General features: G+C 37.9%; 2 protein-coding genes across 6 annotated transcripts in view; both read right to left on the reverse strand.

The window, feature by feature from the left end:
• The window catches only part of LOC122047461 (5'-nucleotidase domain-containing protein 4-like), a 19,012-nt gene extending 5,781 nt beyond the window's left edge, over nt 1-13,231 (reverse strand). The window contains exons 1-11 of one of the 3 annotated variants that reach the window (XM_042608787.1): nt 12,969-13,231; nt 12,533-12,858; nt 9,663-9,740; nt 8,398-8,618; nt 6,975-7,067; nt 6,687-6,770; nt 857-973; nt 659-764; nt 525-587; nt 325-378; nt 1-55 (exon numbers count right to left, since the gene is read on the reverse strand). The exon at nt 1-55 is cut by the window's left edge and continues 3 nt beyond it. In XM_042608787.1, coding sequence (XP_042464721.1) covers nt 1-55; nt 325-378; nt 525-587; nt 659-764; nt 857-973; nt 6,687-6,770; nt 6,975-7,067; nt 8,398-8,618; nt 9,663-9,740; nt 12,533-12,858; nt 12,969-13,074 — 1,303 coding nt within the window. In that variant the 5' untranslated portion in view covers nt 13,075-13,231. Of the gene's footprint in view, nt 56-324; nt 379-524; nt 588-658; nt 765-856; nt 974-6,686; nt 6,771-6,974; nt 7,068-8,397; nt 8,619-9,662; nt 9,741-12,532; nt 12,887-12,968 lie in introns of all 3 variants that reach the window. The other 2 variants (XM_042608786.1, XM_042608785.1) reach the window with 2 other exon arrangements.
• Nucleotides 13,232-24,672: 11,441 nt separating this feature from the next.
• On the reverse strand, nt 24,673-67,873 carry LOC122047462 (homeobox protein knotted-1-like 12). Of its 3 annotated transcripts, none has more exons than XM_042608790.1 (5): nt 67,383-67,873; nt 67,183-67,305; nt 66,974-67,112; nt 25,247-25,485; nt 24,673-25,161 (listed from the first exon to the last, which is right to left on the reverse strand). In XM_042608790.1, exons 1-5 carry the CDS (start codon nt 67,662-67,664, stop codon nt 24,931-24,933), a joined length of 1,014 nt encoding a protein of 337 aa, XP_042464724.1. In that variant the 5' UTR covers nt 67,665-67,873; the 3' UTR covers nt 24,673-24,930. The 3 variants fall into 3 exon arrangements, with proteins under 3 accessions (XP_042464724.1, XP_042464723.1, XP_042464722.1); XM_042608789.1 differs by having other exon boundaries at nt 25,247-25,500; XM_042608788.1 differs by having other exon boundaries at nt 25,247-25,503; nt 67,383-67,872.
• Nucleotides 67,874-144,179: the final 76,306 nt, after the last annotated feature.

A 144,179-nucleotide genomic window follows, 5' to 3' on the forward strand; every position in this document is an offset into this window, starting at 1 on the left:
GAACTTTCTTGCTGCGTAAAATATCTCCATAGATATGGTCTCCCACATAAAGAACCTATTAATACCAAAAAATATTGTGGTTGTTGAGGAAAGATCATCAGTGCATATGGTTTAGTAAAATTTCACATTCAACAACATAATAGTAGGGAAGCATATGCCATGCAATTAGCTTATTGAATAACCAAAGCCTCAACCAAATTATATTAAATAAAATGGAGTAATGGAAATACTAAAGTAAGTCTCGAGTAGCTTTTAGTTATAGTTCATCAAGAATTCGTCCATGTAACAAAAAATATTATTTCACATTAGTAATGAATTAGGCACCTGTGAACTTGAAGCTATTGAGAGAAGCTTGTGTAGATGTGCAACATTACCTCCCTGAAAATTGAAGTCAAAATAACAATCTCTAAATCAAATTAAATTACCAAGAAATTAGGATAAATATCATAATATTTTAATAAAGCAGCCAAGATATTGGAAAAACTCATCCACTCTCCTAAATCCTATTTAAGAATGAGATTTACCTGAAAAACCCGACAAGTTCTATTCAAGTGTGTAGGTGGTAGTCGTGGAGAAGTATTCCCTACCTGTACAGGTACAAATTTAAATATAAAAATATATACAAATATGAAAAAGGAGGGAAAGGCATGTTACTAGCCTGAGGAACTAGAATCCCATTATCAGTATTAAGCAGCATTCCAGACTCCGGTTCAACTTCAAAAAGATTTACACGATTTTCTTCGTGAAAGAAGCCTGGCTTTGAGCTAAGTAATTCAACAACCAGTACATTATGCTACAGCTAGATTGCAAAAATCCACATAATCTATCATTAAATTATATCAATATGTATTCCTACCTGCCAGTAATAACCACATCAAAGTTTACAAGCCAGCTGTAGTTTCCATCATGGTCATCATCCAATTTATAATTCCCACAAAGGAAATTCATAACCACATTTGTGTAATCCCACAAGCTGCAATTCAGTAATCATGTAGTTAACGTTCATTAGAACTAGCAAGAACTGATCTTGTTTGTGGCAATTAATGGATTCTCAAAAGACTCCTTATGCAATGAGAAAAACCTCAAATGTCAATGAATGAGATATCCAAATTAAAAGGAATGAATAAAACCATCAGCATTTCAAAGGCCTTGTTATCCAACTTAATAAAAAAATCCATTTATATTCTAGAAAACCAAATGGTGTAGGAGGGTCCATATAGCCGACCCCACTTAGTGGGATAAAAAATTGGTTGTTGTTTTTGTTGTCGTTGTATTCTAGAAAACCAAATAAGAAAAGTCTAACAACTACACTAACTTTTATCATCCCAGATACATTATGCCTCTTATCTCATCCTCTCCTAGTCAGCAATATCAGTGAAATATCTAAACTAATCTTTTAACTACAGTCCTACTCATGTTTTTAAGATGATTGCAAGTCAATTGACACAGGCAAAACTTATCAATTTGTCCGCCAAGTATCTTGCAGAATGTCTAAATGCCACCATCCTCAAATTAAAAAAGTCTAACAACTACACTAACTTTTATAATCCCAGATATGTATCATAATCATTATACCTCTTATCCCAACCTCTGCTAGTTGGCAATATCAATAAAATATCTAAACTAATCTTTTACCTACAGTCCTACTCATGGTTTAAAGATGATTCCAAGTCGATTGACATATGTAAAACTTATCATTTTGCCCACCAAGCATCATGCAAAATGGATTGATGCCACCATCCTCATATTCCGTGTAATTCATCTTGTAGTGTCTGAAACCACTTATTTAATTAAGGGGATTTATTGAGTTAAATTGCAATTTAATTAGAATTCGGATGTATTTAGTTAAAGAGATTTATTGGATTAATTGCAATTTAATTAGAATTCAAAATTATTTAATTGAGGAGATTTATTTGATTTAATTAAGAATTTATTAATTTAAATAGATGGAGTTAGTTATATTTAATTAATTAAGTTAGCTTACATTTATGAAATTTGAATTGATCAATTAAGAAGACGGGTGAATACAAATATATATAAAATTTAATTAAAAACCAAATGTGTATATAAAAATTTATATAACCCATGTATATACATTTTTATATAAATTTATATGACTTAGTAAATATATAAAAATTTATATAACCTATGTGAATAATTTTTTATGTAAATTTATAGGACTTAATATGCATATAAAAATTTATATAACCATGCATATAAATTTTTATTATGAATAAAAATTTATAAAGACTTAGTGTGTATATAAAAATTTATATAACGTAGAAATATAAATTTTTATATAAAAAAATTATACAAGACTTAGCATTATAAAAGTTATAAGACTTAGTATGTAGATAAAAGCATGAATATAAATTTTTATATAAAAAAAATATATGACTTAGTATGATAAAATTTAGATGTTTTCTTAAATTTGTTATGTGATAATTTTAATAGGACTAGGTTCAATGTTTCTTGTAGAAGAAGGAAAAGAGAGACCAAGTCCTAAGCTTCTAACCGCTTTAAAAACCCCTACCTCCAAAAGCTCCATCTCCTTATGTTTTCCGCCGGCTCTAAGAAGCTCCCCTCCCCATTGTTCTCCACCGGTTCTAGAGCTCCAAGGGAAGACAAAGAAGAAAGAGTTCGTAGCTAAAGATTGAAGGCATGTTCCCTGCTTTGTTAATGCTTTAATTAGTTTCTATGTCTTGTGGAATTCGGATCCTGTAGTTCTTGGGTGCTGTATGTAGATTTCGGGTTCTAGGTTTTTGATAAGTTTCGGATTAAGCTTAGGAATGTGTATGTGTCCTCTTACTTCTTATCTTAATAATGTTATAAGTAATATGTGTGAATTTTGGATTCTAGGTTAATGTTTATGTTTCTTTTTAATTCTTATCATAATAACTTTATACATTTATTAATGTCAGTTAGGGTTTTAACATGTTATGAAAGTAATCATGTTTGATAATCGGGTAGGTACATGTTAAATTAGGATTTTTAATGGTTGATTGATTAATCGACTAAATATTGATTAAGTTAGGGAAATCAATTTAATGATTAAATAATGGGATTGATTCATGAATAGATTGAATGATTGGTAGAATATTTGGTGGAATTAATTGAAAGCAAATTAATTATGCCATTGATTGATTAATTATTAGATTATCTTGTTAATGATATTAATTAATTGGGTTAAATAATTTATTAGTTAGTTAATTGATTTACTGACTAATAAGTTTAGAGAATGAATAATTGTTTGATTTAATTGATTAACTATGTTAATTAAAATTTGATTATTGTGATTAAATAATCCATTAATTAATCAATAAAGTAAAGGATTAATAGATTATTAATTTCATTAGTGATTAGCTATTAATTAATTGAATAAATTCATCCGTATATTATACGATAATTAATTCTTTAATAGGTTGAATGATTGGATTAAATCAAAAGATTGATTAATGAGTTAATTGATGGACCAATTAATATATTAATTAATCCATTAATAATTTGACTGATTAACTGATTTAATTGATTTAAGGGGGTGTTTAGTTCTTTCCTAGGAATAGGAATCGGAATGGGAATCATTGTATTGTGGAATGAGAATGGATATGAACATGGATATCACTCTTAAAAGCAATGTTTGGTTAGTTGCATATTTTCTAACGGAATAAATCAAAATTTCCTTTTTTACCCTTCAAGGAAAAATAAGACAAAAAATTATATGTGAGAGAAAGATGAATGTGAGAAAAAAATATGATGAAAGGAGAGAGAAAGTATGATGAGAGAGAAAGTGTGATGAGAAAGAATGAAGAGAGAGAAAGTGTGATGGGAAAGAATGAAAAGAGAAAAAGTGTAATGAGAGAAAATGAGAAAAAAGAGTGTGATAGGAGAGAGCATGATGAGAGAAGATGAAAGAGAAAATATGATGTGAGAGAAAGTATGATGGGAGAGGATGAAGAGAGAAAAAATGTAATGAGAAAAAATGAGGAGAGAGATTGTGATGAGGGAGATTGAGGAGAGAGAAAGTATAATGAGAGAGAAAGTGTGATGAAAAAAAAAGAACAGTGAGTATGATGGGAGAGATTGAGGAGAGAGAAAGTATGATGAGGGAGAAAGTATGATGAGAGAGAAATTGTGTTGAGGAAAAAAAAAGAGGAAATGGGACAAGAAAGATTGAGAAGAGAGAAAGTGTGATGAGAAAAAAAGAGAAAAGAGAGTGTGATGAGAGAGAGTGAAGAGAGAGAAAGTGTGATGAAATCGAAAGAGTGATGAGAAAAAAAGAGAAAAGAGAGTGTGATGAGAGAGATTGAGGAGAGAGAAAGTATGATGAGAAAAAAAGAAGGAAGAGAGTGCGATGGAAGAGATTGAGGAGAGAGAAAGTATGATGAGAGAGAAAGTGTAATGAGAAAAAAGAGGAAAGAGAGTGTAATAGGAGATTAAGGAGAGAGAAAATAAGGTAATGGCTCATTGAAGGGGAGGTACATGGGAATGAGTTATTACCCAATTTCAAGGATTCATTGCCTTATTTGTATTCCTATTCCTATAATCCAAACATTAACAATGACAATCAATGATTCTCATTCCCCACTCCTATTCCCCTAAACCAAACACCCCCTAAGTAGATTGATTAGAGTGTAAATGAATTAGTTGATAGGTAGATTAATTAATTCCCATATTGATTAATTGTTTAATATTCAGTAATTTATAAGTCAAATAGGATTTAATCTATTAACTTTAGTAAATTAATCAAGGATTGGTGGATTAATTAAATGATACTTAATTGATTAAAGGTAATTAAGAATAACTACAAGGTTAGTTGCATGAACGAGTAATTATTGATAAGTTTAATGAATAACGTTTAATTCGATTAATGAGTTGATTAACCTAATTATTGATTAAATTGTTAATTTATTTAATAACAAGTTGATCAACTAAATTGGTTAACCCATGATTTCTACATAGAGATTTAATAGAACATGTTGACTTTGTTTGAGGAAAGGTGGTTAAGAAGTTGATAAGGTATTAATTTGCTATTAGACGTAAATTGAATTGTGTGAAATCAAAAGAAGGATGGTGCAAATTGATTGTAGCGAGCGAGTAAGGAATTCATCTTAAGAAGGGTCCGGAATTCTTACCAAAATGAAGGGAATGGGTAAGGAATTTGGCTTAAGAAGAGTCTGATGAACCTTACCAAAATAAAATAGGTCTGGAAATCCGGCTTAAGAAGGGTCCGGTGAACCTTATCAAAATAAAAGATGTTTGGGAATCCGACTTAAGGGTCCGGTGAACCTTACAAAAACAAAAGATGTTTGGGAAGCCGGCTTAAGAAGGGTCCGGTGAACCTTACCCAAACAAAAGAGTTCTGGGAATCTGGCTTAAGAAGGGTCCGGTGAACATTACCAAAACAAAAGATGTTTAGGAATCCGACTTAAGAAGGGTCGGGTGAATCTTACCAAAAGGTCCAAAACAAAAGAGGTTTGGGAATCCGGCTTAAGAAGGGTCCGATGAACCTTGTCAAAACAAAAGAGGTTTGGGAATCCGACTTAAGAAGGGTCCAATGAACCTTACCAAAGCAGAGGGGTTTGAGAATCCAACTTAAGAAGAATCCAAGAAGGTTACCTAAGAAATCAGTTAACTTCATGTATAAGACAATGGTATGATCCAGGGGCACACATCCGGGGAGCACGCTAAATCATGAAGGCTTATGGTCATGCTTATGTTCATGTGAATGCTTATATCTATGCTTATATACATGATTATGATTATGTTTATGATTATGATTGTGCCTATGTTCGAGTTATGCTCATGATAGGTGTATATATGATCATGTTTATGCTCATCCCTAATATGTATGTCTATGTCATGCAAGTATGTTTATGTCTATGCTATATACAAGCTTATGATAATGTTTATTCTCATGCTTAAGCCTATTTATATGTTTATGCTTATGTTTACGTTCTTCTGCTTATGTCGATGCTTATGCTTATGCCAACAGTCAAGTCCTAAGTTACCTAGCATGTGTTCCTTAGTACACTAGATTATAGGCGCTAACTATTGTATAACACAATTTTAAATATGCTGAGTCTCTCGACTCATAGATTTTAACTTTTTCAAATAATGGGACGAATGAGACTAGTGAGCCAGCTCGAGACAATGGCAGTACAATCCGAAGATCTACCAATTTAGTTTTCGTATTTGTTAGGTATTTTCTTTGAAGAATAAATTCTAAACTGTATGACCAGTACCAAAGGTTGCTAGTAATTTATGTTTTAAGAGCTATCTATGTATCTTAGTTGAATTGAGAACCCATTATGGAAGTATGTGCAAGTGATATGCGCAATTATATATATATATTATGTAGATGTCTCTTTTTGAAGTTAGGAATTTCTTTTGCAATTGTTAGGGTTTAGGGCTCTACATAGGGTTTGGCACAAGGCTCAGCACAACTAGCATAGCATTGACATCTTTTTTTGCTGAGGACTGATACCCCAATAGGAAGAACATTTAAGCATTTGTCCTACTTATACTAACGGTTTGCTAGAGCTAACTTATCTCATCTTATGTTTGTCCTGGCATTTCATGTCAATTGAGCTTATGCTTGAAGTTAAAGACATGTACAAATGATTTGAATCTGAAAACTACCAAGGACAATTATTTACACTCATCTCCACTTTTGCAATTGAGGATACCTGTTTGTGACCAGAAAAGTAGAACGGCCCGAGTCTCGAAGCATTTTGAGCAGAGGAACAATCAGTCTATCTTCATTAATGTACCTAAGAATCCAAAACATTAAGTTTTGATGTCATATATGATGAGGGAATAATCTTAGAGCACAATCTAAGATGCTAAGGATAACCAAAGTCAACACATGATATAGGAAGGTGTGGTGCACTACATCAGTAACATCTCTCAATTTCATAAGTAACGAGTAATGGTAAAACAACAAACTAAAATTGAATTATTAAAATATCAGCTACCTTCCAGGATCCTTTGCGACCATTTGCTTCAAAGTTCCATCTCGATGGCACAAGTCAACTGCAGCCCTTACATCTTTATACATTCGAATGTAGCTGTTTTAGAATGATATATTATGAATGTCAAACCCAAATATCTAGAACTTACCAAAAGGAAAGACGAGAAACTGAAAAAATGAGCATAAATACACTATATTTTTAGTATCCTAAATAATTGTTAAAAGTAAAATTAGATCCCCAGTGAAGACATCTTTCCATAGAAGATAAAAAGTGCATTTCAAATAACAAATATGTAAAATCTACAAGGCCATTCAGAAGCAGTTAATAAACTTAATGGGCATTATTCCATCATATCAAATAAGAAACTAACAAGCCCTGAGGGCTATAGTGCAGTGGAAGGGCGTCCAATTATCACACAGACAACCACTGCTCGATTCTCAACTAAAGTGCATTTGCAAAAAAATTTCCTCCAAATGGGACGCACAACCAAGGGATACTAGGTTTGTGGGCCGCCGATCGCACAACCACGAGTGCTTCTCGACTTACCCTAGTGGCTTGTGGAAAACTTCCGTGGGACCAAGCCGATCGCCCCAAGTTCGACGATACTTGACTTGGTTAATTGAAAAAAAAAATAAGAAACTAACAAATCTCTCTCTAAAAGGAAAATATTCGTGACTCTCCATGATAGTTGAACTCCTATCTATCCATCCTGATACTCCTATATGAACACTCCAAGTCGACATTAGACACCACTTTTGATCACAGTTTTCGAAATTGGCAAATTCCAATTTAGATTTGGCTGAGATACTATTGGAATTGACTAAAGCAGATCCAATTTTCTCCAAGCTATCAAAGATAGAACAATAAAGTAAATAAATAATCAAATAAATATTTAAAATGAAAAGCCAAAAAAGTGGGCATAAGAGAGAACTTGACCTGGAACAAACAAGGATAAGGCAAGGCCTATGGATATCCATCAATTGGTCTGAGAAATAACCAATGTAATTCATTTGAAGCTTAAAACATGAGGAAAAAAGTAAAAGGAATTAAAAAGAATATAAAAGAGAGACCTAAAGAGATGAAGAGACCTAAGTAGTTAATAGGCTTGTTTGACTAAAAGGCTGCTGTCATTCTGAAGCAAAGTCTCCACCATGGAACAAAAACTTCTGTCTCCTTAATGTTGATTTATTTGAAGTATTTATACTATATCATTATTAAGGCTGGTGCTTTCTCCATATTAATAAATATTATGTGACACATCCAAACATGTATAAGTATATAAATTCTCTTATTTTCAATTAAAACAAGTAAGGAGAAGTTCATCTTTTTCCGCTGGGTTTCTAAAGTGCCAATCAAGAAATAAGACGTGGTAGAAGAAACAACTTTGGAAACAAGAAATAACTACTCAAGGATGGCAGGTACTTACTCCATGCCAAAAGGAAATTTTCCATGGTTCTTATCCATGAAGTCAACAAGCTGGGCAAACAGGTATGCTTCAGCTAGGGAGAAAAGAGTGTCAATCAGAGCATAATCAGGCTCATCAAAAGAATCCCGAGTTAACGTATTTCCATATGTTGAAACTTTTTCTTCTTTAGATAACTCTTTGAAGCCATGGTATGCTACTTTTACATACTTGTGTCGGTCCATCTGATAAAAAAAATAATAATAATTATCACACAAATTGTTTATAGAAGATTAGTGGTGCACAACTAAAATGACATTAACAATTTAATATGAAACTGCCATAATGAATTACTATTGCACATGTCCTCTTCAATGAGGACATATAAATAGGAATTGAAGTATGACAAATTAAGTCTTTTGGTATACTTTAAAGTAGGAGGACATAAGATATGGTTCAAATAGTAGTTTGAGACATGATGTTTTGTCAGGCATCACAAGAGTGCTCTGGTTGCATGAGAAGTTTGATATTAGGTGCCATTCCTTGGTGGGTATCTAACTATTTCTGATCCAAGTTTAGCAACAGGCTCGATTTCATATCATAAACCCTAGGCTATTGCAGTAGAAGCCCTGTAAATTGGGCTAACCTTTATATAAAATTAGAGTCCAAAAGTTCAATACAGTTAAGAATGGCACAGGCAATTCATAGAAAAATCATTGTAACAATACATGGAACAGTATAAAAAAATTTGATCTTTTGCAGTTCTCCAGTGAGCTAGGGTGGCAGGCTTCCCTAGAAAAACTACCACATTCCACAGAGTAGCTCACCAATGTTTCCAATCCTTGCAACAATTCTTCAGCAAACAATTTGAAAATCGAGTTCAACTATGTAGTGTGGTTTTCAGTTGCAGAGGTCCAAGAAAGCTAACATATAAACAACTGTATTCCAATAACAGATGCATAATCTATGAGAAATAATCACATATATTAACAAATCTATTCTTGCTACGAATGCAATTCTCCACATGTTTAACACATTCGCAAAGCCATGCTTGCAGAAACAGCAAGTGTGTATATACTATGAACAGCAGAGATGAAAATGCAAAGCTACAAATTGCAAGTTCAAGATGTACACAGAAAAGCTGTGACAAGGAAGCAAGGATACAACTGCATGCTTAAAAACAGCTCAAAGGATATGCACTCAAATATATGCAAAATGTCAAGAGTAGCATCATCAAATCTAAATCAAAAACTTATTTCTTTTGAAGTCGAAAAAATCTAAAGTACTACCTTCAAGATATTGCCCTTCTTCTTGTCAACGACTAGACCCCTAACCATATATTTCCAGTCAAACGTCCAGTCCAACAACTGCATAATTCAGGGAATAAAACATATTGTTTAATCATACTGAAGATCAAATATTCTCTCACATAAGAACTTTGAACTTTTACAGTAAAGTTATTAAAAAATGAACTGAACTTAAATAGGAAAGAAACTACTTTGTTCCTGTTACAAATTGTAGAAGATTTTAAACATTCCTTAACCCAAAGATGACCAAGTTTAAAGCCAAGAAAGCCACTTATATTGACTAGGGAATCTAGTATTTGAATGGAAATAATTGAGTCGTTAATAAAATCGATGTTATGAAAATAATTTCATTGACAAAACACATAAACTGAGATTTATAATAATGAAAAACATTATATTCCATATTGTTAATAATCAATATCATTACATCATAGAAAATAGAAAAGAGCTATTACAATTAGCTATGAAAAGTTGATCTTCTTGCATCTATATCTGCAAAGTCATCGATCAATCTTTCATAATTAAGTTGTTCAAGAAACTCACTCTCAATCGAAATCATAGCTAATGCATTCAATCTTGTTTGGGTCATGATTGATCTCAAACAAGATTTCAACAACTTCAATTTAAAAAAATTTCTTTCTACAAATGCAATTGCAATGAATGAACCACAGCTCATAAGTTTCGAACCAAAATCAAAGAACAAGCTCGGGTTTTTCTCACCTCACAAAACAGGCTTGGAATTTCACTACCTAAAGGCGGAAATCAACTCAAAACCTCATAAAAGACACAGACCTAGGTTGCACAACGGTCAGCAATAGCAAACGAGGTGGCGTGCACTACGGAGACACACGATGAGGGCAACAAGTTGAGCTTGGAGTCGAGGATTTATGTGCAATTTTGGTACCAAAGTGTAGCCCAAGCCAAGCTCTATCCAAAACCGTGATCAATTTTCAATTTTCAGTGACCGACAACTTAAAGCGACGGTGAGGGTTTGAGAGATTTTGGGGAAATTTTTTTGACTTTCGGGAAAAGTAAATGGTTGTGAGGAAAGAGAAACTCCAACTTGTTTTGTTAGCCTTTACTAAAAAAAAAAATTGGGGCCCGCAAAAGGTGGAGCCCTATGCAACAGCCCCACCTAGAACACCCAAGGCCAGCTCTGCAGACAAGCATCATTAAGATCATGTTGCGCAACCCAAGGCCAGAGAGAAGGAACTAGGAAGGACTCTGAATTGGATGAGCTTCAAACTAGAAATGCAATGCACGAAAGGGAAATGGCTTAATAAAAAAGAAATAGCTCTCTAGTGCTTAATATAATTTAATATTTAAAGTACCATATTACTAATCAACTGTAGTTCTAATTCTTAATTTATGTCAGATTGGATGAAATGTGCAAACCTAAATGGATTGACCTATCAGTGAAAACTATATTTCAGCTACAGAGATGGCCTCAAGTTAAAAAGAAGTCCAAAGTTATTTTGTTTTAGGATTATAGCATCTTAAATTCACTTAATATAGACTACAAAATCATGCCACACATGTCTAATTTAGAATCCTTAATGCTCAAATAAAATTTTCACATCTGATTTAGTACTTCACTACAAAATTCATTTCCTTTTGGAGGGTTAACAATAATGAAATTACTGGTAAGGAGAATGTGACTGTTCATATTTCAAAATATATTGATTTTAGGAAACAGGTGAGGTAAATGTTTATCCTGTTTTAGATAGTTTAATCTACTGCAACAATAAACCTATACTGCAATAGGATCTCGAATAAAGTTATTAAATCATCTTAGCAATATACATAACTGGAAGTATAATCTTCTATTACCACATAATGTTTGCCATCCTCTTGATTTAAGGATCGATATATGCAAAGCCTCTCACTCAATCACTTACTGTTTCCCAAGTAACAAAGAATGTAACAAATGAATGCACGGTTATTCATGTCTTTAAATATCACTAGTACTCTCTTGATTATGCAGAATTGAAAAGGTTACCTACTCAAGTAAAAAACCACACTCATTTTGAAAGTAAAGGATCTAACTTCCTTTATTATTTCCTGACTTTCCCCTGAAGCACAAACTTTTCAGGCTTAACTCTTGTACAAGTACCACTCAGTTAAAATTTTAACTTTTCTACTTCTCTTGTGTTACTCTAGAGATCTTTTCTCACTAGAAAGTTGAAATTGAGAACTGGAAATCCAAAAGCATAAAAAGAGGCTGACTTCCAAGTTTGAGAACTTAAGTGTGATGGATAAATAGAATGAGAATGCAAATTTCAATAAACTAATGATTTATCTATCATCTATTTCAAGAAAAATGGTCTGATTGTAAACCAAGAAACTTACCATAAGTTAGTTTGGAAAGGAAACAAAAAATATAGTTGTTAGCATCAGCGTGCAACTCACAACCATACATGAAATAAAAGAGTTAATCTAAGGAATTAGATTGAGAAAAAAATGCCACAAGTAAGAAAACAGACTTTCCAAGCTAGTAAATAAGAAATCTACTACTGCAACCAAAAGGAATGTTTTTTACCCACTGATTTATAAGCTCTTAATTTCAGACCCTCCCTCGAGTCCCTACGTCTTGGATCCCTAACTCATGCCTAGACATGAATATATCATACAAAAGTGGATTGACAGATTTTCATTTTCATTTGTAGAAATAGTACAATTCCCTCTAGAACCAGTAAGATTTTAATTCAGGAACTAGTCGTCATCTTTTTAAAAGAACAAGGCATTGCAGCAAAATTACCCAAATTCCATAATGCAACGGTAGAATTTCACCAATAATCTTGATAAAGCACATAGAATAAAGGAAATAAAAAGCTAGATTTTAGAAGCACAACCTCACTAGGATAGCCCAGATTATGGACCAGCTTCTTGATAGTCCCATCGTAGGCCATCGACTCGAACGTCTCCGGCTTGTACTGCGCCAGCGTGTAGTCCATATCGAAGCCGACCGCAACGATGTTCTTCATATTCAGCGACCGGTTGCAGAAGATCTGCTTCCCGATGGTAATCTTCCGTCCCCACTCCCGCGACGACCAAATCCGGCGGTTCCCAACGCGTCCGTCGCCCGCCCCATCACAAGGCCCCAAATCAAGCGCCGAGGCCTCCCTCTCCTCGACTCCGACCCCGTCCATCGGCTCGTTGGACACCGACCGGCTGTACCCTAATCCGAGTATTAGGAACTACCATGACTAGTCAAATCCAAGCCATTTCTAATCAAACTTCCAAAGGAAAAGAAGAAGAAGAAGAAAAACAAAAGGAGCGATTGCCGACCTATTCCGGGAAGATAGGAAGCAGTAGGGCGAAAAGGAAGTACGGAGGAGGCGGAATAAGAAGAAGAACGAAGAACGGCGGCGAGGGGCCTCTTCGGAATCCGCATCGTCCTCCGGGGGATTAAATAGGCATGAGAAAGTTGGATGAGATAAGGGGAATCGGGTGCGCCACCCCCACCACCACCACCATCACTTCCCCCCTCCTCCACCGACCTCGCCCCCCAATGCAGAAGCAGCAGGCAGGCAGGCAGGCGGCAGCAGCGAGTAGTGTATTACTTGGGAAGTAATAAAATCGATGCTCGTCGGGGAGAAGAGGAGGAGACACCCCCAGTACGATGCTCCGCCGGAACAAAATCGAGGCCCTTTCCAACGCCTGAACGCACACGCGTCGCTCTTTGATTTGCTGGAGCTCACAGGTCAAATGTGTGCCACAGACCGCTTCGTCCTGGTAACGCCAACTGATTAACGGATAGCGCTCGCTCGAGTGTTGCTACCGTGTTTTTATTATATATATATATTTATTTATTTATTTATTAGATGAATACTGGTAAGTGGACACGTGCTGCGTATGGAAAAGGAACTGAAGGATTAAAATTGTTGAAAGTTGGTGTTAATAATCATAGTCTACTATCAAGTCGTAGTCATGTCTTCTTTTAAATTACGTAAAAATTATAATTAATGACTTCTTTGCAAAAGAAAATGTGGAATATGAATCTGGTCATTTAATATCTTATTTAATAAAAAAAAAACCCGACTATTTTGTTGTATGCTGACGAACGACTCACGTCGTCATGTAGAATAAATGTGAATTCAATAGTGTAGATGGCATTTCCACTTTACTTTACATTAAAATATTAATAATTTTTTTATTATATTTTAAAAATTATAGAAAAATATACTAGTTTAGAGATCTTTATTATTTAAAAAGTATCTATTTATTTTTATTTAAAAAGTTTAAAGAAGAATAAATGATGTCAATATAATCTATAAAAGAGATTAGGATGCTAAGTATTAATATTAATGATTTAAGAGTTGAAACAATTTATGATATTAGCTAAGTTGTTTTTCCTAAACCATAAATCATTTCTCCTTAAATTCTAAATCTCAGACCTCATTTACCGATTCAACTTATACTCGATCGTCTCTTATGCATCATTGCATCCGCCTCCTAGCATCGTATCTCACTCAAAATCCTAAATAAATTTTTTTGTTGTTAAACCCTAGATCAAGATTGCTATTGTCTTGACAAGAATCGTGTTTATTATAACTCAAAGTCGCTTGTCCACCATGCCAACTAACATCACCTCTAATCATCTCATCTTCCTCAGCACCTGCATTGGAAACTCACTGAGACAAGATCATTCGCCATCAAACATCTATTACTATTTCATTAACAATAACGAAAGTAAGGAAAAGTTGTTGGATATTATTATCCTTTTTTAGTGGATTTAATTATAAGTTGTGAATATGAATATGAACTGAATCTGTTTAAATGATCTAATTTGATATTATTGAATTTTGGATCAATTAGATGTAAGTTTAATATGTAAAATCTTTTAGTCCAATCCATTATCATCTATGAGCTGATAACAAATTGAAGTGCTTGTGTAAAGGAGAGGTTCCCAAGGGGTTAGGATATCTTGACATAACCTTTGTTCTCCATTGACAAAGGTTAAGTGGCGTTGTCAACCCTAATTTTCTTGGAAGACCTTTCTTATTGCTTCCACTTCTTCTTTTCACAGGGACTATTGGATTCTAAGACAATGCTACAAGACAAGGACAATGTCTCTACAATCAAGTTCCTTATCACTTTTGGTTTATGCTTTTACTTTGCTATGTCATGCTTTTATTGAAATAAGATCATGCTCATATGTTGTATTTCCTATTTCAAGTTCTTTTCAGTTAGTAAAATTCATGTGACTTAGGATTTTTAAGTTCTATCAATTGGTATCAGAGTCATGACTCTGTTTCATCATTTTTTATGGCTATACAGTTTATGTTCTTCGTCGATCTTTAGTCTTCCTGCTAGATTAAGATTTAACTAGTATTTGATCGTTGAACTTCTGTTAAGAAAACCTAGGAAAGGTTTAATCTTCTAGGTTTTTTTGTGATTTTCATGAAGAACGGCGGTGAACCGTCACCATCTTCAAGAAGAACCACCGCGTCAATCTATTTTTAAGTTAAATCGCAATGGTGTAATCAATTGCCTTGATCGAGCAATCGACACCAAGCATAAGTTTGAGAACAGAAGTGATTGGAATCAATCAGGTCAATTGATTGAAGCTACCAATCAATTGACAATTTTGCCAATAGATTAGTAGCTTTAAGTCACAATAAAAACTTACTAAGTAATCGATTAAGAATTTTTCCTAATCGATTACAATGTTAAATTGCAACAAAATTGATTGGAATCGATTAGCCTAATTGATTGGTTTCATCAATCGATTAAGAATTTTATTCAATCGATTGCAACCTTAAAATCATGATGAGAAAGGTTTAAATGATCAGCCTGATTGATTGAGGTAACCAATCAATTACAGATTTACATCGATTGATTAGCAATGCTGAAATTGAATACAGAAGGCTTTCAGATTGATCAACCAATCGACTGGACATTATCAATCGATTAGCTCTATCATCAATCGATTACTGGCCCTGAAGTCGCATACAATAGGTTTTCAAATTAACTGAGGTGATCAATTAGGTAATATCAATCAATTATCATAAGGCATCAATAGATTAATAAGTCTAATTTGGAGCTATTAAGTGATTATCTGTTCAATTAAAGTTTCTAAATTTTCTTGGGTCTATCTACACACGTGCTACTAAATTAAATTAATGTGTCGGTCCAAAGAAAGACACATTAGGTAGGTTTAGTGCATCTTATGTCGATAGACGTATATCTATTCTAAAAGTAATTGACCTAAAAGAAAATTACTTTTATGTTAGATATATATTTACGGGTAGCTTATAACTATAAAATAATTTTTTTGTTCAGATAATGTACAAAATATGTTGGCTCAAAGGAAGACATGTTGCGTAGCAGATTAAAGTTGTTGTAAACTATATATCAATTTACAACTAAAATAAAGTGATAAATTATATGCATAATAAGTCGGCCCGGAGAAATACACATTGTGTGACCAATTAATTTTTTAGTTATATTAGAGAGTACTGGTAACAAATTTTGTTTTACTCCACAGAGTATAATATGATATTGTATTTGATATCTCATAAATAGTCCATTTATATGCATTTAAAATTTATTTTTATGCTATGCATAATCTTATAATCTGTACTTCTATATGTTCTTGACTTTAATTAAATCATGAGCTTATATTACTTTCACTCTTTTAATTTCAGTGTAATATGTTACTATCAATATTAATAACATTCTCATACTAATTGGTTCAAATTTTATTGAATAGAAAAAAGTACATGATTGTAGTCTTAGGTTGTATGAACTTAGATTATGCATTGAGACATGATCTCCCCCACACCCCTAACTAGTGCTAGCACGGTAGAGCAAAGTGCATAATTTGAAAAGTGGGAGCGATCGAATTGCATGTATCTAAGTATCATGAGATTTTCCATTCTAGGACTAATTAAAGGCTCAATAACTTAGGGAGAGGATCCTAGGAGTTTCCTTAGTCAATTAGCAGACTATTTCATGGTAAACGAAAAAGTTGAGACTACCACACTTCTTTTGAAGTTGGTAACTATGCGGTATAATGACAAAGGAAGCATAAAGGAGTACATTATAGAGATGTCCAATATCGCCACAAGTCTGAAAGCACTTAAACTCGATGTGCCTAAGTCTATATTAGTACATTTCGTCTTGATGCCTCTACTTGCACCGTTCACTACTTTTAAGATTTCTTAAAGAAAAAGTGGATATCAAATGATATTATAACTCAGTGTGTACAAGAGGAGTAGAGACTGAGATGTAAGACACCTGAAAGTGCTCACTTAACATCTGGTTCTCAGGGGTCGAGTAAGAAGAGAAGGATCAATAAAGTGAAGGGAAAATAAACAGTAGATTTTGGGGGGTTTGGCCATAAGGAGCAAAAGAAATAAGATAAGGAGTCCACTTATTTCTTTTGCAAGAAGAAATGTAATATGAAGAAAGAATACCCCAAATATGCCAACTAGCGTATAAAGAAAGATAACTTCTCAACTTTTTTAGTTTATAAGTCAATTTAGCTATTATACCCACTAATACTTAGTGGATAGATACCAGTGATACTACTCATACAAGTGTCGCTATGCATGATTGTATCAGGAGTCGACTTCCACTTGATAGTGAAAGATACACCTATACAGGGGATGGAAAGAAGGCAAAAGTAGAGTCAATTGTTGTTTTTAGATTTTGTTTAGGGACTAATATCTTTTTGGATTTAGAAATACATTCATTGTATAATCTTTTCGACGAAATTTAATTTCAATTTTATTTTGGACAAATTAGGTTATTCTTGTTTATTTAGAAATAGAATTTTCAATATTTTCTTGAATTCATTGTTGGTTAGTAACTGTTCCTTAGTTGATTAGTTTTATTAATTAAACACATAACTCCTACAGTTGACAATGTGGTTATGCATAGTGTAGATACAAAATGTAAATTAACTAACGAGAATTCATTCATATTGTGGCATAGGCGTTTAGGACATATATTTAGATAAAGCTTAGAAATGTCAATATCATATGGAATTCTCGATTCCCTTGACATGTCAGACTTTAATGTCTGCATTGAGTGTGTTAAGGGGAAGACATCTAACAAAAAGAATAAGGGAGTTGTGAAAACCGGTCAAATTCTCAAATCCATGATTTTAGCTACACCTTAATGAGAAAGTGAAGAATTGATATTTATCTCCACCTTTATGAGAAGATGAAGAGTTGATATTTATCTCAACCTTAATGAGAAGATGAAAAGTTGATATTTATCTCCGCCTTAATGAGAAGGTGAAGAGATGAGAAGGTGAATAGTTGCTCTATGAATACCCATACACCTAAGAGAATGATAAGTATATTTTAAGAAAAAAGGAAGGAAGGAGAAGAGTGGATATTCATCTCTATTTTGGCAAGGAAGGAGAAGTATATTTTAAGAATTCCACAGTTCCTATCTCTTCTTCAATTTCTTAGGATTACTATAAGTGGGCTTATTATTCAAATACTACTAATTCAAAAAAATATTTCTTTCAAATACTATTGTTTGACTACTATTGTTATTGATTGTTTATTACCGATTATTATTCTTATTGAATTTTAAGGCACTAAATTGATTATAAATTAAATGGTAGGAATACTTATTCTAAATATTACTGATTACAAATGTCTCCTCTAGAGGGTTGATATCAATTTAAACCATGAAAAACATGATTTTATCTTAGTGCCTACATCAATTTCTATTTTGAGATTAGCTGAGTGACTTCTAAATCACTCAACTATTATAACCTATTTCAATTAAAGACAAAATGGGCACCGAGAATAAAATCGAGGATAAAAAGCAAGTTGAGTTCTGGGGATGATGAATTCGCTCCAATTGTTGACAGGAAGACTAGGAGCCTGCTGTAATAATGAACTATTAGATTTAAGTTAAATATAATTCAATTAGTTTCAAATTGTGTAAAGATTGTTTTTTTTTTACAATTCCTGTACTACTGAGGCTGGTTGTTCTTAAATTTTATGTTTGAAAACAACATCGATGTTAGTCGTTTGTCGTCGAGGTGTGGCAGGAGCAAGTTATTATAGTAATGTTTTAGAACTAGTACATAGGAACATTTGTGGACCCTAAGCCATCTTGGAATGAACACACGATTATTCTCGATTTAGCTTTTTGTACCTTATTCATGAGAAGCCATAATCTTTGGACAAGTTCAAAATTTTCAAAGTAAAAGTTAAACTTCAATTAGGTAAGAAAATTAAGGCTATCAGATCCGACCATAAAGATGAATATTATGGTCAATATAATGGATCGGGTGAACAACGTTCAAGTCCTTTTGTGAACACCTTGCTGAGTGTGGGATTATGCCTCAATATACCATACTTAGTACTCCTAGTCAGAATGATATAGTTGAGTGATGCAATCATACCCTAAAACTAATGGTAAGAAGTATGATAACTTTCACTTCTTTATTTGAATCTTTGTGGGGTGAAACACTCAAGACTGTAGTTTACCTACATAATAGAGTACCTAGTAAGGCTAGTCCCTATTCGAGATATGAACGGGAAGGAAGTCTATGTTAGATATTTACACGTCTGGGGTTGTCCATTTGAGGTTAGACCTTATAAGCCTAATAAAAAGAAGCTGGACTTAAAAACAGTTAGATGTAATTTTATAGGTTACTCTGAGAAATCAAGGGGGTATAAATTTTATGATCCCTCTAATAATCTTTCTTTAAAATGGGAAACGTCAAATTCATTAACGATAGTGGTAGCACTAAAGTCAGTGAAGTATCTTTTGAGGAAAGTATTAACAATCCTCCTCTAGTCACTACTAATGCAATCAGTAGTGGTATGACTTCCATACCACATATTATGAAAATTATAGATCCAGTGAGAGTAGTGAGTTAAGATATTCTCATATCATTTCTAATGCAATTGGAGGAGTCTACCACTCATATTGAGGTATTACCTCATATTGAGGAGCACATATCTCAACCACCTCAAGTGCAAGTGTCTTTAAGACAATTCACAAGGGAATGAAGAATCACAACTTCTCGTGATTATGTTTATCTCCAAAAGTATGATTTTAAAATAGGGTTGAATGTGATCCTACATCTTTCCAAGATGTCAAATAATGCTCTAACTCTGAAAGATTAATTAACGTCATGAAAGAAGAGTTGAAGTTTATAACAGACAATGATATTTGAGAACTTGTCAAATTATCTGAAGGTTTAAAATCTGTTGGCTATAAATGGATATTTAAAACCAAGCAGAATTTGAAGGGCAATATCAAAAAGTATAAAACTCATCTTGTTGCCAAAGGATTCACTTAGTAGGAAGACATTGATTATCTATGTCGATGAAAGACTCTCTTAGGGTAATCATAACACTTGTAACTCATTATAATTTGGAGTTATACCAAATGAACATAAAGACTACATTCCTTAATAGAGACATTGAGAAGTCTATATAAATGATGCAACTAAAGAACTTTGAGTTCTCAGACTCAAAGCACCTAGTATGTAGATTAAAGAAGTCCATTTATAGTTTGAAACATGCATCCAGTCAGTGGTAATTTATAGTTTGAAACATTTATAGTTTGTCATGTATGTGAATGACGTATTGCTTATGAGTTAAAACAAAATCATTTTTATTCAATATTTTTGAAATAATTGATCTTGGTGAAATATTCTTTGTTTTAGGCATACAGATATATCATGATCGTTCAAGAGACATGACTATATTGAAAATGTGCTTATAAGATATGACATGAAAAACTGTGCACCTAGTGATGATAAATTCAGTCTGCAGCAAATGTCTACGACTTGAAATTGAAATAAAGGAAATGAAAGAATTCCCTTATATATCAGTTGTGGGAAGTCTCATGTATACACATGTTTGTATACGACCAGATATAGTGCTCATAATGAGGATGTTAGGTAGATATGTAAATAGCATAGGACCATCGCACTAGAAAGTAATAAAGAGAGTGATACAGTATTTGTTGAGAACTAAATGACATATGCTCACCTATCAGAGATCAGATCACCTGAAGATGATTGGATATTTGGACTCTGATTTTGTTGGATGCTTGGATAGTAGGAGGTCAACTTCATACTATATTTTCATGCTCACTGGAGGGATTATATCTTGAAAAAATATCAAGTAGATGATAATAGTCACTTCTACTATAGAGGCAGAGTTATTATGAAACATCTAATCATGAAATTTGGCTTGGAACTTCATTACAATGCTACATATCATTGATGGTATTGGCAGCCCATTATGGATCAATTATGATAATAAAGCCGTAAAACTCTATGCCAAGAATAATCATAGTTTGTTGAAGTCCAAGCATATCAACATCATGTTTCTGGCTGTTAAAAAAAGAGCTCAGTGCCATCAAGTCATAATAGAGTACATCAGTACATATTCCATATTGGCAGATCCACTAACAAAGGGTTTGGTGCTTAAGGTGTTTCATATGCATATTGTGGATATGAGAGTCCTTATAGAAGAAGAACTCATCTAGTGAGAGTTTGTATTTTCTTTATTGCTTTATATTTTTATTAATAAAGACAAACACTTTGTTTTACTTACTGTACATACTTAAAGTTTAAAACATTAATGAGAATTTTATTTGTTTATTTGACACTCTAAAATAAAGTATCATGATTTACTACTGTTGTTTAGCATTTGATGTTTGTAAATATGATATAGATTTCATTTAGAATCGCAAGGCTTGGATCATGATTTACTAGTGTAGTTTAGCATAAAGTTTTAGCAAATATTATCAAACCCTTTTGGGTCACTTTAGGACCAGTTGAAAATTGACATGTACTAATCACATTTCTTGTAATTCTACTTTATACATCCACATCTTGATGTATGTCATTATAACATTGGTATTGTAATTACTATTGAGGCTTGTTGTAGTCATATATAGTAGTTAGGTGTTCTTTAGTTCTATACCAATGAAGTTAATGGACCAGATTTTTTATAGAGGTATTATGTACCCATAAAATTTGATATCAACAAAAGTTACACTTGTATTGCATATACAACTCACATGTAACCCAAGTGGAAGATTGTTGGATATTATTATCCCTTTTGGTAGACTTAATTGTAAGTTGTGAATATGAATACGAACCGAACTAGTTTAAGTGATCTAATTTGAGGTTATAGGGTTACTTAATGAGGTTTTAATATGTATAACCATTTAGTCTGATTCGTTATCATCTATGCGCTAATAATATATCAGAGTAGCTATATAAGGGAAATGCCCCCAAGGGGTTAGGGCATCTTGGCATAACCTTTGTTCCCTATTGATGAAGGTTAAGAGGCATCATCAACCCTAATTCCCTTGGAAGGTATTTCCTATTGCTTCCACTTCTTCTTACACAGGGATTATTGGATTCTAATATGACGCTACAAGACCTTGGCTTTACAATCAAGTTCCTTATCGCTTTTGGTTTATACTTTTACTTTGTTATGTCATGCTTTTGTTGAAACAAGATCATACTCATATGTTGCATTTCTTATTTCGAGTTCTTTTCAGTTTTTAGAATTAATGCAACTTAGGATTTACAAGTTCTATCAAAAGTACCCCAAGCTATGGTGTAGTGGTACAATACTTATATAGTCTCCCAAGTACTCACAATTCAATTTTCAGCTATGACGTATTGTAGGATATTTCCTCCAATGGGATAACAAACCTGGGATGTTAGGATGTTGGGTTGTTGAGCCACCCATTGCAAGTACTTTTGGATTTATCTTGATTGTCGATGGTCGATCATCATCCCCAGCCTTAGTCAGTTCAAAAGACTGGATACCTAGTACTAACTAAAAAAAGAAAATAAGGAAAAGTTATAGGAACACAACTAAGTTTTGCTACGATCTTCTACCCATGTATTTTCTCTTTTAGTGTTAAAAAAAGGAGAGTGGAGTGTAGTGGGTGGAGTTTTTCTACTTGTAGGACAAGAGGTTTTATAAATTCACCAAATTTCATCATAGAAATAATTAGAGAAGCGGAATGAAAAAGGCTATTTAATTTTTGATAAATAAATCCATTTAAATTTTTTCTCTCCAATATTTTTGAATGTTGCTCTTGTTGATCTACCTAGAATTGATATTCTCTTCCAATATTTTAAATTGCAAAATCCTACTAAGACAGTTACCATTCAGAGGATATCAGTAAAGGATGAGCTTGATGTAGAGTATTTTTTGGACTGATGTTCTACCTTGTGACCCAAGAAATCCGCCCAAGTGTGAATCTTTGCATGAATTTTAGACAAAAATAAGCATCGCAAATATGTAGATCTGCAGCCATATGCTCCCCCCTCTAATGTAGGATTGAGAAGAAGTTGGAGGGTGGGGAATAAAATCCCTCCCACCTAGAGAAGTTATTTGGTCATCGTGATTTATTCCATTCATCTCACTATAGTGTTGACAGTGAGGGGCACTTGGAGTGAGCAAGTCACCTTTTGTCACATGAGAAGAAGATAGAGGAGGTTGGAGCAGAACCAGCATGGGTTTCCTACACTGGACCTGGACAAAAAAAACTATTAATATACAGCTCAGATAAAAAAAATATTACACAACCCTAATTAAACATAGTCTGCGCACACACCCCACCCTCTTGCCTCCATAGTCCATACTTCGTAGCAAGCTACGTGCTTACTTCCTCCACCCCTCTACAGCAAGCAAGGAAGGAAGCTCAATCAAAGGTAACCCCAATTCCCTAAACCTCTTTCCCCATTGTTCCGCAAAAAAGATGGCGACGTTGGTCTCTTTATTCTTTTGAAATTTACTTTCGAGTTGGACTTAATGGCTAAACTGATTATAAATGTTTGATTTGTGGCTTCGTTGTGATTTATGAACTGGAATCGACCACTGCCTCACTAAGCAATAACATCATGGCTTGCAAAGTGACCATTTTGTTTTTCAATATTGTGTTTGTAAAACTATTTTTAACAATTTTTCTTAGGAAATTGTCAATTTTAGAAATTTATCTAGACAATTTCGTGTAAAATAAAAAAAATAAAAGGTATCATTTTTTGTTTTGAAGAAAAAGAAGAGTGTTGATATCAATAATCAATTACACTTAGTACTTAATGACCGATATAACAAACAAAACTCTACTTGAGAGGGGGTAAATACCCGATTGAACGTCTATAAGCTCAAGTTAATGCAATGAAAAAACAATAATATCATAAAATTATTGGAATTAAATTTAGTAATACAAAACCTTTCTCATTCTTAGTAAAAAATTAAAGGTGGAGAAACTTTTTACACTTGCTCTTTTACAAATATAAAAAAAAGCCAAAATGCACTTTACAATTATAAAGAAAAAGAGATGGGGAGCTTTGAGCACTTAGAAAGAATCATTCAGTAATAAGTCTTTCCCTTAAGGCCTTTCCCAAGTTGCTTTGGCCTCCTTAATTATAGCCAAGCCATTAGCATTCCTCGCTCTCTCCAAGAATAATATTTCTAAGTAAGCAGTTTCATCCCAGTGGCGTGGAATCTAGCACCTGTAACTCTCATTCTAAGCAACAATCACTTATTCTTCTTCTATTTTTTTTTTTCAATTTTTTTATTTTTTTTATAATGATCCAATGTTCAAACTTTGCTTGACTAATTCTGAAAATAAATGATCTTTCCTATTGATTACATAATTTATGAACATTTCATCTCATGATATGATATCACTTTGCCCTTGCACCTGTCATCGCATGAGATGGATGTCTGCACTGCTTGTGGAGCACAGATTCTGTGGAAGACTTTCTTTTGAAGAAGCTTCATGGCTGATTTTGAACAGATCACATAGAAGTTTTGTTCTAAGTTACTACCTAAAATAAACACTCTTATAAGTTCAAGAGGATCCTAAAAACTCATAATTGTTGCAATTTTATACAAAACTTCTATATACCCTTAAATTGCTCTAAATTGACCCTAGATGTAGACTTCAGCAACAAACGTTCGTACATGAAAGTAAACTAAAATATCATAATCATCAGCTTGACCGTTTGAAGTTTTTATGCACATAATCAAAAATTCAACTCCTAGACTAAACCAATCGGGTTATGAGAATAAAGTACTCTGTTCAGCTGATCATTATTGAGAACAGGTCTAGTACAAATCTACAATGCCTTTACACTGATAAATCAAGCCAACATGGAACCTAGAGTTGAAGAAACAGGATCCAAAAATATAGGAGACAAACCATTGGCGAACTGAGACCGAAACTCCGATTTGATTTCATTGTCCTGATGTTTCGATAATGCTTTCAAAGAGCTTTGGAATCATGGCCCAAACCGGTACATGCCTTCAGCACCCATGAATTGTCCATCCACACTGTAGAGACCAGCAGCAGGAGAAGTAGTAGTAGCAGTCTGAGGATGGTAGCCATCCATCACAAACAGCTGCATGTCTTCAGATGGTTTCCAATGCCTTTTCCTTTGGTTTATGAACCAGTTGTTGATTTGTTTCTGATCGAGGCCGGTGGACTCGGCCAATGCAACCTTCTCTGTTTCCTGCATGCCATGTCATGAATCTGTTAAGACGAACTAGTTATCGAATCAAGTATGATCTGAGAGGACTGAGTGAAGTAGGGCATACTGATGGATATGGCCATTTTTGGTGCAGCTCCCACCAGTTGAGGAGCTTCTGCCGGGCATCCTTTGGGAGCTTCCCTTTCTTCTTTTTTTTGGATAGTTCTTGCCTGAGGCCACTCAAGTAGCCACCATACTTTTTTAACAGGCGCTGCTTCAGCTCTTTGTCCTCAGTAGGATCCATGTCTTGAGGATCGGTCTCGCGGCCACTGTTGCCATCCTGGTCCTCATCGGAGGAACCAACCCCTTCACATTTTTCAGCTTCTTTCATTTCCCAATGCATCAACCAAAAATGAGATCACATAGTCATGTTTTTATTGAACAAGGACACTAAGAGAACCAACAAGAAAGAGGAAGATTGCATGCTACTATTTTATTCATCGACAATATTTCTAACGGGTCTATTAAATCTTCACTTTACAGTTTGCATCACTTGTCACTTATTCCTCAAACCGATAATGATTCAATTTTCTATCCACGACAAAACTTTTTGAACTGATTCGGGTGGCATGACATGACGAAAACCTTTTAACAGCTTCAAAAACATGAAAATGCAAATGCAAATTTTGAGTAGACATGCCGAGCTATTCTAGTTTGTTGTCCTATGTTCTTATTTGGGTTTAAGCCATTTTTACTGTTACCGAACTAATCAATAGATTACCCTTTGTAAATCAATTGTACAATCAAAGACATGCATATTCTCATGTTCATGCACATTTGAATATCTGCTTTTATCCTCATTCCATCAAACAAGAAATAACTTCTAAAGAGCTTTCATGTCTGTCTCTCTTGGTTGTGATTAGATACCATATGATCAATCCCCTGGACATCTCTATATCGGCTAGTACAAATTTTGTTCATCACAAAAAAAAAAAAAAAATGCACACCACTGTCACAACTCGATCTACACCTCACGGGTCTCCACTATAAACATCTTCAGTGTCCCGATGATTCAGTAATCCTTCAATACGAACCATCACCCTTTGTGCAACATTATCCTACTAGACCCCACTGACACCTAGACGTCTAGTGTAGGGGTGCAAACGAATCGAATCGAGCCGAATATATAGAAAAATATAAGCTCGAATTCGGCTCGAAATAAGTTAATCGAGTTCGAGCTCGATTCGAAATTCGAAAAATTTAAAATGTTTGGTTCGAATTAGGGCTCGAGTTCGAGTTCGGCTCGAAATATTCGAACATATTCGCGAACTATTCAAATTATTGCTCGAAAATAGGTTCGAAAGGCTCGAAATTTATCTATTTAATATATATTTAACTTATATTAATAAATATTAAGGCTCGCGAGCAGCTCGCGAACGGCTCGAATAATATAATTTGGACTCGAGTTCGGCTCGAATTCGATAAATTCGAATACGAATCGAATATTTTTCGAGCCGGCTCGAAAAACTCTTGAGCCGGCTCGATTCATTTGCAGCCCTAGTCTAGTGTTCGTCTACAAGACTACGATGCATCAGTTTTTTCTACCTTTTCTCACATTTAATTACCACTTTGTTTGGAGTGCTCTAATAACCCTACTTAGAAGAAAGAAATTACCAAAGAAATGAAACCCCAAAGAATTTTGTACCTAGGGACTAGTTGAGCTACCACCACAAAGACAACCCCATATGTAAACGAATCTTTAAAATGGAAAACAAAGTCAAATTGATCCATAGTACATTATAAAGTTTGACTCATAGTTAACACTACAATCAAGAATATAGAGCCAATTAAACAAACTTCGCCTCTATATTAGAATGGCCACTCAAGGTAGATATGAAAAAGGTGTTCCTTTTTGCGGGCCTTGAAAAAGTACATATGTGATCACCCCTTGCAATTGCTCATCACTCGGTTGTAAAACTCAGCCCTGTTATAGCTTCTAATGGTTTACAACACACCGTCATATATCTCAAGTCGCCATACTTCCTATATGATGACCATATGATAATTACCATTGATGACAAAGACTATAGGGTAAAAATTTCACATTATTTGAATAACCTCATTCCATCTATCAAATGTACATCAGATCTAATAAAACATCATAGAAGAACTGAAAATTCCTTCTACAAAATTAGCATCCAATGAAAAGTTGGATAAAAACATAGGAAAGCCTCTTAATGATGCATCCAATAATTGACAACTTGCTACAATCACTTAGACCAAATATTATGCATGTTCTCCGTATGGTATGCGAATTTATGAAAGTCTGTATGACTATTTATTGACCTAATCAAGGTTCAATATCTTGAGTTGTGTTGGAGTTCGTGACTTCAACTAGAATGGTTACTAGTCATAGCTTTGATGTATGGTGCTGATGGAGAATTGGAAAGTAATATGAAAAAGAAGAAAAAATCACAACTAATATACCTAATCTTTGTTGTATTCCATCTAGAATGGTATAGTTTTGACATTGTGATGTACAAACAAAATTTATAAAAAATATTAACATTATTTTAAATAATCTTGGCACACTCTATATAGCATGTCAAAGGGTATCAAATGTCAATATGACACAATACTTATTAACATGATTGATATAACAACACATGATTCACTATCCATGCCTAATAGTATCGTTCGTATCAGAATGATTTATTTCAACTGTCAACTAATGCAGTAAGAGATTTCAAACCATGCAACTAATATTATTTAGAAGGAAATGTCTATTTTGTTTATGTTGCTTTGTTTGACAACACTCTCCCTGAGTAGAAGACAAATGATCACAAATCTATAATTGATTCCTTGCAATATAGGAAAGAAAGAAGCAGACAATTGCATTTTGCAATGGTTTAGAAATAAAAAATGGTGTCCCAACTAACATTGCTACACAAGTTGTGGTTATTAAATTTGCTCTCAGATGAGTTTTAAAATCCATGTTTAATTACTTCCATTAATTGTGAGTGCCCAATTGCTATACAACTTAAAACTAACAATCTTTTCCATCCAAAAACAAAATAGACAGGAATCGAAAACAATTTTATTAGGGGACACCTACATATGGCAAACTTTAACTTCAACCCACTCATACCACACTATATATGATGAATAGGTTATTTGGCAATCGTTTCCTTCATCTAATCAATTCCAAACTCACCCAAGTTAGTCTCTCCCAATTGCAGTTTGTGAAAGGCTGTTAACAATAGGAATTATTCAGTATAGGTGTTTCATCCAAGTAACTTTGGATTTGTCTTTCTTAAAAACAATACAGTTTGTTCTAAACATGCTAAAATCACTCAGGTGTGCTTGTTGGGAGTGTACTATGTAGTATTGTGCTTACGATAATGACAAAGTATGCCGCCTGCCTTCATATTTAGCATCCCTGTAAATCAAGAAAGATATTGTATTTGAATTATCATGGCGATGTATCATCCATGATCGCAGATCATTGTAGTTAATCTATGATTAATCTAGGAAAAAGTAATCATTTTCTCATCTTCATTTCTATTGTTGATCTACTGATGGTTTTGGGTCATGAATGAGAAGACTAACAAATGTGTGTTGAGTCGGACAATTGGTGGTACTTTTACACAAAAGGATGAAAATTTCAAGCTATATCAACAAGCCAATACAGTTTCAATATCATGCTGTGTTAATACGATTTCAATACTTTTCTAAACATAAAATATATTAATTAAAAACATTATCATACTATTTTATTATTATAAATACTTACTATTAGATTAAATTAATATTTTAAAAATTAAAATTGAGTAAAAATTAATTTAGGATTAATTAAAATCAAGATATAATGATTAAGATCAAATAGATTTAAATTTATTTTATTTTATTTTAATTAATTTAAAGAGAAATTTTCATATATTTAAGGAAGAAAGGAATAAAAAAATTAAAAATAAAATTTTTCATGTGTTTAACGATGAAAGGAATAAAAAAATTAAAATACAGGGAGAAAGGAGAAAAATTAAGAGGAAAAAAAGTTAATTAGAAAAAATAATTAAAAAAATTCACAGTTAAAAAGATAAAGAAGAAAAATTTAATGGTAAAAATATTATAAAAAAAAGAAAAAAAATTCAACGTCGTCATACGGCCGTCTTGGTCTTGTACGAGGCCTCCGCTCGGCCTCCGTGTGGTCGTGGGGCTCACGCGAGGCCTCTGTGTGGCCGTGGGGCACGCGCAAGGTCACGGAGCCTCTGTGCGGCCGTAAAGCCTCAAGGGTGTTTTGCTGATTGGCGGACAAAACAGTAAATTTTGCCCATACCATCTGCTATGGTACGAGAATTTAAACGATAACCGAGCCTTTAGGCAAGAAGACAAGTGAGCCTTGGAAGATCACGAGGGAGTATAATCTTCGATGTTTTGAGTCATAATCAATAAAAGAACTTGATCAAGTAAAGTCAAGATCCTAAATAGATTCAGTTGACTAATAAATTAAATGAACTAGATAGTTCGTTGTAAACACCATACATGCAAATAAAAGGGTTTTGTTTCAGGTCGAGTCAACTAAAAGTAAGTTCAATTGATTTAAGTCACTTGAGTCAATTAGGGAATTGATTGTTGAAAACAGATTGTCTTTATTTGAATTGAGTCAACTAAGAGGTCCTGAGTCAACTTGAAAAGTATCTATTAAATGGATAAGTTTGCTAACACAACCAATTGAGTCAACTAGAATAGGTTGAGTCGACTAACATGAATATAAGTCGGTAGAGCCTAACTTAAGTTAATTGGAGATGGTATATGTTCATAGATAAGCTTGCAATCTAGGATAATTTAGTCGACTAAATTTAAGAAGAAAAGTTGTGTTGCGAAATTAATCCATGATTGATTTGAAGACTATTAAATAAGGGCCTTGACAATCAGACTCTTGTAGGATCGGAAAGACGCTGGGGTGAATAACGTTTGTCGAAAAACTCAATTTAAAACTAAGTTATGCAGCGAAAAATGAAAGTAAAAAGACAATGCTAACACAAGTTAGTTTTACTTGGTTCGGAATCTTTGGCAACTCCTACTCCAAGGCTCACACTCGTCGAGTGCTTTTGTTGGTCTATTCACTAAAAGTTCGAATGGTTACAAATTCTGTACAAGAACTATATATACAAGAACTAATAGTTCAAATGGTCTACTCACACTCCGTTGGTTGTCGGAGGAGCTTCACAACGTCACAGGAGCTTTTTCGGAGCACCGAGCAAGAGTGAAAGTCGTAGCAGTTGTTGCTATGAAGCTCCTGGTCGAAGGCCTTTAAATAGGTCCATTCCAGGCGCCTGGACCACGTAGCTCGGCCAATCAACGCGCTCCACATCAGCTTGTGGATATTTTTTCGAGTTCAGGCGCTTGGACCGACTCTAGGCGCCCGAACCGCCCGACGCGGGCACTTGCCTGGGCACGACTGCTCCGAGGGCCCGAACCAGCTCCGGGCGCCCGCGACACCCGCCTGGGTGCGACTGCTCAGGGCACCTGAAGTCCAAGCACTCGGATTCCTTCCGGGCGCCCGGACTCATTTTCTTCAGCAGTTTCCTCCCTACAAGAAAAGGTTAGTCCAGGCAATAAAAAAATATTTACCCTGCAAAGTAGAGTTAGCACAATATAATAAAATATCAGTAGTAATTAGATCATGTCTCCCCAAGACCAAGATCTAGTCAAGGTCTCAATTTAGGTTTTCCAAATGAACCTAAGCTGGACCAACGCCTACGGTTCCCTCAACGAGGAACACGTCCTCCAGTTGCTTACCTTCACTTACCACTTGCAGTGACTTGCCTCTAACCCACCAAGTCTTCCCGCCAGTTGTCAGGTCCACAGACTCAACTGGACTTTGGCTGGTTGTCAAGTCCCGCGGACCCAACCGGACTTCCCGTCAGATACCGAGCCCCGCGAACCTATCTGGACTTCCCACCAGCTATCGGACTCGTAGACCTAGCTAGATTTCAACCTGGTGTCAGATCCTTCAGACCAGTCAACTCCTGCACACTTGGTAGAAAAGTTAGATAATAAAACACTCTAACTTTAATCCCCTTATTATTCATCCAAACATGAGTACAAATTGCACCAACAACTCTTATATCTTACAACACTCATTTCCACTCTTGTTGAAGTTCCCAAGTGCTCTCATCGAACCAAAAAGCTTAAGAACTTATATCTTTATGCTTTTGCGAAGTTTCTTTTCCTTTTTTCTTTTTTTTTTCATATATTTATGTTCATTTATTTATGTAAAAGATATGTACAATTTTGCTGCACATTCTAAAGAGAATCAATTTTTAATCAGATTTCCGAATAGCTCACTTAACTAGTCAACAGGCCATGGAGTAGGATCATGTTAAATACCTAAGTTAGAATTACTAATTAATCATGTTTATATCTTTTATTTTCATTGCATTTCTTTTTGTAATCACTAATTTTATTATAGGATCATGATTTCATAAATTATGAATATGATAGCGTAACTAGTTTCCATAAAAAATTATGTAATTTTTAGAAAAAGTCTTACAATAAGTCGTGTTATCAAAGGGTTTAGGATCTCATGTATTAGAGATGATTAGAGTTAACACAATTTTTAAATTTCTGACACGCATGTATATAAAGTTCTGATATGCAGCACACCCCGATTCTGCACCTGTGGCCGACTGAGTGGGGCACCCGGAATCCCACTGTCACCCACAGATGCATACAATCAAGGTGTGCAGCATATCATATATATATATATATATATATATATATATATAATTGTATTGATTCTTAAATCATTTATCCTAATCCCTTTTATACATTGGCAGCATAAGTTATTCTACTTAATAAACTTTTCTAATCAAACTAACGAAACTTATCTAGATAAAAGTAAACCGACTTTTTCAAAATAATAAAGATCTCTAGCTACTATATTTTCTTACATTTTTAAATATAATAAAATTATTAAATATTTCAACAGTCCCTCTCAAGTTAGTGAATAGAAATTTATCACCCCAGCTTAGATATAGTAATTTGAGAGCGCCATTAGATACTCCTTTATCTGTTTGCTCTATCTAATCTGATTTTGCCTATTTGATTTGTTTCCAGTTTCTTTCTAGTCTTGGATTCTGGTTTCTAGTTGTCTTGGTGGCAAGCAAACATATGGCTTCTAGTTTTCTCCTGCTCACTTTGCTCCCAACATTTCTTCTTGATCTGAAATTCATGTGAAGATTCATACTTGGGCACGCTTGTTGGGTCACAAGGTAGAGGGTCAGTCCAGAAATACTTTGCATCAAGTGCATCCTTTGTCAATATCCTTTGCAATGGATCGAGGGGTTTCAAGGTTAATGGTGGATCTCTTAGCTGGATGATCATTTCTTTGAATATGAAGTCCATTAGAATTTGTTAAATTTGCATTTGTGGCACTTTAGTAATTCCAGTTGACAAAGCAATAATCAAAATATTAGGAAAGAATCTTTAAAATGCATCTATTTATTTAAAATAGCCTTTCTCATTCTTTTTTTCTCTATCTATTTTTGCAATGGATCACCAAGAAATCATAGAACCTCTTGGAAAATCCCCCCATTACAGTAGAACTAGAACTGAAAATACATAGTTAGGCGATGGCAAAAATATTTAGCTTTGTTCCTGCAACTTTTCCTTTGCTTCTTTTCTGCTAGAAAATGTTTGGTGGTGGAGACGGAATGATCCAAGAGATGCTAGTTGCGCGGCTGACAAGTGAGACTCTAAGACGGAGTAGATGCAATTCTTGTGGAAGCAGTGACGGTCGAGATCAAGGGTTTTAGGCTAAAATATTTAATTAATAGCCTAAATAATGTAATTAATAATTAATTAGCACAAATAATATATAAATATCAATTATATATTAAATAATTAAAATTTATATAAAATTATAAATATAACAATTAATGATTTTTATATAATTTTTATTAATTGTTGTTAGTTCAATCAAGCGCTTAGTGATTGGGATCAACCATAGGTTTTAATGTTTGAATAAAGAATTTTAAGTATAGATTTTAATGTTTGGATAATGAGTTCTAAGTTAGGATTTATTATGAATTTGACATGTGCATTTAAGTCATGTAGGACTAGGTAAAATACACAGAGACGACTTAACGCGATCGAGCATAGTGGATACTGCTCGAGGTTGGTGGAGATCAAAGAAGGATGGTATTGGATATCCGAGGGACTACAAGATGAAGAGCATCAAAGTGCAATTGTACCTCAGAGGCAAATTACGTAGGTGGAATGTGAGGGCATTGGAAGCAAGCCAAGTATTCAAGTGCATCGAAAGAATGAGAAGCCTAACAAGAGACAACCTAGTGGTGAGATTTGAGAGACTTATACCCAGCCCCCAGGGCATAATACAGACGGTAGGCGCATGACATCTCTGACATAATAGTTAGGGGTCGATTCTTAGGAACTGACGACCTGGGGTTTACCCCACCATACGCCTGACACCTGTGTACCTGCATGTACCTCCCTCCATATCCGTGGGGCCGACACTAGAGGGTCGTTAATGTAGCGGATCTACATTTGAGAGGCCTATACCCAGGGAAGAATATATATCAATTTATGCAAACTTGGCCATTAGGATGGTTATAGTCAACAAATCAACTAAAGAGTGCCTTTAGTGGACTAGTGGTCGAGTCAATTGAGTAGTCGAGTCGAGAGCATCAACCAATGAACAAAATGGTTCTATTCAAGATTGAACTTAGAATCATTCAACTAATATGGAATCTAATTAAATGATGGTAATTAATGTAGGTCCTTTAAGGTCGGCTATAGGGGGGTGAATAGCCCTGCAATTAAAAAAAAACACTTTCTTTTGCTTTCTATTTAGCAAAGACAAATACGTTAATTAGTTAGTAAATAAAAGCATATAATAAAGAAGAGACCAGAGTATTTTACTTAGTTTGCAACCGGAGAGATTGCTAGTCAAAGGCAATGAAAGCACTAAAGATCTCCTTCTTAAAAGGCGGAGAAGCCTCTTACAAGCGTTGAAAGCTCAGTAAAGAAATTACAGACTAAAAAGATTAAAGCACAAAATTCTTTTACAGGTGTTGTCTTAAACTCCTAGGACCAGGGCTCTATTTATAGCCTACTAGTCGAATTTGTCCGTTGATTGACATGTCAGCTTCGGACGCCTGAAACAGGTCCAGGTGCCTAGAGCAAGTTCGAGCACCCCTAACGGTGCACCTTATCTGCTTCGCAGCGACTTTTCAATGACTTAATGATAATATTTTATCCTCGTCCGGATGCTTGGATCGATTCAGACGCTTAGATTGGTGCTGACATGAACTCCGAGAGTTATCCTCGCCACAACGGTCTAAAGAGGTGCCTGCGTTGAACCAGGCTGGTCTGGGCACTCAGATTGGTCCGGGCGCTCAAACTGGTCCGGACGCCTGGAGTCCGGATCCTAAACAAGTCAACTTCGTGTTGACTTGTTCGGTTGTTCCGGTCGCTTGGGTGATTCTCCGGCCATTTAGAGTTGAGCTCACCCGAACCCAACTGGCCTTCTCAAGTAAACTTCCTCCCTGCTTCTCGTCCCTCGGAAGCGTCGCACACGTCCTTCTTGTCTGTCGGTGTACTCTTCCATAACTACAATTGCCTCAGATGTATTGAGCCCATCAAATCGCTTCCCGTGTCATCCTTCTCGTCCACTGCATCTTTCGCTCGACTTCTTGTGTTTCTAAATCTCTGCACACTTAGACACAAAACATCAAATAACACTGAGCCTAACTTGACTTGGTTGATCATATCAAAACCAATCTGGAGTACTTACAATTAAGTCAGCTATTCAATTCAAATTAATAAGCTAGCAAACAAAATGTTTTCGTTCATGGCTAAGTCATTGATCGAGGCAATTAGTCCTCTGAAGCTGAACCAAAAAAATTGAAGAGATCTGATGAGAAAAGTTGAATGACAAAAATTTGATGGTGTAATGGCTACATAGCAACAACTGACTGATAATGGAATTTGATCGACTAATCAACATCTGCAAAGTAGAATACTGATCAACAACTAAACGTTTTGGAGGACTATTCAAAGGGGTGAAGACACATTTGGAGTTAATGCTTAATGCTACATTGTAATATCTGAGCTCATTGTAATCTCCTCATCTCTTTGATTCTAATGTCTTATATTGTAAGCCTTGAAAGTATACAAAAGATTTCTCTACCTACAAAAGAAGTCCAAGAAGGAGAAAATATAGAGAGGTTTAAGGAGTAATTGACTAAAAGATCAATGGGCAAGGAGTAGAAACCCTAGAAACCAAGGGTTAGCATTAGTATTTGTTTTAATTTTCATTTTTGTTGTATATTTTTATTTTTGTGCTTACATGCTAGGTAGAATCGGTAGCTGCCCTCTATCTTTTGGCTATCTCACACTGCCGGTATATATATATAATCTTGATACCCTATTTACCTTATGGTGCTCACCTTGTGAACACCATGTGTAATTTTTTTTCTATTTTGATTTCTTTAATTTTAATATTATAACTCAAACTCTAAAGACTAAATCCTAAGCTCTAAAAAAATATACTTGGTGCTCACCTTGTGAGCACCATAAGGTAAGTAGATAACATTCTTTTATATATATATATATAGTCATAAATTATAAAATCATAATCTCCACCCCACGATTGTTGCTCCAACCCTATGACTACCACTCATACCGGATTGCTACTTCCACCCAAATAGTTTTCTTATATGAATCTTCCACTCTCCACCTCTATTCTACAATAGTCTACTCTGATGCATCCATGTAATTGCTCTCTACGGTTATGACATCCACTATTCACGGCACGCCACCATTGCCTATTACTCTCCAAACCATGCAAAGTGCTATGGCTTAGTACTTTATATCATAAAGCATATATAACCAGCATCCACTACATTAGCTATGAAAATATACCTAACACCTGACACATTTCTAAAAGTGTTAAGATCATAATCTTGGAATTTGATTATGGCACCTCTTTCTCCATTTAATGAATTGTATTATTCACTATGGATTTGTATCATTTCCTTCTTAATGATGATAAATTCAAAGTTTTCAACCATATGAAATGACGATTTCAAATGGAACCATAACCCAATCATGTTCAAAATTCATATTTAGACGTTTGCTAATGTAATTTTGTTGGAGATATTGTCGGAGATGCACAGAATTTATTGAATTTAAATTATACAGAAATTAAATTCAGACTTATGTGACTTGAATTGATAATCTCAAGCTGCCAAACAAAAAAGGTTGAACTGCCTAGAAGATTGAGCTACTTTGTATGGCCGAGTTGAGTTCTTGAGTGTCGAGTTGGCTGAGTCTGAGCTGGCCGAGTCCGACCTAGATGAGTGTCGAGCTCGCCTATTTGGCCAAGCTATCAAGTTACAACGAGAAATGCAATTTTTAAAAATAAATTCATCCCCTCCGAGAATGCTTCGAGGCCACGGTAAACGTCTGTTTCTCCAGATACAACGGGACGATCATGTTCACAACCAAGCACATAATTTGAGGCGAACTGAGCAAATAACCGAATGTTATCACCAAAAGAGTCATCGAGCAAAGTGCACGAAAGAAAGAAAGAAAGAGGGGAACAAAAGTGGAAGAGTTGCTTATGCGCTGCTCTCTTCTGTGTGTCTCTTTTTCTCCCCTAAGGTCACAACCTTTTGATATAGGAGCTCTGTCCTTTCATAGCAGTAAATATCATTTAATGGTTGAATAAAGATCATTTATTGCTTTTACCTGCCTAACTCGAAACGTTAGCCGTCGACTATCAAGTCAGTCATTTCACTTGGGCGATTACAAATTCTCCATTAACATTGACCGTTTTAAATCCGCACATTAATGCATCTGTTATACAGTTGAACAAGTAGCAAATTGAATTCAGATGGCAAAACGTTGATTGATTAGCTTGGGAAAATTTGGCCTCGACCGGTCCAACAATCAACACGTGCAAGTCATACTCGCATACGAGTCAACTTTGATTCAATGCAATCCAGGTCCTCTATTTACACCCCTAATGAGCCCACACTGAGAGTCTCCCCCATATATGTTCACAACTTCAATGGTTGTGATTCAATATAAACCAACCATAAAGTCACTCATTCCCCAACGTGGGACTAAAGACTCTCATTCACAACGGAGTCTCCTCCATTTTTCTCTTTTTCCATTCACATTTTCAATAATTCCGCCCATGAATCAACTGTTGAGTCCAATATTGAACAAGTAAAATTTACCCTTTGAATCTTCCCCATGTTTACTTTACCGGCTAACCAATAGACATGATATCTTTGAAATATTTTGTCGTTCGTGTAAGGATTTGCATATCTCACCCAGGACTCTCCCAAATACAACTTAGTTCTCATAGGTATGTTCGTTCTTGACAATGAACATGTTTGATCTATGAGAAATTCTAAGAATTACACTCATTCTCTTTGAAGTGGTCCCATATCTTTCTCACATATGTGACCTCTCAAGAGTAATCCACATTACTCCACTAGATCATTAAAAGTCATATGCATAATCTCCATCCTTTAAGGATATCACTAATCCATTGGGCAATTCCCTGTCGACTTAGTCGGTAGGTTGCCCCATTGAACCGAATTCTTAGGATTTCAAGTCTGCATAGGTTGGATTTCCTTTGCACCAATATATTCCACATGCATCAAACTTATCCCTCGTGATGAACTTGCAGCTAACTCTCTGTTTAATCCTTTAGTTAGCACATCCATTAGGTTATTAGACTTTACATAGTCAACTGTGATAATTTTTCTATTGAGAATAGTTGTCTAATGGTATTATATCTACAACATATATATCTAGATTTACCATTATATAGATAAATATGTCCGTTCAATTGTTGATTGGCTATAACAATGTATACAAATTGTCGACATAGAATTTAGTCATTTAGGAATATTCTCTAAAAATTATCACAATCATTCAGTCTCTTTACCACATTTATTAAGGACTACAAACTCATTTTATCATGGATCAATTATAATGGTTTGCTTAGAAGACTTCTACAAAATAGTTGCACTTCCCAAAGTGAATAAATATCTACTCGTAAACTTAAAATATTTCATGTCACATATCCAATTCATATGACTGTATCTTTCGATCATAGCAGGATATCTCATATATTGCATTTTATAATCACGAGTATATCTTAAGTACCTCGGTACTCTTGTTATTCCTTTCAAGTGTTCAACACCTAGATTACTCATGCATCTACTTAATTTACTGACTGTGTAAGCTAAGTCTGGTCGTGTAAGTATATCAGACTTCTAAGCAATCTGAAGTACTTTATCTCCTTGATTTTTTGATAAATATTAATGTTAGATCCCGTGGTAGTTTTGATGTGATCAACCAAGTTGGTTAGGTCCTGCTTTATTGGAGGCGCCTTGGACCTTCGAGATCAAATTTCCAGAGGCTCTTTAAAGGCCCCTGGAGCTAGGAATTTAGAAGAACTTCTACATTCAACTCTGTAAGCATTTCCTAGCAGTAGTTCTGAGCCATTAGAATGTAAAAGGCTTATCCGCCTTCAGTAAAGGAGAATTTTCTTAGTGTGCTTTCTTACTGCCATGGATTAACAACCCTCTTGACTGTAACCAGGTTAAATTCGGTTTCTGCTTTTATTTCTGCCTTTATTTTATTTATTATTGCATTAATTGAGTTGAAAGAACGAGGAGGGTAGTTTTATTTTTGTTTACAGCAATTCACCCCCCCTCTTGCCGGCCTCCGCTGCACTAACAATTAACTCATATCTATTGGACTTTGTACCAAGCTAGTAGACCATTGATGAATCTCTCAAAATTTTGTCCACATAATAAGGCTAACTTAGATCAAGTCCATCTGATGTTCTAAGAAATTTAATTCCTAGAAGCACGTCAGCTAAGCTCAAAGCTCAAATCTTTCATGTCAAATCTTTGAGTTCAATATAATTTTAGTATATTTAATCATCTTATCATTGCTTCCAATGATAAGTATGTTATCTAGATAAACACATAAAATAACAGACATTTAGACACACGTGTCACATTCATTGATCTTAATTGTTTCATATCCGCACATTAATATATCTATTATACACTTGAATGGTAACAAGATAAATTCGGGTTGCAAAACGTTGGTTGATTCGCTTTGACAAAGTTTGCCCTTACCGATCCGGCATTTAACATGCATAAATCGTGGTCGCACAAGAGCCAACTTTGATTCAATGCAATCCGAGCCCTAAATTTGCATTCTTCCTGCATACCCACATGTGTGAGAGAGACTGTCCCCGTACATAGTTCACAACTTCAATGATTGTGGTTCAATATAAACCAACCACAAAGCCATTCATTTCCTAATGTAGGAATAAAGGCTCTCATTCACAATGAAGTCTCCTTCCATCCACCTCTTTTTCAATTCACATTTCCAATATCTTTATCATGAAATATTTGTTCCAATCTTGTTTCTCTTTCAAGCTACCTTTATTGATAATACCTTTCCTTTCTTGGGATTCAAAATGATTAAAATGACAAGTTATTTTTATATGACCAAGTTAACAAAAGGGCAAAATCATCTTGTTGTTAGAAAAAAGAACTTTTTGATAACACCTTCATTCTCCTTATTGAACTCCTTGATAAAAAAAAATCCTTCTCCATCATCTCCACAATTTGACAATTTATTCTCTTAAGAAGAAAGAAATTTTGGCTCACTTACATGATTTTACAGCAAATGAATGGATCCAACGAAAAGAATATTCTTATTGAAAACTAGGCATAATAAACCTCTTTATTTGTGCTTCTAATATCAAGGTTTAAACTTTCAAACTCGATAAGAATTTTCAATACTTATTTAATTGAAATATTAATAATATCAATCTAATTTATATATTAATTAGTTGTTTTATTTAATAATTAACTAAATGGTCAATTCTTCTATTTATATTTGTTAATTAATTTAATTATCTCACTAAATACGTTAAATTATATATATTTATTTGTTTATAATTTTTAAGATAATTTAGTCTTTTTCCCTTTTCTATTTAGGGTTTAGGATTTTTAACTTAACAGTATAAAGATTTATATTCTGTATTTCTGACTATGAATTTTGAATTCAATAATATGATTAATTTTTTCCCTTTTCTTATTTTCTACATGGAATCAAAGCGGTTCTCCTTCTCCGGTCTATTTTTTTCTACCCTTCCTATATAAGAATTTATTACTTCCTATTTAGGGTTTAAGGTTTCTTAACATAACTATATAATGATTTATATTCTATATTTCTGACTATGAATTTTGGATTCAATAATATGGCTAGCTTTTTCTTTTTCTTTTCTACATAATATCAGAGCGGCTCTCCTTCTGACCTAATTTTTTTTGTGTCTTCTACTGCTACTATTGTTTTCGGTGCCGATATCCTTTCCTACTAATTTTGGCTCTGACAACTTGTGCTGTCGATTTCGGCGCCGACTTTTTTTTGCCGATTTCGATGTCGACGCTTATGCTGTCAATTCCGACGCCGACGCTCTTTTCTACCGATTTCAGTGCCGACACCTTATGTTGCCGATTTCAACACCAACGTCCTTTTCTGTCTCATATTCTTCGTATGACTACAGGCCATCCTGACACCAATTTTTGTGGATCGTACATATATGTATCCTTTCAATTTGATTATTCTGAGCATTATTCGTTCTGTCATCATGCATGGTCATACAAATGTTTCATGGAAATCTGATTTGTATATGTTAGAGCAGTTTCAACAATTCCTTACTTCACGATCCTCTGTCATATCAGCTTCCTCTTATATAGGCTTGTCATCATCTGGTATTTCAAGTATATCTTCATCCTTGTGGGTTTTAGACTCTGTACCTCTCATCATATGCCATCTAATTTATCATTTTTTTTCTCCCAATTCATCTATATCTATTGTGACTGTTAATGGTACTCCTATGTCATTAGTAGGTGTTGATTCAATGATTACATCTTGTTTATTTCTTACTTATGTTTATTATATTCCAAATCTTACTTTAAATCTTGTTTCTATTAATCAATTATGTGAGTCTGAATACCTAGTCTCTTTTTCTTCATCCAATTGTTATATTCAGGATCAGCAATCTCAAAGGTTGATTGCTATAAGCAAGGACTCTATGTTTTAGATCAACTCAAAGTACCAGAAGTTGTAGCTTCAAGATTGGATTTATCATCTTTTAATCATTCATCTTTTGATTTTTATTTGTAGCACTCTCGTTTAGGTTATATTTCAGCGTCTCGTTTGTAGTTTTTAGCTTCTACAGTAGTATTAGGACTTTTAAAAAGTTCTGATACTTCTTAGTGGTTATAAACTGACTAAATTTTTTACCTTATCATTTTCTAAAAATCTTTCTTTTTCTTTTGCTCCATTTGATCTTATCTATTCTGATGTGTGAGGACCCTCTCCTATTCCTACAAAAGGGGGTCAAGATATTATATTTCGTTTATTGATTATTACACTCGTTACTCTTGGACCTATATTATGAAACACATGTCTGATTATCTTACAATTTTTAACAACTTTAGAGCTCTTGTGAAAACTCAACATTCTAGTGTCATAAAGTGTTTTCGTTGTGATTTGGGAGATGAATACACTTCAAATTATTTTTCATATTTACTTGCTTCTGATAATACTATTGATCAAACCTCGTGTACAAATACTCCTGAACAGAATAATGTGGTTGAACGGAAACATAAGCATCTTGTTGAAATAACACGTTCATTTTTATTGTTTGTCAATGTTCCTAGTGCCTTTTGGAGAAAAACAATCCTTACTACTGCTCACGTAATTAATATAATTTCAACCTTACACAATTCAAGCTTGTCACCTTTTGAAAAATTGTATGGGAATACTCCTGTCTATTCTTTTTTGTGTGTTTTTAGTTATATTTTGGTGGTATTTGCTTCATCCTTCGCCCACGTGTAGAGCGTAATAAATTAACCTCTTAGTCTGCTCTTTGTGTCTTTCTAGGTTATGGTATTAATAAAAAGGATATCATTGCTTTGATCCTGTTAGTAAAAAATTGTATGTCTCTCGTCGTGTTATGTTTCTTGAGCATATTTCATTTTTTCCTATTCCGGCTAGTTCGTCTAATATAAGAAAGTCAAATATGCTTTGCATTGTTCCTTTAAATACCGACACTAAGAAAGCTTCACACACAACTCCTACTGGTAGCTCAACTGAATCTAATACTTTAGTTTCAGAGATATCCACTCTACATGCTCCTACCACTATTCAATCATCTCCTAAGATTATGGATGATCCTTCTCTCCACCATCGTCAATCTATTCATGTTCGTAAATCTACTAAACTATAAGATTTTGCTTACTCTTGTTATTCTCGTTATTTTTCTTCATTTGTTGCATCTGTTCATTGTATTTCTGAGTTTGTAACCCACTTTGGCAGAGTGTTATGATTGAGGAACTAACTATTTTGCATCAGACTCATACATGAGATTTGGTACCGTTGCCACCGGGAAAACACACTATTGGTTCTTGTTGAGTATATAAGATTAAAACTAAATTTGATGGATCTATCAAACTATACAAAGCTCGTCTGGTTGCTAAAGGTTATTTTTAGGAGTATGACATGGATTATGAGGAAACATTTGTTGCCGTTGTAAAAATGACGACTGTTTGTACTCTGATTGTTGTTGCTTCTATTTGTCGATGGATAATATTTCAAATGGATGTCAAGAATGCATTTCTAAATAGTGATGTTCATGAAGAAGTCTATATGGCACCTCCTCCTGGTATTTCACACCAACCTGGTGAAGTTTGCAGGCTTCGTAACGCGTTTTATGGTCTCAAACAAACACCTCGTGCTTGGTTTGAGAAGTTTTTATAGTGATTACTGTTGGATCGAAAAGAATTTAGATATCTCCACAATGACATGATATTGTCCACTTTGGGCCTAAGCCCTCATGGTTTTGCTCTTGGGCTCTCCCCAAAAGGCCTCATATCAATGGAGATATCTTTTCTCTTATAAACCCATGATCTTTCCCATGTGTTTCCAATATGGGACTATGTTTGCAACATTGCAACCCCAACAATCCCCCCCTCAAACAAAGGACCATGGGCTTCCCACGTCCGATCCTCGACCCACCAGGTCTTCCTGCCCCTCGGTCTACCCGACCCACTAGGACTTCCTGCCCCTCGGTCTACCCGACCTACTAGGACTTCCTTGCCTAGCCGCAACTAGGACTTCCTGCCCCTCGGTCCACCCGACCTACTAGGACTTCCTGCCTGGAGTCTGGTCCTCTTGATCCGAACATAGGAGCCCCCATTTTTTTTGTTTGAGGTCAATATTGTACTCACATGATTCAATCAGACCATAGCTCTTGTGCACAGTCGGCGGTTAAACCTTCTGGTAGACTTCGTTCGGAGCCTGTGACGACTCCTACTCGAAGGCCCGTACTCCGTGAGTACTTTCGTTGGGCAATCACTATCAATTCGAATGAAGATTACAAATAAGTACAAGAATTGACAGAAATAAAATACCGACAAGAGAAGAAGAGTTAGACTTTAAGAAAGCGCTTTGTCGGAATAGCCTCGTGGCGTCGTAGGAGCGTAGAGCAGCAGAGCAAGCAGTAAATTCTCAGTGAAGACTTGATTGATACTGAAGCTCCTGCCTGGGGCTTCTTTTATATGCTGTCCCGGGCGCCTGGATCCCTTCCGGGCGCCTGGAACGTGACGTAGCTGCACAAACCATGATCCTGTAAAATAGATTGTTAGCACAGTTAAAGTTCAATAGATGGATAAGAAAGAGTATGACTTAGATTCCGTCTTTCCGAGACCGGAATCTAGTCACGATCTCGACTTAGATATCCGAAATGGATCTAAGCCGGATCGACGCCTAATGTTCCCTTCCTGGGAACGCGTCCTCGCATTCATTTTGATGGAATGACAACTTGGTTAAGTTAGTGAAAGCATATGTACGAAACAACATACATTTGTGTGGTTTTAAAGTTAGTTTGTGTTTTCAAATTGGTTTAGCTAACTTAACCACCTAACCCCTCCTCCCCCTTTGGCATTCATCAAAAAACAAGGGTAACAATCATAGTGTAGAGTTACTGAAAACAATAACACTTAATGTTAAAAAATAACTGAGTTTGGTTCAGAATTCAAGGAAAAAAGTACAATTTTTAAATCCAAGAAAAGATTAAGTTGACTTGGGGGAGTATAAAGTTTTGAAAACTTGTATAAAGCAGTAGCTTTTAGCTTTTAGAAAAATTGCTAAGTTTTAATTTTCAAACATAAGTGTATAAGGTCTAAATTTCAAGATTAAATATTCAAAACAAGTTTCCACTTTGAAACGCTTTTCAAACATAAGTTTTCAAAACCAAAATTCCAAAACTAAGTTTGAACACTAAGTTTTTCAATAGAGGGGACACTAAGTTTGTAAAAGATTCAATTTTCAAAATCAAGGTCTTCCTGCCCCTCGGTCTACCCGACCTACTAGGACTTCCTGCCCCTCGGTCCACCCGACCTACTAGGACTTCCTGCCTGGTGTCTGGTCCTCTTGATCCGAACATAGGAGCCCCCATTTTTTTTGTTCGAGGTCAATATTGTACTCACATGATTCAATCTGACCATAGCTCTTGTGCACAGTCGGCGGTTAAACCTTCTGGCAGTCCGGGCTCTGATACCACTTGTTGGATCGAAAAGAATTTAGATATCTCCACAATGACATGATATTGTCCACTTTGGGCCTAAGCCCTCATGGTTTTGCTCTTGGGCTCTCCCCAAAAGGCCTCGTACCAATGGAGATATCTTTTCTCTTATAAACCAATGATCTTTCCCATGTGTTTCCAATATGGGACTATGTTTGCAACATTGCAACCCCAACAATTACTTCGCTTGATTTTCATCATAGTAATCATGATTCAGCATTGTTGGTCAGACGTACGAGTGCAGATTGAATTCTTTTATAATTATATATTGATGAAATGATTATTATTGGTGATGATTCTGATGGAATTGCTTCCTTCGAGTCTGAGTTGGCTCGTTATTTTGCTATGAAAGACTTGGATATGCTACACTACTTTCTGGGCATTGAGGTCGCTTATTCTCCAAAGGTTATCCATCTGATAATAGAGTCGTTGATACTATATTGAGACTAATACTTGATATTCTCCATTTGATGGCTCACCTTTAGCAGATCCTAGTTTATACAGAACAATTGTTAGAAACTTAATTTATCTCACCGTGACTCCTCCAAATATTCCATATGTTGTTCATGTGGTTAGTCAATTTGTCGCTGTACCAACTACAATTCATTGAGTTGTTATTCTTCGTATTCTCAAGTATCTTCCGAACACTCAATTTCAAAGCCTTTATTTCCTTTTACTTCATCTCTGGAGTTGCGTAAATACTCTGATGTTGATTGGACTGGTGATCCTATGGATCGCAAATCTAGCTTCTACATTTTTCTTGGTGATTCCCTCATTTCTTGGAAGAGTAAGAAACAAGATGTTCTTTCTAGATCTTTCATAAAAATTGAGTATCGTGTCATGACCTCAAGTACTTGTGAGATAGTTTGGTTGCGTTGGTTGCTTGTGGATATGAATATCTCTCTTCATCAAAGTACTCCATTATATTGTGATAATTAAAGTGCTATTCAAATTACACATGATTCAGTTTTTCATGAGTGGATGAAACATATTGAAATTGATTATCGCATTACTCGTCATCATCTTTAAATTGGCACCATCACATTACCTTTTGTTCTTTCAAATCTATAGATTGCCAATATGTTTATCAAGGCACATTCCACTTCATGTTTTCATTTCTTGTCTAACAAACTCTCAATATTTCTAGCTGTAGCATCGTGAGTTTGAGGGAGGATATGAGATTATATATATTTATCTGTTTATAGCTTCTAGGGTAATTTGATCTTTTTTCCTTTTCTATTTAAGGTTTAGGGTTTCTTAACTTAACTATAAAATTATTTATATTCTGTATTTCTGACTATGAATCTTGGATTGAATAATATGGCTAATTTTTTCCTTTTCTTATTTTTTATACAATATACTTGCAAACAATTAAGTTTAAACTTTCAATTTTAAATATTCATAAAAATTTATAGGTAAAACATTAAAATGAACAACGAAAAAATTAGACTTTTCCTAATCCTCCATGATTCAAGGCATGCTTTCATTGTTAATGACGTATTTTGTTTAGTTATGAATTTATGTATTGAGTTAGAAATTTGTTAAGGGTGAGCATTTGATAGTATTTTCATTTCATAAAGATTTATAGGTAAAAAATTAAAATGAAAAACCAAAAAAACAAATGAGACCTTTCCTAATCCTCCGAGGCATGCTTTCAATGTTAATGATGTAATTTGTTTAAATCAGTTTATGTATTTGAGTTAGAAATTTGTTGATGATGAAAACTTGATAATAAATTTAAACATTTAATGTCATTTTGTCTTTGTAATCTTTTTAATAAAAACTAAATAAACTACTTGTATAAAGTGAGATTATTTAAAATTCTATAATTTATTTTTGTTTTGTTTGTTCACAAAACTAGTATTATTAAAGTGGATGAAAAATAAAGAGATATAATTTTAAAAAAAAATCCAAGAAAATTTTATATTTGAGACTTAAACTAAATTTTAAATTTTACAATTAAATTTATTTATTTTCATAAGCATAAAGTTTCTATTAAAAAGGAAATTTGACTTGAACTCAACTCAATCGAATTATGAAAATTTCATGCCAAATTTTTCTAATAAAATTAAATTTAAATTTAAAATTTTTTTATACCTTCAAATTAGAGTTTTTATTAAAAAATAAATTATTTTATTAAAAAATAAATTTATTTAATGCTTATCATATTTTGATCATCATGTATTTTCAATGACATTTAATGAAATAAATTAATAAATAAATTACTTTTTCACTTAACAAATAAATTTTTACATAAAAAAAATCGAGAAATTAATAAAAAAAAATTGTTGACGTTAGATACCAAATTTTATCATATTTCATTTCACATTAATTTTTTTAAATAAATGATTAATTAAGTAAAATTGATTTAATATTTTGAGTACTAAGGTATCCATCAAATATGTTCAGATATATGCAAGTTAGAATGAAATAAATAATTCCAATTTGCATCGCTTGAGAGGTTTGCGTAGCAGAAAACTTGAACACGCAGAACAATCACACACAGAAAATTAACAAAGGTTGTTTTCTTGGTTCACCACCTCCCAAGGCGATTACTCCGAGGCCTAACCTAGACCAAATTTTGAGATGGAGAAACTTCTTGTAGCAATTTTATAGTAATATTAAAAAAATTTAACAAAAAGAAAAAAACAATTTACCAAAGGGCACACTCAGATTCACGAATTGACCAAAAGATGTGTTATAATTTGATATTACCAAAGGACACACTCAATTTACTACTTTTCCCATTTTATCCTTTAATTATTGCTCTTTTCTCTTTCCTCTCACCTATCCATATAATTTCTCTTCTCTTTCTTTTATTATATGCATGAAACCTCTCTTCTCTTTCTTCTCTTTTCGATGAATGCATGAATGCACGTTGGCCTGATATTTTTTTATATCGGACCTAACGTGTACTTGAAATTTTTCCATATCAGGCTCAATGTAGAGTTGATATTTTACATGGCCCACGGGTTAGGATTTAGTTGATTTTTTAATAACATTTTAACATCTCTGAAGAATTCGAAATATTCAATAAACGGCATGTTGGACTCCCACCAGACCTTAAATGGGTCCAATCGAATATGTCTAGGTCCATCAGTGGATTTTAATCAAAACTCACTGATCGACCTAAAGATCTCAGATTATAACCATTAGATCCTATGGATTTTTGAGACTGCAAGGAATCCAACAATGTCTTCTATTGCATATTTCATCCTATGAATTTTTTATACTGTAAGGAGTACAACGGTATATTCCATTACATATTTCCGCTTCTTCGAAGGTGTTAAAATTCTATCGGAAAAATCGGCTAAAGTATAAATTCATTCATTTCAGGTCCAACGTGGGCCTAATATTTTTCCATATCATGCCCACGAGGGTTAAGTTTAGCTAATTTTTATGATAACATTTTAACACCTCCAAAGAAGCCAAATATGCAATGGATGACACCCTTTAGACTCCTTGAAACCTCATAAATTCACAAGTTCTTAAATGGATCCGATTAAACCTATCTAGATCCATCAGTGAATTTTAGTCAAAATCTACTAATCGACCTATTGATATCATATTGCAACCATTTCAAATTTTGTGGATTTCTGAGGTTGTGAGGAGTCCAACAGTGTCGTCCATTGCATATTTCATCTTTTCCGAAGGTGTTAAAATTTTATCAAAAAATCAACTTAAACATTTACATCAAGCCTACGGGAGAGTTTAGTTGATTCTTTGATAAATTTTTAACATATCCAAGAAGCCGAAATATGCAATGGATGACACCTTTGGACTCCTTATAGTCTCAGAAATCCACAATACCTGAAATGAGTCCAATATGAGGTATCTAGGTTGATCAATGGATTTTGACCAAATTAAACCTACTGATGGACCTAGACAAGTCTGATTGGATCCATTTCAGTTCATGTAGTTTTCTGAGGCTCCAAAAAGACCAACGGTGTCGTCCATTGCTATTTCGACTTCTTTAGGTATTAAAATTTTATAAGAAGAATCAGCTAAACCCTAACCCCAGTGGGCAATGTGTTTATGATTTAGCTGATTTTTTTGATAAAATTTTAACACCTCTGAAAAAGTCAAAATATACAATAGATGACACCGTTGGATTCTTTACAACCTCAGAAATCCACAAGACCTAAAATGGTTACAATCTAAAGTCTCTAGGTCAATTAGTGGATTTTGACTCAAATCCACTGATTGACTCATTTCAGGTCCTGTGGATTTATAAGGTAGCAAGGAATCCAACGGTGTCGTCCATTACATATTTCGGCTTCTTTGGAGATGTTAAAATGTTATCAAAAAAATCAGCTAAACCTAACCCCCGTGGGCTTGATATGAATGTGCTTCTAGTTTAGTTAATTTTTCTGATAAAATTTTAATACCTCCGAAAAAGTCAAAATATACAATGGACGACACCGTTGGACTCCTTACAACCTCAGAAATCCACAGGACCTAAAATAGTTACAATCTGAGGACTCCAAGTCGATAAGTAGGTTTTGATCAAAATCCACTGATGGATCTAGACAGGTCCGATTAGACTCATTTAAGGTCTTGTGAATTTATAAGGCTATAAAGAGTTCAATAGTATCGTCCATTGGAAATGTTAAAATGTTATCGAAAAAATCCGCTAAACCTAACCCTCGTGCGCCTTATCTAATATGGAAAAATATTAGGCCCACATTGGATCTGATATGAATCCATATAAAGCCCACATTGGGGCTAATATGGAAAAATATCAGGGCCAACATGGACTTGATATGAATGAATTTATACTTTTGCCGATTTTTTTCGATAAAATTTTAACACCTCCAAATAAGTCAAAATATGGACAATACTCCTTGCAGTCTCAAATCTAGAGGATCTAAAATAATTACCATCTGAGGTCTCTAGGTCGATCAGTGAATTTTGGTCAAAATCCACTGATAGACCTAGATATGTTTGACTGAATCTATTTTAGATTTTGTGGATTTATGAGACTGTAAGGAGTCCAGCAGTATCATCTATTACATATTTCGACTTCTCCAAAGATGTTAAAATGTTATCAGAAAAATCAACTAAACTCTAATCCCATGAACTTGATATGAAAAATATTAGGCCCACGTTGGGTCTAATATGAAAAAATATCAGCCCAACATGCATGCATCTAAAAGAGATAGCAAAGAGAAAAATAAAGAGAATAGAGATTGCATGCATATGAGAGAGGAAAAAGAAGAGAAACCGCATGCATAAAAGAGAGAAAGGAGAAAAGAGCAATGATTGCGGGTTAAAACGGGAAGAGTAGTAAATTGAGTATGTAAATACCAAAGTATAATACATCTTTTGATCAATTCACAAACCTAAGTGCATCCTTTGGTAAATTACCGAAAAGAAAAATGATGAGGGAAAAGACATAACACAAAATCTCTTCCTCTTTTTTCACTTAAAGATTGATGAGATTGAGCGCTTTGAACTTAAGTACCTTTTCGTCGCCGCCAATCAATTGCTATCACCCACCAATCGACTACAATAGAGATATAACAATTGACAAGTTATAATGTTGGTGCAGAAAGCATCCGACGATCGAACCTATGTTTTGATTATGTCAAAAGGTTCAAAATTAAGATCATTTGTGATCTAACATGCTTAAATGAAATTGCAGAAAAGTCCTAAGTGTACTTAGGCAAAAGTCCTAGCTGCGATTAGGTAGGTGGAAAATCCTAAGAGGTGGTAACCCTAGGCGAAAAGTCTTGACGGGTCGAGAGCTTCGGACAAAAGTCCTAGAGTCGAGTACTCTAGGTAGAAAGTCCTGTTGTCGCGAACCAGGTGAAAGACTAGGCGGGTCGTGGAACGGACGCCCAGCGGAAAACCCAAGAGCCTTTAGCGCTGAGCAAAAGTCCAGTCAATCTAGAGCACCGGTCTAGCAACAAGTATATTCTCTTGAGTGGAGTAGATGAGGACGCGTTCCCCGATGAGGAACCAGTAGGCGCCAATTCGACCTAGGGTTTTCGGTTGAGAATCCGAAGTCAGAACAGGACAGTCCGATGATTGTCAAATTCTTTATCTTTTATCTCTATATTATCCTAACTTTGTTTTGCAAGGTATGTTGGACTAACATATCTTGCAAGAAATGAATTGGACGTGTTTGCCTCAGGTAACCTAGAGAAGCAACCTCGCAGCAAGGCACGAGGGCGCCCTCATGGAGCTTAAGGGCGCCCTGGACACTGGCGCAAGGGCGCCCTCATGGAGCTTAAGGGCGCCCTGGACACTGGCGCAAGGGCGCCCTCATGGAGCTTAAGGGCGCCCTGGACACTGGCGCAAGGGCACCCTCATGGAGCTTGAGGGCGACCTGGACACTGGCGCAAGGGCACCCTCATGGAGCTTGAGGGCGACCTGGACACTGGCGCGAGGGCGCCCTCCATGCGGTTGGAGGCGGCCTCGAGCGGATAAGCAACGGAGCGGTTGGAGGCGACCTCCATGCGGTTGACTCGGCGGGTTGGAGGCGCCTTCATGAAGCTTGAGGACGCCCTCCACAGGCTATAAAAGGTAGTCTCGAGCAACAGCTTGGAACAACAACGAAATTACAACCTGTCTTCTCCGTATTGCTCAAAAAACGATCCACTAAAGCTATAGCAAGATCCCGACGACCAGGAGCTTCAAACTTATTATTTTTTGTTATCGGTATAAATTTTACTATTGCTCTTATATTGTACTCAAATTATAAAGAATTTTCATGCTTATAGTGATTGTCCAAAGTAAACGCTCAACGAGCGTGGACTTTGGAGTAGGAGTCGCCCCAGACTCCGAACCAAATAACTCTTTGTGTTCGTGTGTTTGTTTTATTATTCTGCTGTGTTCTATTCTTAAGTCTTCCGAAACGAAAATGAAAGCCGCGAGCATTATTCACCTCCCTCTAGCGCTTTCGATCCAACAACTAACTCCGAATCAGTGGCTAATATCTGTCCTATTTTTCGAATAACACTTGACTGGTAGCCTTCAGTCGAACTGACCAGTTGTATTGGAAGTTCTTTGTTCGCCTACCAATCGATTGTTAGAACCTAGCCAACTAGAATTGCGTAAGCTTGAGGTACCTAAGCAATTTGTTATTGTTGCTACTAGACCCAAAATTTAGATACCAAAATATTTAATTTATCATGTTTGATTGACAAACGCTGAGGGGAGCATCCAATAACATGGTTCATGGATAACGGGTGCTCCAAACAAATGCTTATCAAAATTCTCATCACTTAAGAACAAAAGTAAAGGGACTATTCCTTTTGATAATAGTGGAGAACTTAAGGTTGTAAAGGTATAAGTGATATTGAAATTTTTGAATAATTTAAGATAAAAAATGTTTTACTTATAAAAGACGTGACTTTTAATCTTTTAAGTGTTAACCAAATCTAAGTGTTAACTAATTATGTGATTTAGGATATCGAATTGAGTTCAACTCATCTCAATGTCTAATTAGGCATAATAAACTAAACACTACCGCTCATAGGTCATAGGAAGAAAAATATTTATCAACTTAAACTATAGGATACCACTAATATATTTGCTAAGTGTCTCGTGTCCAAAAAAGAGGAGACGCACTAAAAACTTGCTCACATCAACATGAAGAACATGATTATAAAAAAAAGCTTAGTGCAAGGATTGCCAAATTTAAAGTTTGAAAAGGACAAATTATGTAATGCATGTCATGGGCAAGCAAACCAAAATCGCTCATAAGGTAAAAATGTTGTCAGTGCCATTGCATTAGAGCTTATACATATGAACTTGTTTGATAGTAGTAAATGTAAGTCTTTGAATGGTAGTAGATATTATTTTGTTATAGTTGATGACTATACTAGATATTTTTAGATGTTTTTCTTGAAATATAAGGGTTAGACATACCTTGATTGTATTTTGTAAAATGATAAAAAATGAAAAAAATCACAAAATAAATCATGTATAAGTGATCATGAATTCGTAAAAAAACTAATTTCCTCACCCATTTCCTTTACCGCGTTTGTCGCTTCTCATCTACGGTGCTCTCCAACAAAACCACAACTCAGTAAGCCCTAAGCTCCTTTTCCACTAGATTCCACAATTGTGTCCTCGTGTCTTGACCCCGAGTGGTGTCTCCAACGGGCGTTCCGTCCCTTTTTCAAACATGGGCACCAAGCTAGGATTCCGTCATTCGTTCCCTTCCGACAATCTTTGGCTGCTTTTTGATTTCTTATGAGGCGATGTTGATCCTAGAGCATTAATGACACTAAAGTAAACCCTAATTGCGTCAACTTTCATTTTCCTTCACTAATCAATTATTGTTTGGAACTTCGCCCATGATGAATCAATCATGGTCAGTCCCAAGTCCGGATAAAGGAGGGTTGCATTAGGTCGTCAGTCAACATTAAAACTATGACAAATATTCAATGAATTGATCCATTAAACTATTATATTAATGCTAGGTTATTTTCCGAAAGGAACGCGTTGTAGGATCCAACTATAATATATACAATAAGTTGGATAAGAACAAATATGATAGGGAAACTAATAATTTAAGATTTGAAATATGAAACATAGAACTCTTACTAATAAATCAATGAAAGTGATAGATACAATGATTAGGAGAAGAATTAATATTTTATGTGTACAAGAGACAAAATGGGTAGGCAATAAGGCAAAGATAATAGAGAACTCGACTTTTAAATTATAATACACAGGAAAGAGTAAAGCAAGAAATGGAGTGGTATTATTATAGATAGTTCGTTAAAGGATGAAATGGTAAGACTAGTTAGAAAAGGAAATCGAATTATATCCCTTAGGATAATAGTGGTGAAAAAAATTATGAACATAATTAGCGTATATACACCGCAAGTAGGATTAGATGAAGCTACTAAATCAAAATTTTAGGACGACTTAAATGAAGTTTTATAAAATATTTCACCAAATGAAATGATTTTAATAAGAGGTGATCTAAATAAGCAAGTCAGAGTGAAAAATGAGGAATATGAGAGGAAAAATATATTAGAGTTTATGATAGCATATACATTTTTTTTTAAGAAAAGAGAAAAACACTTAGTCATGTTCAAAGTGGGAATAATAAATCGTAAATTGACTTTCTTATTATTAGAAAGAAGGATAGAAAGATTTATAAAAATTACAAAGTCATCCTTAGAGAAAGCTTAACTACTCAACATAAATTAGTAGTGTTGGATATACAACTCAAACATAATATTAATAAAAGGAAAATATATACGACTTCTAAAATTAAGTGATGAAAATTAAAGATGAAAAACAAAATATATTTAAGAAGAAGGTAGTAGTACAAATATTAGGTGAAATATATAGTTATTCTAATAAGACATGGGATAAGATGATATCAAAGTTAAAAATAGCAACTAAGAGTGTACTCGGTGAGAGCGACATGCGCCATTAAATAAGGAATCTTAATGGTGTAATAAAAAAGTACAAGAGAAAATGAAGGAAAAATGAACAGTTTATAAGGAATTATATATTTGTAAGAACGAGAAAATTTTTAAAAAATATACAATAGCCAAGAAAAAAAACTAAGAAAGTAATGAACGAAGTAAAGAATAAAACTTTTTAACAATTATATCAAAAATTGGATACAAAAGGAGGAAGAAAAGATATTTATAGAATAGCTAAGTGAGATAAAAGAAAATAAAAGATCTTATTCAAATAAAATGTATTAAAGATGCATATAATAGGGTATTAGTAAACGATGAAAAAATAAAAGAGCGATGGAAGAGATATTTTCATCAACTTTTTAATAAAGCTTTAGATGACCATCTTAACTTAGGTAATTTAAACATGCCAAATGAGCATAGAAATTTAAATTTTTATCATAAAATTCAGATTTCAAAAAATAGAACAAGTTTTAAATAGAATGTACAATAGAAAAGTCATTAGATCAGATGATATTCCGATAGAGATATTGAAGTGCATAAGTAAGATATACACATGATATTCATTGACTTAGAAAATACTTATCATATAGTCCAAGAGAAATTATATGAAAAATTCTAGAAAAGAAATATGTTAGCGTAATATATATTAAACTAATTAACAATATATGAGATGTAACGACCAGCGTGAAGACATCAGGCAGATTAACTGAAGTATTTCTAATAAGGATATGGTTACATCAAGGATCAACTCTAAGTCCTTATCTTTTTATACTAATCGTGGATGAACTCTGTATCATATTACATGTTGTTTCCAGATGATATTGTTTTGATAGATAAGAGATGTGAAAGCGTAAATGCTAAACTAGAATCTTGACATGAAACACTAAAAGTGAAAAGTTTTAGGCTTAGTAAAATAAAAATATAATATATGAAATTTAAATTTAGCAATATTAGATGTAATGAGACAATTGTTAAGATAGGAGATGTTGAGTTGCACAAAATCGGGAGCTTTAAATATTTAAAATTATTTTTACAAAACGATGAAGACATCAAGAGAGATATCTTACATAGAATACAAACAATATGGTTGAAATAGAGGAGCGTCGGGTGTTTTATGTGACCATAAGATATCCTTAAAACTTAAAGAAAAATTCTATAAAATCGCAGTTAGACCTGCTATATTATATGGAATTGAATGTTGGATTATGACTCGAGTACATAAACAACCGATGTGACATTATGATAAACATACATATCAAACGAGGAAAAGATAAAAAAAAACTTAATTAATAATAATAAAACAAGATAAATTTATTTAAGTATAGATGATGATATAATAGGAGATAGATCTCAATAACGAAAAGAATCCATATAGTCGATCCCATCTTGTTAGATAATAAAGTTGGGTAGTAGTTGTTGTAATTGATTATTGTTTAGCTTGCATTTATGCATCCTTTTGGCATTCACATTATTGGTGCATCATTCATGGCATGTTTAGGCAAAAATGGAAACAAATTGAGAAGGCTCCTCTGGTCATTAACACTGATCATAGGTTCCCTGGTGCATCTCGTCAAAACTTCTTTCAAACCTGAAAGTTTCAACTCGTTCCAACTCAATCACTAGACGAAATATTTTTTCATGATTATTGTTAAGATGTGATCTAGGTGATCAAGCATTACAAGTTAGAAACTATAGTCTTTTGTGAGCGTAACATAAATGTAGATTTAGTCTACGAATTCTACAACAATCTACGACCTTGCGGTGATGGTCTTCTCAATAGTACCCGCATCGCTCAATGGGACTTGGACTTCACTCCGACCATTCTCTAAGAGTTCTTAGATTGTCGATCATCACTAATGAGTTTGTATTCTATCTTTCTTTCATCAAACCCTTGCATGCACCTTTTGAGCATATTACATTGAGCCTCAAGCACGATCATCTCTACTAAAAACCTCGTCGTGATAACCACAATCTATTTCAGACAAATGAGTTAGCAACCTATGACAACGTCTTTATAACATCATTGTAAATTGTCTTTTGCCCATTGTGACCTGTGGGTTGGCCATAGTTCAACCCCATACTTATTGGTGTTGTATGCAATCAGTCACAATATCAATATTAATGTGGCGTTGAACATGGTTTATCATATAATTCATTTCTCCAAACCAGGTAAAGGTCCACATGCCTTTTGGGCATTTCGTCACCTCGTGGATGATTTTGTGGGAATCAATGTATCTCGAGGTGTTACGCAGCTCATGACGGCAAAGTATAATAAGATCACCTTGAGAACCCTCTCTTTAACAGGGATGACATAGGAAGGCTCGACGATGGTATGAGACGATGACACATGGCAGGTCTAGTACCGATGCTAGAGGATGTTAGAGATGGATGAGTTTCAATTTCACGAGCTTGAGTCTATAGACACGTTTTGAGGAGCTCAGTCGTGAGCATCAACTTATTGGTATGGATCAGTGCTTTCAATTCTCAATTGATCTTCGATTCTCGTAACTACACGAGAGTGTTGAAATAATCTGATAGAACGAGATGTTTGAATTGTTGCGCTCTTAAGTTATAAGGCAGCAACTTCCCCCTCTCCCAACTGATGGAGACAACGACGATTAGATCTTCGTGTTACTCGTAGTTGCTCTCTTTGTTTTGTATTTGCTAATGTCATTTGTGAACCTGATTTGATACTTGTATCTCTTATACTAACTAGATTGTTTAGAAACTATGTATCAACTGTTACATGTTAAATCTCATGATTACTTTTTGATATGTTTTGAGAGTTGCTACATTGTTTCTTGAATGTCGTTGTGGTTGATGTTTTAGTATTGTTGTGGGTGGTTGCTTGATTGTAAGGGAAGCTTTTTTTTATGCTCTCTTTTTTATATTTGGCAAAGGATGAAAAATATGATTCAAGCGCATGATTTAGGTACTCATGTTATTGTTGTTGATATCATAGCATAACTTTGTTGTTCAACACTTGTTGATATCATAACCAGTTAGAAATTAGAATAAACTTAAATAAATTGTCAAACATAAAATAATTTCCGGAGATTGGTTGGTGCAATCATGTCCTGAATGTGAAGTTGCAATATTTGACAAGTACTTAAGTTTAGGTAAAAATGTGGATCTCACTTGTGTGACAAGTGTGCAAGAAAAGTCATCGCAGATTGGACAAGATAAGAGACGTCCAAGAAGGTCGTGAATATTCTTGGCAAGGAGAAATTCTTACAAATTGGAAGACCGGATGCAAGGTATGGGAGTCCAAGGAAGCCGAGAGCCAAATCCTTGGTAGTAGAACAGATGCAAGGGTGGATGAAGACTCGAAGACGAGGAAGGTCCAAGTTCAAAAGTCTAGGGAATAGGAGAATCATCTGGCATGAGGTACTCTTGGGACGAGGGTAGTGCAACTAGGTGTATTTCATCCATTAAGATGGTTGAAAGCTATGTATTCGTCGATTGATAGAGTTTAACAATCGATTAATACAATGTAGATGAAAAAAAGGTTTTGTAATTAAGGGGTTAGCATGCAAAGGATTTAATAGTCGACTATCGGTTCCAATCAATTTCCAACAATTCGACTAATGAACTAAACCCTAAACAAGGAGAGGATTTAGCGTAATAATTGATTGTTGTGGCATAACAATCAACTGCGGAGCTAAACCCCAAATTTAGGGTTTGCATAATAACCCTTGATTGTTTTGTTGTGACAATCGATTGGTAAATCACTTCAAGCAAATAGAATGCTCTCAACTCAATTGGTCAATTCGATTGATAGCTAGTAGTCAATTGTCAGATCTATTTCGAGCGAATAGAACACTCTCAACTCAACTGATCACTGATGGCTACTAGTCGATTGCTAGGTGTAGGACCGTTGCGGCCGGCTAGAAGGGGAGGTTGAATAGCCTTGTGAAATAAAAATAAAAATACCCTTCTCGAGCTTTCAACAAAACACTTGCATAAAATAAATTGAACAGAAACTAAAGAAAGGAAGAGGCAAAAGGATTTACTTGGTTACAACAAAGGAGGTTATTAATCCAAGGAATGTCGCACTAGTATCTCCTTTGGACGGAAAAGCCTCTTACAGCAGTGAAAGCGCAAAACAAAGAAGTTAATCTAAAACTGAAGCGTACAAGCGTTGGAAATGAATTGCTCTCAGTTGTTGAAAAGCTTCTTTGTTTTGCGCTTTCACTGCTGTAAGAGGCTTCTCCGCGCAAAGGAGATACTAGTGCGACATTCCTTGGATTAACAACCTCCTTGGTTGTAACCAAGTAAATCCTTTTGTCTCTTCCTTTCTTTAGTTTTTGTTCAATTTATTTTATGCAAGTGTTTTGTTGAAAGCTCGAAAAGGGTATTTTTATTTTTGTTTCACAGGGCTATTCAACTCCCCCTTCTAGTCGGCCGCAACGGTCCTACAAGTAGTATCAGAACCAAGGCGCTTCAGGAGGACTAACCGTCAATTGAAGCAAAGATAATGACCGGACCAAGTATACACCCGCCGAAATACGAAGGGGATTTCGCAACCTGGAAGAAACTGATGCAGGTATTTTTCACAACAGATTTTGAATTAATTTTAACAATGGAACTTGATTTTGTAGCTCCAGAGGATAAGGAAAAATATCAATGGACGAAAAAGGAGCAGGCTGAGTATGTGGTGAACGGCAAAGCAGAATACCATCTGTTGAGCATTCTTCCGCCACAAGAAGTCAATCGAATCGGAAACTACGACTCGACAAAGGAACTTTGGGAGAAGTTCCTCGAGCTGTACGAAGAAACGTCCGAAGCCAACCTCGCCAGAAGAGATCTACTTCACAATCAACTCACCAGCCTGTGACTTGGGGAAGACGAGACAGTTGCGCACCTGCACTCGAGAATCAAAGAGATCATCACCGGACTGTCGAATCTCAAAGAAAAGGTAAGTAACCGAGATTCACTAAAGTACGCGTTAAATTCATTTCCGAGAAATTCAAAATGGGCATCACTAGTAGATGCCTTTTACATTCAAAAGATTTAGAAAAAATTTCATTAGAAGAATTTTTCTCGACTTTTGAAGTGCACGAATCAAGATGTGCAGGTTCGAAAGAGCCCAAGAACAACGTCGCCCTCAAAGCTTCGAGAGACGAACCTGAGTCGGAATCTTCTCTCGATGACGAGAAAATGGTAATGATGGTAAGAAGATTCAAGAAACTTTATAAATCTAAATCTACTAACCATCCGCAGGGGAAAAAGAAAAGGACGATCCGCTGCTACCACTGCGACGAAGAAGGGCACGTCAAGGATAACTGCCTCAAGCTGAAGAACAAGAACAAGGAGAAGGGTAAGAAGTCTATCCAAAAGCGAAAGGCCCTAAAAGCGACATGGGACGATACGTCGTCGGAGTCGAAAGTCGAGGCATTCTCCGGACTTGCGTTAATGGCAAGTCATCAAGACGACGATTGCGAGTCAAGCTCTTTCGAAATGAGCATCGAGAGCATCGATGAAGGGGGAGCCACGTCGGAAGAAAACAGCAGTTCAGGGAGAGAAACGGACAACGAAATCGACAAGGTAAGTCAAGTACGATCTCTTCCTCCCGACAAAATGTTTAAGTTCGTTAAACTTTTAACAAAAGATTGCTACAAATTAGAAAATAAAAATAAAAATTTAAAAATAATCCTAGCTAAGTCCTGTCCCTTAGAAGACTTAGACAAATCAAAATAAGAAAATGAGAAATTGAAATCAGAAATTAAAGATCTGAAAATTCAAATAGATAATTTGAAAAACCATGCATGCTCATCTAATTTTAGAAAATTTAAAAATTTGAATTGAAATATGTTCCTAAGAAATTTTTAATCAATCCAGTAAGTTGGAACCTATATTAGGTTCCTAAGTCCTGTTTAAATTAAACTATTGATTAGACTTAGAGCCTTTCAATGAGAAAATTAGACATTGAATTTCTTTATAAGGCTTTATCTAAGAAAATGGTTGTTGCTCCAATAACCAAGAAGGCCTAGTGCCTCGCCACGACCTGGAAGCCAAAATATTGAAATAAATGTTTAATTAACTTTCTGTCAAAGCATTAAAAATTAGAATTAATTAATGCTTTTAAAGTTTTTCAAATATTTTTTTAAAATATTTTTTTCTTAGAAAAATTCTCTTTTATACTTAGAAAAAATTTTCAGAAAATAAATTTTGCCTAAGTTAAAAGTTATTCTGAAATTTAAAATTTCTGCTTAAGTTTTTTTTCGAAATTTTTTTTTCAAAGCTGTCTAAGTTAGATTTTTTTTTAATTTCACTTAGAAAAATTTTCTTAAAATTTTCTTTTATAGAGTGTTTATTATTGCAAAATTTTTTAAGGATCTCAAAATTTTCTAAGTTTTTATCCCTAGATTTTTTCTTAGAACCCCATTTTTTATGTGATCAAATGGGGAGAAGGAAAAGTATAAGTCTAGGGAGATGTAGACCAAAATTTAACTTGTTTTATTTTTGCACTTAATTGCAAATTTAGTTAAGTTTATATTATGTCTATTTTTACCCTATCTTAACTTGGGTTGCTTACACCAAAAAGGAGAAGATTGTTGGAATCTCAAGGTTGTTTTGGTGTGATTAACAAGTTAAGTTAGGTCATGTGTGTTTCTAACCTTGTGTCTAAGTGTACAGGACCTTAGGAGCACAGGTATTCGAGTGGAAGACGTAGCTAGCGAGAAGGACGGCACGCGGTGCATCCGAGGGACGAGGCACTGCGGAAGAGTACACCGGCGGACGAGAAGGAAGCATGCGGAGGTTTCGAGGGACGAAAGTCGGAGCGGAAGACTGCTCGAGGAGCAAGAGACGCAGCTAGCGAGAAGGACGGCACGCGATGTGTCCGAGGGACGAAGACTGCGGATGAGTACGTCAACGGACGAGAAGGAAACACGCGGCGATTCTGAGGGACGAGAAGCCGGAGCGGAAGCCCACTCGAGAAGATCGGAAGTTGGGTTCAAGTGAGCCCTTTTCCGGATGGCCGAGATCACCAAAGCTAGCGGATCCGGAGTTGAAGACCCGGACCGAGGCGACCAGAGCCGGAGCAGAGGACCCAGACCGAAAAAGTCAACCAGAGTTTACTTTTGGGTCCGCGGCGTCCGGACCCCTCCGGAGCGGCTGGAACATACCGGGGCGCCCGGAGTTGACTTTTTCCCAGGATCGAGCTTTGACTCGATCTGAACGTTGGGGGATAAAATTTATCCCCCCTAGAGCGCCCAGAACCCTCAGGGCGCCCCGACCAAGGCAATAAATATAGCCTTGATCCATAAGCTTTAAAAATAACTCAGAGCAATTCATTTCCAACGCTTGTACGCTTCAGTTTTAGATTAGCTTCTTTGTTTTGCGCTTTCACTGCTGGCTTCTCCGCCCAAAGGAGATACTAGTGCGACATTCCTTGGATTAACAACCTCCTTGGTTGTAACCAAGTAAATCCTTTTGCCTCTTCCTTTCTTTAGTTTCTGTTCAATTTATTTATGCAAGTATTTTGTTGAAGTTTTGTTGAAAGCTCGAGAAGGATATTTTTATTTTTGTTTCACAGGGATATTCAACCCCCCCTTCTAGCCGGCCGCAACGGTCCTACACTAGGTTCTAGCAATCGACTAGTAGCCTATTTCAAGCAATTATAACGCTCCCAATACAACTGATCAATTCGACCGAAGGCTACCAGAAGGCTACCAATCGACTAGCGATTCCTAGTAGTAGACTCTTATTTAAAAAACAAGATGATATCAGTCGTTGATCCAGAGTTGGTGACCGTTCAACAACCGTGCCAATGGTCAAACCTCTATAACAATGAATTAGTGGGTAATATCAATTAACGGGTGGCAACTAAAAGATGTAGGCAGCAGCCTAAATGAAGGAGGTTTAAAAGAGCTTGCAGCTGTCTTCTACACATACTTCTCGATTGTGATTCTCCCATTTAAGCTGTCTTCTACACATACTTCTCAATTGTGATTCCCCCATTAAACTCAAGTTTAAAGCACTTAATCTTGGCAACCTCTAAAGTGAAAAAAGGAAGGGTTCTTGTGTTCAGGGTGTTATCTATCCTTGTCTCTTCCCTCTCATTGTTTTCCTTTTGTTGAAAATTTGTAATATTGTTATAAGAAGTTTCTCCACCTCCAAATTTAGTCCGAGGAGGAAATCTATTAGTGGTGATAGATCGCTAGGACTAAGTCTTAAAATAGTCACCTTAGAGGGTAGTGTACCAAGTAAACAACATGCTTTAGCATTGTGGGTGTGATTGTTGTCCTCCTTTGCAATTATGATTGATTATAGGAGGAGCCTTTTTTTTGTGTTGCTCTCTTTTTGATATTTAGTAGGGATGTAAATGAACCAAACGGTTCGTAATCTATTCAGAGCTTTATTCTGTAAAAAGCTCGTTCGAGTTCGTTCGTTTATTTTATCTAGCCGAGCTCGAGCTCAAGGGCATTCGGCTTGTGAGCTCGCGAACATATTCGTTTATAGGCTCGCAAGCTCAGCTCGTTTAAAAGGCTCGAGCTCGGCTCGTGTACAGGGCTTGAGAACATATTCGTTTATAGGCTCGTGAACTCGGGCTTGAGCTCGGTTTGATTAAAGGGCTCGCGAACATGTTCAATGATGTGTTGAGTTTGAAAGTTTAATGTAGTAGTTTGGGATGTTCAATGATGTGTTGAATTTATATTATTTTAGTTGTTAGGTTTGTTGAATATTTATTCAAATGAATTTTCAAACTCGCTTAACAACAAGCCTACAAAACGAGCTCTAAAATGAGCCTTAAAACAAGTCAAAAAAATGAGCTATAAAACGAGCCCGAGCTCGCTTAACGAGCTAGGCTCGTTAACTATAATAAACGAGCTAATAACGAGTTAAGCTCGAACTATTCGCGAGCTTGGTAATTCCAAAATGAGCCGAGCTTGAGCCTTGTGATAAAAGTTCGATTCGAGCTCGAACCGAGCTTGAGCCCGAATATAATTTAAACAAGCCGAACTCGAGCCTAATACTGTTTGACTAGGTTCGGCTCATTTACATCCCTAATATTTAGCAAAGGGGGAGATATATAATTTAAGTTTATAGATATGTGCACTCAAGCTATTGTTGATAACATGACATAACTTTGTTGTTGGACACTTGTTGATATCATAATCGATTAGAAATTAGCCTGGACTTAAATAGATTGTAAAACATTGAAACTTCACATGACATTATTGCACCAATAAAATAGGCATGATAATTAAGATAAAGTTCTCCAAATTCGATTTAGATTTATTTTAGCTAGTTTAAAAGAACTTTGTATATATATATATATATATATATATATGATAGTTTGTTCAATCATATTATTTAATTAGATTAATCATAGTAAAAAATTGTTTAATTCTCTTTACTCCAAGTATTTCTTTTCATCTCTCCAATTCCTCTTGTCCACCCTAGTTCCTACCACTCACCCATGTTCCTACCACTCACCCATCTGCCACCCTGCTTTCGGGTATTTCTATCCTTTTACCCTTTCCTCCTTTTGCTCCCCTAGATCCCATTTCTCTCTCTTTCTCTTTCTTGTTGTCTCAAAACATCAAAAGTTAACTTGGCATCGACAGAAAGAAATAATAAAGCAAAACATCTTTATGTACTGATCTCGTCTAGAAGCTGAGTCAAATGAAGAGACCGGTGACAAGAGTAGGAATGTTGACGGAGGGAGGGTCGGGGGCTAGAACTCGAAGATGCGTTGTCGATCTTGGATCTTCACGAAGGGTAGGGAAATATAATCGAAAATGGTACCCACAAGCCTACACACACTATAAAGAGATCACACAGAGTCATTAGCGCGAAAACCAGGAACGAAGTCCCTGACACAGGTTTTCCAATGCTCAAGTCAGAAAAAGAAGTCGAGAAAAAAGTACAAGAAAAAGTAAAACTATAGTAGATGCGTGTGTGCGCGTACCTGGCCAACGGAGAGAACCCCTTTTTATACAACCTTGTAACCTCGATGATAATGAGACGTCGGATAATGTCGGGTGTCAGAGTATGTCAAATGATGAAGGATGTACTATGAACCTCCATTAGGTAGAAGAAGATTTTGTGGCTTGCATGTGGTCGGAATATTCCTTGACGAATAGTCATTATTCTCTGATAAGTGGTTACGATTCCCTGAAAATATTGTCCCCTAGCGATAGCCCGACCAACACTGGGCTGACCGAGAGTAGATCAGAACTGTGCCAATGAAAAGTGATGTGATACCTCAGGAGTCCGGCCGACGCTTAGCTCAACTAGGAGTAGACTGGGAGTTGTGTTCATAAGAAGTGATGAACGAAACCCTGGAACCAACCAGGAGTAGATTGAGAGTCATGCCCAAGAGAAGTGTTGGACGGAGCCCTGTGATTCGATCGGCGCTAGACTAGGAGTCATACCCAGGATTAGTGATGGGCGGAGTCATACCCAGGATTAGCGAACACGCGATTTCTTCGAGGGCCACTGCTATCTATATCATTTGATTGATTGATTTGCTCTTCGCCTAGTCATCGCAGAGGGACTGAGGTCTAACCGAATTCCCGAGCAGACTTGGGCTCCACTCATCCAGTTAGCTGCCATTGTGACAATTGATCGCTATTTGCTCTCTTTGCCGCTAACCGGTCACTCATCTTGTAAGGCTCTCCTCTCCGGTCTATCCGGTCGTCTGTGAAGATTGATTGATATTGGTTCCCCGTCATTCGTATATAAAGCCCAGCCAAGAGTCCATCTTGCCATTACCCGTCATGGGAGAAGAAGGGCATTGGTTCAGCATCGAGTTGGCATTTGCAAGGCTCTGAGTGATCCCAACTGGCCCATCTGATACCTCAGGAGTCCGGCCGACGCTTAGCTCAACTAGGAGTAGACTGGGAGTTGTGTTCATAAGAAGTGATGAACGAAACCCTGGAACCAACCAGGAGTAGATTGAGAGTCATGCCCAAGAGAAGTGTTGGACGGAGCCCTGTGATTCGATCGGCGCTAGACTAGGAGTCATACCCAGGATTAGTGATGGGCGGAGCCCTGGGATCCAACTAGCGCTGGAACTGACCGATAGTAGACTGGGAGTCGTGCCCAGGAGAAGTGATGGCCGAAGCCCTGGGGTTTGATTGATGCTGGAATCGACAGGGAATAGACTGAGAGTCATGCCTAAGAAAAGTGATGAGTGGAGCTCTGGGGTCCGACCAACACCGAGGTCGACTGAGAGTAGACTTGGAATCATGCCCAGGAGAAGTGATGGGCGAAGCCCTAGGATCCGGTTAGCGCTGGGATGGCCGAGAGTAGACTGGGAGCCATGCCCAGAATAAATGATGGGAGGAGGGTCCGGCCGTCACTAGGACCAAGAATAAACTGGGAGTCATGCCGAGGAGAAGTGATGAATGGAGCCCTAGGATCCGGAGCCCTGGGATCCGACCAACGTTGGGGCTGACTGGGAGTACACTGGGAACATACTCAGAAAAAGTGAAGGGAACCAAGTCCTGGAAAAAAGATCTGTTTGGACACATACACCTCAACCTTGACTATCACCTCTTTTTAACTTTTGATTGTCACATCACCTTGACCACTACCCCACATTATCCTTGGGGTCACCCACTATTTGTCACATCATGTACAAAGCCACAACTGATTCACAAGAAGTTTATTCACTTCAGGAATGAAGCTAATTTCATATGCATATATATTAACACAGCACAAGGCACAAACACCTATTACCATCCCTTTCATCCTTGTGCATGATATTTTTCTACATAAATTATATCGGCAGCAAAATTAGATGGCAAAAATATCTAATAGTCCCAATAAATAGTTAAATAATTTAATATATAATACTAGCTAAATGTTCTACAAAAGAAAAAAACATTTTATAACCATATGTTTGCAAACAAATAGCAATTTGAAACCCTAAACAAATTGATTGCACCATCTCATTCCTTTCCCACGTACAATAATGTGATAAATAAATATATATATATATATATATATATATATATATATATATATATATATATATATATATATAGAATGTCTATTTAACATAAAACTACAAACTATAGCCAAAAACATCTTAGTTAATGATGGACGACTGCTGGTGCTTATTTTCACACAATATCATCAAGTACTGACAGACATCGAATTAATTAAGAAAATTATCTACGCCTAAAAATCACTGAAGAAACAATTCCTGTGGTCAAACCATGCCCATTTAGCCATAAAAACAACATCCATTTCCCCATATGCTTCTTACACGTGTGTGATCATGTTGTGGGAGAGCACTTGAAATAAATTTCCAACACAGTTCCTTGTCCATGACCCTACTTCCTGACAGACCTGTACTACATATTTTATGTGGCAGCTGCAACTGTTCTCTGCCACAGAAGGAATGATAAGAATAGCATCCTATGTAGTATCTTTATCTCGTGGATGTATAAGAGCTAGTAGATCGCAGAAGAGAAGTAGTAGTAGTAACTACTAGTAGTAGTAGTAGTGATCGTTAAGTAAGAACCCTAAAAAGCTCATTGCAGCTCGGCCAACGTGTTCTTTTCCACTCATTAAACAAATGTTCTACTGCTCATTTAATTGATCTCCCTGCTCTCATGTAACTTTATAAGTTCCATGGTCGTCTAGAAAGGTAAATTGGTGGTAGTGAGTACCGTAGTTGAACCCTAAGTCAAGAAAAAGTTGTCTGTAGATCTTGAAAGTGAAGCTCATGGAGGATTTTAATGGCGAAAATGCATGATGAGGGGGAGCGTACCGGAGAGGAGGAGTCGTGTGGAAGCATTGGTGAGCAGATCGTTGAACTGGGACTCGATCTCGTGGAGGAAGTCCTTGGCCTCCTGCAATGGCCTGGTGAGCTCTTGCCGGTATTGGGTGAGCGCGTGGCAGTACAAGTCCTGTTGTAGATTTGGATCAGTTTCGAGTACTTTGAGAGTGTTTAATTGTGTGATCCAGCTGCCGAGGTACCATGAACTGGTCCAGCTCCGGGTCGGGGGAAGCGTGGCGGTTGTGGCCGGCGGCGGGGTGGTCCAGAGCGAGCTGATGAAGCATGGCCGACAGCCTTGCCACCACCTCCGGCGGCGCGCCGACCTTGAAAGATGGGAGCTGGACGATCAGCGATTTGGATAATGGATCCGGAGTCGATTAATTGAGTGTATATATAACACCTTTTGGCAGTCCGTGAAAGCTGCGAGGAGGTCGGAGTACTTGGGGTGCGACATGATCCTCGCCTTGATCTCCTCCGTGCCGCCGTGGGAGATTGGAGACGGCCCATGCGGCGGTGGCGGCGGCGGCGGGGCTTGGAGGTGGGACTGAGGAGAGGAGGAGGAAGCGGAGGAGGAGGTGCAGGTGTAGTAGTGGTAGCCTTGAGGCGGCGGAGCAGTGAACGAGGGAAGGTAAAGGAACGGCCTCCGGCTCCCTGTGCTGCTGCCGCCGTACAATTCCTCCATCTCTGCCGTTGCCTTCCTCGTAGGCTTATAGCAACGAACGAAGGAAGGAAATCAAGAAAAAAAAAGGAAAATAAATGGAAAAGATAATCAAGAATAATGATCGTACAACGGGAAGAACAAAAAAAATTTAATTGTAGCTAAATTAATTAGCCAGAGAGGACCGGAAGAAGTGGAGGAAAGATCGGAGAAGAACAGGAACAGCTAGCAAGCCATTTAAGATGGCTAGAGCTGCTTTCTTTTTTCCTGTCAAATCAAATCAAATCAATCAAACAGACGCGATGTGATGTGTGGCTAAGCTCCACAGTTCGACCACCGCTGCCTGCCTCCGGTCTTGATTCAATGGACCGATCGATACAGTCAGGGACGATTGAACTTGCATTGCACTGGGAGAATTGAGCTGCGTCGATCGTGAGGTTGATTTATATATCGAGGGAAATGATCAGGAAAGTTTGTGAGCGACGTAACGTAGGGAGGTCGCCGGAAGACCGGCGAGACATCGCCGTGATTTGTCGTCGGAGAGGACTGGTCCTTCCCTTCTCTTCTCTTCGGTGCATATTGAGATTGTTTTTGTTTTGTGCTGCCTTTAATTTGTTGATTCTTTTGATTATGCCCTGCTCGATATTTAATTTAATATAATGGAAGCAGATGAGGAGGACAAGCACTCGTAAAGGGCTTCGAACTCACAAGATGGTTTCGTTTCCAATATTCGTTGATGTTTTTGAATAATTAGATAAACATGTAAAAGTTCCAAGAGTATTTAATAAGATTTCAATAATAAATTTTTTATTTCAACAGTAAATAGCGACACTTACGGCCTGTTTAGTATTGAGACCCTTTTTCCCCATCCCTGACACCCTCACGGCCTCACCTCCCGGCCCCATCTAATTTTTGACCTTTATACCCCCTTATTTTTATACCCCTTATTAAGTGTCCATTTTATTTTTACAAATTTTTATTTCATTTTAATCAGTTTTTTATCAAATTTTTTTTAACAATTTTATTTTTTAATCAGTTTTTATCAGTTTTATTCTTTTTAAATAATTTTTTATTATATATTTGTAATATTTTATTTATTTTTTAATTATAGATTTTCACATTTCAAACCTTCTCTTCCAGTTCCATCGAATTATTTATCTTTATACTATTTTTTATTCTATTTATTTTTGTTTTCTTTTTATTTTTTTATTAAGTATTTTTTCGGTAAGAATATCATATTATTTTTATATTTGTAATATGAAATCAGATCATATGTCTCCAATTTTCTTTCTCTCCCCGTGTTCCACTCGTCGTCTCCAGCCCACTACCGACGGACTTTGGTCGTCGTCCCGACCAGAACTATACCCTAGAGGAATCATCATCGACACGATCGACATCGAAATTTGACCAAATTTGAGCATGGACTCAAATCGACGGTGAAGGAAAGTCTGTTCAGATCCGATCAAATTTCAGCGCTGATCGCATCGATGCGACCTCACTACGTTCACCTTCCTCCTAGGATATAATTTTAATCGAGGCGGCGACCGAGGCCCACTGATGGTGCCGCCGACGGTAGGCTAAGACAACGAGTGGAAACAGGGGCAGGTGATATTGGAATAGAGGATTAGATCTCTTGTAATCTTTTATTTTTTTAATAGTAAATCTTAGGGGTTATTATTTATAAAAAATTTAAAAGTAAAATATAGATAAAAAAATAAAAAAATTTGATGAAAAAATAATAAACAAAAGTTATTAAAAAAATAAAACTAAAGAAGTAAATAAAATTGAAAAAAAAAATTAAAGAAAAAAAAATTAGAAAAAAAAATAACTTGTTATTTAAAAAAAGAAGGATTAAAAGGTCATTTAATAGGGGTGAGAGAGGGGGGTGAGCTGTAGGGGGGTGGGAAAGTAATTTACTTAGTATTTGACTCATGAGGGCTGCTTTTCACACCCCCTCTGACATGCCCCTCCTTCCGACCCCACTTCTTATTCTAATTTTCTTCCATTTCTACCCTTTTCTTTTATTTGTTTTATTTTTTTTAGTTTTGTTCTTTATTCGTTTTCCTGTTTTTTTTTAAGTTTTGTTTATTTTTTGTTTTTAATCTGTTTTTAAATTTTTTTATCAATTTTATTTTTTAAATAATTTGTTATTATATATTTATAATTTTTGTTTATTTTTAGTTATAGATTTTAAGAGTTATCAACACTTGAAGCTCGAAGGGTGGATAATTTAAGAAGAGAGAAAGTTCTGACATGTGCCAAGCGTTGGAGGGGTAATTTAAAGGGAGAGGAGTATTTTGACATATGTCAAGGATTGGAGGGTGGTAATTTAAAGAGAGTGAAAAGTTCTTACATATGTCAAGAGTTGAAAGTGAAATAATTTAAAGGGATGAAAGATTTTAACATGTGTCAAGGGTTGAAAGTACAGTAATTTAAAAGGATGAAAAATTTTGACATGTGTTAAGAGTTGGAATGGGGTAATTTAAAAGAATTGTGTCAAGAGTTGGAAGGGAGTAATTTAAAGGGATGAGAAATTTTAGCATATATTACAGATAGAAGAGAGGTAATTTAAAGGGATGGAGGTTCTGACATATGTCAAGAGTTGAAGATGCGTAATTTAAAGGAGATGGTATTTTGAAAAAAAATTATAAAAAATAATAAATAAAATTGATTAAAAAATAAAATTAAATAAAATTTTAAAAATAATAATCAAAATTAATTAAAAAATAAAACTAAATAAAATTTAAAAATATATAAGTATGGATGACAAAAAATAATAAACTAAATTAATTTTAAAAAATAAAATTAAATAAAAATTAATGAAAATTACAAAATAATAAACAAAATTAATTAAAAAATAAAACCAAATAAAAATTCAATAAAATTAAAAAATATATAAGTATTATGAAAAAATAATAAATTAAATTAAATAAAATTTAAAAAAATAAAGAAAAAAGAAAGGGTAAAACTGTCATTTGATAGGGAGAGAGAGGATGGGAGAGGGGGTGCGGTGTCAGATGGGAGGGGGGAAAAGCAATTTACTTGACTCATTTTTAAATAACTGCCAATTATGATTATAACATTATATATAAAAGATTACGATAATAAATATTAATTAAATAAAAAAATATTATTTTAAAAAATTATTATATTTTTTTAAAAAAATAAAAGATTTTAAACTTTAAATGAAATCCGTATAACATATTTTAAAATAATAAATAATTAAATTTTTAAAAAAATCTGTTTGAAATATCAATTGAAAGTAGGGGTGTAAATGAACCAAGTCGCTTATGACTTATTCGAACCTCGATTCAATAAAAGTTCGCTTTAGCTCATTTAATGAGGCTCGTTAAAATAAACAAACCAAATTCAAGCTTCACAATATTCGGCTCGTTAGCTCGTGAACATGTTCGTTAAACTCATAAATCAACTTTTAAATAAAAAAAATAATAGTTTTGATATTAAATTTATAGATTTTACACTCTGCTTATGAAACATATGGACAAATATATTGAATTTATTTATTAGAATAAAATTATAAATTTTAATAAGAATATTATAATTTCTCTAAATATAATTTAATTTTTAATAAATATTTAAATTTATAATTTATATTTATTAAGCTCGTTTAGCCTCAATAAAAGCTCGAATAAGTTCGTGAGCTATGAATATATTAGTTAAATAAAGCTCGAGCTCGGCTCGATTATAAACGAGTCAAACTCAAATATTCAAGAGTTCGGCTTGGCTCAGCTCGATTACACTCATAATTGGGAGTTATTGATTTCAATTACCTAAGTTGTAATCAATTAACCTAAGTCTAATATATATAAACCTAAGTTTTCATTTCTTCTCTCATTTCCCCTATTCCCCGATTTTACCCATGCCACTCACTCTCTTCCTCCTTCTCATGTGATCGTTGTCGACTCGCCTTCCGATCACTAACACCGACCACCCGTGAGCTCCAATCCAGCTATTGTCTTTCCCTCTCCTAGCCACAGACCCTTGGAGCTTGCTAGAAGCCGAGCACCCTAGCTTCGTGCCCTAACTTTCGCCTCTCCTTATCGAATTCGAGCTCTCTCCCTTGCTCCTGATCACTGTTGTCACCCCTCTTTGATCTACCTAGTCGGTTCTCCTCCCTAGACAATGATCCTGACCAAAAGTAGTTCATGCACCAGCTGCTCGCAATCCCTCCTTGTTGTGTCATGCCCTAGCATCGCTGCCTCCATGCCATCACCATCGTTCTCATCTTGGATGATCCTCTCCGGCCACGAGAAGATAGCCATGAGCCTCACAGTGCCTCCCCTGCCAGCTATTGTTCCGTCGGATGAGAGTTGTCGTCGTTGATTCATAGTCGCCTGGCTACTAAAAGTTTATCTCTGTTTATCTCTGTTGGAGAAGGAACCTGTCAACCCAGATTTAGAGGGCTAAGGTTACTGAATTCAAGTCTGAAATGGATAACAAGGTTTATTGATCGATCTGTTGAATTGGGTTGTATTATGATTATGTTGGTTAGAATTTAATTATAGATTAAGGGTTGATTTGGGATATTTGCTTGGAGGTCAGCGACTCCACCTAGTTTCGGCCATCATTTTCAACAACAAGCTTCTCCGGGCGTGAGTCAACAGTGGTGCATTCAAATTGGGTAAAATTGGCTCGTCTATCTCTCTATCATGTTTAGTAGTTGATACAATGAATTAGATTAATTGAAGTTAATCAATGATTAGGGTTAATGATCATATCGATTAGAGATCTCCTAATTAGATTTGAGATTTAGTTAGCTAGTTGGTACATGATGAGATTTAACTAAACTATACATCTTATTGCAGAACTCTGATTAGAGATGAGCGTCTCAAACTAGGAGTTATTGAATATGAGCTACATTCGAGGTTAGTAGGTAGATGGCATGTTGTGTCGCTCAGAGGTCTTGGCTACCGGTCCCACGTCACATCAAAAGTTTTTGTTTCTGTTGTTACTCTTACTCATATTTTGTCTTTCCAAACTAGTTCATGTATTATATAACTTGGGTGTGGATTTCTGGACTTATAATGTCCTTTTGTTTATTATGTATTTGTTGAGGTAAGTGATACCGGTACATAGTCTAGTTTTTTATTTTATGTGGTTGTGTTTGTTTTCGGCCGTGTGGCTATAGATGTTATCTTGTATTATCTTATGTCCATATATCCAGGTTTCATATGTTGTCATAAGGGGGAAGTGTTGTTGCTACCCCGTGGTAGTTTTGATGTGATCAACCAAGTCAGGTTAGGTCCTGTTGGTGTTTAACTCTATCTCTAAGTGTGTAGGAGCTTAGGAGTACAGAAAGTCGAGCGGAAGACACGACTAACGAGAAGGACGACACGGGAGGAGCCAACAAGCTTGGTGCGTTCAAGGGACGAGGTGTTGCGGAAGAGTACACCGACGGACGAGAAGGACGCTTGTGGCGGTCCGAGGGACGAGAAGTCAGAGTGGAAGTCTGCTCGAGGAGAAGACCGGAAAAAGGGTTCAGTTCTGGATGACCTCAATCACCCAAGTGATCCTTATAAATACTAAATGAGTATCATTAGTAGATGCTTATTATATTTTTCAACTTTTGAAGTCCATGAAAAAAGATGTGCAGGTCAAAAGAAGAAGCATAATATTGCCTTAAAGGTAAAGGCGGACAAACAAGATTCAGAATCTTCTCTCGATGATAATAAAACAACACTAATAGTATGTAAATCTAAAAGTTATTTAAAAATTAAAAGATTTAATCAAGTACAAGGTAGAAAAAGAAGAATAAGATGCTACCACTACAATGAAGGACATGTGAAAGATAACTGCCCTAAATTGAAAGACAAGGACAAGAGAAAGAACAAGAAGCTGACCCAAGTGAACAAGTACAAGAATATGAAGGCGACGTGGGACGAAACGTCATCCAAATCAGAAATTGAAGCCTTCGTCGGACTTGCGCTAGTAGCAAGTCACCAAGAAGAAGGAGACAAAGCAAACTCATCCGAAATGAGCATTGAAAGAATTGATGAAGGGGGAGCGACATCGGAAGAAAGTAGTAATTCAAGGGGAGCTTCAGATCACGGGATCGACAACGTAAGTCAGGTACGGTCTCTTCTCCTGATAAATTATTTCAGTTTGTAAAATTATTAATAAGGAATTGTTGTAAATTAGAAAAAGAAGTTAAAGAATTAAAGTCAACTCTAGCCAAATCTCTTCGATTAGAAGACTATGATAAAATAAAAAATAAAAATGAAAGCTTGAAAAATGAAATAGAGAATTTGAAAAATCGTGCATGCTCAAATATTTAATATATTATAAAATATAGTGGATTAAATTGGTACCTTAAAAACTATAAGGGTCATATTAGGAAAATTTCACAGAAATACATATCTAAGAAATTTTTAATTAACCTAGTAGGAAGGAACCTATATTGGGTTCAAAAATCATATTTGGATTCAATGCTTTTAAATTATGGCTTTCAAAGTAAATTAAATATTAAATTTCTTTAAGAGACTTTATCTAGAAAGTGGTTGTTATTCCAATATTCAAGAAAGCATAGTGACTCGCCACAGCCTAGAAGCCAATTATTGAAATAAATATTTAATTCACTAACTGTTGAGCATTTAGAAGTTATAAAAATACCTTAATTTTCTGTTAAAAATTAATTAAATATTTTTTTAGTTCTTATCTTTTTAAAATAGTTAGAAATTTTTTAGACTTTTAAATGAACCATATTTTTAATGTGATCAAAAGGAGGAATAGAGAACAAGTCTAGAGGGTTCTTGAAAATTTTTTTCTTGCAAAAAGTTAAAACTTTTTTTGAATAATTCTTTTGTAAAATTTTTTCTAGCAAATTTTACTTAGAAAAATTTTCTTACTTGCATTTTTTTTACTTGCAAAAATGAGAAATTTTTTAAAATTACCCTAACTTAACTTGGGTTTGATCACATCAAAAAGAGAGAGATTGTTGGTACCCCGTGATAGTTTTGATGTGATCAACCACGTCAGGTTAGGTCCTGTTGGTGTTTAACCCTGTCTCTAAGTGTGCAGGAGCTTAGGAGCATACGAAATTGAGAGAAAGACGCGGCTTGCGAGAAGGATGACATGGGAGAGAGTTGATGGACTCGATATGTCCGAGGGACGAGGTGCTACGGAAGAGTACACCGGCAGATGAGAATGATGCTTGTGGCGGTCCGAGGGACGGAAGTTGGAGCAGAAGCCTACTAGAGGAGAAGGCCGAAAAAAAGGTTCGGGTGAGCCCTATTCCTGATGACCGCAATCATCCAGGTGATCGGAGTAGTAGAAGAGCGAAAAGAGGATGGAAACACTACTGGAGGCGCCTTCAAAGGGAATTGAAGGCGCCTCCGCGCCTTCCGCAGTGAGGAAGGCGCCTTCCATGGATGGAAGTGCCTTCGATGAACAGTACGAAGGTGCCTTCCATCCCTATAGAAGGTGCCTTCGACCGGGCTGATTTTAGCCGTATAAAGCTTTATCCTTTGGCGCCTCGCTGGAGGCACCTTCCAGCCCTATGGAAGGCATCTTCAAGCTGCGTATAAGATTCTACAGGGGTTATAAAAAGACCTCTATACCTAGAAAATATGTAACAACTTCAGTATTAATTTTCTAGTTACTTTCTGAGCTTCCAACAAGTGTAAAAGGTCTCTCCGCCTTCAAAAAATGAGATCTTTAGTGCGTTTACTTACCTTGGATTAACAACCTCTCCGGTTGTAACCAAGTAACTCTTTTGACCTCATTTTTTTAGTTGTTCATTTATTCTATGTTTTATTAATTTGAATTAAAAGGACAAGAAAGGTTTTTCTTAACAACTGGTTCACCTCCTCTCCTTGTCGGCCTACATGGGCCAACAGATGCTTTATATATATATATATATATATATATATATATATATATATAATGTTGTTCGGCATCACCCTCATTGTTTGCGCTTGACGATCGGCATTGTCGTTGCTCATGCTCGACGATCGAGCGTTGCTCGCGCTCGACAAACGATTACAGTTGAATTTACGTTAACCCTAAAATCAAAACCTCACTTTTATGAGGGAATCATATTCTGGGTCGCATGTCCTATTTGTTGACATGTCGAGCATACACCATTACACAGGAATAGCTTATTACATAAACCAAATAAAGTTTTTGTCTATAACCTTGAATAACTAAGATTATCCACAATAATCTTTAACCAAATACAACTTTAATTAATATATATATTTTTTAATTTTCATTTTTTTAATCTAAATTCTAAACTCTAAATCTTCAACCCTAAAAAATAATAGTAGGTGTTTATGGATTACTCAGAAATGAGTGTGTTTGTGATATTCACTGTATATATATTATTTTTATTTTGGAGGATATAAATTTGAGTAAAAATAAAAAAGATGTCTTTTATTGGAATTATTGAGGTTATTTTTTATTTATATTAAAAGAATATTCCACCATAGTACATTTTTAATTTTGAAATTACTCATATTTTAGGTATTATTATAGTAGCTGATCCGGCGGTAAGAACAGGGGACCCTCGTTCTGGGGAGTCAACGCCACGTGGAAGTCAAAAGGCCAGGTGGCCGACCGGAGAAGGGTGGCCCGACCGGAAGTCCAAGCAAAGGGTGGATCGATAGGCCGGCCGGAGAAGGGTGGACTGACCATCCGGCCGGTCGACCGGTGTCTGACTGATGACAAAAGGCGCCCCGGCAGGAGTCGGGGTTCCGACGCTCATTGAACAGGATCGCAGGGCCGAGTGGATGTCACGCTCGGCCAAAGACGTAAGGTAACATACTGCTAACAATCTCCACAGAACACGTTATCAAGAATCCCCCAAGTAAACCACTATATATCACCAGCCGGACGTAAGGCGAATGCTGGCCGGTCGGACGCCCGACAAGGAGTAAGGAGAAAAGGACAAGGGACATCTTCTGACAGCGGGCATGCTCTATAATTCGGCCATACTCCAAATCTTACGACCAGGGGTTCCGCTGTCCCATCGAAGACGTGCTTGGACTGTAGCAGTATGGGGTCAGGTAAGCTCACTGACAGGCCTTTACTTGGGTATGGGCTGAGGACACGTATACACCTCGGTATGAGTGCACCCGCTCCTCCACAGCCCTATATAAAGGCTCTCATCCTTCGACGGAGGTACGCATTCTATGATTCTTGTAGCCACTTCCTTGTTGAGCTTTGCTTGACTTGAGCGTCGGAGGGTCGCCGCCGGGAACCCCTTCCCGGCCTGACTTCTGTGCAGGTTCGCCGGAGGACCGTACGACCGGTCGGAGATCCACGTCAGTGACTCGGAGAGCGCCACGTGCCCAGCATTCGTTGGTTCAGCTTTTGGGCAGGATCAGTAACTATAAATTCATAGATATTGTAATATGCACATTTCAATTCTCATCAACACAAATAAATAGTGGTGTAATTGTTATAATTCATAGTTACTATATTATAGATGCTTCAATTTTGATCAACACTCATAAATTATGTTATAATTCATTACTACTATAGTATGTACACTTTATTTTTAATCAGTACACTTGCCAATCAGTGGCGGATCCAAAAAAAAAAAAAAGGAAGAGAGTGCTCAAAGAAGGGAGCTGGAGCTTGTCTTCTTTCTCGCTGTCCCTCGGACTGCAGCATACTAGTGGAATTTTTCAGGAGCAAGGGGTGCTCAAGCACACCCCCGCTCCCCCCTAGATCCGCCATTGCTGCCAATATTATATTATAACACTTTAAGTTTGATCAACATTAATAATATTGTATTGGGACAACTATAATTCATAGCTCTTGTAATATAAACACTTCATTTTTAGTCAATATTAATTAATATTAGTTAATATAGGTCAACATCATATTATAGGAGCTACGAAGCATATCTACCATTACATAAGCTGTTTATTTATTTTTATCAATATTACATTGTAGTAGATATTGAATCATAATTATTATAATTATGTAATTATAGCAGTTATGGAATCCTAACTCCTACAATAATTGTAGGATAAGCATATAATCGTAGCGGCTATAGTTGCATAATAGTTATAATCTTATAGCTACTATTATTATTATAATAATAATAATAATAATAATAATAATAATAATAATAAAAACAGTTAAAAATAAAATAAAATATACAAAGACAAGATATGATATTCTTTTAATAATAAATGTAAATGGAACCACTCTTTGATAATTCCTATAAAAAAATGTCATCCTTTTGACTATAAAGTAATATTATTTACATTTCAAATAAAAAACGGAAAAAGTTGGATTATCAACAAAATTAAGAACGGGAAAATAAATAGAATATACAAAACTCCAATTCAAAATTCAATATATATATATATATATATATATATATATATATATATATATATATATATATATCCAACAAAGTTCACTATGTATTCTATGTTCTTAAGAAGAATAGTTTAATTTAGGAGGTTGCTCGGTACATAATTTATCTCTTTTTATTTCGTTATAGACTCACAATAAAGAAAGTTTAGGATGAGTGAAATCATTTTTTACTTTGTTAAAAGAAATCACTTAAATTTAAATTGAGATATAGTTAAGAAAATATTTAAGGGAAGGATAGTCAATATGTGTAGAAGAAAAAAATTAGAGACATTAAAAAGGACTGTAAGTATGAATAATTAAGAATTTAAATTTGCATAATATTAAAAAATTTACTTAAACGTGGTAGTTGCCTAATGCCTATGGAGGTTGCTATTCCTTTATTGTTTTTAATATATTATCCAATCATTTGTGTAGGATGCATCTATGAATATATGATCATTTCATCCATGTGTTGGCAATTAATTCATATACATTCAATATCAAATTATAGTGATGCATCTAAATTGTAAATGAGCATAAAGGATACTTGTTTACAAAATGAACTCTTCGATATCTTGCTCATTCTCCCTCTCAATGATATCTATAATTCCAAACATATGAACTCATTCATGCCCTTTATTTCAAAGAAAAAAATCTCAATTTGAGGTTCATGGAATGCAAACACAATGATGTCTAAACTTGTAGCTCGACATGAAAACTCATTTGCTAGTTTCCCTAGTGTAAATGAGCTCAACAAAATATCTAACCTCTCCTATGTTAATCTAGCATGCCATTCATGTGAGCCACCACAAAAAAAGTTATTGTGAAATTTCTACATGTTGAAGTCCTATGCAAAGTCATGTGATTCATGAATCATACCAATGCATAATAATGGAGTGGACATATTTGACTGTCAATTACACTCCACTCCTTGATCAGGAAGCTTTTGGTTCTTTTCTCTCGATTCCTTTCTTCTATCAACTAAACAATTGTCTCCTTTCTCTATCGGCATTTACTTCAATAACATCCACTTCATTCACTATCTTGGATAGATTCCCTCCTTTACATATCTCCACTTTCTTTGTCATAATGTATTTCTCGAAGTGGAGAAGCATTGCTGCTATCATTTCGAACATCACATAAAGTTGTTTGGTTCACCGAATCCTATATTTGTTTTATGAAAATCACAATTTTCTAAGTTATCTTGAAATCCAACTTGTTAGCAAATGGTCCTAAAGACGATCACATTTGTTATAATTGCATGATTGTCTAAATAAAACACTCTTTTATCAACTTAAAGCTTGTAATTAGAAGTTCCGAGGATGAAACCGCATTAGTAGGATATATGCACCGAGTCATAGCGACATCGAGATTGGTAGTGGGTTAGTTAGAAAATAGTTGTCGAACATGACCCACAATCAAATCCCATTTAGCTTTTTTCCTTAGTGTCTAGAGATGTCTCACAAAGTGTATGCAAATGGTTTTTAAATTTGAGATTGTCACAATCATATATCATTTACGAATTGGTATGCTTTGATACATGTGGCTTAGACCTTTGAAATGATTGTATATGCATTTGTTATCGGACTTATTGCAAGCTTTACCTAGGCGGGTGCATAACCAACAAAGGACTTATCACTTTGAGCAAGTCCCATTACTCATGGTAAGAAGAAAGTATATCATAGACCTTATGATGGGTGATTTCTCTATCTTCTAAAGAGTGTAATGTCAACATCAAAGAACCATAATGATATTTTTAATTCATCCCTCTTGCCAAATCACTGTCATTATGTGCTTTTGGGCATTGTTTATAAATTTGTATCTTCCTTTGTTAACCACTAATCATTAGGACTTGCACACTAAGCAAGATATGTAAACCTCTAAATAGTCCTCGAGTAGTTTTAAATAACAAACCATTGGCCATGGAGATAACATAAACTAGTGTCGATCACTCTGGTTGATGAAGTGCTTTCACTGAATCCTATTTGTATTTATTAATTAATTTATTTGTTTAATATGATTTCTTTATGGCTTAGAGGCAGGCTTTGTGGCTTGGGGGGAATGAAAGGAACGTGAGGGTTTATTTTTCTATGATTTGCAAGTTGAAGTCTCTGTTCAGTCATTTTAATTATGCTCATGCATGCACTTGGCAATTGAGGCATGTGGGGCTATTAAGTTTAGGGTTCATGTGAGATGATGACCATAACAAAAAAACAAACAAAAAAAGAAGTCATAAGGGCCATCGGCAATTATCCATCTTCCTTTCCTTTGATGATTGAAATTTATAAATCTATTTTGATCATCGAGAATACCAATCCTTTTATCTCAAACATATTGATGCTGTTGAAATCTATTGATATGCTAGGTGCTAAGATAGACAAGGTGGTGTTGTGGGTTGGTGCATAGATTATTAGATAATCGAAATTGGATTTGAATGTTAGCAGACGTTTAAAGTTAAGTCTTATATATTATGATTTAGCAGTTTGATTAAATTTATAGGTAACTCAACCAGTAAGGTCTTAGTATGCCAAGTTAATTAGATACTAGATAAGTGAAAATCCTAATAAGTTAGCTAGACATCATACTAGATAAGAAAGTCTTACCAAATCAAGGGCACCACGCAGCTAAATCTAGATGGATTAGTGGATTAGACATCTAACAAGATGGATTTGATGGATCAGTAAGAACAGAAGATCAAGTCAGAAGAAGTGATCGGATGTTGAGTAGTCGAAGCCTAAATGGGTCTAGAGGACCGGAGTTTTAACCAATGGTAAATTAAGGTAGGTTCATGGAGTAGAGTAATTCTTCCAAAAATAAGAACGAGTGAGGATGAGTTTGTTGGTTCTACAAGCACTAGCTAATTAAATCTGTGTTTTGATATTAGCAAATGTTCAAAGTTAAAGATTATTGTGATCTAACAAGGTTGATTAAATATGTAGGAAAGTTCTATTTGAGGCTAGACAAAGAAGTCCTAGTCAAGTGGAATGGGCAAGGAAGTCATAGTCGAGTTGATTGGGCAGAAGTCTTGTCAAATTGAGGAAGTTAGGCAGAAGTCCTAGGGGTCGAGGATACAAGACATGAAGTCTTGGAGGTTGAGAACACCAGACAAAAGTCTAAGCGGGTCAAAGATCGGATACCTTGCAAGATATTCTGAAGGTCAAGATCGAATGTTGAGCAAAAGCCCAAATAGATTTAGAGGACTAGATGTTTGGCAACAAGTAAACTCTCTTATGAGAAGTATGTGAGGACACATTCTCCGTTGAGAGAACAATAGGTGTTGGTCTGATCTAGGGTTTCACTGGAAATCCAAAAGTCAGGACTGAACAATTCAAAGATTGTGAAAATCATTCTATTTTCATATTATTATGTTTTCTGTGCTAACTCTATGATGTAAAAGTTAAAAAGCCTGGAAGTGCTGATCCAAGCGCCTAGAAGTGTTAATCTAGGCGCTTGGAGGTGAGGATCCAGGTGCCTAGAGGTGCTGATCTAGGTACCTAGAAGGAATCCAGGCACTCTAAGCCGATACAAGCGCCTAAAAGGGATCCAAACACCCTTATCAACTCGGCTCGCGGTAGGATGAGGTTACAATTATAAGTATCCCGGGTTAGTTTTGATGTAGTCAACTAAATAATAGTCATAGTAAATGAGATATTGATAGTCTTCGGACTGTCCGGGGCTGACTTCGGATTTCTAACCGGAAACCCTAGGTTGATCCGACACCTATTGTTCCCTCTGCGGGGAATGCGTCCTCACCTACTCAACTCAGGAGATTTACCTGATGCCAGCACGATCCTCCAGATCGACTGGACTTTTTCTTGGCGCTCGATGCTTCCGGACTTTCTGCTGGACGCCTGCTCCCCGACCCGTCCAGTCTTCCACCTGGTTCGCGACACTAGGACTTCCCACCTAGGGTTACCACCCCTAGGACTTTTACCTGAAGTTCTCGACTCGCCAAGACTTTTCGCATAGGGTTACCACCTTCTATGACCTAGGGTTACCACCCCCTAGGCTTTTCCACCTGTCTAACCGCAGCTAGGACTTTTGCCTAAGTACACTTAGGACTTTCCTGTAAGCTTATTCAATCTGTTAGATCACAAACCAACTTAACTTTGAACCCTTTGCCATTATCAAAACACGGGTTCGATCGTCGGATGCTTCAAACACCAACATAATTCCTTATAAGTTATTTTTTTTCACTTTCTCTTCTACTTTCTCATTCTACCACCAAGATTCCTTACTTAGTGGTGCATGTCCCTTTGACTCACAGATTACTCTCTTAGTTACTATTTTTAACTTTGATATCATTTTATCCTATGTCATATTAGAATCACTGTATATTTCACCTAATACTTGTACTCCTACCTTATCCTTAAACATATTTTGCTTCTCATCCTTTAACTTCCATCAGTTAATTCTAGGTGTCATATGTATTTTATTTCTATTGATACTATGTTTGAGACATATATCTAATACTACTAATCTATATTGGATAGTTAAGATTTCTCTAGGGATGACCTTGCAATCTTTACAAACCTTTCTACCCTTCTTCCTAACTATAAGAAAGTCAATTTGTAATTTATTATTTCCACTTTTGAACGTGACAAAATGTTCTTCTCTTTTCTTAAAAAATATATTAGCTAATATAAGGTCATAAGCTATCATAAAATCTAATACAATTTTCTTTTCCTTATTTCTCGTTTCAAACCCATAACCCCCATCTATCCTCTCATATTCCTCATTTTTTCACTCCGACATATCCATTTAGATCACCTCCTATTAAAATTATTTTATTTGACAAAATATTTTGTAATATTTTATCTTAGTCATCCCAAAACATTAATTTGATAACCTCATCTAATCCTATTTGCGATGTATATATGCTAATTATATTCATAGTTTTTTTCGCCACTATGATCTTACGGGCTATAATTCTATCCCCTTTTCTAACTTCTCCTATAACTTTATCCTTTAATGAACTATCTGTAATAATATATGCTCCAATTCTTATTTTACTCTTTCCTATGTATCATAACTTAAAACCTAAGTTCTCTATCAGTTTTACCTTTTTACCTACCTATTTTGTCTCTTGTACATATAAAATACTAATTGTTCTCCTAATTATTGTTTCCACTATCTCCATTGATTTACTAGTGATGCTTCCTATGCTCCATGTTTCAAATTTTAGATTATTAATGTTCCTATCATATTTATTCTTATCCAACCTATAATGTGAGAACTCTTGCCTATTTAACACTACACATAAGTTCTCATGGACATGTAGTGATCCTAGCTGATATGTTATAGTTGAACTCTGCAATGTGAACTCTTATATATTTAGTACTACACCTGAGTTCTAGAGATGTAACAGTCCTTGCCAAGATGTTATAGTTGAATCCTACAATACGTTCCTTCTGAGGAACAACCTAGCATTAACAAAATAGTTTAATGAATCTATTCATTGAATATTTACCATAGTTTTAATGCTGGTTGGCAACATAACGCAACCCTCCTCATTTATCCAAGTTTGGGATCGTCCATGACTTGTTCATCACGGGAGGAATTTTTTTAAGAAAAATAGATGAATATTTTAAATATTATTTTCCAAAACTAATAATTTTTTTTTCAATCATACTTTTACTATATGGAAATCATTCTTTAATTGCTTGCTTGGATTATAAGGAAATCTTACTTAGCTATTTTTTTTTAAGTTTTTCCATAATAAATTATTGCTTAATCTTATTACTTCAATTAAAATATTTATCTTCTAGAAAGTTTAATATTTTTTTAAAAGTTGCCTTTAATTTCAAAAACAAAAATTTATATGTTAAAGCATTTTTTTGAAAAATCATGAAAATGCCAATTATTTTCCCAAATTTCATTAGGAAAATTGAGTGAACATTTTCAAAAACTAGAGTGAATATTTTTTAACTTGCAACATTTTTAAAACTAGCCTTTCAAACCTTGCATATATTAGATGTTTAGAACAATACTTATGTTCTGATTTCAAAATATTTTTTTTACAAATTTTACTTTCTATTCCTAAGAACCTTTTTTTTGATAAATAACAAAGAGGGCAAGAAAGGTTAAGTTAATCTATTTTTAAAGATAAAGTATATAAATTTTTAAAATAGATTTTAAAAATATGTTTTTAAAATCTTGATGGGTGAGTGTTAAATTAAGAGAGAGAGTCTTTTAAAAACTCCTTACTTTAAAAATTTAAAAGCATTTAACATTTGAAAAGCTTTAACTTCTTACTTTGAAATGTTTTTTTGTGTGTTAAAATTTATCTTAAAAATATTATGTTTTACTTAACTTTGAACTAGATTGTCATAAATTAAAAAGGAGGAGATTATTGGTGCTGAAAACACTATCTATTCAAACTTGTATTCTGATATTGGTAAAGGTTCAAAGTTAAGGGTTACTGTGATCTAACAACGTTGATTAAGTGTACAAGAAAATCCTAGTTGAGGCTAGGTAAAGAAGTCCTGGTCAAGTGGACTTGGCAAGGAAGTTCTGGTTAAGTGGACTAGGTAGAAGTCTTGACAGATTGAGGATGTTGGGCAGAAGTCCTTGGGGTCGAGGATTGTAACGACCCACCTTCTGGGTACTGGCTATAAGGCCGGTCGCTACAATTACTGCTATCTATATGCTGTGCGGAAAGCTGGGCTAATTAAAATTTTGCTAATCTAAGTGCTGGGAAAGCTGAAACTGAATGTTTTACATGTACCTAATAATTGTACACATGCTAGAGAAGGTATTTACCACTGATATCGGACTTCTGATCGGTCCACGGATCGGTCCACTGACACTGGCACGGGGAAGAACCTTTGGATCGGTCGACTGACCGATCCATGATTCACTAGAGTTTCTGTACGCACCTGGATCGGTCTGCCGACCGATCCAGGACCTCACTGATCGGTCGGACTGACCGATCCAGTGGCTCACTGATCGGTCAGCTGACCGATCAGTGGTGTGCTGTTCGCGATCCCACTATCGGAATTCTTTCTGTTCGCGGCTGGATCGATCTGCTGAACGATCCAGCTGCGAACAGAGAGTTAGGACTGCCGAAATCAGCTCCCTGATCGGTCTACCGACCGATCCGAGACCCCCTGATCGATCTGCTGATCGATCAGGGGTTTCTGATTTCGTATCAGAAACTCTGATATCAGCACTAATACGTGCCAAAATCATTATACAACACTATAAGAGCTAAATGAACATTCTACTAGATAATGGCTAACATACTAAACATGATGTGGAATATGATTCATTACTTCATGACAAGTAGCCACGCTAAGTGCAGAAAAACAGCTAACAATGTTCTGATAGTTAATTCTCTAAAGTTGTAAGACAGTAAACTTGCTAAATATTTCAAAACATAAGATAAATTTGCCAGATCCCTCAGATCTTTATTCCAGGTTCCTTCCACACACATCTTGATATGCATTGCCCTCCAGCCTCCACTAGTCCACTTTTCTTTTACCTGTATCTGCAGTATAAGAAAAGTAGCATCTGTAAGCTAAAAAGCTTAGTAAGAAACCATCTACCTCACAAAAACATGCATACGATGCAGATATGGTTTTTAAAACATGCTATTTGAAATATACTGACTAGGCTAAACATGGCATGACATGTGATCATACAAGCATAGCAATCAAGAGCTGAACATAAGCTATCATAATGTATCAACAAGGAAGAGCTAAACTGAAGCTGAAACTGAAACTAAGCTGATCTCACATAACTGATTGTGAATTTGAAAAGCTATACATATAATAAGTGAAAATACTAAACATGCTGCTGAGGGGCCCTGGCAACTGTACTTGCTGTGCGCGCATCCCTATCTAAACCCGGGATTGCAAGTTCCGAATCTAGTAGGGTTTACTAGGTTAGCTAAACCTAGGGACGACTATGGGAGTCCAGCCCAGTGGATATCTAATCCAGTACAGTGCCACTGCTGAAAGTAAAATACTGAATGCTATATACTTATTTTGCTGAATCTAGGTTATCTGAACCTAGAACTAGGTTGTCTGAACCTAGAGGCTACTGTGGGAGCCCACCCATTGGACTGTAGTCCTACATAAGTTGAAATAAAACTAATTTGCTGTTTTAAATGCTTCTAGTGCATTTAATAAGTTAATTAAACTGTCTATGACTGAGCTAGACCTTTAATCGAGTACCTAGGATGCTCTAACTCTTCTCCCTATTAGGGTGACCACCTCTAGGCACCCGACAACGTCTAACCTCCTATCTGAAGAGGGAAAACGTGCCCGGCCCATCTAGAGGTGCTCATCTAAACCCCTAATCTTCGAAGAGAGTTAAATACACCCTAGATATCGATAAAAATCTGCATACATTCTAACTAAAGCACAAAAACTCAAACGGAAGCTATTATACTGCAGGTGAGGGGTTTCTTACCTGGTGTGCTAGATTTCTTACAAATCTAATCGCTAGAAATTCCGGTGGAGACGACTTCTCGACGATTCGCTCGTGTCCACGTGCTCTACTCGCGGAGGGGAACATCCTCATGCTGAAATCGTCTCCGGAAAGTGTCCTTGGGGCCCTAAGGAGAGAACCCTAGGTCTTCTTGGTGTGGCGCCGAGAGAAGGAGGAAGAGAAGAGAGGGGCGGCGTGAAGGTCTCGGTGAAGAGGGAATTGCCGAACCAACACAACCAAATAAACCAAACCAACTTAAGTTCTTAATTTATATTAAGTGGATAACTAGGCCCAACTTAAATATAAATATAAATGTTTCCCTTCTCTTTCAGCACGGCCCTGCTGGGTTCACCGGTTACTAAGGCTAACTAAAGGTTTAACGGACCCGAGAGGTCCCGGGTTCGATTCCCGCTTAAGCCTTTTTATTCTTCTAATTATTTTTGCTACTTCCACTACTCGGAAAATTCCGGAAAAATATCTAAAAATTCCAAAAAAATCATTGAATAATTCTAATGTAAGTTTGAGAATTTTCAGGCATTACAATCCCCCATACCTTATAAAAAGTTCGTCCTCAAACTTAGAACAATTCTGGGTACTTCTGTCTCATGCTGGCTTCTGTCTCCCAAGTTGCCTCTTCTGCTGTGCCAAATAACTTTGACTAATGGTACTTCCTTGTTCCGCAATTTCTTAACTGCTCGGTCTATTATCTGAATAGGCCGACTATCATAGCTGAGGTCTTCGCGGATCTATACCGACTGGGGCTCAATCACCTGGGTGGCATCTGGGGTATGCTTCTTCAGCATAGAGACATGAAATACGTTGTGGACAGCTGACATTTCCTGGGGTAGCTCTAGCTCATATGCTACCTTGCCCACTCTTCTGCTGATAAGGTATGGTCCCACATATCTGGGACTTAGCTTGCCCTTTTTCCCAAAACGCATTACTTCCTTCATGGGAGCCACTCTGAGGAACACAATCCTCGATCGAAAACTCTAAGGGTCTCGCCACAGACAAGATAGCTCTTCCAAGGCTCTGCCTCTCTATCCTCTCGGATCTGGCAGATGGTCAGCTGTGGTATCTGCTACTAGATCCGTCTGAAGCTCTAGTTCTTTCCGCTCACCACTCTCATACCAGCAGATTGAGATCTACACCTCCGCCCGTAGAGAGCCTCGTAAGGTGCCATGCCGATAGTGGCTCGATAGTTGTTGTATGCAAATTCTGCTAACTCAGATATTTGCACCAACTTCCTTGAAGTCTAGGGCACACGCCGAGCATATCTTCGAGTACTTGATTCACTCGCTCCGTCTGACCATCCGTCTGAGGGTGGAATGCTGAACTTTAACTTAGTGCCCAACGCTGACTGTACACACTCCCAGCTCTGTCTGAAATGATGGTTCGTGGGACTCCATGTAGTCCAAACTCCTGGAGATACAACCGAGCTAGCTTCTCCATGGAGTAGGATACCTTGATAGCTAAGAAGTGGGTTATTAGTCAATCTGTCGACTATGACCCAAACCATTCGTGGTTCCGGGCAGCCCCACTATGAAATCCATAGAGATATCCTCCCACTTCCATTCGAATGATAGGCCGCAGAACTCCTCCTCGTCGCCGATGTTCTCGCCTTGACCTCCGATAGGTGAGGCAGATGCAACATATTCTGGCGATGTCTCGCTTCATCCCGGGCCACCAAAATGGTCCTTCGTGTCTTGATACATTTTGGTGGAACTCGGATGCATCCGATAGGGAGTCTTGTGAGCCTCATCTAAAATCTCTCTCCGTAGCTCCCGATCCGGAACACATAGTCTGTCACCAAAGTACAACACCCGCCATCGGACACTCTTACTTTCTGATTCCGCTAGCCCTTGCTTGATTTTCTCAATTCCAGGGTCCTGCTCCCGAGCCGACCGAATATCACCAAGCAAGGTAGACTCTAAGGTCATAGTAGAGAGCTGTCCAACGATGAGTTCGAGACCGAAATCTACGATCTCCTTCCGTAGGGGGTGACATACTGAAGAGATGATAAGGTAGCACCGGATTTTCTGCTACGTGTGCCACCTTATTGGCTTTCCGGATGGTAGAGGATGTCTATATCGTAGTCTTTGACCAGCTCAAGCCATCTGTCCGCATATTTAGATCCTTCGAGTGAAGAAGTACTTGCACTCGATGATCTATATACACTCACCGAGCTCCATATAAGTAATGTCTCCAAATTTTGAGAGCGAACACTACTGCTGCAAGCTCAAGGTCATGAGTAGGGTAGTTCTTCTCATAATCCTTGAGTTGTCTGGAGGCATAGGCGATCACCTTGCCGTTTTGCATCAGTACTGCTCCTAGTCCCAACTTGGAGGCATCACTATAGATGTCAAAGCTGCTGGTGTTGTCTGGTAGAGCCAAAATGGGAGCACTGGTCAATCTCCTTTTTAGCTCGCTGAAGCTATTCTCACAGTCCTCTGTCCACTGAAATTTCCTGTTCTTTCTGGTAAGAGCTTTCAGTGGGGAGGCTATCCTGGAGAAGTCCTCTACAAACTTTCTGTAATAACCTGCTAATCCCAGAAAGCTTCTGATTTCACTGGCGTTCCTCGATCTTTTCCAGTTACTTACTGCTTCTATTTTGCTGGGGTCTACCATGACACCATCCCTTGAGATGATGTGACCTAGGAAAGACACCTGATCAAGCCAGAATTCACATTTCGTGAACTTGACATATAGCTGATTCTGCTGAAGTGTCTGTAGTACTGTCTTCAGGTGCTCTGCATATTCTTCCTGAGTTCCTGAGTAGATAAGAATGTCATCGATAAACACAATAACAAACTTATCTAAATACTCCCTGAATACCCTGTTCATGAGATCCATGAATGTAGCTGGAGCATTGGTCACGCTAAAGGGCATGACTACGAACTCGTAGTGTCCGTATCTGGTTTTGAATGTTGTCTTGGGTATATCACCCTCCTTGACTCTGACTTGGTGATATCCTGATCTGAGGTCAATCTTAGAGAACACCGCTGCTCCCTTTAACTGGTCGAACAGGTCATCTATTCTGGGAAGAGGATACCTGTTCTTGATCGTGACCTGATTCAGTGCTCTGTAGTCTATGCATAGCTGCATGCTTCCATCCTTCTTCTTCACGAACAGTACAGGCGCTCCCCATGGTGAGTGACTAGGGCGTATGAAGCCCTTGTCAAGCAGCTCCTGTAGTGGCTCCTGAAGTTCCTTCAGTTCTGCTAGAGCCATGCGATATGGCGCTTTGGAAATAGGATTGGTGCCGGGGAAAAGCTCTATCTCAAATTCAATCTCCCTGACTGGTGCTAGGCCTGGTAACTCCTCAGGGAAGACTGCTGGGTAGTCACATACAATCCTACTAGCTGTTGGTCATTGTCCTGGCTGGTATTGACTACATGTGCTAGGTACCCCGTACAACCCGAATCCATCAACTTCTGTGCCTTCATAGCTGAGAGAAATTTTCTGGCTTTTCTCTTTGGTTCTCCGATGTACTCGAACTGTGTTTCTGCTTCGGGTTGGAATACGACTTTCACACTCTATGGAAGCACCGTATCCGATCAGGAAGTCCATTCCAAGGATGACGTCGTAGTCGGCCATTTCAGCAGGATCGGATCACAAAAGAGTTCCCTGCCTGCTATAATGACTGGCTGCTCTGAGCCAGTGCGTGGAGGCCATGATCTCTCCTGAAGGTAGTGCAAACCGACCACCGAGTACCTCCGAGGGTATTTCTAATTTTTCGAGAACACCGGCTATATATGAATGGGTTGCCCCAAGATCAAATAGAACAGAGCACTATATCGAAAATGCTAATCGACTGTGACAACTGCCGAGGCATTGACTACGCCTCTCGGTGAGTGAGTAGATACTCGCATTCGCCGTAGCTGGAGGGGCTAATCTGCCCCGGCCGATAAGTGGACCTTCTAGAGCGGCCTGCATCTGATATAACTGGCCGGCCTGCATACTGAATCTGCTGTGGCTGAGGAAGACCGGTCTTGTTCGGCTGCTTGACCATGTGCCCTTCTTGTCCACATTCAAAGCATCCTCGTGTGCCCTTGCGACAAACCCCGGTGAAATTTCCCACAAGTAGCACACTTTGGATAACCGGGTCGCTTGCTAGATGGTCCTCCTTTGGGTCACTCCTTGATGCTTCATTGATTTCCTAGAGTTAGCTGTGGCCTTGCTGCTTTTGAGTGTGAGAGTTTCCTTGGCCTTTGGACTCGAGGAGACTTGCTTCTGCTTTATGCTGTTCTCGTAATGCTCGTGGTCAAGGCACCGCTCACTAACTCCTCCGTGGTTTGTGGCCTATGTATGCCACCACCCACGTTCACCGCTATCTCGGCCTCGGCATCTTGAGCATCAACCCGATTCCTTTTCCGTGCTGACTAGCTCTGGGCATAGACGAGCCAACCTGCTGAATTTCTTCACGGCTTCCTCAACTGAAAGGTTGCCCTGACGAAACTCAGTGAACTCGTCGTAGTGGCGGTTTATGACCCGTATGTGAAAGAACTCCTCGAAGAACTCCTTCTCGAAGTCAGCCCATAACATCTGGTTTACTGGGCGCTTCGTTCTGATTCTTTCCCACCACATGCGTGCGTCTCGGCAGAAGGAGGCACACTTCACCTTCTCGTGTTCTGGCCAGTCCAGAAGCTCCATCGTACTCTCCAGTGTTTTGAACCAGGCTTGTGCATCCCATGGTTCACTAGTGCCTGAGAAGTTCTCTGGCTTGACTCGCTGCCACTGGATCAGATAGGCTTCCTTTCTTGGCTCAACTGCTGGAACTGCTGGTGCTGGCGTTGGCGCTGTAGGCTAAGCTGGTGAACCTCTAAGACTTCTGGAGTCGTCAGATTCGGTTCCGGGGTGACTGTGGGGGTACTCTGCTGATTAGCCTTTAAGGTGGCTATTTCCTGTTGCTGTTCAGCTAGCTGCTGCTGTAACTGAGCCACTAATGCTGTAAGGTCTGGAGGAGGCACTGAACTGCCTGCCTCTTGCTGGGGCTCAGTAGCTAGTGCCCTTCTAGCTGGGCGTCCTCGTGCCATTTCTAAAGACATAGAGAACATAACATAACTAATGTAATCACAGTTATATAACTACTGATATCATGTTTAAAAAGAAACTATCACATACTAACAAGTAGTAGGCATATAAACATGAACTGTAATAACAAAACAAGGAACATAAATTAAGTAGAGGTATTCTTACTTGGAAGCTGCAGGTACAATGCTGATGTGTGTGTAGGAAGTATGGAACACTGCTCTGATACCACTCTGTAACGACCCACCTTCTGGGTACTGGCTGTAAGGCCGATCGCTACAATTACTGCTATCTATATGCTGTGCGGAAAGCTGGGCTAATTAAAATTTTGCTAATCTAAGTGCTGGGAAAGCTGAAACTGAATGTTTTACATGTACCTAATAATTGTACACATGCTATAGAAGGTATTTACCACTGATACCGGACTTCTGATCGGTCCACGGACCGGTCCACTGACACTGGCATGGGGAAGAACCTTTGGATCGGTCGACTGACCGATCCATGATTCACTAGAGTTTCTGTACGCACCTGGATCGGTCTGCCGACCGATCCAGGACCTCACTGATCGGTCGGACTGACCGATCCAGTGGCTCACTGATCGGTCAGCTGACCGATCAGTGGTGTGCTGTTCGCGATCCCACTATCGGAATTCTTTCTATTCGCGGCTGGATCGATCTGCTGAACGATCCAGTTGCGAACAGAGAGTTAGGACTGCCGAAACCAGCTCCCTGATCGGTCTACCGACCGATCCGAGACCCCCTGATCGATCTGCTGACCGATCAGGGGTTTCTGATTTCGTATCAGAAACTCTGATATCAGCACTGATACGTGCCAAAATCATTATACAACACTATAAAAGCTAAATGAACATTCTACTAGATAATGGCTAACATATTAAACATGATGTGGAATATGATTCATTACTTCATGACAAGTAGCCACGCTAAGTGCAGAAAAACAACTAACAATGTTCTGATAGTTAATTCTCTAAAGTTGTAAGACAGTAAACTTGCTAAATATTTCAAAACATAAGATAAATTTGCCAGATCCCTCAGATCTTTATTCCAGGTTCCTTCCACACACATCTTGATCTGCATTGCCCTCCAGCCTCCACTAGTCCACTTTTCTTTTACCTGTATCTGCAGTATAAGAAAAGTAGCATCCGTAAGCTAAAAAGCTTAGTAAGAAACCATCTACCTCACAAAAATATGCATACGATGCAGATATGGTTTTTAAAACATGCTATTTGAAATACACTGACTAGGCTAAACATGGCATGGCATGTGATCATACAAGCATAGCAATCAAGAGCTGAACATAAGCTATCATAATGTATCAACAAGGAAGAGCTAAACTGAAGATGAAACTGAAACTAAGCTGATCTCACATAACTGATTGTGAATTTGAAAGCTATACATATAATAAATGAAAATACTAAACATGCTGCTGAGTGGCCCTGGCAACTGTACTTGCTGTGCGCGCATCCCTATCTAAACCCGGGATTGCAAGTTCCGAATCTAGTAGGGTTTACTAGGTTAGCTAAACCTAGGGACGACTATGGGAGTCCAGCCCAGTGGATATCTAATCCAGTACAGTGCCACTGCTGAAAGTAAAATACTGAATGCTATATACTTATTTTGCTGAATCTAAGTTATCTGAACCTAGAACTAGGTTGTCTGAACCTAGAGGCTACTGTGGGAGCCCACCCATTGGACTGTAGTCCTACATAAGTTGAAATAAAACTAATTTGCTGTTTTAAATGCTTCTAGTGCATTTAATAAGTTAATTAAACTGTCTATGACTGAGCTAGACCTTTAATCGAGTACCTAGGATGCTCTAACTCTTCTCCCTATTAGGGTGACCACCTCTAGGCACCCGACAACGTCTAACCTCCTATCTGAAGAGGGAAAACGTGCCCGGCCCATCTAGAGGTGCTCATCTAAACCCCTAATCTTCGAAGAGAGTTAAATACACCCTAGATATCGATAAAAATCTGCATACATTCTAACTAAAGCACAAAAACTCAAACGGAAGCTATTATACTGCAGGTGAGGGGTTTCTTACCTGGTGTGCTAGATTTCTTACAAATCTAATCGCTAGAAATTCCGGTGGAGACGACTTCTCGACGATTCGCTCGCGTCCACGTGCTCTACTCGCGGAGGGGAACGTCCTCGTGCTGAAATCGTCACCGGAAAGTGTACTTGGGGCCCTAGGGAGAGAACCCTAGGTCTTCTTGGTGTGGCGCCGAGAGAAGGAGGAAGAGAAGAGAGGGGCGGCGTGAAGGTCTCGGTGAAGAGGGAATTGCCGAACCAACACAACCAAATAAACCAAACCAACTTAAGTTCTTAATTTATATTAAGTGGATAACTAGGCTCAACTTAAATATGAATATAAATGTTTCCCTTCTCTTTCAGCACGGCCCTGCTGGGTTCACCGGTTACTAAGGCTAACTAAAGGTTTAGCGGACCCGAGAGGTCCCGGGTTCGATTCCCGCTTAAGCCTTTTTATTCTTCTAATTATTTTTGCTACTTCCGCTACTCGGAAAATTCCGGAAAAATATCTAAAAATTCCATAAAAATCATTGAATAATTCTAATGCAAGTTTGAGAATTTTCGGGCATTACAAGGATACTAGGCATGAAGTCCTACAGGTCAATGACACTAGGTACAAGTATAGGTGGGTTGAGGACCAGACGTCGACGGTCCAGCTGCTCGGCAGTAGTCTAAGCGCCTAGAAGTGAATAAATTAGCGATGAAGGGGATCGAATAGGCCTCTGTGGAGGAGCCTGGAAGGGATCTAGGTGTCTAGAAAGGGCTAAAAAAGAAGGATTTGACCAGCACTTTAGAGACATCATTCTCCACTACTTTTATACTTGTGCGCTGCTCCGAAAACCACTCTACGATGCCAAAATGTTACTCTAACAATAATACCAAAAGTGTTACTCTTTCTTGTCAGTAAAATTATGTTATTTCTAATTCATTTCTTTTTTTCTTTTGTAATAGTTGAGTTTTTAGTGAATTGCCCAATAAAAGTACTTAACGAGTGCGGGTCTTGGACTAGCAATACGAGCTATAGACCAAGTAAAACAAAGTGTGTTAGCATTGTTTCTATTGCTTATTATTTCGTTGCTTTAACTCATGTTTTCAAAAAATATGAAAAATGATGAGCACTATTCACCCCCTAGTGCTTTCTTTCAATCCCATAGAGTCCTCATTATGGGGACAACCTTAGGCGATGATCTGACTAACAGTTCCACTTGGAATTCAAAGTCGAGATCGAACATTTAGGTAACTGTCAAACCTGCATTATGCTTAAATTATCATATTTATGTGCTTATTCAATTTTTGTAGAGATTGGCCCGATCGGTAGACTGAATGGTTCAGTAGATCGAAAGGTTGGTTCAAAAAATCGAATGTTAAGGTGTCATTTAAACTGCCCTTTGTGCTGACATGGCATCTGATGTGGACATGATAAGTCTCAGATTGCTGATGTCACATAGGATAAGGATGATTTTGCTGACATGGCATGAGGATAAGTTTTGACTAGCTGTTGTGGCAGAGGACACAGTCAAGGATAAGGATTGTGGTGCTGATGTGGCAGAAGATCATCATCGAGGAGTTGATGTGGCAAAAGGATATTAGATGAGGACTTGATCGGTAGGTCAATCAATCGAATCTAGATCAGATTTTTCAGGTGGTCAGTATACTGATCAGCCTGATTGATAGACCGATCCGGGTCTATAAAAGAAGGCCTCGAACAAAGCTCATACATCAATTGCTCAAGTGCTCCTACTCTCGCCTCACTCTAAAACACTAATGCTATGATGAATCACTACTCCAACAGCCACATTCAACTCTAAGATATTTCAGTTGTCAGTATACTTAATTTCTGCAAGTTCATGTTTTATCATCTTCATACTTTATTCTTTAAAGGAATGGTAAATGTATTACCATTTGTCAGTTTTTTGTAAAACATGAGTCTCTTTTTCTTTTTAGAAAGAGATAAATAGTGGATTGTCCATCAAAAGTGATCAACGATTATGGACCTTGGAGTAGCTGTCAGAGGTTGTGAACTAAGTAAAAACAAATAGGTCTTTTGTGTGCTTAAGTGTTCTTTGTATACTAATTAAAACAAATGTGTCTTTTGCGTGCTTAAGTGTTCTTTATGTTTTATTTTCATTGCTTACTTTGAAAAAGATAAAAAAAAGTTTTAAATGAGAAAAAGTGGCGCGCGCTATTCATCCCCTCTAGTTCTTCAATGATCCTATAATTGATATCAAAACAGGGGCGCTCTGAATTGGTGTAACCACCAATCGAGAAATTTTTTATTTGCTTAGTATTTTCTCGCACTACTAATCCAAGACTAAGTCTTGATATAGTTTTTTTGTTTTTGTTTGTGCAAGATTTTTTTTGATGGTCCATTAAGAATTCATCATGGCTCGACCATCATTATTTTTCGACGATGACTTTGGCTACTAGAAATCCAAGTTATTTTCGGCGATGACCACTATTATATATCAAGAGAAACATAATAATTATTTTTTCAGTAACCTAACTCGGTCTTAAAAGGGTAACTTATTAGTTTTCACTCACAATAATTATTTTTTTATCCCTTATTCTTTTTTTGCTAAGTGATTACAAAGTCTAGCACTTGAACAAACTCTTTCTCTCTCTCTCTCTCTCTTTTTCTTTTAGGATTCTAACTTTTCCTAATAAGTTGACATGATTCGAGTTTATCCAACAACCAAAATAAAGTTGACAAGTCACCTAGTAAGTAAGAGTACTAGTCAAGTTCTATGAATCATAACTATTTTTAGAAATATCTACTATCAAAGTCAAACATAGTGTGACAAGATCCTAAACTAGGCCAACACTCAAATTTCTATGGTAAAAACAATGCTCACTCCATGCTACTATAGATAGGAAAAAATAAATCGCTAGGCATACTAGCAAACATAATAACAATAACATAAATATCTAGAACTAGTGTGCTAGCATCTTTCTATGAGGAACAAACAAATAGTGACATGATATATGATGCAACTATAAGAAAAATTATTGATCCTGTCCGAATCGCCGAACCAAAGGACGCTGGGCACGTGTCGCTCTCCTAGTCGATGGCGTAGGCCTCCAAAGCTCCGGCGAACCTGCACAGAAGTCGGGCCGAGAAGGGGTTCCCAGCGGCGACCCTCCGACGCTCAAGTCAGGCGAAGCTCAATAGAGAGAAAGGGGCTCCTAAACTAGTCGTGTGCGTACCTCCGGCGAAGTAAGAGGACCTTTATATAGGACAGCGAAGAAGTGGGAGTACACCTACCGAGGAGTACACGTGTCCATGGCCCATACCCCCGTAAGTAGACCCGACCCCGGGCCGGGTCTGGCCCGGACCCGGCCCGGGCCCGTAACCGGGTCAACGGGCCGGTTGCCCGTTGACCCGGTTCACCGGGTCGAACCGGAACCGGCCCGGCAAGTTGCCGGGCCGGTTCCGGTTCATTGGATGTAAAACCGGCGAACCGCCGGTTAACCGGCGGGTTGAACCGGCGGTTCAGCCGCAGAATTTTTTTTTTTTTTTTTTTAAACGGCTTGAACCGCCGGTTAACCGGCGGTTCATAGCCGTTGGAACCGCCGGTTAACCGGCGGTTCGTAGCCGTTGGGAGGTTTTTAGGTATTTTTTCAACGGTTAGGATCATTTGACCGATTTTTGATCAATGGCTATGATTTAGTGTCCGTTACTATCAAAACTCTATAAATAGAGAGCTCATTTCATCATTTTTCACACACATCTTCTCTACTCTTAATCTCATTTTCGTATTCTCTAATCTCTACACGCTTTCGTTTTCAATTTTCAATTACAATGGAAGGAGGCCGCGGAGGTACATCATCTCGAGTTCGGAAGGGAAACTAAATAATGAATCTGCGGGAGGAGGACCCTAACATTCAATCCACCGATGATGAGATCGAGCATCTTCCGAATCCGACACCCGAAACACAAGGAAGTACCGATTCAATTACTTCTAAGGTTCGGGAACTTCCTCCTCTAAAGTCTTCTATTTTTACTAAACATTTTGAGAAGGTCACTCTTCCGTCGGGAGAAATGCGTGCAAAATGTAAGCACTGCAATGCTTCCTACAAATTCCAAGCCGGCGGCGGCTATGGGTCGTTGAAACGACATGTAGAAACGAAGCACCCGACGGAATATGGACTCGACTGTTCTCAAACACAATTATCAAGATTTTCTTCAACTAGCGGTAGTACCGATTCCGGTTTATTTTTATATTCGGATAATAAATTAAGAGAATCATTAGCTAAATTTGTTTCCGTAGAACATCTTTCTTTTAGTTTTGGATCTAAATGCACATTTGAAGATTTTTGTAAAGAATCTCATAATCCATGTGCTAAACGTGTTCCTAGGACTACACTTACTCGTACAATTAAAAAATTAGTAAAACAAGGAAAAAAGAATTTAATTGATAAATTTAGTAAATTAGATAATAAAGTTTCTTTATGTTCCGATATTTGGAGTGATCATTGGCAAACACATTCGTATATGGGTGTGACTTGCCATTGGATCGATAACTCTTGGAATCTCCAAAAAAGATTATTAGCTTATAGAGTTTTTGATGAATCACATAATGCTCATAATATCGCACAATTATTATGTTTAATTTTAGAAGAATATGGTTTAACTCATAAAATATTTTCAATATCATTAGATAATGCTAGTTCTAATACCGCTTGTATAGATGATCTAAAATTTGTTTGTCAACCTATTATTGGAGGTTTATTTTTTCATATTCGTTGTGTATGCCATGTTTTAAATTTATGTGTTCAAGATGGTTTAAAAATTTTAGAAAGTTATATTAAACCAATTAGAATTGCAATTTCTTATTTATGGTCTCATCCATCTATAATGAAACAATGGGGTAGGTTTTGTAAAATTAATGGAATGAGACCTAAAAATTTCCACGTGATGTACCAACACGTTGGAATTCAACATACCAATTATTACAAGATTCATTTCAATATAAAGAATTATTATGTTCATTTTTGCACAAAACACTAATGCTAATATATATTTATTTTCACAACAATGGAATATTTGTAGTAGTATTTGTGAAATTTTAAAAGTATTTAATGATGCAACCGAACAACTTTCCGGTGTTTATTATCCCACTGCTCAATTAGTTTTAGAAAATTTTTCTAATATAGTATTAGTTTTAAATGAACATATTAATAATGAATCTTTATCTCCTTGCATCTTAGCTATGAAAACTAAATGGGAAAAATATTTTTATTTAATTCCTGAAATTTATTTAATTGCATTTGCTTTAGATCCTAGATTTAAATTAGAAGTTTTACAAGAAATGTTAACTTTATATTATGATGCTTTAATTCCAATTAAAGATTCTTCTTCCCCTGATCCAGCTAATATTGTATATAATGTTAGAATTTATTTATATGATATTTATAATCAATATTATGCAAAATATGGAACACAAATTAATATTTCTGAAATTCAACAAACTACTAGTAGTAATTTAAAACTTACAAAAGCACAACTCTTATTAAAAGAACGGACAAAACGTCCATGGGGATCCTCAGGTTCCACACAAGAACTTGAGAATTATTTTACGACTTCTTTTGATTTTAATGAAGCAGATAACGAAAACTTCGATATCTTAAAGTGGTGGTCATAGAAGGCTCAAAGCTTTCCCGTTCTCCCCGTGACCGCAAAAGAAATTGTGGAGCAGACATTCAGTGCCGGCGGCAACATATTAGATGAACGACGATCAACTTTGTCTCCCGACTCATTGGAAGCCCAAGCATTACTGGACGATTGGACCAGAGCGGAGAAAAGAATCCAAGGAATGCAACTTTCAGATGATGAAGTTGAAGATTTTGATACTGAAGGAACAAATACGACAGGAACAGGAAATGGAAGTGAATGAAAATGTAAAAGGATAAAAATGTAAAAGAACTACGTGGGCTTTGATTCCCCTAAAGGGATACGTAGGCAACTTAAATAAGTGCAAGCCCTTTTTTTAATAAATTTTAATTTCTAATTTTTAATGTTTAATGTTTAATTTTTAATTTTTAATTTTTATTAACATATTAATCTTGAACCGTGACGAACCGTGACGAACCGTGAACCGAACCGTGAACCGGCGGTTCTGAACCGTGAACCGTAACCGTCTTGGGCGGTTAAGGTTAAGGGTCGACCTGCCTGGAACCGTCGAACCGGCGGTTCCGAACCGTCGAACCGTCGGTTCCGAACCGTGGTCAGGTCTACCCGTAAGGGCTTGTCAGTGAGCTTCCCTGACCCATACTGCTATAGTCCAAGCATGTCCTCGATGGGACAGCGAAATCTTCTGTCATAAGATTTGGAGCATGGCTTGCGCGTGAAACATACCTGCTGTCAGAAAAAGACGTCCCTTGACCTTTTCCCCTTTGCTCCAGATCTGTCGTCTGGTCGGCCAGCTCCTTCAACATCCGGCCGGACGTATGCGGTGATTTACTTGGGGAGATTCTCCATCACGTGCTTTGTGGAGACCATTAGCAGTATGTTACCTTGTGGCCTTGGCCGAGCGTGCAGTCCGCTCATCCCTGCGATCTTTCCCCCTGAGCGCCAGAACCCTGACTTCCTACAGGGCTCCTTTAACCATTAGCCCGACACCGGCCGGACGGCCGTCCGGTCGGGCCCAGCCCTCTACGGACGTTGACTCCACCGAACGGCCGGTCGACCGTTCGGACCTCCCATATCCGGACGGGCATCCTTCCACTTTGACTCCCACGTGGCGTTGACCTCGCCGAACGGTGTCCCCTGTTCTTACCACCGGATCAATTATTATGTAAAGAGAAATATGACAAAACTAACTAACAACCCCTATATCCAATATTTGCATTCCTCTTCAACTTTGAATCTTAAAAAAGAAAATAAGATAAGGAAAACTAAGTAGGGGGTTAGGGTTAGGAAAAAGGAAAGAAGGAAGATCATGGGAGGCATGCCCCCTGCTTGCTCTTGGTGAAATTTGGCACAGAAGCTTTATTTTTTTTTTTTCAGGCGCCCGATACGGCCTGTGCCGGTTGGCAAGAACTATGCTTGCTCTTGGTGGAATAGGTACTAGATGCTTGAGGGGAGGCTCATACCATAAGAGTAATGGTGGTCTTTTGTTTGAGGGGAGTATTGTTAGGAATACAATCAAAGTTTCATATTAGAAATACATAAAAAAGATCATAAATTTAAAAGATGAAAGATATATAGAATCGTAGAAGTCGAGAGAGGGGGTGAATCTATAAGTTAGCAATGAAATAAGAGTAAAAGCAAAGACATAGAAGCATGATTGATTTTACTTGGTTTGTAGTCCAGCGACTACTACTCCAAGGCCCAGATCACTTCTGATGGGCAATCTAATATAGTTATTCTCTTTGAAAACTTTCGGAGAACAAGCAGATTCATGCAAATATAAGATAAATATTAACAATAATATGCAAGTACAATATATACCAAGAACAATATGATAGAGATGAAGTGTAGGTTGTCGAGAGCCTCCCAATGTTGTAGTAGTTGAAGCTTGCACTAGTAGTAGTAGTAGAGACATGAATGAGCATGGAGTCGATTACCTTTCCATCGATGGAACCTTCTATCCATCGACTGAACTCCGCGCCCTTCCTTGTTTGCTCTGATCCAATCCGTTCGATCTCGTAAATCACATTGTTCGATCAACTAATCCACTTTATCCGTCGACAGAACCTCTGAATTTCCTTTCCTATGCAATACAATCTGATCATTTGTCATTACTTTTTATGGTTCGATCGATTGATCCCTTTGATTTGTCGATGGAACAATCTATTTACCATTTTTGCTTTGTCATGATATAATATTTACCATGATGACTGGATCGATTGACTAAACCCCACATTCAGTCAACTGAACCCTCAGTCAACCTAGAACTTTATTTATCTGTAAAATAAAGTCAGCACAAATAGAATAATAATAGTAGTCTTACAAAATAGAGTTAGATAATAAATAATAAAGATACATGAATATGACAGTTAGGATTATCTTGATCTCTACTTTGAAACTTCTGTTGGTTTCTAAAAATTGGATCAATGCCTAAGGTGTTGGTGCTAGAAGTACCAAATAATTGAATATAGTTTTGATATTAACAAAAGGTTCAAAGTTAAGTTGTGTTGTGATTTAACAAGATTGACTTAGTGTGTAGGAAAGTCTAGTTGAGGCTAGACAAAGAAGTCCTGGTCGAGTGAAATGGACAAAGAAGTCCTGATCAAGTGGACTGGGCAGAAGTCCTAGGGGTTAAGAACACTAGTCGAGAAGACTTAGGGGTCAGAGATACCAAGCAGAAGTCTAGACAGATCGAGGATAGGATGTCAAGTGAGAAGTCCCGAAGGTTAAGATCAGATGTGATGTGTGGGAAAATTCATAAGTGCATGAAAGTGTCATCAAGTAATAAAAGATCAAATTCACATAGACTATGAATTAAGTATTAGTTAAAATGACAAAATAGATTATCTAGAGAATCGAGCATGGTTGAAGTCACGAACAAGCTTAAGAGAAATGAGAGAGCGAGAGAGAGGGAGAGAGAAGAAGGAGTTGAGAAAGGTTTGAGGGAGAGGCCGAGAAGAGAGCTGAGTCAGGGAAGTGAGTGAAGGGTGAAGTGATTCTAGGACTTTGATTTCACCCAAATGATCATAAACACCCTAAACCCTAAAACCCAATTTATGTAGTATATCATTCTATAGTATCCAATGTGAACTTTTGCTTCTGCAATGACATATCAACCTTAATCATTATCTACTTTCGAAAGGATCTTAACTATTATTTGAAATATAGGGGGGACCCTGTCACAAGATCCCTCAACCTTTAATTAACCATGTTTCCTACTGAGTGACAACGAATCATGTTTGATTTATTAAGCTCTATGATGACCTAGGGTTCCTTGCGGTATATTGTGTTACACTTTCATATCTAACTCTCCACGTCTCAGTTTTCTATGGGTCGAATGGTCAAGTGTTCCTTTTGGTTCATCCCCAAACCCTCATGGGATACGAATCTCATACTTTTGGCATTGAAGTTGTGTTAATACAATATATCCAGACAATAAATACATTTTATCAAACAAAAACATGCAACATATAGATTGAATAAAAAGATGTTCACATATCAAAAGGGATACTCCGTACATCCTAGAATCAAGAAAACTACTTCATAACAAAGGAATTGCAAACCAAAGTATGGATCAAATCAGAGAATAGAGATAGAGAAATGCTTAGGGAGAAGATTTTCGATGCCTTCAGAGTGGTTCCCTTACGCTGAAAGTGGATGGATCACTGGAGTGGATGAAGATGAGTGCTCTAAGGTTTCCCCTATAAGAGAAAATCCTCTCCCAAGGAGGAGGATGAAGTGCTCTGGTCCAATATGAGTCAAGCAATTGTTTGCTTGACCCTTTTATACCTCCTTCATATATTCCAGATCTACCCTCATTTGATGGGCTCGACCAAAATCGATTTTTCACCTCTTGGACCAAGTTTTCTTGGGTTGAACTTGAATAAAACTTGTAGAGTTTGAAAATATCTATATTTTAATGGGTTGTTTGACCTTTATCTCCAATCGAGTCAAAAGTTATAACCTTTTGAAGTTTGGTCTACAGTTTGAGTCGAGCAGGACATATATGCTAGATTTACAAGACTCTATTAAAATGGATTTTTCAATCATTAGATCTAGTTTTCTCAGACTGGATTCTAAATCAAAGTTGTAGATCTTGAAGTTATCTACATTTTCATAGGTAATTTAACTTGTAAATCCAACCGAGCCAAAAGTTATGGCCATTTTACTTTTGGTCAGTAGTATAGTCCAGAGGTTGACATGGGTCGTACACTCCAACATGGACACACATGTGAAAATAGCCGATTTGGACACATGCCATGCTTACCGCACGACCTGGCCGTATGGGAAGCCGTTGGTGGCATTTAGCATTACATTGCACCCAATTTCTTCCTTATGAGTATGCTTATGTCATGGGGCATTACCGGAGCGTGTTCCTTGATTAAAACTTTATTTTGATGGTCTTTTGAATCCTTTTTCTTCATGGACACTTCATGTGTTTGGCTTGATAATGAGGTATGGTTAGCCCATGTTGAGTCTTTTTTGGCTCTATTCTTCATCTTTCTAGGCCGTAGGAGCACACCCGTGTCATTGGATATGGCTAGAGAGTGCTCCTTGCTTCAACTTCACTCTCCAAGGGGTTTATGCCAATGTTGTCAAAACTGTTTCATACACCGTTTCATTTTTCCTACTGATACGATATATTTCGGCACTGGCTTGTTTCGATGCACCATTTCAGAGTGCACCGTTATAAGTAAAATGCCCATAATTATAATACATACACAAAAAATACACATATTTTCCATATATTCCATTGACAATAATATTTAACAACGCTACTTATATTGTTCATACATTTCACACAATAATGTTTATATTGTTCATGCATTTCACATAGTAGTAATATTATCCAAGCATTTATAAAAGCTACTAATTGTTAAAAGTTCAATATGTAGACAAATAAGCCACTGTTCATCATCAAATACATAAATAGAGGATCAAAATCTAGTATAGGTGCAATAACACCATTGTTGGTGTTGGAAGCATCCGACGATCTAACCCGTGTTTTGATAATGGCAAAGGGTTCAAAGTTAAGTTGGTTTGTGATATAACAGTTTGAATAAGCTTGCAGGAAAGTCCTAAGTGTACTTAGGCAAAAGTCCTAGACGCGGTTAGGCAGGCAGAAAATCCTAGGGGGTGGTAACCCTATACGGAAAGTCTTGGCGGGTCGAGAGCTTCAGGCAAAAGTCCTAGGGGGTAGTAACCCTAGGTGGAAAGTCCTGGTGTCGCGAACCAGGTGGAAGACTAAACGGGTCGGGGAGCGGGCACCCAGCAGAAAGTCTGGAAGCATCGAGTGCTAAGCAAAAGTCCAGTCGATCTAGAGGATCGTGCTGACATCAGGTAAATCTCCTAAGTGGAGTAGGTGAAGACGCGTTCCCCGCAGAGGGAACAGTAGGCGTCGAATTGACCTAGGGTTTCTGGATGGAAATCCGAAGTTAGACCCGGATAGTCCGAAGACTGTCAATATCTCATTTACTATGACTATTATGTGCTAACTTTGTTTTGCAAGGTATGTGTTTGGGACTAACACATTTTGCAGGAACAAAGGTGCAAGTAACACATTGGATGAACAGTATCCGAGGCGTCTCCATGGAGCTTGGAGGCGCCTCAGGTGCAGAGGGTGAGCTGGCTGCGCAACAGGCTTGGAGGTTGGAGGCGCCTCAGACGGAGATGGAGGTGCCTTGGACCAGAGCTTGGAGGCACCTTGGAGTGGCCATGAAGGCGCCTCAAGCAGGATAAGAGGTGAACTTTTCAGCACTGATCCACGCGGTTGACTCGGCGTGTTGGGGCACCCTGGATGGTGTTGGAAGCGCCTCCAGCAGTGCATAAAAGGGGGTCTCAAGGCAGCAGTCAAGACAACAATTCCTAAGTGCTTCTACTACAACGCGTTGCTCCAAAAGACGCCCTGAAGTGCTGTTACAAGCCCTCGACGACCCGGTGCTCTGAGATTTTGATTCTGTCGTCGGTATAATAGTTCTTTATTGCACTTATTGTAATACAAATTTATACTCTTTTCCGAGCTTATAGTTGTTGCCCACTGGAAGCGATCAACGATCGCGAGCCTTGGAGTAGGAGTCGTCACAGGCTCTGAACCAGGTAAATCCCTGGTGCCTTTCTGTGTTTGTTGTCTTTTACTTGATTCCGCTGCTTTAACTTGATAGTTTTACGAATCCAAAACGCGAAATAGCCACGAGCGCTATTCACCCCCCTCTAGCGCTTCTCGATCCAACAATTGGTATCAGAGCGGGGTTACTTCGATTTGGTGCAACCACCAATCAAGCATTTTTTTGTTGTGGTTATTTTCAGTTTTACGGAGTTAATTAGAATTAGCTTAATAGCTACATTCTAATTCTTTTTATGAATCAATTTTTGCTCGAAATTGGTGTAACACCACTCAAGCTCGTTATTTTAAATTTTTCCCGCACTACTAATCCAAGACCTAGTCTTGGGACATCTCGTTTTATTTTGTTCTTACATATTAATTAAATGACCCAGCAAGAAGGTTACAGCACCGTTCGTCCCCCGCTCTTCACCGGAGAAGATTTCGGGTACTCGAAAGGATGAATGGAGAATTTTCTAAAAATCCAGTTCGAGATGTGGATGATCGTCAAGACTGGGTTTCAACTGCCAACCGACAAAGACGGCAAGCCTACACCCTAGGAGAACTGGGAACCAGCTCTAATCAAGAAGGTAGAAGCTAATACTAGAGCAACCTGCACCCTCCAGTGTGGACTGACCAAGGAATAGCTCAATAGAGTTGGTCCTTTTTCAACCGTAAAAGAGCTGCGGGAGAAGCTGATCGAACTGCATGAGGGCACCTCCGACACCAAGGTAAGCAAAAGAGATTTGTTGTTTAATAAATTATATAATCTCAAAATGCAGGAAGGAGAGACAGCAAGTCAACTCCACGCACATATTCAAGACATTCTCAACTCCCTCCACGCGATCGGGCAAAGGGCCGAGAACAGGGATATAATAAGGTACGCTCTCAATGCGTTTCCGAGGAGTTCGAATTACATGAGCAGACTAATGCACAGCCAACCGAGAAGGGCATTGCTTTGGTTGCAGGTACAAGTAGAACACACGAACCAAGACCAAGGCGTAGAACCAAACCAGAATCAGATGAAGAACTTGGCTCAGACGATGAAGACAAACTAACGGTTGAACTCGTCAACCTTGTAAAGAAGCTCTACAAGAAGAAGAAGAGGTTCAACAAAAGGGACCTCCAGAAGGCGGTCCAGTCCAAAGAAGCCCAATCAAGCTCAAAGGTAAAATTTGGAGTGACGTGCTATGGCTGCAACCAGAAGGGACACATCAAAGCCAACTGTCCCAACCAAAAGGAGATAAAGAAACAAAGAAGGAAAAATGTCTTGAAGGCAACATTCGAAGAATCTTCCTTAGAAGACGACGATGACGAACTCGATCAGACGAGTCTCCTTGCACTGATGGCCCGAGACCAGATCAATATGTCCGAGAGTGAGAGCGAATCAGAAGATGAATAGGAAAGAAGCCACAGATCCATATCCGTTTCTGAAGGGCCTGACCCCACTGTAAGCATTCCGTATTTAAATAATTTAGTTAATTATTTGTTACATAAATTAGCAAAATCCAATATTCAGATCAAGTCACTTCTGAAAGAGGCATCAACCCTTAAAGAAGTGACCAACTCCAAATCCTTGTCTGAATCCGTTCAGATTGGAACCTCGACTCAAGTCCAAAAGCTTGAGGAAGAGAATTCCAACCTGAAAATTTAAGTCAAGGATTTGAAGACCGCGTTGGAACAGTTCACTTTGGGTTCCAAGAATCTTGACCTGATTTTTGGAAAACAAAAGGCCGTATACAACAGATCCGGAATAGGATTCAAACCTAAAAAGAAATATAGATCGTATTTATCATTAGTCAACGGACCAAATAGTAAGACAATCCAAGCATGGGTACCCAAGTCTAACTTGATCAATCAAGTTGGACTTGGTCAATATTGGGTTCCCAAGGATCAAGTACATTACCTTGATAGACCATATCGAGGCTATGATCCAGTGGGAGCCAAAAGAAAAACTGTATTAATAAACAAATAAATCTTTTAATATATATATATATATATATATATATATATATATAATTAAAATATAATTAAATTAAATGTATTTTTTATCTAATCTATAAATTAAAATAAAAAATATATATTTGTATGAAATTATCGATAATATAGGTGGAAGCTCCAGAATAGCTGGCACCTCCAAAACTAACTTACCCGGCAGGGTAACCCAAACCAAGCAACCCGGCAGGGTAATTAGAACTAACTAGAAAGGGAACAAGTTTAACTTGACCTATGGTACTGGTGAAATTTTGGATGATAGTACGTTAGGGAAGCTTAGTCTATGTATGTCTAGGAAGATATGGCTTCAACCTGGTGCATTTGGCTAAGTGGAACTAACCGAAGCTACCCTTTATGGATCCTAACCAGTTAGACCAAGGTTTTGTATTAAGTTCAGTGGATAGGACTATTTGGAAAACCTCGAAGACATGGTTACTTTAATAATGTCCAAGAGACTCACCATAGCCGAGAAGTTTATCTGAAGAATGCCTATTGTTGAGCCCAAAGCTAAACCTGAATCTAACATAAAGTTAAACCAAACCTTATAATTGAACCTAATTCATCTCACAAAATTATAAGATCCCCTAATTGAAAAATTTAGATTGGGTGAGATGACTAAGGATTAAATTAAAATAAAATAAAATCAAATCAAATTAAAATTAATTAAAATCAAATCAAATTAAATTAATTAAAATCAAATTAAATAAACTAAAATTAATAAAATAAATTAAAATGTTTTAAAAATTTATTTAAAAACTTTTTAAAATGTTTTAAAAACTTATTTAAAATGTTTTAAAAACTTAATTAATTTTTTTTAAATGTTTGAAAAACTTATTTAAAAAATTTATTTAAAATGTTTTAAAAACTTATTTAAAATGTTTTAAAAATTTATTTAAAAACTTATTTAAAATGTTTTAAAAACTTATTTAAAAACTTATTTTAAATGTTTTGAAAATTTATTTAAATACTTATTTAAAGAATTACTTTAAGAACTTATTTAAAAATTAAATTAAATTAAAATTAATTTAAATTCAAATAAATTAAATTAAAGTAGAATTTCTCAAAATTACTTATCTTAATTATTCTTCAAAAGGCACTTACCTTACTTAACTTGAAACAAACTCAACCATCTAACAATCACCCATAACTAAGTGTTAACCTAGACTAGGTGAGATGGAAAGGGAACTTAATTCAATAAAACTATCTTTTGATCCATCAAATATAATCCAATTCAAATACTTTATGTGTAGGAATTGGATTAATAGATGTTGGATAGTGGATGCTCCAGACATATGACTGAAGATATGATGAAGTTCACTAAGCTCAAATGCAAGAACCTAGAATCAGTTGCATTCGGCAACGACGATAAACTTAAGGTAATCGGAAAGGGTAATATCGAACTTAGTTCCAACTTCATTATTCAAAACGTTTTATTAGTTGAAAATTTTAACTTTAATTTACTGAGTATAAGTCAATTGTGTGATAGTGGCTACTTAGTTACTTTTGATAATTCTGGGTGTTTAGTTAAAAATATTCATAACCTTGAAATTATACTTAAAGGGCTTAGGAAAAATAACATTTACACAATTGACCTGTCCATATCCTCAACAAAGTGTCTCTTGACACAACAAGAGGAAACCAACCTGTGGCACAGAAGACTGGGTCACACACATGTCAAACTCATTTCAAAAATGAGTCGAAATGGCTTAGTTAGAGGGCTACCCAAATTAAGGAAGTTAGAGAATACAATTTGCCAAGTTTGCCAACAAGGTAAACAAACCAAATCAATCCACAAGTCAACCAATCTAGATAGAACTGACTCCTTACTTGAGCTCCTACATTTAGATCTATTTGATTCACATGGAGCCAAGTCACTAAGCAAGAACCAGTATTGCTTAGTCATAATTGATGATTACTCTAGGTTCACTTGGGTAAAGTTTCTAAAAACAAAAGATGAAACCTTTGAAACTTTTAATAATTTTTGCAAGCTAACAGAAAATGAAAAAGACACCAAAATTAAAAGAATAAGAAGTGATCATGGTGGTGAATTTGAAAATTATAGGTTTACCCAATTTTGTAAAATCAATGGATACAAACTGTTGGAACCCCAAGGTGTTTTGATGTGATCAAACAAGCTAAGTTGGTCCTGCGTTTGTTTAACCCTTGTGTCTAAGTGTGTAGGAGCTTAGGAACACAGGAAGTCGAGCGGAAGACGCGGCTAGCGAGAATGACGGCACGGGAGAGAGCCAACGGGCTCGGTGCATCCGAGGGACGAGGTGACCGCGGAAGAGTACACCGGTGGACGAGAAGAATGTACGCGGCGTTCGAGGGACCAGAAACCGGGAAGGAAGGCTGCTCGAGGAGAAGGCCGGAACATGGGTTCGGGTGAGCCCTATTCCGGATGGCCGAGATCACCCAAGCTAGTGGAGCCGGAACAGAAGACCCGGACCGAGACGAACTGAACCGAAGCGGAGCGACCGGACGGAAAAAGTCAACCAGAGTTGACTTTTGGGGTCCGGGGCACCCGGAACCCTCCGGGGCGCCCTGAGCAGTAAAGTTGACCAGATCAAGTTTTGACTCGATCTGAACATTGGGGGATAAGTTTTATCCCCCCCAGGACGCCCGGAACCCTTCCAGGCGCCCCGACCAAGGCTATAAATATAGCCTTGGTCTAGAAGCTTTTCAATGAACTCACTGATTGTAAATCCAGTGCTTGCACGCTCTCTTTTAGTCTAAGCTTCTGTTTTCTGCGCTACATTGCTGTACGGGGCTTCTCCGCTTGAAGGAGATTTTTATTGAGCTTAATCTTCCTTGGATTAACAACCACATCGGTTGTAACCAAGTAAATACTTTTGCCTCACTTTTTCTTTATGCTTTTAATTTACTGCTTAGTTTATTTATGCAAGTGTTAGCTTAAAGAGTTCGAGGAGGGTTTGTCTTTTTTAGCAGGATATCCAACAACCCCCTCCTAGCCGACCCAACGGTCCTACAAGTGGTATCAGAGCCGAGACGCCTCAGAAGGACTAACCGTCGTCTGAAGCAACAAAACAATGGCCGGAGCTAGCCACTACCCACTAACATTCGAGGGGGAGCTTGCTTCTTGGAAGCAACAAATGACGGTATTTCTTAACTCTGATATTGGTATTTCTCTAATAATGAAAATAGGTTATGAAGCACCAAAGACAACGAATGGAGAAGAACTCGATCTACGCCTATGGAGCAAGAAGCAATGTGACGAGTCAATGGCAAACGGTCGGGCAGAGTTTCACATTTTAACCGCAATACAAAATGAAGACTTTGATAGAGTTGGCGAATACAACAGCGCAAAAGAACTTTGGGAAAAGTTCTTAAAACTCTACGAAGAACCAATTGAAGCCCTCCCCTCAGTAGACATCGAGCCGTCATCAGAAGAATCCGAGACGGAAGAAATTACCGAGACAACCCCAACAGCCGAAGTACATCCCGAGATCGATGAAGAGGGAGAATCTTCGGAAGAAATTAATTCAATAGGGGGAGAACCAACGACCAACGAGGTAAGTAAGGTATGGTCTCTACCTTCTGAACAACCGGTTAATTCAATAGAAAAATTGTCTGAAGATTTTTGTGATTTAAAAATTGAATTACCGAAAAAGTTTTTTGAATTAGAAAATCAATTGTCAAATTTGTCTTGCAAATTAGAAATATTATCAAAAGAAATTTGCAAATTTAAAAATATTTTGACAAAAGACTTATGCAAATTAGAAGAATTTTTCGAATTACAAATTACTCTCTCGAAAGAATTTTGCGATTTAGAAATTGAGTCACCGAAAAGGTGTTTCGGATTAAGAAATCTATTGTTAATAGATTCCTGTAAATTAGAATTTTTGTTGTTAAAAAATTCTTGCAAATTACAAAATATTCTTTCGAACGAATTTTGCACATTGCCGAACGAATTTTTTATATTGTCGAAAAATTTTATCAAGTTAGAATCTATGCTATTTGAATATTTTTGTGAAGTTGCAATTCAAAAAAAATAGAAATTAACATGATACAAATTATTGCATGTTTAATATATGTGGCTTTAAATTTGAAAAAGTGTAATTTGAGAAGTTATGAAAAATTGAAATGGAAATTTAAAACTTGCTGATATAAGTATCAGTATAAAATAAATAAATAAATGCATAGAAATTTTATTTTAATGCTATCAATTTTTTAAACTTTCTTGCATAATTTTTTGGGCTTAGAAAGATTTATTTCTGGTAAAAACTTAGAAAATTTTCAAGAGTCATTCCTTGACTTAGAAATTTTGTTTAACTTGGAAATATTTTTTCTCCGAAAAACATTGAAATAGATTTCTATAATTTTTCTAAGTGTCAAACCCTTAGATTGTTTTTTTTTGAAACCCCAATTTTTATGTGATCAAAGGGGGAGAAGTATGTTAAGTCTAGGGGGAGGTAATATAATTTTTCATTTGAAAAATATTTGGACTTATTTGAATATAAATTGTTTTTATTGCATATGTTTACCCTAACTTAACTTGGGTTGCTCACATCAAAAAGGGGGAGATTGTTGGAACCCCAAGGTGTTTTGATGTGATCAAACAAGCTAAGTTAGGTCCTGCGTTTGTTTAACTCTTGTGTCTAAGTGTGCAGGAGCTTAGGAACACAGGAAGTCGAGCGGAAGATGCGGTTAGCGAGAAGGACGACACGGGAGAGAGCCGACGGGCTCGGTGCATCCGAGGGACGAGGTGACCGCGGAAGAGTACACCGGTGGACGAGAAGAACGTACGTGGCATTCGAGGGACGAGAAACCGGGAAGGAAGGCTGCTCGAGGAGAAGGCCGGAACATGGGTTTGGGTGAGCCCTATTCCGGATGGTCGAGATCACCCAAGCTAGTGGAGCCGGAACAGAAGACCCGGACCGAGACGAGCTGAACCGAAGCGGAGCGACCGGACAGAAAAAGTCAACCAGAGTTGACTTTTGGGGTCCGGGGCACCCTGAGCAGTAAAGTTGACCAGATCAAGTTTTGACTCGATCTGAACGTTGGGGGATAAGTTTTATCCCCCCCAGGGCGCCCGGAACCCTTCCAGGCGCCCCGACCAAGGCTATAAATATAGCCTTGGTCTAGAAGCTTTTCAATGAACTCACTGATTGTAAATCCAGTGCTTGCACGCTCTCTTTTAGTCTAAGCTTCTGTTTTCTGCGCTACATTGCTGTACGAGGCTTCTCCGCCTGAAGGAGATTTTTATTGAGCTTAATCTTCCTTGGATTAACAACCACATCGGTTGTAACCAAGTAAATACTTTTACCTCACTTTTTCTTTATGCTTTTAATTTACTGCTTAGTTTATTTATGCAAGTGTTAGCTTAAAGAGTTCGAGGAGGGTTTGTCTTTTTTAGCAGGATATCCAACAACCCCCTCCTAGCCGGCTCAACGGTCCTACACAAACATGAATTTTCATGCCTTAGAACCCCCCAACAGAACGATCTAGTGGAATGGAAAAATAGAACCCTACAAGAGCCCGCTAGAACCATGTTAAATGAGTATAACTTAAGTCATCAATTCTGGGCCGAAGCAATAAATACAACAAACTACATTCAAAATAGAATTCTGATTAATAAATTGCACAATAAAACCCCTTATGAAGTATACTATAGTAAAATTCTCAACTTGAATTATTTAAAAGTATTTGGATGTAAAGTTCATATTTTAAACACTAAAGATTACTTAGGAAAATTTACACCCAAATCAATCCAAGGAATATTCTTAGGGTACTCCTCAACCAGTAGAGCCTATAGAGTCTATAACCAAAATACCCTAAAAGTTGAAGAGGCAACTAATGTAATCTTTGATGAAAAGGATAACCTACCTAATATAAATAAAAATGTTGATATTATCCAAAGAATTACAGAAGTTGATGAAATTCAACCTAACACTAGTAAACCAGAGGAACCAATTGCTGACCCAAGCATAAGACCCACAAGAATAAGTACTTCTCACCCACTTGACCAGATTTTGGATGTAACAACCCGCCTTCTACTGACTAGGCTGTAAGGCCAGACCGTCACATTATGCTGTGCTAACTATTCCATGACCATCATTAAATCTAAGTGCGGAAGCTGTACTAATTAAAATTTTGCTAAACTATTATCATTTCTTGGTTCTACATGTGCTAAGGGGTGTAATCTAAACTATTCATGACATATATTACATCCCCCAATGGTCAAGGAACTTAACTAAGAGTTTCTTGCTGATATCAGGCCTCCCAATCGATCCATGGATCGATTGGAATGGCCGGATCGATCCATTGATTGATCCAGGTGGCTACTGTATACGGAACTGAGGTTGGATCGATCCAGTGATCGATTCAGTACGCTACTGTGCTCCGGACAATATTCTGGATCGATCGGCTGATCGATCCAGACTGGCCAATCGATCCAGTGATCGATCCCAGGGCTTTCTGTTCGCGACAAAAGGCATCCGGATCGATCGGCTGATCTATCCAGGAGCTTACTGTTCGCGGTGCGAACTTCTTGATCGATCGGTTGATTGATTGAGAAGCCCCAATCGATCGGCCGATCGATTGGGGTTTCTGATTTCACACTAGAAGCCTGATTTCAGCACTGTTTCGTGCCAAAATCACTCCTATCAATTCCAAACTAAATGAAATGCCTCCTAACATCAATTATCTAGCATTCTACACATGTCATGGTGCATAATCCACTAATTCAAGCATTCTACACATGTCATGGTGCATAATCTACTAATTCATAACATTAAAGCAAACTGAATGGCAAAACTAAAATAACAAAGTTCTAATGGTTAAACTTGCTAAAATCCCTAAGATCTTTGTTCCAAGTTCCATTCACACACATCTTCATCACTGCATTGACCTCCAGCCTCCACTAGTCCATCTTCCCTTTACCTTTATCTGCAGTATAAGGAAAATAGTATCTGTAAGCTTGAGAGCTTAGTAAGAAACCATCTACCTCACAAAAACATGCATACGATGCTATTTATGCTTTGAAAACATGCTATTTGAAAAGAACATACTGAATATGCTAAACATGGCATGACATACAACACATAGAAAGCAAAACTGATCATAGCAATAGAGCTAATCATAAACTATCATGTTGTATCAACAGAAACTAAACTGATACCAAAGCTGAGCTAAGCTAATACTAAACTGATACTAAAGCTGTACTGATTCACATAACTATTTTGTGATGTTTGAAAACTATATTCATAAGTAGATTAAAATAATAATCAAGCTGCTGTTTGGGCCCGGCACGCATCCCTAACTAGACCCGGGTTTGCAAGTCCCGACTTTAGTAGGGTTACTAGGTTATCTGAACCTAGGGACGACTATGGGAGCCCAACCCAATGGATATCTAATCCTGTACAGTGCCACTGAAAAGTAAAATATTGAACATAGCTAATATTTCTTGTCTTGCTTTTACTAGGTTATCTAAACCTAGAACTAGGTTGTCTGAACCTAGAGGCGACTGTGTGAGCCCACCCATTGGACGTCTAGTCCATAAAAGCTGTAGCAAGACTATATATGTTGTAAAAATGCTTCTATGGCATTCGTCTAAGCTAATAAAATGTCTAAATTGCATTTTGACTGTGCTAAACATTCTACCGAGCACTTGGTGTACGCTAGTGCACACCCTATGTGCTAAAATTTGCATACGACCAAACTAATGCATAAAAATCATACGAATAGTTACTTATACTGCAGGTGAGGGGTTTTTTACCTCCTGTTCGGATTTTCTTACAAATCTAATCGCTAGGCTTTCCGGAGGAGAGATCTCTTTGACGATCTTCTCGCGTCTATGCGTTCCTCTCGCGGAGAGGAGCGTCCTCGTATCCTTTGTATTGCCGGGAGGTGCTTCTAGAGCCCTTGGCTTGGTGCGCCGAGAGAAGGAGAGGAGGGAGGGGGCGGCGTGAGGTTAGGGTGAGGAGGAGGAGAAAGTCACGAATAAAATCTAATAACTCCTCTTTTAATTTCCTATTTATATTAAGTGGTTAAATTCACCCAACTCCAATTTAAATATAATTATTTCCCTTTCCTTTCAGCACGACCCTGCTGGGTTCACTTGGTTACTAGAGTCCGCTATAAGTCGTAGGACCCAATAGGTCTCGGGTTCAATTCCCGCGTAGGCTATTTTCGTTTTCTATTTATTTTTGCTACTTCCGCTACTTTAAAAATTCCATAAAAATATCCTAAAATTCCGAAAAAATACTAGGATACTTCTAATAATTATTTTGAGAATTTTTGGGTGTTACAATCCCCCATACCTTATAAAAAGTTCGTCCTCGAACTTAGAATAACTCTAGGTACTTCTGTCTCATACTGGCTTCTGTCTCCCAGGTTGCCTCTTCTGCTGTGTGACTTTGCCAAATTACTTTCACTAATGGTACTTCCTTGTTCCGCAATTTCTTAACTGCTCGGTCTATTATCTGAATAGGCCGACTGTTATAGCTGAGGTCTTCGCGGACTTGTACCGACTGGGGCTCAATTACCTGGGTGACATCTGGGATATGCTTCTTCAACATAGAGACATGAAATACATTATGGATGACTGACATCTCCTGTGGTAGCTCTAGCTCATATGCTACCTTGCCAACTCTCCTGCTGATAAGGTATGGTCCCACATATCTGGGACTTAGTTTTCCCTTCTTCCCAAAACGCATTACTCCCCTTATGGGAGCTATTCTGAGGAACACTGAATCCCCAACTGAGAACTCTAAAGGTCTGCGCCGTGTATCAGCATAGGTTTTTTGGCGACTCTGAGCTGTCTCTATCCTCTGGCGGATCTGCTGTATAGCTGCCGTGGTATCTGCTACTAGATTTGTCTGAAGCTCTAGTTCTTTCTGTTCACCACTCTCATACCAGCAGATTGGAGATCTACACCTCCGCCCATAGAGAGCCTCGTAAGGTGTCATACCGATAGTGGCCTGATAGCTGTTGTTGTATGCAAATTCTGCTAGACTCAGATATTTGCACCAACTTCCTTTGAAATTTAGGGCAAATGCTCGGAGCATATCTTCAAGTACTTGATTTACCCGCTCCGTCTGTCCATCTGTCTGAGGATGGAAAGCTGTGCTGAACTTTAACTTCGTGCCCAAAGTTGACTGTACACACTCCCAGAAGTGTGATGTGAACCTACTGTCTCTATCTGATATAATGGTTCGTGGGACTCCATGTAGTCTAACGATCTCCTTGAGATACAACTGTGCTAGTTGTTCCATGGAGTAGGATATCCTGATAGCTAAGAAGTGGGCTGATTTAGTCAATCTGTCGACTATTACCCAGATGGTATCGAAACCATTCGTGGTTCTGGGTAGTCCCACTATGAAATCCATAGAAATGTCTTCCCACTTCCATTCAGGTATCTGAATGGGCTGCAAAACTCCTCCTGGTCTCTGATGTTCTGCCTTAACCCTCTAACAGGTTAGGCAGATGCTGACATATCGAGCGATGTCTCTCTTTATCCCAGGCCATCAAAAACGCTTCTTCAAGTCCTGGTACATTTTGGTGGAGCCTGGATGCATCGCATAGGGAGTCTTGTGAGCCTCTTCTAAAATCTTTCTTCGTAGTTCCTCCTGATCTGGAACACATAATCTGTCACCGAAGTACAACACCCCGCTAGCGGACACTCTGAATTCTCCACTGTCTGATTCTGCTAATCCTTGTTTGATTTTCTGAATTTCAGGATCTTGTTCCTGAGCTGTCTGAAGATCACCAAGCAAGGTAGACTCTAACGTCATAGTAGAGAGCTGTCCGACTATGAGTTCGAGACCGAAATCTGTGATCTCTTTCTGTAGGGGCGGTGACATGGCTGCTAAAGATAACAAGGTAACACTGGACTTTCTGCTAAGTGCATCTGCTACCCTATTTGCTTTTCCTGGGTGATAGAGGATGTCTATGTCGTAGTCTTTAACCAGTTCTAGCCATCTGCGCTGTCGCATATTCAGATCCTTCTGAGTGAAGAAGTACTTCAGACTCTGATGATCTGTATACACTCTGCACTGAGCTCCATACAAGTAATGTCTCCAAATTTTGAGAGCGAACACCACTGCTGCAAGCTCAAGGTCATGAGTAGGATAGTTCTTCTTATAATCCTTGAGTTGTCTGGAGGCGTAGGCGATTACCTTGCCATCTTGCATCAGCACTGCTCCTAGTCCCAACTTAGAGGCATCACTATATATATCAAAGCTGTCTGTGTTCTCGGGTAGAGCTAGAATAGGTGCACTGGTCAATCTTCTTTTTAACTCGCTGAAGCTGTTCTCGCAGTCCTCTGTCCACTGATATTTCCTGTTCTTCCTGGTGAGAGCTGTCAGTGGGGAGGCTATCCTGGAGAAGTCCTCTACAAATTTTCTGTAATAACCTGCTAATCCCAGAAAGCTTCTGATCTCACTAGCGTTCTTGGGTCTTTTCCAGTTGCTCACAGCTTCTATCTTACTGGGGTCTACCATAATACCATCCTTTGAGATGATGTGACCTAGGAAGGACACCTGATCTAACCAAAATTCACATTTTGTGAACTTGGCGTACAACTGGTTTTGCTGAAGGGTCCGCAGTACTATTTTCAGGTGCTCTGCGTGTTCTTCCTGAGTCCCTGAATAGATAAGAATGTCATCGATGAATACGATAACGAACTTATCTAAGTATTCTCTGAATACCCTGTTCATGAGGTCCATGAAAGTAGCTGGGGGCATTTGTCACACTAAAGGGCATGACTACAAACTCGTAATGTCCGTATCTGGTCCTGAATGCTGTCTTGAGTATATCCCCTTCTTTAACTTTCACCTGATGATAACCTGATCTGAGGTCTATCTTAGAGAACACTGCTGCTCCCTTTAGATGATCGAACAGGTCATCTATTCTGGGAAGAGGATATCTGTTCTTGATCGTGACTTGGTTTAGTGCCCGGTAATCTATACACAGGCGCATGCTCCCGTCCTTCTTCTTCACGAACAATACAGGCGCTCCCCATGGTGAGTGACTAGGGCGTATGAAGCCTTTGTCAAGCAGCTCCTGTAGTTGCTCATGAAGTTCCTTCAGTTCTGCTGGAGCCATGCGATAAGGCGCTTTGGAGATAGGATTTGTACCGGGAATGAGTTCTATCTCGAATTCAATCTCCCTGTCTGGTGCTAATCCTGGTAACTCTTCAGGGAAAATTGCTGGGTAGTCACATACGACTCAGACCTCTGCTAGCTGTTGGTCCCTGTCCTGACTAGTACTGACTACATGTGCTAAAAATCCCGTACATCCTGAATCCATTAATCTCTGTGCCTTCATAGCTGAGAGAAATTTCTTGGGCTTTCTCTTTGGTTCTCCGACGAACTCGAACTGTGCTTCTGCTTCAGGTTGGAATACAACTTTCTGCTTACGGCATTCTATTGAGGCACCGTATTTGATCAAGAAGTCCATCCCAAATATGACGTCGTAGTCAGTCATATTTAGCACTATCAGATCACAAAAGAGCTCTCTGTTTGCTATAATGACTGGCACTGCTCTGAGCCAGTGCGTGGATGCCATAATTTCTCCTGAAGGTAAGGTCATCAGAAACTGACTAGTGAGTACCTCTGGAGGTCTTACTAACTTCTCAGCAAATGCCCTGGATATATAAGAATGGGTTGCCCCAGTATCGAATAAGACAGTTGTACTTTGCTGTAAAATACTAATCTGACCTGTAACAACTGTCGAGGCATTTGCTACGTCCTCTCTGGTTAGTGAATAGATCCATGCATTTTTCGTAGCTGGAGGGGCTTCTAGTCTGCCCTGGCTGATGTGTGGACCATCTAAAGTAGCTTGCATCTGATGCAACTGTGCTGGCTTGGCTTCGTACTGGATCGGCTGTGGTGGAGGGAAGCTGGCCTTATTCCGACACTGCTTGGCCATATGCCCTTCCTGTCCGCATTCGAAGCATCCTCGTGTGCCCTTACGATAAACTCCAGGGTGGAATTTCCCACAAGTAGCACACTTTGGATAACTAGGCTGCTTGCTAGCTGGTCCTCCTTTTGGGTAGCTCCCTGGTTTGCACTTGTTGTTGGAGTTCCCTTTCCAGTTAGAGCCGTGGCCTTGTTGTTTCTGAGTACCTGAGCCTCCTTACCCTTTGGACTCTGAGAGGACTTGTTTCTGCTGTTTGATATTATTCTGGTAGTGCTCGGTGGTCAGAGCACTGTTGACTAGTTCTTCGGTGGTTTGCGACCTAAGAATGCCACCAGCCACGTTCATTGCTATTTCCGGCCTCAGCATCTTGAGCATCAACCGAACTCGTTCTTTTTCTGTGCTGACTAGTTCAGGGCATAGACGAGCCAATCTATTGAATTTCTTTACGGCTTCCTCAACTGATAGGTTGCCCTGACGAAACTCAGTGAACTTGTCGTAGTGGCGGTTTGTAACCCGCATGTGAAAGAACTCCTCAAAGAATTCTTTCTCGAAGTCTGCCCATGTCATCTGGTTTACTGGGCGCTTCGCTCTAATTCTCTCCCACCACATGCGTGCATCTCCTGTCAGACAGAAGGAGGCGCACTTCACCTTCTCATGTTCTGGCCAGTCCAGAAGCTCCATCGTACTCTCCAGTGTTTTGAACCAGGCCTGAGCATCCCATGGTTCACTGGTGCCTGAGAAGTTCTCGGGCTTGACTCTCTGCCACTGGATCAGATAGGCTTCTCTCTTTGCCTCTGCTGCTGGGGCTACTAGTGCTGTAGGCTGGACTGGGGGAACCTCTAAGACTACTGGCGTTGCTAAGTTTGGTTCCAGGGTGACTGTGGGAGTATTCTGCTGATTAGCCTTTAAGGTGGCTATCTCCTGTTGTTGTTCAGCTAGCTGCTGCTGTAACTGAGCCACTAATGCTGTAAGGTCTGGGGTAGGCACTAAACTGCCTGCCTCATGCTGAGGCTCAGTAGCTGGTGCCCTTCTAGCTGGGCGTCCTCGTGCCATTCTAGAGACATAGAGGCATATATGACTAATACAATCTTAATAGAGTAACTACTGTTATCATATTAACTACTATCATAAACAAGCATGCTTTAGTTATATCTGAACATGGAAACAAGAAACATAGAGAAAGTGAGAGACGTTCTTACTTGGAAGCTGCAGGTTCAATGCTGATGTGTGTGTAGGAAGTATGGAAACTGCTCTGATACCACTCTGTAACGGTCCGCCTTCTACTGACTAGGCTGTAAGGCCAGACCGTCACATTATGCTGTGCTAACTATTCCATGACCATCATTAAATCTAAGTGCGGAAGCTGTACTAATTAAAATTTTGCTAAACTATTATCATTTCTTGGTTCTACATGTGCTAAGGGGTGTAATCTAAACTATTCATGACATATATTACATCCCCCAATGGTCAAGGAACTTAACTAAGAGTTTCTTGCTGATATCAGGCCTCCCAATCGATCCACGGATCGATTGGAATGGCCGGATCGATCCATTGATCGATCCAGGTGGCTACTGTATACGGAACTGAGGTTGGATCGATCCAGTGATTGATTCAGCACGCTACTGTGCTCCGGGCAATGTTCTGGATCGATCGGCTGATCGATCCAGACTGGCCAATCGATCCAGTGATCGATCCCAGGGCTTTCTGTTCGCGACAAAAGGCATCCGGATCGATCGGCTGATCGATCCAAGAGCTTACTGTTCGCGGTGCGAACTTCTCGATCGATCGGTTGATCGATTGAAAAGCCCCAATCAATCGACCGATCGATTGGGGTTTCTGATTTCACACTAGAAGCCTAATTTCAGCACTGTTTCGTGCCAAAATCACTCCTATCAATTCCAAACTAAATGAAATACCTCCTAACATCAATTATCTAGCATTCTACACATGTCATGGTGCATAATCCACTAATTCAAGCATTCTACACATGTCATGGTGCATAATCTACTAATTCATAACATTAAAGCAAACTGAATGGCAAAACTAAAATAACAAAGTTCTAATGGTTAAACTTGCTAAAATCCCTAAGATCTTTGTTCCAAGTTCCATCCACACACATCTTCATCACTGCATTGACCTCCAGCCTCCACTAGTCCATCTTCCCTTTACCTTTATCTGCAGTATAAGGAAAATAGTATCTGTAAGCTTGAGAGCTTAGTAAGAAACCATCTACCTCACAAAAACATGCATACGATGCTATTTATGCTTTGAAAACATGCTATTTGAAAAGAACATACTGAATATGCTAAACATGGCATGACATACAACACATAGAAAGCAAAACTGATCATAGCAATAGAGCTAATAATAAACTATCATGTTGTATCAACAGAAACTAAACTGATACCAAAGCTGAGCTAAGCTAATACTAAACTAATACTAAAGCTGTACTGATTCACATAACTATTTTGTGATGTTTGAAAACTATATTCATAAGTAGATTAAAATAATAATCAAGCTGCTGTTTGGGCACGACAACTGTACGTGCTATGCGCGCATCCCTAACTAGACCCGGGTTTGCAAGTCCTGACTTTAGTAGGGTTACTAGGTTATCTGAACCTAGGGACGACTATGGGAGCCCAACCCAATGGATATCTAATCCTGTACAGTGCCACTGAAAAGTAAAATACTGAACATAGCTAATATTTCTTGTCTTGCTTTTACTAGGTTATCTAAACCTAGAACTAGGTTGTCTGAACCTAGAGGCGACTTTGGGAGCCCACCCATTGGACGTTTAGTCCATAAAAGCTGTAGCAAGACTATATATGCTGTAAAAATGCTTCTATGGCATTCGTCTAAGCTAATAAAATGCCTAAATTGCATTTTGACTGTGCTAAACATTCTACCGAGCACTTGGTGTACGCTAGTGCACATCCTATGTGCTAAAATTTGCATACGACCAAACTAATGCATAAAAATCATACGAATAGCTACTTATACTGCAGGTGAGGGGTTTCTTACCTCCTGTTCGGATTTTCTTACAAATCTAATCGCTAGGCTTTCCGGAGGAGAGATCTCTTCGACGATCTTCTCGCGTCTATGCGTTCCTCTCGCGGAGAGGAGCGTCCTCGTATCCTTTGTATTGCCGGGAGGTGCTTCTAGAGCCCTTGACTTGGTGCGCCGAGAGAAGGAGAGGAGGGAGGGGGCGGCGTGAGGTTAGGGTGAGGAGGAGGAGAAAGTCATGAATAAAATATAATAACTCCTCTTTTAATTTCCTATTTATATTAAGTGGTTAAATTCACCCAACTCCAATATAAATATAATTGTTTCCCTTTCCTTTCAGCATGACCCTGCTGGGTTCACTTGGTTACTAGAGTCCGCTATAAGTCGTAGGACCCAATAGGTCTCGGGTTCAATTCCCGTGTAGGCTATTTTCGTTTTCTATTTATTTTTGCTACTTCCGCTACTCTAAAAATTCCATAAAAATATCCTAAAATTCCTGAAAAATACTAGGATACTTCTAATAATTATTTTGAGAATTTTCGGGCGTTACATTCGATGACCCAAACTTAGGAGTTAGAACTAGATCTTCTTATCGAAACCTGAGTCAGATTGCCCTTATCTCCAAGATTGAGCCGAAGACTGTAGAAGAAGCTCTTCCTGACCCGGAATGGATCATTGCTATGCAGGAAGGGTTTGCCCAATTTGATAGAAACCAAGTCTGGGAACTTGTACCTAAACCCATAGATAAGTCCATAATTGACATCAAATGGGTATTTAGGAATAAGTTGGATGATCAGGGTGATATAGTAAGAAATAAGGCCAGACTAATAGCCAAAGGGTTCAGCCAGGTTGAAGGGTTAGATTATGGCAAAACCTATGCACCAGTAGCTAGACTTGAATCCATTAGGATGCTGCTAGCCTGTGGAGCACATAAAGGATTCAGGTTGGATGTCAAGTCAGCCTTCTTAAATGGGTTTATTAAAGAAGAGGTATATGTAAGCCAACCGCCAGGATTTGAGGACCTAAACAACCCAAAACCATGTGTTTAAACCGAAAAAGGCCTTATATGGACTAAAACAAACACCTAGAGTATGGTATGAATGGTTATCTAACTACCTTATATCCAAGGGCTTTAACCAGGGTCAGATAGATCAGACCCTATTTGTCAAAATCTTAGAAAAAGATATTTTTATACCCCAAATCTACGTTGATGATATAATTTTTGGCTCAACCAACACTAAACTTTTAAAAGAATTTGTTAGATTAATGAAAAATGAATTTGAAATGAGCTTGGTGGGGGAACTTAATTTCCTCTTAGGCGTACAAATTAAACAAACCAGAGATGGAACATATATTTATCAAACTAAATATGCTAAGGAACTGATTAAAAAATTTTGCATGGAAAATTCGAAAATTATAAATACCCCAATGGCAATAAATATCAACATTGATTCTGACACAGAAGGAAAATCAGTAGACCCAAAGTACTATAGAAGTCTAATAGGTAGCTTACTCTACCTAACTGCAAGTCGACCCGATATATTATTTGCAGTAGGTATGTGCGCAAGATACCAATCTTGTGCAAAAGAGTCACACCTAACATATGTTAAAAGAATACTTAGGTACATTAAGGGGACCCTAAATGTAGGACTCTGGTACCCTAGAACTTGCACCATTAACCTATATGGCTATTCTGATTCAGACTATGCCAGGAGCAAAATAGATAGAAAAAGCACAAGTGACAATTGTCAATTTCTAGGTCAATGCCTAGTAAGTTGGTCAAGTAGGAAGCAACACTGTGTTGCCCTATCTACCACTGAAGCTGAATACATAGCTCTAGGAGAATGTGCATCTCAATTATTATGGATGATGCATACCCTAAAAGACTACCAATTAGAATATCAAAATACTAAAATCTCAATCGACAACATAAGTTCAATCAATTTAACTAAAAATCCAATTCACCATTTAAGGACTAAACACATAGATGTAAAACATCATTTTGTAAGGGATCACGTAGCTAGGGGAGATATTGTACTTAACTATGTTGAGTCCAAATCAAACCTAGCCGACATATTCACAAAAACCTTACCTAAACTTGAGTTCAATGCACTTAGAAGACAAATAGGAATGTGTTTAGTAGAATAGAACTTATTTAGTATTTTTTTTGTATTTTAAAACTTCTAAGAAAAATGTTGATTTCAAAATTCCAACTTTATTAGATTTTCAAAATTGGACTTAACCTAGGAACTTACCTTTAGATATCATGTTCCCCTAGGTGTTAGCCAGAGCATCTCACAAGCACACTAGGCATAACTTGTTTGTGTTTGTAAAACTTAGAACGACGTGAGATGCATAGGGTACAACCTAGACTTCAGAATGCTTATTTTTGTGCATCGCAGGAAGTCTGGGCATTAAATACCAAAAATATAGTAATCAAGTTAAGTGATCTTAACTTAGTCAAATCTAACTAGATTCTCAACTTAAGTTAACTAGCCAAGTGAAAGTTGTTACCTTCTAGGTGTAACACCCCACCCTCCTCACTACTAGTCTGCGAGGGCGGAGCGCTACTGGACTACTAACTTTACTTAACTATCCTTGTTCACATGTTGATAGAAATTCCTAAAACTCTCGGAGAACTCAAAACATACAATTAACTAGCAGCGGAAGACTAAATGACTCATCTAATACATTTTTAATAAATGACAATCTTAATAAATTCTTATGCTAGGTCCCAAGGCTTCTATAGTCCAGGCATCACAATCCATCCGCACCTCCTTGTCGCCTTCCTTTGCTATAACTTTTCCTTTCCTTTATCTACAGTAAGAGGAAAATGTATCTATAAGCAAAATTGCTTAGTAAGCGCTATCTAACTCACAAAACTCGAATATGCATATGAATATACTGAAAACTAAAAGCTGAATGCTCAAAAGGAAAACTACTCATGCTCATCTACAAGCAAAAGAAACATACTGAAATGTTAAACGTGTAAAACAAATCTATACAATCATGCTAACATAATCTTGCTGAATTTTAAACACTTTCTGAATCTTATTTCACTTGTTTAAAAACTTATACTTTAATACTTCAAAATATTAATCAACTTTCTTCTTGGGCCCGACAACTGTACTTTCTATGCGCGTTCCCTAATAGGTTGGGGTAGCGAGCCACCAATCCTAAAAGAGCAGACCTCGGTCTACCAGGGCCAAGATCTCGGAATTGGACACCTGGATTTGTTTAACGACAACCTTGGAAGTCGGGTACTAGCCTCTTAAATAAAGTAAAATACTTGTTATCTTTTATTACTTCTAATATATAATGCCTCGGCATTTTCTTAAAGCACATTGTGTGCCAAAATCCCTAAAGTCTTGACTTTGAGATCTACTTAAGGCCTTGGCCTTTCTCTTTCTTTTCTTTATCTTTCTTACACTTGTTAATACTTCTAATAAAAGAATGCTTCTTTAAAAACTGAAATGTTTAAACAAATTCTAACTTTGAAATGCATAAACAAAAATCTGCATACTATGCTAATCAAAATTCTGCATACTATACTAATCAAGATTATGAATTCTATGCTACACTATTTCTGCATACTATGCAAACATAAATTCTGTACTATAATACTTAACCAAACTGCACTATAATTTTTTTCTTTAAAAACTGCACTATAAGTTCCACCAAAAATCTGCACTACAAGTTTCACCAAAAATCTGCACTATAAACTTTAAAGAAATCTGTACCATAAGCTCTTAAGAAATCTGCACTACAAGCTCTAAAAAAATCTGCTCTAAAGAAATCTGTATTTTAAGCTCTAAGAAATCTGCACTATAAGCTTAATTTAAATCTGCACTATAGGCTTAATTAAAATCTGCACTATAAGCTTAAATAAAAATATGTACTATAAACTTAATTAAAAATCTACACTATAAGCTTAATTAAAATCTGCACTATAGGCTTAATTAAAATCTACACTATAAGCTTAATTAAAAATATGCACTATAAGCTTAATTAAAATTTGCACTATAGGCTTAATTAAAAATCTGCACTACAAGTTTAATTAAAATCTGCACTATAAGCCTACATAAAAATCTGCACTATAAGCTTAATTAAAATCTGCACTATAAGCCTACATAAAAATCTGCACTATAAGCTTAATTAAAAATATGCACTATAGGCTTAATTAAAAATCTACACTACAAGCTTAATTAAACTCTGCACTATAAGCCTATATAAAAATCTGCACTATAAGCTTAATTAAAAATCTGCACTATAGGTTTAATTAAAATCTGCACTATAAGCCTACATAAAAAATCTGCACTATAAGCTTAATTAAAATCTGCACTATAGACTTAATTAAAAATCTGCACTACAAGCTTAATTAAAATCTGCACTATAAGCCTACATAAAAATCTGCACTATAAGCCTACATAAAAATCTACACTATAAGCTTAATTAAAATCTGCACTATAGGCTTAATTAAAAATCTGCACTACAAGCTTAATTAAAATCTGCACTATAAGCCTATATAAAAATCTACACTATAAGCTTAATTAAAAATCTGCACTATAGGCTTAATTAAAATCTGCACTATAAGCTTACATAAAAATCTGCACTATAAGCTTAATTAAAATCTGCACTATAGACTTAATTAAAAATCTGCACTACAAGCTTAATTAAAATCTACACTATAAGCCTATATAAAAATCTGTACTATAAGCTTAATTAAAATCTGCACTATAGACTTAATTAAAAATTTGCACTACAAGCTTAATTAAAATCTGCACTATAAGCGCTTCTCATGCTTCGAATTTAAGAAGAACAAAGGTCCAAAACTACTCCTACTACAGGTGAGAAACACTTACCTTGCTTCTTGGACTCACAACCGAACAAAAAGGGCTTCTAGGACCTTGGCCGGCCGCCGGAGACGATGCCCTAACTCCCTTTCATTTTCTGCCTGAGCTCCGCCATCGTACGCATAAGAGAAGGAGAGAATGGTTTAAGTCACGGGAAAACAGAGCATCAACTTATCCCTTTTTATAACTTAATATTTCTGTTAACTCCTTAAATAAATTCGCTACCTTTTCTAAACAGACAAATCCAACATCAACTTATCCCTTTTATAATCTAATATTCTGTTAACTATCTTAAATAAATTCGCTATCTTTTCTAAACAGACAAATCCAACATCAACTTATCCCTTTTATAATCCAATATTCTGTTAACTATCTTAAATAAATTCGCTACCTTTTCTAAACAGACAAATCCAACATCAACTTATCCCTTTTATAATCCAATATTCTGTTAACTATCTTAAATAAATTTTGCTACCTTTTCTAAATAGAACTGCTTGCTTGACCACTTGGTCAGCCAGATTTGCTTAAGGCTTGGTTCAGCTGGAGGTTGCAGGTTCGAATCTTGGCTAATTTTCTTTATTTTTTGCAACTTGTTTCTTTTGGTAAAAATACCAAACGAACTCCAAAAATTGTATAAAAATACTCTAAAAATTTCTAAAAATCTCTAGAATTTTCCTAAAGCATTTCTAAATATTTTTAAGTACTATTAGGACTCGAAATGAGGAAATTTGGATTGTTACACTAGGTAAACAGTTAGTAGCTAATGGTTAGACATTTGACCCAGGAGATTAAATAAATACTCATGCTTGGACTTTAGGGCTACCTGAATTTAGATGAACAACCTTAATTCAAACTTTCACAAGTTAAGCTCCTCCCTCTATGGAGCTAAACTTAACAAAGTCTTTCAAACCAAATATTTCAACTTTAACTATATCTTCTAATAACTTCTCAAAGCTATTTTTCAAAAGGCCTATTAAAACTTAAGCCATTTTCAAATATTCTTGCAAATGCCTTTAAACTTAGCCAATTTTGAGAAAAATTCTATAAATTTTTCCGAATCTAACTAACTTTTCTCAAAAAGATTTTTCCTTCAAAAGTTACCTAAGTACTTTTTTGAATTTCGCTTTTCAATATAACCTTTCAAAATATCTTAAAAAAGATCCTCTCTGAATCCTTAAACATTTACTTAGCTAAATGTTTTACAAAAACCATTCTCTTAGTTAAATACTTCTAAATTTAACTAAGTATTTTATTTTTTCAAAGTATTCTGATTAGCTAAGTTATTTCTCAAATTTGAAATATTTTATGACTTAGCTAAAAGTCTTACAAGAACATTTCCTCTAAAAAGCTAAGTATTTTTTTTCAAGGTATACCTAAACACTTTTTCAAAATACTTTTCAGATATACCTAAGTTCTATATTTTTCCTCTCCTTATTTTGATATATGGCAAAGGGGGAGAGTAGCATAAAATTCAAAATTCAAAATTCAAAATTTAAGCTCTAATTAAGGGGGAGCCTTACACTTTAAAGTGTTAGCTTAAGCCTTGATTGCATCCAAAATTGTGTTCTTATGCTTACACTAAAACTTTAAAAAATTGTTGTTACTTATACATCTGTTTAATTATGCCTATTTTTACTTAACTTTGAATTTGAGTTGCCATAATAAAAAAGAGAGAGATTGTTGGTGCTGGAAGCATCCGACGATCGAACTCGTGTTTTGATAATGGCAAAGAGTTCAAAGTTAAGTTAGTTTGTGATCTAACAATTTGAATAAGCTTGCAGGAAAGTCCTAAGTGTATTTAGGCAAAAGTCCTAGCTATAGTTAGGCAGGTGGAAAACCCTAGGAGGTGGTAACCCTAGGTCATAGGGGGTGATAACCCTATACGGAAAATCTTGGCGGGTCGAGAGCTTCAGGCAAAAGTCCTAGGGGGTGGTAACCCTATCTGGAAAGTCCTGGTGTCGCGAACCAGGTGGAAGACTAGATGGGTCGGGGAGCGGGCGTTCAGCAGAAAGTCCGGAAGCATCGAGCGCCAAGCAAAAGTCCAGTCGATCTGGAGGATCATGCTGGCATCAGGTAAATCTCCTGAGTGGAGTAGGTGAGGACACGTTCCCCGCAGAGGGAACAGTAGGCGTCGGATCCACCTAGGGTTTTTGGATGGAAATCCGAAGTCAGACCCGGACAGTCCAAAGACTGTCAATATCTCATTTACTATGACTATTATGTGCTAACTTTGTTTTGCAGGGTATGTGTTTGGGACTAACATATTTTGCAGGAACAAAGGTGCAAGTCACACCTCGGATGAACAGTGCCCGAGGCACCTCCATAGAGCTTGGAGGTGCCTCGGGTGCAGAGGGTGAGTTGGCTACACAGCAGGCTTGGAGGCGCCTCAGACAGAGATGGAGGCGCCTTAGACCAGGGCTTGGAGGCGCTTTGGAGTGGCCATGAAGGCGCCTCAAGCAGGATAAGAGGTGAACTTTTTAGCACTGATCCACGCGGTTGACTCGGCGTGTTGGAGGCGCCTCCAGCAGTGCATAAAAGGGGGTCTCGAGGCAGCAGTCAAGACAACAATTCCTAAGTGCTTCTACTACAACGCGCTTCTCCAAAAGACGCCCTGAAGTGCTGTTACAAACCCCCGACGACCCAAAGCTCCTAGATTTTGATTCTATCGTCGGTATAATAATTCTTTATTGCACTTATTGTAATATAAATTTGTACTCTTTTCCGAGCATATAGTTGTTGCCCACCGGAAGCGATCAACGATCGTGGGCCTTGAAGTAGGAGTCGTCACAGGCTCTGAACTAAGTAAATCCCTGGTGCCTTTCTGTGTTTGTTGTCTTTTACTTTATTCCGCTGCTTTAACTCGATAGTTTTACAAATCCGAAACGCGAAATAGCCACGAGCGCTATTCACCCCCCCTCTAGCGCTTCTCGATCCAACAACCATCTCCTTCATTATCATCTTCATCATTAAAAATAGGAGCTTCTTTATCATCATCCAAGCTCAATAAAGCAAATGGTGCATCAACCATCTCCCAACTCAAATCTTCTCCATCAAGAAGGCTTGATTCTTCACTTATCTAATCTTCCAACAAGTTAATATTGTAACGACCTAGCCCCTCGGCCCCTTGGACGACCCAACTGGCGGCCCATTTGGCGACCCCTTGGCGGTCCCTTGGGTGGTCCAACTGGCGACCCATTTGACGGCCCCTTATGTCGTTGACCGACGACCCTCGGCCGTGCCGTTACTCACTAGGTCTTCCCACCCCTGGCCAGTGGATTTTTGCCTTCCCTAGGATTCGAACTCTAGACCTCCAGGCTAAGTACTAGAGTTTATGAATCCTGGTAGTCAAGTGAGCGCCACTTGACTACCAGGATTCATAAACTCTAGTACTTAGCCTGGAGTTACTCACTAGGCATCCCACCCATGGCCAGTGGACTTGACTACCAGGATTCATAAACTCTAGTACTTAGCCTGGAGGTCTAGAGTTCGAATCCTGGGGAAGGCAAAAATCCACTGGCCAGGGGTGGGAAGACCTAGTGAGTAACGACACGACCGAGGGTCGTCGGTCGACGACATAAAGGGTCGCCAGTTGGGCCGCCCAAGGGGCCGAGGGGCCAGGTTGTTACAAATATTATCAAGACTAATTGAATCCAAAGAGCTCTTTGTCTTGCTTAAATTCCTATAGTTAAAACATTGGCATACTAAATAAACCAATTTTAACTATAAATTGACAAATAAAAAGTGAGGATATCATTTCACCTTTCTCGAAGCTTGAGATTATAACGAACAAATACCAAATCATTTAGCCTTTTATGCTCAAGTCTATTTCGTTTCTTAGAATGAATGAACTCAAAAATGCTCCAATTTCTTTCACATCCAGTGGCACTATAACATTGGCTAAGAACTCGAATAACAAACTTTTGAAGCTCCGAAGCATCATTACCAAATTGAGCCCACCATGCAACTAATAAAACATAAATTCAATTTAAAGAAGTAGTTCATGAAACATGTATAATCTATATAGTTATGTAAGACTAACATAATAAATGAAATATTGCTATTATACATGGATTTAACTTCTCACATTGATGAATAGCTATAGACAAGCCAAAGTCATCAGTTGAGGCCTTGTACTCTTCAAGTTGTGCACTAATCCTATCTTGAACATCATCATCAAGAACAAGCCTAGTAACTATTGTAAGCAATTGATGTGCGTAGATCTTATGATCATTTATGCATGTTTGGACGCACATCTACTTGTATTAAAAAGCATATTCTATGTTTATTGCATCCTATTTCTTTATAATGTCATACTCCCATTATATTTGTTCGGAGATCTGCTCTTTGCTTGTTTTCTTGTTGACAGGACGTTATTTGGAGTGAAAATGGAGCAAAAGTGCACACAGGAGCTTGGGTCATGCAAGCACCACACGGTCGTGTGGCCATGAGCACGTTCCGGCCGTGCCAAATGGCACGGTCGTGCTTGTAATACAGAGTTGAAGAAGGTCACGGCCGTGCCGAATGGCACGACCGTGCCGAATGGCACGACCGTGCCAATCACACCGTGGCCAAGTAACACACGGCCGTGCCAACATTCCAGAGAGGAGGAAGGCCACGACCGTGTGAATTCACACGACCGTGTGACCTTGGCAGAGATGAAGAAGGCCATGGCCGTGTGATCCCACACGGCCGTGTGACTCAATCCGAGAGGAAGCCGTGTGAGGCTGTGTGGATTCCACACGACCATGCGACGAAGAACACGAGCTGTGCCACACCAAAATAGAGCTGTGCTAAATTCTGAGCAGATTGCAGACCGATCGTAATTCGGCCATAACTTTGTGCTCTGTTAGAGTTTTGGGATGTTTTTTATACCAAAAGGTAGCTGACTTCAAGATCTACAATTTTCCTTCAGATCTAACATAGAGAAATGTAGGACCGTTGCGGCTGGCTAGAAGGGGGGGTTGAATAGCCCTGCAAAATAAAACAAAGACCCTTCCCGACTTTTCAAACTAACACTTGTATAAATAAAGTAAAACAGTAAATGAAAAGCAGAAAAGAAAGAGGCACAATTGTTTACTTGGTTACAACCGATATGGTTGTTAATCCAAGGAAAGGATGAAGCACACTATCAATCTCCTTCAGGCGGAAAAGCATCTTACAACGTTGAAGCGCAGAAACAGAAGCTTCACTACAACTAAAGCGTACAAGTGTTTGGAAATGAAATGCTTGTGATTGTTTTTTAAAGCTTATGGACCAAGACTATATTTATAGCCTTGGTCCGGGCGCCTGGAAGGGGTTCCGGGCGCCTTGGGGGGATAAAACTTTTTCCCCAACATTTAGATCGCGTTTGACGCGATCTGGTCAAAAAACCAGCTCCGGGCGCCCCGGACAGCTCCGGGCACCCCGGAGCCTAAAAGTCAATAGCAGTTGACTTTTTCATCTGGGACCTATACTCCGGTTCGGTTCAGCTTGGTCCGGGTCTTCTACTCCGGATCCGTTTGCTTGGGTGATCTCTGCCATCTGGAAAAGGGCTCACCCGAACCCAACTTCTGGTCTTCTCGAGCGGGCTTCCCTCCGGCTTCTCGTCCCTCGGAATCGCCGCATGTTTCCTTCTCATCCGCCGGTGTACTCATTCGCAGTCTTCATCCCTCGGACGCACCGCGTGACGTCCTTCTTGCTAGCTGCGTCTCTTGCTTCCCGAGCAATCTTCCGCTTCGGCTTTCATCCCTCGGAACCATCGAACGCTTCCTTCTCGTCCGCCAATGTACTCTTCCGCAGCACCTCGTCCCTCGGACTGTTGTCCTTCTCGCTAGCTGCGTCTTCCGCTCGACTACCTGTGCTCCTAAGCTCCTGCACACTTAGACACAAGGTTAGAAATACACAGGACCTAACTTAACTTGTTGATCACACCAAAATAACCTTGGGGTTCCAACAAGAAAGAATTGTTTGCCCGTGCTAAATGGGACGTCCGTGCCTCCCAACAGCGGGTTCAACTGGACCTCCGCCCAGACTGCAGACCAAATTTCGAACCGCCATAACTTTTGGTTCGGCTTGAGACAGGGCTCGATCCAAGTATAAGATTGAAGATAATTTCAAGGGCTACAACTTTGGTTCAGGGTGAATCACGAGAAAATGTGGTTTAATGGGTGAAAAATCTAGTTTACCGGATGCCTGTAATCCTGGTTTTCCTGGGCAGCGTGGAGGAGGTATAAAAGGGTCAAGAACCCTATTCTTTGATTATCTTTGGTTCGGGGACTTCGTCCCTCTCCTTGGGAAAGGGTTTTCTCATTCGGGGGAAACCCTAGAGCTTCATCCACCGCCATCCCTTGACGATCTGTCCATCTCCGGAGCAAGGAAGCATCCCCAAGACATCAGAATCATCAAGCATCTCTTCTTCCTTTTCTTCTAGGGTTGTAAGTATGTTTTTCTTTATATTCTGGGGGTGTTCTTCCCCCATAATGGATTAGACATCTTGTTCTATGATTAGGAAGTATTTGTAATATGATGGAGATGTAGAACTATGTAGATTTGCCTTGTTTCTATTCAATGACCTGTTGATACCTTGTTCATTCTTGATGAGTTACGTGTGTGCCATGTTTACGTTTCTATGCTTTGATTGCTTGATATGGAGGATTGTTGATCCCGCAAAGGGGATACCTTAGAGCGTATTGACCAAGGTACCCTAGTGACAGGAGTAATCCTTTCCGGACGTCTAAGGCATTCCCTTAAAAGGAGAAACAATCCCTTATGAATTGCTGCTCACATAAAGGAAGTGCTCTAGATTGTATACCCGAGGGGCCCTAGTGACAAGGATAACCCATTCACGGACGTCTAGGACATTCTCTTGAAGGGAGAGGCAATTCCTCTATAAGGAGGTAGGTTGTAACAACCCAAATTTCCTCATTCCGAGTCCTAATAGTAATTAAAAATATTTAGAGATACTTTAGAAATATTCTAGAGATTTTTATAAATTTTTAGAGTATTTTTATGCAACTTTTGGGGTTTGTTTGGTATTTTTTACCAAAAGAAACAAGTTGCAAAAATAAAAAGATTGAGCCGAGGTTCAAACCGGAGACCTCCGGTTAAGCAAAGCCTTAAGTTGTCTCGGATGACCAGGAACCCAGCAAGGCCGTGCATATTAAATATATAGCGAAATAAACTTAAGCAGTGATAGAAAATAGAAAATATTAAGTATAAAAGAGTTTCGGCCGAGATTCGAATACGCGACCTCCGACCCGATCCAAGACTTAAGCAAACCACGATAGCCAAGCGTTTAACAGGTGTTTTGTGAACAAATCAATAACGAATTGGTCTTAAGCCATAACAGAATCGGAAAATACCTAAGTATAAAAAGGGTTAAGTAAAGGAGAAGAGGGAATACCTTCTCCCGATCCCGATTTCGAGCGGTGTCGTTCTGTGCTTGGGCGAAAACGAAGCCGAGTTAGGGCTTCTCTCCGGCGACCGGCCTAGGGTGAGCTCCGAGAGGTTTCTCCACCATCGTGATCACCTTGTCGAGGAGAGCACGGAGACGCAAGGAGTCGTCGGAATTTGAGCTATCCGAAACCCTAGCAGCCCTGTCGTTCGGTTGTGAGTCCAAGAAACCAATGTAAGTGCTTCCTCACCTGCAGTAGAGTAGTTTCAGATTCATGTTAGCTCCTTCTTCTTGATTTTCGTAGCATGTTTGTAAGGAGGATTGGTTTGTGCTTACTGCCGTGAACCCTAAAGAAAGAAAGAAAATGATTAGTTAAGTTTAAGCATGTGGGTTGATTCCTTCAAGCTTTGAAATTAGTACTGCAGCTTTTAAGTTAGATTTTTTTTTCTGTGGTGACCTTGATGAGCATGCTCTGTTCGTGTAGAGTTTTACAGTTTTCGAATTTTGCTGTGAAGATTTTTGGTTTAGGGTTTGTTGCCGTGAGACTCAAAGAAAGAATATGGAAGAGTTAGGTATGTTGAGCAATTTGATACTTATAGTTTCCTTGTCGTGGCACTGAATAGGGGGAACATATTTGTTAGAGGGTTAAGAGAAATTCCGAGTTTTGTTTTCTCTTGTCATTGCTGCTGTAGCCAGTTTAAGGGATTCTGTTGTTCTATAAAAGTATAGCTTGAACAAGTTTACATGGATCTTTAGCTTCAGCAGATTCTAGTTTTGTTCGTGCTAAGCATTTGGAATGAAAATAAGTTTTATATAGGTTTTAAAACTCCAGTAGGTTTCAATTTCAGTTTGTTAAGCATTCAATTTCAGTGGTTAAAGTATTCAATTCCTTTTTGGTTCCTTGCCGTGGACTGAAGATTAAGTTTACAGTAGCAATTTCTTTACAGTAGCAATTCCTTTTTGGTTCTTTGCCGTTGACTGAAGGTTAAGCTTATAGTAGAAATTTCCTTACAGTAGCAATTGTTACAGCAGCAATTTCTTTTTTTGGTTTCTTACAGTAGCAATTTCCTTACAGTAGCAATTGTTATAGGTTAAGCTTGAAGGTTGCATTCTAAGATTTTATTCAAGCATTTCAGTTTTTAAAGTTGTTTAAGCACTGTAGTTTAGATTAATTTCAGCACTGCGGTGTAGATCTGTTAAAGCATTCAATTTTGGTTGTTTAAGTATTCAACTTTAGGTTGTTAAAGCAATCAAATTTAGTTTAGTATGAGTTATTCTTTTACTAGAAGTATTAATAAGAACAAGTATTTTACTTAAAGAGGCTAGTACCCGACTTCCGAGGTTGTCGTTAAACAAATCCAGGTGACCATTTCCGAGGTCTCGGCCCTAGTAAGACTGAGGTCTTTACCCTCATAGGACTGGTGGCTCGCTACCCCAGTTTCTATTAGGGAGCGCACATTTGGTACTAAGCCTGTGCCCAAGAAAGAAAAGATTATTATTTTAAAGTATAAAAGTATAAGATTTTAAACAAGTGAAATAAGCTTCACATAATTTTAAAATTCAGCAAGTTCAATTTCTGATATGCTAGCATGTTGTTTAGATTTTCATACTGTTGTTAGATGATGTAATGCCCGAAAATTCTCGAAACTGCATTATAAATATTCTATGATTTTTCTGAAATTTTTAGATATTTTTCCGGAATTTTCCGAGTAGCGGAAGCAACAAAAATAATTAGAACCGCAAAATAGCTTAGGCGGGAATCGAACCCGAGACCTATGACTTAGGGATAATGTTGGGAACCAGTTGAACCCAGCAGGGCCGTGCTGAAAGGAAAGGGGACCAATTATATTTATAATTGGGTTGGCCGAATTATTTACTTAGTATAAATAGGAAGGTTAAGTTGGGGGTTGGTTTATTTTGAGAACTTGGTTCGGCAACATCAAATTTCACCGTGACCTATCCCTCTCCCAAAAAAAAAAAACCTTCACCGCCACCCACTCCTCTTCTTCCTCCTCTCTCGGCGCCCAAGCCCCAAGGGCTCTCGGATCATCTTCCGGCGACGACTCCAACACGAAAGAAGTTCTTCTCCGCGAGAGGAACGCAAAGACGTAAGCGGTCTCCACCGGAATTCGAGCGAATAGAATCGTAAGAAATTACGAACAAGAGGTAAGAAACCCCTCACCTGCAGTATAATAGCTACCGTTTGATGTTCTGTGCATTAGTTTAGTTTTATGCGTATGTTTTCGACACGTAGTGTGTATTTAACCCTCCTCGCAGGTTTAGAGATTTAGTGAGTACCTTTAGATGGGCCGGACACGTCTTTTCTCCTTCAGTTGGAGGTTTAGATGCTGTTGGGTGCCTAAAGGTAGTCTCCCTAATAGGGAGGGGAGTTAAAGCACGCTAGGTGTTCGATTAAATAACCAGCTTAGAAAAGAATGTACCTTAGGCATTTTTATTAGCACAGTTGAATGCATTAGAAGCATCTAAATTAGTAAATCAGTTTATTCTAGCTTATATGGGACTACAGTCCAATGGGTGGGCTCCTACAGTCGCCTCTAGGTTCAGACAACCTAGCTCTAGGTTCAGATAACCTAGAAACAGCAATTTAGAATAGTTTAGCTATACTCAGTATTTTACTTTTCAGTTGGCACTGTACTGGATTAGATATCCATTGGGCTGGGCTCCCATAGTCGGTCCCTAGGTTTAGATAACCTAGTAGCTTTACTAAATTCAGGACTTGCAACCCTGAGTCTAGTTAGAGATGCGCGCATAGCACGTACAGTTGCCGGGCCCATCAGCAGCATGTTTAGTATTTTCACTTATTATATGTATAGCTTTTCAAATTCACCATCAGTTATGTGAGATCAGCTTAGTTTCGGTTTCAGCTTTAGTTCAGCTCTTCCTTGTTGATACATTATGATAGCTTATGTTCAGCTCTTGATTGTTATGCTTGTATGATCACATGCCATGCCATGTTTAGCCTAGTAAGTATATTTCAAATAACATGTTTTAAAAATCATATCTGCATCGTATGCATGTTTTTGTGAGGTAGATGGTTTCTTACTAAGCTTTTTAGCTTACAGATGCTATTTTTCTTATACTGCAGATACAGGTAAAAGAAAAGTGGACTAGTGGAGGCTGTAGGGCAATGCAAATCAAGATGTGTGTGGAAGGAACTGGAATAAAGATCCTAGGGACCGAGCAAATTCAATTAAACATATGAACTCTAGTATTTCTATTACTCTTGGTTTTAGCATGTTAAACGCCATGAGCTAACGAACCATGCTTTAGATTATGCTTAGAATGTTAAATATATGATGTTAGAATGTTAGTTGTCATTGTTAGAGTGTTTCCTAGCCATTTTAGAACTTATAATGTGATTGAGGCACGAAACAGTGCTGAAATCAGAGCTTAGCTGCGAAATCAGAAACTCGAATCGATCAGCTGATCGATTCGGGGGTCCTCAATCGATCGGTTGATCGATTGGGCAATCTGTTCCGCGAATAGTAGGCTTCTGGATCGATCAGCCGATCGATCCAACAATTTCTGTCGCGAACAGAAGGTTCTGGGATCGATCACTCGATCGATTAGCCTGCCTGGATCGATCACTGGATCGATTAGCCTGCCTGGATCGATCAGCTGATCGATCCAGATAATCGTCCTGAGCACAGTAGCGTGCTGGATCGATCACTGGATCGATCCGACATTCCGATCGATCCGTGGATCGATTGGGAGGTATGATAACAGCTAGAAAAGGGTTATTTCAGTTCCTTGACCATAGGGGATGTAGTATATGTTAGGTATACTTTAGATTACACCCCTTAGTACACGTAGAACCAAGAAATGTCGATAGTTTAGCGAAATTTTTAATTAGCCCAGCTTCCGCACTTAGATTTATTGATGGTCTTGGACTAGTTAGCACAGCATAACGTGACGATCGGCTTTACTGCCAGTGCCCAGAAGGCGGGTCGTTACAAAGTGGTATCAGAGCAGTGTTCCATACTTCCTACACACACATCAGCATTGTACCTGCAGCTTCCAAGTAAGAATACCTCTACTTAATTTATGTTCCTTGTTTTGTTATTACAGTTCATGTTTATATGCCTACTGCTTGTTAGTATGTGATAGTTTCTAAACATGATATCAGTAGTTATATAACTGTGATTACATTAGTTATGTTATGTTCTCTATGTCCTTAGAAATGGCACGAGGGCCTGACTAGAAGGGCACTAGCTCTGAGCCCGAAGGCGGGCGGTTCGGTGCCTCCTCCGGTTTGCGACATTAGTGGCTCGATTCTGACTAGCTAAGCGACAGAAATAGCTACCTTAAAGGCTAATCAGTAGAGTACTCACCCCAGAACCGAATCGATGACTCGAAGTCTTAGAGGTTCCACCATCGACCTCTGGCGCCGGACACGATGCCGGCGGTTCGGCCAGGCCAAGAAAAAGCCTATCGATCCGGTGGCGTGAGTCAAGCGAGAGAACTTCTCGGGCACTAGTGAACCATGGGATGCACAAGCCTGGTTCAAAACACTGGAGAGCACGATGGAGGACTGGCCAGAACACGAAGGTGAAGTGTGCCTCCTTCTGACAGGAGACGCACGCATGTGGTGGGAAAGAATCGAAGCGCCCGAGAAACCGGATGTTATGGGCTGACTTGAGAAGGAGTTCTTGAGGAGTTCTTTCACATCTGGTCACAAACCGCCACTCGACGAGTTCGAGTTTCGTCGGGCAATCTTTCGATTGAGGAAGCCGTGAAGAAATTCAACGGGTTGGCTCGTCTATGCCCGAAGCTAGTCAGAGAGAAGGAACGAATCGGTTGATGCTCAAGATGCCTGAGGCCGGAGATAGCGATGAACGTGGTGGTGGCATACATAGGCCATAAACCACGGAGGAGTTGGTGGCGGTGCCTTGACCACGAGCATTACAGAATAGCATAAAGCGTGACAAGTCTCCTCGAGTCAAAGGCCAAAACTCTCACACTCAAAAGCAGCAAGGCCACAGCTCTAACGAAGGGAACTCCAACAGCAAGCACAAATCGGGGAGTGACTCAAAAGGAGGACCATCTAAGCGTCCCAGTTATCCAAAGTGTGCTACTTGTGGGAAATTTCACCCAGGGGTTTGTCGCAAGGTCACACGAGGATGCTTTGAATGTGGACAAGAAGGGCACATGGCCAAGCAGTGCCCGAACAAGACCGGTCTCCCTCAGCCACAGCAGATTCAGTATGCAGGCTAGCCAGCTCAGTTATATCAGATGCAGGCCGCTCTAGAAGGTCCACTTATCAGCCAGGGCAGATTAGAAGCCCCTCCAGCTACGGCGAATGCGAGGATCTACTCACTCACCAGAGAGGACGTAGCCAATGCCTCGACAGTAGTTACAGGTCAGATTAGCATTTTTCAGTATAGTGCTACTGTTCTATTTGATACTGGGGCAACCCATTCATATATAGCCAGGGTGTTCTCTGAAAAATTAGAAATACCCTCCGAGGTACTCAGTGGTCAGTTTTTGACGGCACTACCTTCAGGAGAGATCATGGCATCCACGCACTAGCTCAAAGCAGTGCCGATCATTATAGCAGACAGGGAACTCTTTTGTGATCTGATCCTGTTGGAAATGACTGACTACGACATCATCCTTGGAATGGACTTCCTGATCAGATACGGTGCTTCCATAGAGTGCCGTAAATAGAAATTCGTATTCCAACCCGAAGCAGAAGCACAATTCGAGTACATCGGAGAACCGAAGAGAAAAGCCAGAAAATTCCTCTCAGCAATGAAGGCACGGAAGTTGATGGATTCGGGATGTACGGGGTACTTAGCACATGTAGTCAATACCAGCCAGGACAAGGACCAACAGCTAGCAGGGGTCCGAGTTGTATGTGACTACCCAGCAGTCTTCCCTGAAGAGTTACCAGGCCTAGCACCAGTCAGGGAGATTGAATTTGAGATAGAGCTCTTCCCCGGCACCAATCTTATTTCCATATCGCATGGCTCCAGCAGAACTGAAGGAACTTCAGGAGCAACTACAGGAGCTGCTTGACAAGGGCTTCATACGCCCTAGTCACTCACCATGGGGAGCGCCTGTACTGTTCGTGAAGAAGAAGGATGGAAGCATGCGGCTATGCATAGACTACAGGGCACTGAATCAGGTCACGATCAAGAACAGGTATCCTCTTCCCAGAATAGATGACCTGTTCGACCAGTTAAAGGGAGCAGCAGTGTTCTCTAAGATTGACCTCATATCAGGATATCACCAAGTCAGAGTCAAGGAGGGTGATATACCCAAGACAGCATTCAGAACCAGATATGGGCACTACGAGTTCGTAGTCATGCCCTTTGGCGTGACCAATGCTCCAGCTACATTCATGGATCTCATGAACAGGGTATTCAGGGAGTATTTAGATAAGTTTGTTATTGTGTTTATCGATGACATTCTCATCTACTCAGGAACTCAGGAAGAACATGCAGAGCACCTGAAGACAGTACTACAGACACTTCAGCAGAATCAGCTATATGCCAAGTTCACGAAATGTGAATTCTGGCTTGATCAGGTGTCTTTCCTAGGTCACATCATCTCAAGGGATGGTGTCATGGTAGACCCCAGCAAAATAGAAGTAGTAAGTAACTGGAAAAGACCGAGGAGCGGCAGTGAAATCAGAAGCTTTCTGGGATTAGCAGGTTATTACAGAAAGTTTGTAGAGGACTTCTCCAGGATAGCCTCCCCACTGAAAGCTCTTACGGAAAGAGCAGGAAATTTCGGTGGGGGACGGTGAGAACAGCTTCAGCGAGCTAAAAAGGAGATTGACCAGTGCTCCCATTTTGGCTCTACCAGACAACACCAGCAGCTTTGACATCTATAGTGATGCCTCTAAGTTGGGACTAGGAGCAGTACTGATGCAAAACGGCAAGGTGATCGCCTATGCCTCCAGACAACTCAAGGATTATGAGAAGAATTACCCTACTCATGACCTTGAGCTTGCAGCAGTAGTGTTCGCTCTCAAAATTTGGAGACATTACTTATATGGAGCTCAGTGCAGAGTATATACAGACCATCAGAGTCTGAAGTACTTCTTCACTCAGAAGGATCTGAACATGCGACAGCGCAGATGGCTTGAGCTGGTCAAAGACTACGATATAGACATCCTCTACCATCCGGGAAAAGCCAATAAGGTAGCAGACGCACTCAGCAGAAAGTCCAGTGCTACCTTATTATCTCTTACAGCCATGTCACCGCCCCTACAGAAGGAGATCGTAGATTTCGGTCTCGAACTCATCGTTGGACAACTCTCTACTATGACCTTAGAGTCTACCTTGCTTGGTGATATTCAGTCAGCTCAGGAGCAGGACCCTGAAATTCAGAAAATCAAGCAAGGGCTAGCAGAATCAGAAAGATTTAGAGTATCAGATGGCGGGGTGTTGTATTTTGGTGGCAGACTATGTTCCCGATCGGGAGGAGCTACGAGACAGATTTTAGAGGAGGATCACAAGACTCCTATACGATGCATCCGAGCTCCACAAAATGTACCAAGACACGAAGAACCATTTTGGTGGCGGGATGAGCGAGACATCGCCAGATATGTTAGCATCTGCCTCACCTGTCAGAGGGTCAAGGCAGCCAGGAGGAGTACTGCAGCCTATCAGATTCCGAGTGGAAGTGAGAGGATATCTCTATGGATTTCATAGTGGGTGCCCGGAACCACGAATGGTTTTGACGCATTCGGGTAATAGTCGACAGGTTGACTAAATCAGCCCACTTCTTAGCTATCAAGATATCCTACTCCATGGAGAAGCTAGCTCAGTTGTATCTTCAGGAGATCGTCAGACTTCATGGAGTCCCACGAACCATCATTTCAGATAGAGACAGCAGATTTACATCACACTTATGGGAGTGTGTACAATCAGCGTTGGGCACTAAGTTAAAGTTCAGCACAGCATTCCATCCTCAGACAGATGGTCAGACGGAGAGAGTAAACCAGGTGCTCGAAGATATGCTCCGAGCGTGTGCCCTAGACTTCAAGGGAAGTTGGTACAAATATCTGAGTTTAGCAGAATTTGCATACAACAACAGCTATCAGGCCACTATCGGCATGACACCTTACGAGGCTCTCTATGGGCGGAGGTGTAGATCTCCAATCTGCTGGTATGAGAGTGGTGAACAGAAGGAACTAGAGCTTCAGACAAATCTAGTCGCAGATACCACAGCAGCCATACAGCAGATCCGCCAGAGGATAGAGACAGCTCAGAGCCGCCAGAAGAGCTATGCTGATACGCGGCGCAGACCCTTAGAGTTTTCAGTTGGGGATTCAGTGTTCCTCAGAGTGGCTCCCATGAAGGGAGTAATGCGTTTTGGGAAAAAGGGCAAGCTAAGTCCCAGATATGTGGGACCATATCTTATTAGCAGAAGAGTGGGCAAGGTAGCATATGAGCTAGAGCTACCCCAGGAAATGTGAGCTGTCCACAACGTATTTCATGTCTCTATGCTGAAGAAGCATACCCCAGATGCCACCCAGGTGATTGAGCCCCAGTCGGTACAGATCCGCGAGGACCTCAGCTATGATAGTCGGCCTATTCAGATAATAGACCGAGCAGTTAAGAAATTGTGGAACAAGGTAGTACCATTAGTCAAAGTTATTTGGCACAGTCACACAGCAGGAGAGGCAACTTGGGAGACAGAAGCTAGCATGAGACAGAAGTACCCAGAAATGTTCTAAGTTCGAGGATGAACTTTTTATAAGGTATGGGGGATTGTAACGCCCAAAAATTCTCGAAACTACATTATAAATATTCTATGATTTTTCTGGAATTTTTAGATATTTTTCCGAAATTTTCCGAGTAGCGGAAGCAACAAAAATAATTAGAACCGCAAAATAGCTTAGGCGGGAATCGAACCCGAGACCTATGGCTTAGGGATAATGTTGGGAACCTGTTGAACCCAGCAGGGCCGTGCTGAAAGGAAAGGGGACCAATTATATTTATAATTGGGTTGGCCGAATTAGTTACTTAGTATAAATAGGAAGGTTAAGTTGGGGGTTGGTTTATTTTGAGAACTTGGTTCGACAACATCAAATTTCACCGTGACCTATCCCTCTCCCAAAAAAAAAAACCTTCACCGCCGCCCACTCCTCTTCTTCCTCCTCTCTCGGCGCCCAAGCCCCAAGGGCTCTCGGATCATCTTCCGGCGACGACTCCAACACGAAAGAAGTTCTTCTCTGCGAGAGAAACGCAAAGACGTGAGCGGATCGTCGAGAAGGTCATCTCCACCGGAATTTGAGCGAATAGAATCGTAAGAAATTATGAACAGGAGGTAAGAAACCCCTCACCTGCAGTATAATAGCTACCGTTTGATGTTCTGTGCATTAGTTTAGTTTTATGCGTATGTTTTTGACACGTAGTGTGTATTTAACCCTCCTCGCAGGTTTAGGGATTTAGTGAGTACCTTTAGATGGGCCGGACACGTCTTTTCTCCTTCAGTTGGAGGTTTAGATGCTGTTGGGTGCCTAAAGGTAGTCTCCCTAATAGGGAGGGGAGTTAAAGCACGCTAGGTGTTCGATTAAATAACCAGCTTAGAAAAGAATGTACCTTAGGCATTTTTATTAGCACAGTTGAATGCATTAGAAGCATCTAAATTAGTAAATCAGTTTATTCTAGCTTATATGGGACTACGGTCCAATGGGTGGGCTCCTACAGTCGCCTCTAGGTTCAGACAACCTAGCTCTAGGTTCAGATAACCTAGAAACAGCAATTTAGAATAGTTTAGCTATACTCAGTATTTTACTTTTCAGTTGGCACTGTACTGGATTAGATATCCATTGGGCCGGGCTCCCATAGTCGATCCCTAGGTTTAGATAACCTAGTAGCTCT

Source organism: Zingiber officinale, chromosome 2B (assembly GCF_018446385.1).
Source record: "Zingiber officinale cultivar Zhangliang chromosome 2B, Zo_v1.1, whole genome shotgun sequence".
NCBI classification, from domain to species: domain Eukaryota; kingdom Viridiplantae; phylum Streptophyta; class Magnoliopsida; order Zingiberales; family Zingiberaceae; genus Zingiber; species Zingiber officinale.

Coding starts and splice junctions, on each gene's coding strand:
- LOC122047462 (XM_042608788.1), bottom strand. CDS start 67,664: ATGGAGGAATTGTACGGCGGCAGCAGCACAGGGAGCCGGAGGCCGTTC. Junction 67,113..67,182: donor CGGAGCTGGACCAGTTCATG/GTACCTCGGCAG, acceptor AATCTACAACAG/GACTTGTACTGCCACGCGCT. Junction 25,162..25,246: donor AAAAATGGCCATATCCATCA/GTATGCCCTACT, acceptor CATGGCATGCAG/GAAACAGAGAAGGTTGCATT.